Here is a 144,179-nt window from a genome sequence, read left to right on the forward strand (position 1 = left end):
GAGTTACGTAGAGTCCACGTGGTTCAGGTGGCTCAGCGGCCGGGTGTGTTACCAGGTGTGGCCAATCAGTCCCAGTCGCCAGGCCACAGTGCCGAGGTCAATGGTGAGCACGTGACCAAGACAGGCCAATCAGAATCAGTCTCCTTGCCTGGCACTATGGAGAGAACCTCTCTCCCCCTGAAATCTCTTAAGCAGGTAAAAAATGCAAACTTGGAGGCGCTGATGGTCAGTTTTGCTCCCACACGGAAAGAGCTTTCCTAAGAATGAAGCACTTACTAAAGGCAAGCAGGGCTAAGAGATGGAGAGAAACAATATTCTCGATCCAGCTATGCTTCAATCTACCCAAGTCTATCCCTGAAGTTTTCAGTTACACCAGACTTTAAAAAACCCTTTCCAAAAAGTTTTCTTTGCCTATACACGTCTAACATTTGCAGTGAAAAATGCCCTGCATAAATTCTAATTGGATCCAGGAGTGTTTCCCCAAAAGGGTTTAGTATAACAGGTTTGGCGGAGCTTAAAAGATGATACAGAAGGTGGACAAATTTTGAAAGACATAAAATTTCTCAGAGCCTTTAACTTGATGATATGTACTTTAAATCTCTCAGGTTATTATAGTAAACAATCCTTTCCCCACACTCATTAGACACCTTGGGAACAGTCTGCTAAAGGATATACTTTGAAACATGCTTTGTTTGAATTTTCTCAAAGTCCAGGCTTTTAGAAAGAAGCAGAAAATGCTTTAAGGGGATGACCTAAACAAACAAACAAAAAACCCAAAACAAACAAAACTTTTCAGGAACTGTTCTGTACTCAACTAGATTTATCCCAAATGGCCTTGTACATTAAGGCTAAATTTGATGAACATTAAAAAAAATTAGTTATTCCCCAAAGTCTTACTAATGGTCATCTACCTCTGTGGCCAAAACACAACCTCAAGCTCAACTGAAAAGAGAGAAAACGCCCAAATTTTCTCAGGGTTTACATCAGATGTGCCCTCTTACGAACCCTGTCCGTTCTATGGTGCAGTTGTCACACTTTAGGTCGACCGGCATGACACACAGAAGAAGGCTACACAACGACAGCTGTGATTTTATAGTGATTTTAATAACCAGGTTTACATTAACAGTCACTGGATGAACTTTTTTTTTCTTAATCTCAGCTAAACTCAAAACACAGTCTTCTTCACGGTTCAAAGCAAACAGCTCTTCGCGTTCCAGAGCTGCCTCACAGCTACCACAGATCACAGGGAGATTTACTGTCTGTCCATAGTCACCAGACACAACTGAACACCCACACACCGTTTCCAAAGAGGGAACTTGAAAGGGATGCTGGCTGCTCAGGACAGCCCATGTGTACACTGGGACTCGAGCTGGAGTTTTCCAGGGGAGAAGGCCTGAGAAGCTGTGGCAGGAAGCTGCTGGGAAGATGTCTCAGGGGGAGCCCAAGTGCAGGCTTGGGATTGAGGCCTGTGGAGAAGAGCATGACTCTCTGCGTGTTGTCATGAAGCAAAAGGCCATAGGATGACTGGACTTTGAAGAAACCCATTCTCGGGATAATTACAACACTGCCATCTTTAGAAAACTTAGAGGAAATAGCTCTAGCGGGGCAGCTGATTTAACAGTTCTACTAATACCTTCTCAACTACCCAAGATGGTGGCCGTCCCAGAAAGAAGCCCAGGTGACTGCCATCCCCCACTTAGAGAGGGGCCAGGCCAAGAGCTGAGACAGCAAAAGAAAGCTTGGGGGAGACGGAAGACCCGGCATGGCCTCCCACACGCGGATGAGATGCCAGGGAATTCTGAGAGGGCTGTGACTCACCACCATGTTCTCTTCCTAAACCCTTAGGACAGGGCTCTTTAACGGGTCTCATAGAACATGGCACATTTGAATATAAATTTTAACTTAAGTAACAAAGCATCAGAAATTAAAGTCAAGAATATGGTGGGAGTTTTCTTGGAGTTCTCAGAACTTTCTATGCTTGGAAAGTTACTAATAGTACGTGAAAACAGGGAGACTTCCTCAGATACTGTTGCCCACCGTGAAGGCATATAGGGGTTGTTCCTACAGCATAGGAAACTTGTGTAGAATATAAAGTTCTGCTTGAGTGTTTCATTCAGGAGTCCCAAGTGCAGCCAACTTGGCCATGAAAGATTTATTTTTCAAAGCACAGAGAGGTCATGGGGAGGATAAGTTGGACTCAGGCCGGGTAAGAGCAGCAGGGGGCACACAAGTGGATGCTCGGACTAGAGTCATATACGTGTCTTTTCCTCCATCTGGTGGTTATAGCTGGTACTGCAACGTATCCTAAAGCCCAGCCCAGCCAATGAGGCATATATACAGATGCTTCAGATCTGACTAGCTCCTCTGCTTGCAAAACTGTCATTCTGAGTTCTATTGTACCACAGGCCCCCAAATCTTTGAGTTATAAATCAAGAGCTACGTCCTCCCCTTCGCTTACGTTTCCTTTAAAATAAAGGCACCATGAAAAAGCCTTAAAAACAGCAAGACTCCTTTTATGAAGGGAAATCATCTTTTTCACGATTAGAACAGAAAGTAGCTTGCTAGGGAAATCCTCTTCCTTGGCTATTTCCAGATTCCTTTTTAGCCACGTGTCCCCTTTTCTCTGGTCTTATTAAAACTTGCAGAGATAATGGCTTCTCCTATGCACCTGAAAGGTGCTCGAGGCCGGCTCTTTTCTTGAAAGTACTTAGTACACAGAGTTGCGGGATCTACCAGCTGGATCCCCTGAGCACCGAAGTCTGATCCCAGGTTGAATCAATTTTTCCTGTATATGGGCCTCTTGGTTCTACAAATTCTCATTGGGCTCACAGAACTTGCTCCAAAACTGAATTTTCAGAAGTGGCATGATAGGGAATTGGACATTCATGTCTGACAGACAAGGTGGATGCTAATGCTTTATGCTAATTTCCTTTACGTGTCATGTCACTTCCACTCACTGGGAGATTCTGGTACTAGAACAAAAAGTTCCCCTAAGGGATATGCTGACGGAAGGGGAAAGAGATGGTTCAGAATTGACAAAGAGAACCACGGCCACAGAGCGTGCACCTTCTGTTCCAGACGGGCCTTCCCACATCCCTGCTGGCCTCCCATAGGAGCTGAGACTCCCTATCAGTAATAAAAGCTAGGGAACATCTAAGCAAACAAAATTTTAACAATAATGACAAAAAAATCATATTCAATCATGGATGTGCCTGGATCTTAGGAGATCAAGAAAATCACTCACCCTTGGCAAGAGAAGCCCATCTCAGCTCCAGTCCTAACTCGAGAAGCCCGCTGCTTGCCTTGGTTTGCAAAGAGCCGCGAGAGGTGAGCTCCAACACGTGTTTAGAGGGAGGCGCTATTTAAGCGTGGCTGCCCTCCCCCCAGGGCCTGTGCTGTGCTCCCAGCTGCTGCCTTTTAAGAGCACCAAAGAGGCAGGGAGGGCAAGAGCAAGAGAAAGGTCCTTTCCTCTCTCCCCTCTTCCTTCCCAGCCCAGGAAAGAGAAGAATTTGAAAGCAACAGTGAGAAAAAGGCCCGACCAAACACTGGCACGACCAAGCAGGTGGAAGCAATGGTTGGGTTTTGGTGTTTTGGTGTTTTAATGTTCCAAGGGATAAAATCTACTAGGAGGGGATGTGACAAAGTCCAGAACCCGAAGACTGCCTGCCTTCTCCGCAGACCCCAGGGGACCGTGATGGCGTGACAGCTGCCCCGAGTGGCCATCTTCCGTGGAAATCAATGTTACTTCATCAACACAATACACAAGACCCCTTATGCTCACCCACCCGCCTCCCCCGTACACACCCTACCCCAGTCCCTCTGAGCCCTCTGCCTTGCTCTGGGCTCCCACCACCCACTCACCCCAAATAACTGGCGTCCCTTTTGTTCATTTTCCTGACGTCCCAGCTTTGTCTGTCCCCTTGTCGTAAGATGCAGCACTACACACGCTCTCAACACTATATAGCGGATGCTTTTACCTTAGTGGCCTGATTGCATGCATGTAAATGGGGGGTCGGGGCGTCCAACAAATCAAGGCTATGCATAAACAGAAAACAAAGCAATAATCGTAAAGCTAGGCAAGCGAGCGTTAACATTGGAGAAACATAAGGCTTGAGGCTTATTGATTCTTTAGATCGAACTGTTTGGATTCACTTTCCTTCTTAAATATTGGTGCACCATTTTGGCTTCAAAAGAATCGCTTCTTGCTTCTGCCCCTCTTTGGGGGAGGGGTCGCTTAACTCAGGGATGTGATGTTAGAACGGCCTCCAGGGGGCGCCACGATGCGCTTGCTGGCCGAGCGGACCCCCTCATCCACTTGGGTGCCTGCAGGTGGCAATAAATTCCCAGGGATTAAAAAGGGAGAGAGACGCGGGGGGGGGGGGGTGTGGACAAGAGAGAAAATGGATTAATTTGAAGAGTGTAAGATATTAAATGCCTTCCTCATCTCCCAAGAAACTTCCATTCCAGTCTGTCACAGCTATTCCAGGCTTTTCCTACCCACCATCCTGAAAACACGCCTTTGCCAGGAAAAGCCAGGGTCTTACTGGATTTCATCGGACCCTCGGCATCGTAACAATGATAATAAAAAGAACAACGGGAATGATATGAAAAATAGCCGCTCACATTCGTTTTGACAAGCAACGTTTGAAATACTCGTCAGATCATTTCATCCAGTCCTCACCGCTCCCCCTGAGGCAGGTACTGTTATTACGTCATTTTACAGAGGAGGTGACTGAGGCTGTGAGAGGCTAGGCAACCTGCCCAGTGTCTCACAGCTTGCAGTGGTGATAGTCTGGCCTGGGGCCACAGATAAAAGGAAACACTGATATGATATGCATTCGTCCTTTCAGAAAGGAGCCAAAAAATGTTTACCGGTGAAGGTGGCCAGGGAGCAATGAAAAATGGCAAAAACACTGAAAATTTTCTGGCAACTAGCATATGTGATCCCTGACAACGTCACCTTAACTTTTAGCACTTTTCCTTTGTCTTCCTCCCCTATGGCCCCGTCATGTCTTTTCCTCCGTATCTTCCTGTTTCTCCCACTTCTTCCTCCTCTTTCTTCCCCACAGATAGTCCCTTTACACGTCTCTTTCCTTTTTTGTCATCTCATTTCCCTCATTTTACAATTTTCAACACAGTGATGCAAATCTACACTTATTTTTCCCCATTTTAAGACTACTGGTTTTTGAGCAATTGAATATTTTCTATGAATATCATAGTTCTTAAAGATTCATGATACAGCTAAGCCATGGTAAATGTTCAGTAATTGCCAGCATTATTATCATGACAAGGAAGGGGAGAGTAGAATTAAAATCCTAGATTAGAAGAAGCTACTGCAATTTGAGCATAAAAATAATCTGAGCTATCTGGGCAAACAAAAGGAAAACAAAGCATACTGCAGGGCTCTCTAACGCAGAAAATCACGCTCAATTCATAAGGAAACCATCCTGGCCCCGCCCCGCCCCCGGCCCCACCAGGTGTGATCTCTAAGCAGAACTGGCCATCACTTAAACCTGATCTTTAACCTGGCTGAGCCCTGGCTTCCTTTCCCACCAGGACTTCTCTTTGATTCAGCAAACCTCCCAGCTTGCGGCCCAGTGACTGTCTCCCTAGAGGGCAACCTGGGTGAGGTCCTGACATCACGGCTAACCTCGCAGCGCTGAGCTTCCCCTCCCACTTCTGTCCTCCCCGTTTCACTACCTTCACCATCAGCTTCTCCGACTCACCTGACAGGCTAAATCCGGACTGATGGAGGTTCCTCACAGGCGGGTTGGGCCGCGTGGGAGAGCCCCGGGTGGAGCCGGCGGGGGTGCCCCCCTTGGGTGTGGTGGTCAGGTCGAACACCGGCCCGTCATACATGCCCCTGGGCACTGCGTGCAGGTCCGCCATCTGCAGCAGAGAAAGCGGGCAGCAAAGTTTATTTGCTCAACAGTTAAGCGGGCAGCACAGAGGTGGCAGTGAATTAAGTGCATGTAGTGAGAGCCAGAAAGTAATAATCATGTTATTTTTACTAAGGATGCAATGTACAACATGATAAAGAAAGTTAACACTGCTGTACGCCATAAATCAAATCCTAAGAGTTTTCATCACAAGGAAAAAAATCTTTTTTGTATTTCTTTAATTTTGTGTCTCTATGAGATGATGGTGTCCACATTCCATGGTGTGTGCAAGTCAAACCATCATGCTGTACACCTCAAACTTATGTTTGTGTTGCACAAGTCAATTATATCTCGATAAAACTGGAAAAAAAATTAAAAGGTTATTTTAAGGAAAGGAGAAGCAGTATAAAATAAATAATGCGGGGTGTTGTGATAGAGTGACCATGGAGGTGGCAGGTGAAGGCCTCTCTCAATAGATGCGCTTCTATCTTAAGGACCAAAGGAGCTTGTGGGTGGGGCCAGGATGGAGGGAGGGAGGGAGGAGGCTGGGGGAGGTGTGGATGGCAGTGTTCTCAGCAGAGGAAACTGACAGTGGGAACGTCATCAAACAGAAGAACCACGCATGCGGCCGGAGCAGAGCGGGTGGGAAGGGCAGTTTGAGAGAAGGTCCTAAGTGCTGGCAAGGACCGCATGGGAGCTCCATCCTCATGCTCCTCAGCACAGATCAAAAGCGGCAGCCTTGGAATGACTGTCCTCATTCAGTGGGTCTGACCCCCTGGCCTCTGGCTGTGGTCCCACAGCTCTTGCCCTGGGACCGTGGAACCCGCCAGCAACATCAGCAGAGGCCAGGCGTGGTGGTGGAACCAGAGCTCACGGTCACACGAAACGGGGCGCCTCCCGCAAAGGTGCTCACAGTCTATTATGCAAACACTGCAAGACCACCCAAGGCAGCAGAATGGCCGGCGCACAACCTCTGCCTGTTTCTTATCATTGCCCAGAAGTGAGGCAATGACGACACGCCGACAGCTGACATCACAGGACAGCTCGTTGTAAGACTCCAAGGAAGCCGGCCGCAGAGGCTTCCCTCGCCTCTGTCAGTGACTCAGGCGCAGAGGCAAAGCTCACCAAATTTGCAAATGTTAATGATTCAGGTGAGATGATGACTGTATCCGTACTCCCCCCAAACCTTGACCAATAACTGTATTTCATTAACATCTCTTGGGGTCCAGAGGCTAAGTCACACTCATGGAAATACAAAGCTGACACCTAGGACGATTGAGTTCCATTCTCTTCTCTATTAGGCCAAAACTGGAGTGTGGAATTTTACTCCATGCTAGCTACCTTTAAAATACCACTCATAAAGAGAGAAGAATGGGGAAGGGATTTAGAGCACTGTCATGAATGAATAGCGGAAGGCTGCAGGGATATTTAGACCAAAGGACAGATGACTTTGGGGACACACAGGTGCTCAGATGGGTTTAACTCATTCTGTGCAGGTGCCTGGAGCAGAACTGAGCTTGGTCGGCTGCAGGGAGGTAGACTTGAGCCCAGAAGAACAAAGTTCGTTCTCCTATGGAGGCCACGGATATGGCTGCTTCCACCCATTGGGCTCTGGAGGATATGGATTCTCTCTGGCTTCTACTCAACAACTGCCTCGGTAACCCTAAATCTGAAACTACAAGGAACTTCCCAAATATGAGCTCAGTAATTGGACAATGAAGATCATGCTGGGGCTACTTGCACAAAAAAGGCTTCTCAGAATTCTGAATAATTTATTTCAATTTATGTTTATGTCTCCATCATAATTCTAGAATCCTCTATCTTTGATTTTATAACTGATTGGATTATCTGTTCCCCTTCCAATAAAACATTACATTTGAAAACAAAAACAGACAAAGAAAAGGAGTTGGTTCTCACAGGCAGGGGTGGGCAGCTGTCTCATGAGATGGGGAGGCCCCCTGTGTTGCAAACATCCACCCAGAGGCTCGACGACCACTTACTGGGGTCTGGGAGTCGGGTGGGGCACTTACATATTGAGTTTCTGTGATTCTCTCTCTAAGAGGTACTGCAGTGGGCACCCATTTCCTGTCCCCAAGCCCCCGCCCCAGTGTCACCACGACTGAAGACTCATTCTCCCTGCTGGTGCGGTGTTGGCAACAGGAGGGGCTCGCTGGAGTCCCACCCAAGAACTGCCCTCAGATGAAGAGAACTGCTAGGCCCAAAGCCCCACCCTCTGCTCCGGGGCAGCCCACATCCCATACTGGTTTGTAGGTTGCGGGGGCCAGGGGGTGCTGGTGTGGAGGGAGTGAATATAAGGCCCAGACCCCTTTCAAGGACCAGCCCACCTGAGGTCCAGCTGAGGCCTTGGTTACAGCTGCGTCCCAGCCTGACTTCTCCCTCTGCCCTATTCTACTTCCTTCATTTTGCCACAAGGGGTGATCCTGAAAGCAACACCCAGCAAACCTCCTGCGTGAAAATCTCCCCTTCGGAGCCTGTTTCCCAGGCAACGTACTCTGCAAGGAAGTTGGAAACCCCTGTGGTGGGTCCAGGCACAGAGGTGGCATGGTTCTGTTTCCTCTGGCCTGGCCCCCAGTGACTTACAAAGGGAGCCCCCTTCCTCCTCCTCTCCCCACCATCTCCCCCATCCCATGTGCAAAGATGACTTTATCCTAACAGACGAGGTCAGTACCACAGCTCAAATCCCACAATCCCAGAGCTGGTCAAACCCTGTTTTGAGGAGCCCTAAGGTTTCCCTACAGGAAGGTGACCTGGAGATGAGTGTGGGGATAGGAGAGGGAGCTGGAAAGACAGAGTTCTGGGCCTCACACCTGCATCAGCTAGAGCTCTCTGTCTGTAACGTGTAGGGAGGTAGGCAGACATGCACACAAACATGTACCCATATGGCTGTGTATGCATCTACCTATTTATCTGTGAAATCAGGGACATAAATAAGATTTTATATACTTGCTAGAAGAGTTATAAACATTTGCCCCAATGGAGCAGCATCAGACAGATGTGGGATGGGACAAGGAGGGGTGGGTGTGGACTGCTGGTTCTCTTTGTAAGCCTTGAAGAGTAAATTATTAACAAAAAATGGATACAGACTTTATTTTGAATTATTAAAATGTTTAATTACTTTAAGGAAAAGCACTCTAAAAATGGGGGGAAATCGTTTGCAAAAAAGCTTTCTTTAGCCAAGAAAGTTTTTGAAACCCCCTTCTATAGTCCATTAAATCTGTGCAATGGTCTTCGGGAAGAGATCATTGCTGTGAATTTCTTTGGGAGGATCTAGTAGAGCACACAGACCCCTCCCCATCTCATGGTTCCTGTCCCTGTGCTGAATGGGACACAGAGCTCATCAACCCCCACCTCTGGGCTTTGCCTGCTTCTCACCTTCCTCCGGGCTTTAATGCGCTTGTAGACATAGTCCGAGAAGGGGCTGCAGGGAATGAAGCGGCCAGCCCCCTGGGTCACGTGCAGGTTGCCATCTTCCAGCATGATCTTGCCCTGGCAGATGACCACCAGAGGAGCCCCGCGCAGCTCCATCCCTTCAAAGATGTTGTACTCTGCAGCCTAGAGACAGGGGCGAGGGACAAAGCCTTGGTTATGGGTGCAGTAAGGACAGAAAGAGGAACGTGGTTCTCCTGTGCTTGGGATCCTGCCTTCAGCATCACTAGGAACTGATGCACCAGGTAAGCCAGGAACAGCTTACAAAGCATCTGCAAGCTTTTGGTGGGTGGAGGCCTCAGGAGACAGATGCTGGCTAAGAGTGGGTTTCCTAGCAAAGAGAAGCATCCAATCTTAAGTAAGGTCCTCATGTGGAAGAAAATTTTTGTCACTGGCAGTGCTCGAAGAGAAGGTGGATAACTACCAGAGATGGTGTATTTGCCATCTTGTACTGGGTAGATGGGTTACATGACCCTTAAATCCCCACTAGCTCGAAATTAAACAATGTAATATGACACAATGTTGAAGCAAAGGCCACTACCACCCAAAATGGGCTTCTTCCCTATCTCCTTCATTTATTCAGTAAGTGCAAGGCATTACTGAAAAGTGGTTAAGGATATCAGTTTGGAGTCAAGTTATCTGGGTTTGAATCCTAGCTTCACCATTTACTTGCTGCATAAATTATTTCATCTCTGCATCTCCACTTCCTTAATAATAGTGCCTACCTGAAGAAGACTGTTACAAAGATTCAACAAATTAAAAGCACAGTGCCTGAAACTTAAGTGCTTGAAAAATACTCTTTTTACTAACAAGCACTGTATTTTTAAAACACTTTCTGTTAGGTACTGGGCTTTAACTATCATCTTTCACATGGAACTCCTCATGAGGAAGTCATCAGAGCTGTTCACCAATTTTTTCCCCATTCTTTCTCCTTCTAGGCACAAGGGATCCTTGTACTTCCTGATCTCCTGGAGTAAAGTATGGCCTCCGGCCTGGCACTGGCCAGTGCAGGGTGAGAGGAAGTGATATCTCGGAAAAGCTTTCAGAGCCATGTCCTGGTCCCCGACCTCAGCAATCATAGCATGTGTAGAGTTGGTGCCTCTACCAGCCCCCAACCCTGAGTGACTGTGATGGGCAGAGCCCCTCTCCTCTGCCGACCCATTTTGGAAAGCAGGAGTGACAAAGAAACTGTTGAGGTTTTAAGTCCCTGGGAATTGGGGATGATATGCTATTGCAACACATCCCTGCCTGACTATCCTGGTTCACCACAAACACACGTCTCTCACAACCACGTTCCCGGCCCACATTCCCCACTCTGCTCCGCTCCCACCTGCTCAGGTCTTACCGATTGGTGGTTCTTGGCAGAGACGATCTTGACAGCATCTGGATCCCAGATCACCAGGTCGCTGTCAGAGCCCACAGATATTCTTCCCTTGCGGGGATACAGGTTGAAGATCTTGGCAGCATTTGTGCTTGTCACGGCCACAAACTGGTTTTCATCCATCTTCCCCGTGGCCTGTTGAAACATACACACACAAAATGGTCCATCTAGGGCTTCTCAGCTCAGAGCAGGGGGACCACAAAGGCCCACATATACAAAGAGGGACCTCTGAGGTGGTGAGCACAGAAGTCCACCCAGCAAGCTACAGAATCAGTGGGGCTGTCACCATCACCCAGGGAAAATGGTTAAATGCATGGGTTAAGATGGAAGTGACGAAGAAGAACTACAATCCTGCAGCCTGTGGAACAAAAACCACATTCACAGAAAGACAGACAAAACAAAAGGGCAGAGGACTATGGACCAGATAAAGGAACAAGATAAAACCCCAGAAAAACAACTAAATGAAGTGGACATAGGCAACCTTCCAGAAATAGAATTCAGAATAATGATAGTGAAGATGATCTAGGACCTCGGAAAAAGGATGGAGGCAAAGATCGAGAAGATGCAAGGAATGTTTAACAAAGATCTAGAAGAATTAAAGAACAAGCAAACAGAGATGAACAATAGAGTAACTGAAATGAAAAATGCACTAGAAGGAATCAATAGCAGAATAACTGAGGCAGAAGAATGGATAAGTTACCTGGAAGACAGAATGGTGGAATTCACTGCCATGGAACAGAAGAAAGAAAAAAGAATGAAAAGAAATGAAGACAGCCTGAGAGACCTCTGGGACAACATTAAATACACAAACATTCACATTATAGGGGTCCCAGAAGGAGAAGAGAGAGAGAGAAAGGTCCTGAGAAAATATTTGAAGAGATTATGTTCAAAAACTTCCCTAACATGGGAAAGGAAAGAGCCACCCAAGTCCAGGAAGCACAGAGAGTCCCAGGCAGGATAAACCCAAGGAGAAACATGTCGTGCCACATAGTAATCAAATTGACAAAAATTAAAGACAAAGAAAAATTATGAAATGCAACAAGGGGAAAACAACAAATACAAGGTAACATACAAGGGAACTCCCATAAGGTTAACAGCTGATTTCTCAGCAGAAACTCTACAAGCCAGAAGCACAATATATTTAAAGTGATGAAAGAGGAAAACCTACAACCAAGATTACTCTAACCGTCAAGGATCTCATTCAGATTTGACAGAGAAATCAAAAGTTTTACAGACAAGCAAAAGCTAAGAGAATTCAGCACCACCAAACCAGCTCTACAACAAATGCTAAAGGAACTTCTCTAAGTGGGAAACACAAGAGAAGAAAAGGACCTACAAAAACAAACCCAAAACAATTAAGAAAATGGCAATAGGAACATACATACTGATAATTACCTTAAATGTGAATGGACTAAATGCTCCAATCAAAAGACACAGGCTTGCCAAATGGATACAAAAGCAAGACCCATATATATGCTGTCTGCAAGAGACCCACTTCAGACCTAGGGACACATACAGACTGAAAGTGAGGGGATGGAAAAAGATATTCCATGCAAATAGAAATCAAAAGAAAGCTGGGGGCTTCCCTGGTGGCGCAGTGGTTGAGAGTCTGCCTGCCAATGCAGGGGACACGGGTTCGTGCCCCAGTCTGGGAGGATCCCACATGCCGCGGGGCGGCAGGGCCGGTGAGCCATGGCCGCTGAGCCTGTGCGTCTGGAGCCTGTGCTCTGCAACGGGAGAGGCCACAACAGTGAGAGGCCCGCGTACCACAAAAAAAAAAAAAAAAAAAAAAAGAAAGCTGGAGTAGCAATACTCATATCAGATAAAATAGACTTTAAAATAAAGAATGAGACAAGGAAGGACACTACATAATGATCAAGGGATCAATCCAAGAAGAACACATAACAATTATAAATATGTATGCACCCAACATAGGATCACCTCAATACATAAGGCAAATGCTAACAGCTATAAAAGAGGAAGTCGAAAGTAACACAACAATAGTGGGGGATTTTAACACCTCACTTACACCAATGGACAGATCAACCAGACAGAAAACTTAATAAGGAAACACGAGCTTTAAATGACACAACAGACCAGATAGATTTAATTGATATTTATAGGACAATCCATCTGATCCATCTGAAAACAGCAGATTACACTTTCTTATCAAGTTCACAGGGAACACTCTCCACGACAGATCACATCTTGGGTCACAAATCAAGCCTCGGTAAATTTAAGAAAATTGAAATCATGTCAAGCATCTTTTCCAACCACAACACTATGAGATTAGAAATCAATTACAGGGAAAAAAAACGTAAAAAACACAAACATATGGAGGCTAAACAATACCTTACTAAATAAGCGAGAGATCACTGAAGAAATCAAAGAGGAAATCAAAAAATACCTAGAGACAAATGACAATGAAAACACGACGATCCAAAACCTATGGGATGCAGCAAAAGCAGTTCTAAGAGAGAAGTTTATAGCAATACAATCCTACCTCAAGAAACAAGAAAAATCTCAAGTAAACAATCTAACCTTACACCTAAAGGAACTAGGGAAAGAAGAACAAACAAAACCCAAAGTTAGTAAAAGGAAAGAAATCATAAAGATCAGAGCAGAAATAAATGAAATAGAAACAAGGAAAACAATAGCAAAGATCAATAAAACTAAAAGCTGGTTCTTTGAGAAGATAAACAAAATTGATAAAGCTTTAGCCAGACTCATCAAAAAAAAGAGGGAGAGGATTCAAATCAGTAAAATTAGAAATGAAAAATGAGAAGTTACAACGGACACTGCAGAAATACAAAGCATCCTAAGAGACTAGTACAAGCAACTCTATGCCAATAAAATGGACAACCTGGAAGAAACGGACAAATTCTTAGGAAGGTATAACCTTCCAAGACTGAACCAGGAAGAAATAGAAAATATGAACAGACCAATCACAAGTAATGAAATTGAAACTATGATTAAAAATCTTCCAACAAAAGTCCAGGACCAGATGGCTTCACAGTTGAATTCTATCAAACATTTAGAGAAGAGCTAACACTTACCTTTCTCAAAAAAAAATAAGAAAAAAAAAAAAAGAAAGATAAAGAAGATGGAAGTGACTGCTCTGGAAGTATGCATTTTTTTCTGGACATGTACTTACATTTACTTACTTATTTATCCCTTCTAACTCCAAAAAGGATTATAGACAGTTCACAATAAAAACAAATGTAATTATGAGCCCATATCTCAGATAGTATGTTTGTATTGCATGGGCACAGGATAAATATGGAAGAACCTCACCCAAATGATAACAATGGTTATCCCTGGGTTGTGGGATTATAAGTGAGTTTTGTTTTCTTTCATGTGTGTACTTTTCTGTAGTTTCCAAATGTTCTTTATTGAGCATGCATCATGTTGGTAATTTAAAAATATATATTCTTTTTTAACAGTTCCAGATAGTGCCAAGATAAGTATATACACACATTCATAAATAGATAACAATGTAAAAAAAAGACCAAAAAAATCTAAGTTTGTAAGAGAAGAGACAAAAATATTTATACTTTCCCCCTTCACAAAACAACTTGGGTAAGGAAAGAAGAATTTAGTTTAAAATCTAGTTTTGCGCTTCCTGGGAGCCAAGAAAAGGGAAACTTGGATTACACTGTGTAGATATGTATTCTATTTGGCTCTGAAATGAGTATCTTTAGGGTTTTAAAAATAAAACAGAGGGAAGTGATCAACTTAATAATGAGTTATTTATTAATTTTACTCAAATCTTAGGAAGTGACTTCATTTGCATGACTTTTTTTTTTTTCCAGCTTCTGTGATGTTAAACAAGGAAAATAAAACCAGGCCACTTTGCCAGAGACTCTGACAGACAATCACCTGTACAGCCTGGATGACCACACACCACTCCTTGGTGAGCAAATGACTTGAGTCTTAGTCACAGACCCCTTGCTTATCATTTCAGAGGGTTATATCCAACCCTCTCAAAAGAGATAGTAAAACCCTCCGAACAAAAAGAATTTTTAATTCACTATTATTTTAAGCATAGATGATTCCTACCATCAGATAAATGATCTGTGTTTCTGGTTCCTAGCCCTTAACAATCTAGAGGAGGCCTCCTCAGAACCTCAGGCCCCAGGATTCATCACTCTAGAAGGGACATTCCCAAACCACCTGAGCCACCTGGCTCCAGAGACACCTGGGCAGGTATGAGGCCTCATCTGTACCCCCAGCACCCCCATGACAGGGCAAAGAGGAGCAGCAGCAGGAGGCTCTGATCTGGCCCTGGATGCCCTCCTGTGACCTTGGTCCTTACCACGGCCTTGTCCCAGATGACAGACATCCGCTCCTCCACACCACTGGTGCCCTCGGGAATGGCTGTGAAGTTGTCCTTCCCGATGGCCTTCTGGGCAGTGCTGAAGGTGCAGTGGGCACTGCCGGAGAGCTGCAGGTCCCCACTGGCAAAGGAGAAAAGCTCCATGTGAACGGGGAGGTTAGAGGCACCGCAGGGGCCCAGAAATGAGGGTCTAGTGTAGGCGCGTGGAGTGCCGTGACTTGAGTTTGGAATCCTTCTCCCTCTTGCCAACTAGGCGAACTTGGGTGAATTTCTTCCCCTCCCTAGGGCTCAGTTACCCTATCTGGAAAATGAGGGGGTGGGATTGGATCACCTCTGTGTAACAAAAAGGACCCAAATGAGTGATGGGACTTATCCACAGAGGGCAGCAGCAAACTAGTCTCCCTGTAATTTTGATTAGGTGGTCATCAAAACTGGGCAAATGATTTTGTCTCCTGGACCCTCAGTTGCTCAGTCTGTGAAATGGTGATGATAGTTCCTCACTCACAGTGTTGTTATGGGAACAATGAGATCACACGTGTAATCTCACCCTAGTGCTTGACATACAATATGTATTAACTGCTGTTACCATTACTAATATGATCACTGTAGTATCTTTTAAAATACACTGGGGAAGAGCCTGTTATCTGTGCTCAACACTGCAGGGGAATTCTCAAAGTTTTTTCCTCACTGCAGACTCTAGTCTAGCTGATGGATGGGCGGCTCCAGTCCTCATCCCATCATTCCCAAGATGCCTCCACACAATGCCTGCTGCTTGTCATTCTGCACCAACCTGGCCAGCAAGGAGTTGATGTAGTCAGGGGTGGTTGGGTCAGGACTCAGAGGTGGGGATGTCACAAACGCAGCCGCCTTGGCCCAGTTCTTGCTCCAGTAATGGGTCCCATCCGTGCCCAGGCTGGCGGTGATGGGCTCACCAAAGACCACGTTTCCTGCAACAGGTAGGACAGAGGTAATGGGTGATATAACATATGTGCTGCCCTGGGCCGGGCTTAGATAATCATAGCCCCTAAGCCTACTCAAGGCTGTGGCTCTGGAGTCAGGCAGGCCTGGGTTCAAGTCCGTGTTCCCCCACTTTTCTAAGCCTCTGCTTTTCTATCTTCTAAATGGGAACAATTCTGTATTCTGTAGAAGCCACTGGTTGCAAGATGCAGCATCAATTCTCAAATTCTGAGGCAAATTAACATTTGAGGCAAAAAATATATATATATATGTATATATATATATATTAATTGTAAGATTCATCCTCATTTCAGAAATGTTAAAACGTGGAATAAATAGGTCCTGGAATTGATGAAATAAGACGATGTCTACTTCTCAGCCTTGTGAAAATGAAAGGTTTGGCATACACAAAGTGTCTGGCACATAAGAGACGCTAAGCAAATGTGATTTCTTTTACACCTCTTACTCTTCCCCACTGTAAAAGCCCAAAGCCCCATACGTGCCCACATCACTGGGAACCGCTACATCCTGCTGTCGCAAAGACATACTTTGGTTCCACAAAGTAAAACCGGTTCCTGAGGATGACACATCTTATTTGCATCATGTTTGTTACTCCTTAACTTAAGGCAATGAGTGATTTGCTCAAGGACACCCAACAACCAGGGACACAGCAAAGCTGAGGTTAGCTTCCCGGACCCTGTGTCTAGAATGAGAGGCTGGAATGCCCAAACTAAGGAGAGGGGAGGAAGGATACTGGGACATACACTGATCTAAACTGAGCTTCTGAAAGAAGAAGGGATAGCGATACAGAAGGCAAATGCTATCTCATAGACGGTGGGTTGGTACCAAGTTTCTTTGTGCCAGAATCTTGGGCTAACGATTCCTGTGCAGCCCTTGGCTTCTTTAAGTTTGGTCCTCCATCTTCCACATTCAAGTTCCCCACAAGGTGGAAGTTTAAGAAGCCTCTATGGCTAGGATTACAGGTTTTGCCTTGCTTCAACTCCAATCAATTGGTTTTAGTTGCCTGAATTTCTGTGTTGGGAAGAATTCTAAATATGCTTCTGGTCTCAGTAGAAAAGGCTCATGATTGATTTGTGATGTCTGCCATGGGCAAAAGAAGGAAGCAATGGCAATGATTCATATAGGACAGCCCTGTTCTTTGGGGCGGCAGTGAAAAGGGTCCACACAGGACTAAAGAGAATTTCAAGGACTCTCCAAAAATATTTACCAAACGAAAGCATATGGGACCACAAAGAAATGAAGAAATGAAAGTCAAGGCAAGCATTCAAGTACTATTAAGAGAAATAGAACCTTAAAAGTGGAAGACCTCTCCCATTGGACAATCTTTAGACGGAAGACTAGAATTAAGTAGAGATCGTAATTATATTATTGACACAATTGGATTTGGAGACTAGCCCTCCAAGCTGGGAGATTCTGGACAAGATGTGCTTCAATTTCCTCATCTGAAAAATGGTGACAATAAAGGCCAGTTTCTCCTGGTGCTTTGTGAATTCTACATCATAATACATTTAAAGTATTTCCCTCAACGCAGGGCATACAGTTGGTCCTCATTAAATTGAAATTCCTAATGTTGATTCTGAGCAGCCGTGCAGAGATGCTGAAGAGCACTTGGGGATTAAACACCCTGGGGCTTAAATAGTCCCCTGGTCCAGAGGGAAGAGTGAACCCTGCCATACACGGTCTTCCTGCTCTGAATGCTCTTGACTCCTTCCCCGAGAATGACGGTTCATGAGATGTTTATTGGCTTCCATCTCAGCAGCCGGTTTTTCATCACTAAAATAATGCCTCCCTTCCACCCTGGAGACACAGCTGTACTAGTTCTCCTTGCCAGAGAGTCAGAAGCCAGAAGGCTAAGGGTAAGGAATTTTTCTACATGGAATTTAAAATAAGACCCAGCATATAATTGAAACACACTGTCTTTGAAGCCCCCAGGTCATCCGAGAATGGGTCCCAAGCAGGATGTGGCCATCAGCAGGAGGCATGACAGGGTGCGGATAGTAGGTTGCCATGGGGAGAGGAATGGAGGTGTCCCCGTGCACTTTTCTTTTCCTTTTTCCCTTCTCCAAGGATGGGTAAGCAGCATTGGGCTTCTTTCCTGGTTCTGTCCTGATGACTCATACCCAGCGAAGCAGCCGGGCCATATCACATGGAGACACTTAAAAGCCGAGCGAGAAAACAGCAGGCTTCCCGTGAGCAGGGTAAGGCAGGTGGTGCCCCAGAATCTGCCAGCTAGAAAGGCTGGCGGGGCAATGAGGGAGATTCCCCTCCCGTAAGAAAAGGGTCCCGTTTGCCAGAAGGCCAGGCAGCCAAACACTCGGCCATCAGGCAGCTGGGACTATTTTTAGCCGCCCCCGTCACTCACACGCGGAGTTTTACAGACCAGTTCTGGGTTTGGTAGATGAATCATTCAGCTTGGTCCCACGGGCACATGGCAGTCACAATCATACAGCCAGGCCTAGGAAATCCTCCCTCCCAACCAAACACAGAGCCCTACGGCTCCCGTGTCTCAACCACACTCTGTTCACAAGGGAGCCCATTAGTGTGTCACTGAGGACAAGAAGGGAAAGCAGGAAAGCAAGTTTTGAAATGAGGGTAAACTTGAGCTTAGCACGAGGTGAGCAAAGGAAGCCGAGTTAACAGCCATGGAGAAAAGAAGCAGCAGTCAGAAGGCCATGGGGACAGAGCCAGGTCATGAAGGCCACACCGCTGGATGTCCTTTGGAGACCCATTCAACGCCTTCTCTGAAATAACCTGTGCTACCCTGAGTGGCTCAGGGGGTGGGACCTCCTCCCTGTACTCTGCCCTCAACCCTGGCCAATCAATTACACCATCTCCAGAGCAGATATTGGTTCAGAGATGAGCCCACGACCTAAGCCAAGGCAATGGCAGTATTCCTGGGGACTTTCGCTTGAGCTATTGGAAAAGATGTTCACCATGCCCCCACCAAGTGTGGAGGACAAGAGCAGCTCTTAGTATTTATTCTTGTCATTGTTCATACTGAAAAGAGAGGAAAGCAGAGTCCAGAAAGGAATAACAGTGATAGAGCCCTAATATCAGTGTTTAAACCCCTTGATCCAGCCATGCCTGAAACACCCTCAACCAATAATTTACTTGTTTAAGTCCATTTGAGTAGGGTCTTTGACTGCTGCACCAAATATAATCTTCATTAATATGTCCATTTATAAAGTTCAGATAACATGAACTGACAGTGAAAGATCACAGGGAGGAAAAGAGATGCACCAATTCTCCAAAGAACTGATTCAAGCTGTGTCATCTCGGGCAGACCACTTACCCTTCCTGAGCCTCAATTTACTCATCTGCCAAGTAGAAGACATCCTGGGATCCTGCCATCCACACAGGATGCAGAAAGGATCCAATGGGCCAACAAGGATGAGGGGCTTCCCTGAGAGCAAGGCAATGAGCAAAATAGGCACCATTTATACAGGACAGCCAAGGGAAAGGAGCCACATGGCTTGTTAGGGGCTCTGAGATCTTCGAAACACAAATCACCTTTTTTCCTGGCTTGCGAGATGAGGTCAGCTGCGCTCTTGCTCATGACCTTCGTGACGTAGAGAGGACAGTTGGTTTGGCTGGCGATGGTGATGGCACGGAACACAGCCTCAGCTTCCAGCTGCAAAAAAAAAGTCCCCGGGAGTCAAGGGGAGCATGAACCTCTCAGAGTGCCACTCCCCTGTCTCTACAAACTGAGAATGCAGTGCTGGACAGAGGTTAAAAGCCTAGAAGATCTGCAGTTAGACACCCTGGACCCAAACCTCAGAACTACAGCTTCCCAGCTGTGTTGCTTTACTGGGCTTCTCAAAAGTGGAGATCAGCCCAGAGATAAACCCACCCGCCTATGGTCAACTAATCTACAACAAAGGAGACAAGGATATACAATGGAGAAAAGACAGTCTCGTCAATAAGTGGTGCTGGGAAAACTGGACAGCTCCATGTAAAAGAATGAAATTAGAACACTCCCTAACACCATACACAAAAATAAACTCAAAATGGATTAAAGACCTAAATGTAAGGCTGGACACTACAAAACTTAGAGGAAAACATAGGCAGAACACACTTTGACATTAATCGCAGCAATATCTTTTTTGATCCACCTCCTAGAGTAATGAAAATTTAAAAAAATATATATAAAAATGGGACCTAATTAAACTTAAAAGCTTCTGCACAGCAAAGGAAACCATAAACAAATCGAAATGACAACCCACAGAAAGGGAGAAAATACTTGCAAATGAAGTGACTGACAAGGGATCTCCAAAATATACAAACAGCTCATGCAGCTCTATGTCAAAAAAACAAACAACCCAATCAAAAATGAGCAGAAGATCTAAATAGATATTCTCCAAAGAAGACACAGAGATGGCTAACAGACACATGAAAAGATGCTCAACATCAGTAATTATCAGAGAAATGCAAATCAAAACTACAGTGAGGTATCACCTCACACTGGTGAGAACGGCCATCATCAGAAAACCTACAAACAATAAATGCTGGAGAGGGTGTGGAGAAAAGGGAACCCTTCTTACTGTTGGTGGGAATGTAAATTGATATAGCCACTATGGAGAACAGTATGGAGGTTCCTTAAAAAACTAAAAATAGAGTTACCATATGATCCAGCAATTCCACTCCTGGGCATATATCCAGAGAAAACCATAATTCAAAAAGATACATGCACCCCAATGTTCACTGCAGCACTATTCACAACAGCCAGGACACGGAAGCAACCTAAATGTCCATCGACGGATGAATGGAAAACGAAGATGTGGTACGTACACACACACACACACACACACACACACACACACACACACACACACACACACACACACACACACACACACACACACACACACACACACACACTGGAATATTACTCAGCCATAAAAAAGAACGAAATAATGCCATTTGTACCAACAAGGACGGACCTAGAGATTATCATGGACCTAGAAATTATCATAAGTAAAGTAAGTCAGAGAGAGAAAACATCATATGATATCACTTAAATGTGGAATCTAATAAAATGGTACAAATGAACTTATTTTAAAAACAGAAATAGAGTCACAGACATAGAAAACAAATTTATGGTTACCAGGGGTGGGGGAAAGGGGAGGGTAAATTGAGAGATTGGGATTGACATATATACACTATTATATATAAAATAGATAACTAATAAGGACCTACTGTACAGCACAGGGAACTCTACTCGATACTCTGTAATGAAAGCAACTATACGCCAATAAAAATTAAAAATTAAAAAAAGAAGTGGAGATAGGGAGGGTGTAGCAGGGGATGGTGGGGTGAGAGCAGTGTCTGGCCAGAGTGGGCGCTGCAACAGCGTAGCTAGAGTTTTCCCTTGGCCTATTCTCTCCTCTCCCTGTGATTATCACAAAGGCCACATGTGATGGAAGTCTTTGCTCCCCTATCTGCCCAGGGCAGAATCTCTGGCAAAACACAATCCCAACACCAGTATGTATAAATAACCAGTGAAGGCAACTAGGCATTAAGTCCTTTCCTGCAGCAACGGGTGGTCAGCGATGGGTTCGTTCCCACAGGCATTTCTTACACTAATAATTCCCAGGCTTCTCAACACAAAGATTTCTTTTATCACTGATTTCCTCCAGCCCACCCTAATGTAGAATTCATGTTTTCAAATACACTAACCAACCCAGTTGAATTTAATGAGCAAGAAATAATAAATCTTCCCTTATTTTATTAACAAAGCAGGATCTTAGAGCTCAGCCTCTCTCACGAGCTGGACCTGTGTTCTGGTTCTACCACTTAGAAGCCAGGTGATCTCAGGGATGTTACACAACTTCCCAAAGACTCAGTTTCCTGGTCCATAAAGCGGGGATAATAATAGGACCTGACACACAAGGCTGTTCAGAGAATTAACAGAGTTCATCCTTGTAAGGCAATTAGCTCAATCCTGGAACAAGGCAAGTGTTCCTTGAAGGCTGGCTATTGGTTGCATTGCTGATGATGGCTTCTGACCAGTGGGAGAGCCTGCGTTACTACCCAAAGCCCGAATTAGTCCAATTCAGCCCAACGCAGACACGCTGGCGTTTTTCCTTTCAATCAGCAACAGCTCCTTTTTGGATGGATATGACCCTCTGGTTAGCCATGCAACCCAACACTTTAAAAAATATCAAAAATAGGGCCTCCCTGGTGGCGCAGTGGTTAAGAGTCCGCCTGCCGATGCAGGGGATACGGGTTCGTGCCCCGGTCTGGGAGGATCCCATATGCCGCGGAGCGGCTGGGCCCGTGAGCCATGGCCGCTGGGCCTGCGCATCCGGAGCCTGTGCTCCGCAACGGGAGAGGCCACAACAGTGAGAGGCCCGCATACCACAAAAAGAAAAAAAAAAAAAAAATCAAAAATAGCTTGCAGATACATGCCTAATGTTTGTATAGCGCAAACCAGTCACTGCCCTTGGTGGGTGTGACTTAGGAGGAAGACTCTAAGAACTTGGCTGGTCCAGCTAGCATCCCCCAAGCTGCACTTTGTTCCACGTGGTGAGATCAAGATCCTGGAGCCCCAAGCACAGGTGAATCTGGCCACGTTCCTGAAGCACCCAGACGTCAGAGTGGCTGTCTCCGAGCCTCGGCTTCAGCTCTCTGGACAGCATTACTCCAGATGCTATGTAGATGCGCTTTGAACTGAAGAGGGGCTGCCCCTCCTGCACCCTCCTTCTTCGTGCCTGTGCTGACCACTCCAGCTCCTCCACGACTGCAGTCCCAGCCCCTTTGATCTCATCCCCCCTCTCCAAGCACCGCAGGGTTTTCAGCACCTTGACAATATGACTATCTTTGGAAGGTTACATCACCCTCCAACTTCACCCAAAAGGGCTTCCAGTGTTGTCGAGATCTGCAGCTGAGAGGCTTTTTACTAAAAAGGAGATGGGAACACGGAGGAGAGTGGGGGGGCGGGGGGGTTGGATAAACAAACCAAGGAACAAAAATAGACTCTGCTCAGAAATCCCCTGGCTGCTGCTGCAGAAATCGATCTTGCCAGGACTTCTCCACAGTGAACAGCATTGGAGAAAGGTTTCACAAACAGTGCTGATCAGCCTGGCCTACTCACACAGGGTAAACAATTTTCCAGTCCTTCAAACGTGATGGCCAGCTTAATGGCTTAATCTCTCTGAGCTCCTGCTTCTTTATGTAACGATAATACCCAGACTGGGGCAAGGATAACCGTTATCTCCATTAAATGCAATGAGCATAGTACTGGGTATAGGCAAATACTCCAAAGAAGGGACCTGGTATTAAGGAGACCGACTTTTCCAGAGGGCTGTGACTGTAACCTTGATCACGCAATTATAAATTATTTCAACTGGCAACAAAAATATCCTTAAACACAATGGAGCTTCTAGGGTGCTAATAATGCTCTGTTTCTCCAACTGGGTGCTAGTTACACAAGTGTGTTCAGTTTGGGAAAATCCATTCCTTTATGATAGGAACAGTTTTCTCTATGTGTGCTACGTTTTCTTTTTTAAAAAGATCCTAACAGAGATGGCCAGCGGGAATACTGTGATTTCTGGTTCTGGCTCCTCCTTCTACCTGTTGGAGCTTGGGATGATACAACAGGAAAGGATTTGCTTTGTTGACATGGAGGGCCTGGAATTTGCTGCAGGTGCCAGACCCAGGCTGATCTCCCAAAGCCAATGTGCTCTCGGCCATATGGGCAGCCCATTCCCAGCTCTGGGCCTGTGCCAGCAGCTGAAGTTGCTGACAGCCCAGAGACGTGGAATCAGCCACTAGTTACCATTCGTTGGCTCTTTAGCTCCTAAGCACTGATGCTAATCAGCATTCATCTTACACGTGGGAAAAACATACCTGGATGTCCTCATCACCATGCACAAATCAATAGATATAATGTCTACGGCAAACCCATTCGGCCCCCTGTCGACATGGCTGGTATTGTGCAGGACTCATAATATGGAATAAAGGAATAGTGGAAACGTCTGAGATTCACATGATTAAGAAAGGATTTAGATATTTACCAGTCCTACTGAGTAACTGTGCAACGCCCTCCAACTTGTATTGTCTTTAGAGAGATTAGGGGCCAGAAGTAAACACTCCCTCCTTTCCACTCCTTTCTAATCTCCTCAGGGGCCTTGAGTTGGGTCAGTCAGACGTGGTCTTTGGAAGAAATGTTCCAGTTTCTGTCTGGTATTCACAGAGTCCCACCACCTTTCAGAGATGTTTGTTCACACACCTTATGTGTGTGTGCCAACAGAGGGGGAGCTGAACGCAAACACTACAATGTAAAATGGGCAGCAGGCCATAAACCAGGCTGCTGCGATGACGAGTCTCCCTGAAGATGAGGCTAAAAAAAAAGAGCCTCCATTGCTACTGCTTCTCTCCCTCCACCCCTCCCCCCTACCACATCCTCCTGAAAATTACCTCCTCTGGTCTGCTCAGTACATGGCCTTCTGGGCCGGTTATCCCCATTTCCAACATCCGGGTTTGCTCCTAGAATGAGAAAAGAATAGAGAAGAGTTTTTATATGAGCTCAACCAAGGTTTGAAAAAGTTAGGCTGGTATATTCTAATCTAAAGATGTGTTCAAGGGGAAAAAAAGAATCAAATGGGGATGTTGAACAAATTTGTTAATTCTATATCTGGAATTGCAAAACAGGGTAGTCTTAAATAAAAGAAGAAAAGAGCCTTTAAGGGTGGCTTTTTTTATTAAAAGGACAACAGTCTGTCAAAGTATCAAGTTTTTTCTCCATTACACGTCCAAAGTCGCACCAGCTCACTTATTCTTCATTTCTTTCAGATGCAGACAACTCTGAAAGGACACTGGCTTAACTCATTTGTTTACTCATTCATGCATTTTGAAACCCATTCATTCAACAAAATGTATTGAGTACCTGCTCCGGGAGAGGCTCCAGGTTAAGTACTTGAATTAACTTCACGGAGCTTACAGTTTCCTGCTCTGTTTCTCAAAGTCTGCTCCATCCACCACCCGCATCAGAATCTGCTGAGTTGCTTTTGTAAAAGTGCAGATGTCTAGCTTTACCCAGGTCTACCAAATCAGAATATATGAGATAAATTCTAGGATTCTGTATTTTAATAAGCCCCTCGGGCTTTCTCATGCTTTAAATGTTCGGCTATAATAAGCAGATTCAGAATTTCACCAGACTAAATCATGCCTCTGAACAGCATTATCTGACTTAGCCTTTTGGTCAAATTCTATTTACCTAGGCTGTGGATGTGGCAGAGCTCTCTACCCCTCATAGCTGATGGCTAACTTCCTCAGACCCGGCCAGCTTTCTGGAAGCAGGAGGCTGGGCTAATCGGAACTGGCACAAATCCTCAGCAGCAGATCTGCAGTTTTGCAGGCATTCACGCTCAAGCACTGAGGCCAGTTCCTAGGAACCTCACGCTGGTGACACAGGAGATGAAGGAGGGAGTGAGCTGAACGAGGCTTTGTCTCACCTGGAAACTATGAGATGCTTAAAAAGGAAGGGATCCCTTCGCCCTGGAAAAGAAGAACTCTTCTTTTGTTGGTTTTTTTTTTTTTTATTCACGTACATTTTTTAAAGAGGAGGAGGAAGGAAGATGCATATGCTATCAGCAGCCACGAGAAGTAAAATGGTCACTGCCTCTAGCTCAACAGAACTGGACCAAAGGTCAGACAGAGGCTGATACTTCCAGCAAAGTACCTCCACTTTTCATTCTTCCTGTTCCATGTATCAAAGCTTAGATTAAATACAATTTCTTCCAAACTCTGGTGACTTTTGACTCTGAACTGCCTCGTGAAGTCACACAAGGGTTGAGGTGTCCAACTAAAGCATCTTCCATCTTACAAGACACTCTCCTTCCTATCTGGTCCAAAAGTCCTGGGACAACGCACAGGATGAAACTCTCTCGAACAATGGTCTCCGAGCACCTTCCAATCACCAGGGCAACTTTTCCATAATACACCTGACTGAGCTCTCCTATGACCTCCCGAATCTGGATCTCCGGAACTCGGAGAATCCCAGGGATCGTTCCTTAAGCTCCACGGGTGATTCTAGTGCACTGCTCACATTGGGATGGCCTATTCGCAAAGCCACAGTGTCCCTATAGCTGGAAGGTTAAGAATAACATGTAAAGACCCATGGATGCCACCTGACATGGGTGGGGGAGGTGTGGGCACCTAGAGGCACCGATCGCTGCTGTAATTATGTCACAGTTTTCGTTGCTCCATGAGGAAAGGGACCCTGTCTTTTTCACCTTCCCCCTCCAAGGTTTGGCACATAGTAGGCACTCAGTAGATATTTGTTGGATGAAGGGCTAAAGACGCTGTACTCTCCGACTGCCCTGCCAGCTTGAAACTTTTGAAAATGTCCCTTGTTGGTACCCTTAGAAAATATTTCTTCTTGCTCTTAAGTCACTTTGCATAAAGTGTAGCAAAAACTCCGAGTATAGCAGCTGCCTTCATTTAAACAATGTGATAAGATCTTTCAGCTTGAGCTGAATTTAATAAACACATACACGAAACTCATCCAAATGGAAAAACGCCCTTATTCTTTTCCTGACCGGGAACAGATCTTCCCAAGGTGGGGTGGAGGCGGGGAGGCGGTGTGGAAGCAGACACACTTCTGTGCTAAGAAGCCTCAAAAGGAAGCTGGAAAGGGGCTGTGAGTCGGAGCCCGTCTGCCTCCACAGAGGCTAGGATGAAGACGCAGGGAGTCTGATTGCTAGGGCATCTGGAGGGAGGGCTGGGGCGTCTGGCTGCTGCACTGAAAGCTTGAGAATGGGGAGGAGAGACAGCTCCACCACCACCAGGATGACTCCCATGGGAGCAAGGCATCTGGAGCCTCTTCGGAAAATGACTTCATTATCTGGGTGTGCGGGGGATGTGGGAGAAGGCTGTCAGGGGCCTGACTAATTAACCTCCTCGGTCATAAGGGAGTGGAAACTGCACACTTAACTCACCTCCTCCGCTAGAGAGACAGCCCTGAGAGTCTGAAATCCTAACAGCTGGAGCCTGCACAGCCGGGGGGCTGCCTCTCCGGGAGCCTGCGGCTGGACTGGTGGAGGAGGACCCTTCTCCACTATCTCTGGGTAAAGATGCCCACTGAGGCACATCCCGTGAGAAGCTAAGATTGTGTTCTCCCAGTTGCTGGCTGTGATCCCTGGGCCAGTGACCTCATCCTTCAGAGCCTCAGTGTTCTCATGTATAAAACAGGGAGGGGCTTCCCTGGTTGAGAGTCCGCCTGCCGATGCAGGGGACAGGTTCGTGCCCCGGTCGGGGAAGATCCCACATGCCGCGGAGCCGCTGAGCCTGCGCGTCCGGAGCCTGTGCTCCGCAACCGGAGAGGCCACAACAGTGAGAGGCCCGTGTACCGCAAAAACAAACAACAAAAACCAAAAAACAGGGAGGAGGGTGGGCGCCATCTTGAAAGGCTTGGGCGAAGATTAAATGGGAACGTACGAGAGCCCTGACTAGGGCCTGGCACATGGTGGGAAGCGCTCCCCAGGTGGGACCTGCTGTTAGAAGCTGACGGGTCTGAGGTGAGGGTCAGTCCCAACGTGTTCCCACACCCCTGCCGACCACATTCGCCACGTCCTGGACAACTTCTAAAGCACAGCCCGGGTACTCAAGAGCTCTAGAATGCATCTGTTTCGGCTCCCCGCTATAGCCTAGTGCCTGGCACAAAGCACTCAGGAAATACTCTTAAAAGAATGAATAATGGTTTCTTGCTGTTAATGTTATCAAACGGACTAAGAGCGCTGACACTGTTTGCTGGCTGCCGCCTCCTAGCGGAAGCCAATCCGGAATGCTTCTGAGATCAACAAAACCCTGGCGAAGACACATCTGTGCCTCTAGCCCATTAAGCAACCCAGGAGATGGAGAGAGAAGTGCTGTCTGCTTCCTTACAAATGATCAGTTTGGGCCTTGGGGCCCTTGCTTTCATCACTCTTTCCTCAGGTTTCTCAATATGATTTCTAGGAAATCAGTGGGATGTCTGATCCCCACAAGACCTGAATTCTTTATTATCTAAGGCCGTGAGTTCCGCAGTCCTGGATCAGATTTCCAGCTTCTGAAAAATGCTGTCTTAGAGTTTTTCTTTAGGACTGAGCATGACGTGTACCTTGGACTCATTTTCAAAACAGAATCAGCGATGCTCTCCCACTAAATGGCCCAGTTTGAAAACCTCCTCTGCCAGGATGCCTTTTCTGATTCCCCAGAATGGCCAGACGGCTCCCTGCTTTCCAGCATCTTCTGCTTTCTCCCTCGCTTGTCTATTTGCCCTCATAATTCCTCCTCCTAGACTGTGAGGTCCTTGAGGGCAGGTTCTGTTCTTAGCAGAGTACTCATGAGGGTGCCTGGCACATATTGAGAGCTCTGGCAACACTGAAGAAATGAGAAAATAAATGGGAGGCAGACCCTAGCCCAAGCAGGAAGTGTACTGCAGGGAGCTGCACTGTGTTACCTGGGCAATGATATCCCCATTCTCAGCGTGCACCTGAGCGATGGCTCCCAGCTCTCCCAGACAGGTGAAGATCTCATACAGCTGAAACAGAAATGAGTCTTTGTCACGTTCACAAGACCCAATGCTTTTAGCAATCTCATGCAAGGGCCAACGACTAGGGCCAGAGCTAAAATAAATGGGATGAACTAGAGGAAATAAGTGACTAGGGCAGAAATACACACTAAAACATGCACAACCAAAGAGGAGTGCTAATCCAAAGGAACTCTAGGATAAACTGTCTATATAAGGAACCCAGCATGTCTCCTAGGCAGATAGGGCACACATCTGAGTGATACTAACCCCCCTACTCTGCCTCCTTCACAGACTTTCAATGGAATTACTTCCCACTGAACTCAGATAGAGCTTCAGAATCCTTCTTAACACTCCTGAAAGGCACTGCAACCTGGCCAGAAACTAACTCAAAAGCTGAAACCTCTATCTCTTAGACCCTGAAAGCAGACCACCCTTCATCTCCTTGCCAGGTGGTATGGGAATTCATTTTCTGTATTTCTTCTGAGAAGCTGAGATTTGTCTAAAACAAGCACACCCCATGCATTTCGGAGAGAGAGAGTCAGAGGCAAGCTGGTATGATTACCCCAAAGAGCAGACAGCCCTCCTTAATCCCACAGGGCTGAGCACTTACACTTCCCCTGAGTTCCCGAGGGGTGTAGAGTTTGTTTGGTAGATGGGAGATTTAGACACGCCCTTCCTCTTGTCCTTTTGAGGAAGCTGCTGCCAGTGGAAATTTTAGCTCCGTCTGCCTTGCCCCGGGCACCCTGCCCGTTACCTTATTTAAAATGTAGCGTGGATGGCGAGGACTTCAGGAAGCTCTCTTGCCCAGCAGTCTCCCACACTGACCACAGTAACTCATGTGCAAAGAGCCAAGGTCACCGGCAACCACAGGAAAGCCATCCAGAGACCCCGAACCACACAGTGATGGGTTATTACCTCTGTGTTTGATACTTGATACAAATCCTTATAAGCCATGTAAACCATGAAGGAGTTCACCCCTGCAAGAGAGGGATGAGAGGGAAGACAGGAGGAAGACAGCATTATCAGGACCCTGCTGCATCCTGTGCTCCCACTGTGACACTCCCCCGGGCCCCGAGGGCATCGCAGGCCCCTGCCCAATGCAAAGCAGATGCGTCCCATTCTCCAAGGGCATTTTTCTATTTCCTCCTCTACCCTGTAAAATTGACGATTCCTATGACATCACAGCAGAATGGTCTCTTCTTCTGCAGCTCCTTCCTGCCTCCCGCTCCACTGTTCCCAGCCCAGAGGGCCAACAAGCCTCCACACTGCTCAAGGCAGGATACAGTGTCATGAATCACTGCAGCACACTCGCTAGGAGTGGCACCACGTGCTGGGTCAGCAAGCTTGGAAAACCTAACCCCTTGAGCCTCGGTTTCCTCATCTGTAAAATGGAAAAATAACACCATCCTGCTTCCTAAGGTGGTTGGAAACTTTAAGAGAGACAACACATGCAGAACTCTTAGCACCAGCACGTGGTTGATCTCCTGGGAGCGGTTTATTTTGCTCTTTGTGAGCGCCTGCTCTCCACCAGGCCTGGGCAAGGTGTTGGGTCTGAGAGAGAACTAAGATCTAGAGCCTGTCCTAGGGGAAGTAACAGAGCTAATGCAGAGAAGTCAAGGTTCACCTTGGGCTTAAATATCTAAGTCATCAGCGTTACAAGGAAAGAGCCATTTAATTTCTCCCCCCAGATACGCTATTGATAGAGTAATTTACAGAAATAGGGGGGACTGGGGGACAGAGAGTCATTTAGAGGAAAGGAAAATGGTGCAACTCAGGGCAGTTTTTCCCAACACAACCCTTCCCACAAGCCTCTGGGTCATCCGTGGTATGACTCAGGCCCTTCGGAAGGGAAGTGGGTGTTAAAGCCGTTCACTTTTCTACCTAATTGAGATGCACTGTGAAAGGAGACACAGAAAGAAGGGAGGCAGGAGACTTCCCTGGCGGCCCAGTGGTTAAGACTCCACGCTTCCACTGCAGGGGGCGTGGGTTCGATCCCTGGTGTGGGAACTAAGATCCCGCAAGCCGCGCTGTGCGGCCAAAACAGAAAAAGGGAGGGGTTAATCTCACCCTCTGTATCAGACAGTGAGAACCGGGCAGAGCTTGTGGGGTGAGGGGGGGATGCAAAGGAGAGCTCGTCCTCTGGGAGGGCATCCCCTCCCCCGAACCCCAAGCACGCTGCCTTCCACTGCACTCCTGGCCTTTGCATCGAGACTGCTCATTGATAAAAGTATTATAAAATTCGTATAATAATAATTATAATAATATTATTAGTACTAGGATCGTAGCACTATTGTTACTATTATAACAATATTCTGCATCTTGCGGCATTTATCCTAATGCTCTGCACCAGCCTGCTTCCTTTTGCCATGGATACTGGCAGAGGCCATTCCTCATACTCCCCTAAGTCCTCCAGGCCCCCCTCGTATGTGGAGCACGTCACGTGTCTGCGTGCATGTAGAGGGGGTGGTGCGTGTGTGAAATACTTGACCATCAGAACACAGAAAGAAGTAAACACAGAAGAATCTAAGTCAATGGGAACCTAAATCTTGGACTCATAGAGGACACAGACACATGCAGATACACACACACACACACACACACACACACACACACACACACAACTTTCAGGCCCTAAGCTCCTACCTGGAGTACGAATACATCTTTGCTCCCAGAAACATCTTAGCCTTTTCCGAGGATGCTATTGCTATATAATAGTAATGGTTGGACCTTTGGAATCACATTGATAGAGGTTAAACATTCCTAATCTCATATGTACTAGCTGTATGACCTTATGTAAGACGTCAACCTCTCCTGACCTCAGTTTCTTCCTCTGTACAATGGGCAGTATTGCACGGAGGTGCAGAGCACAGGCTTTGGGTAGATCTACTGCTTACAAATTCTGTGATCTTGGGCTACTTGTTCTGAGCCTCGGGTTCTCCAACTGCAGAGTAAGGATAATAATCCCTATCTCGTGGGGATCCTGTAAGGAATAAGTAAGATGGCATAAAGTGCCTGGTCCATAGTGGTACCCCTGTATCTGGCATTCATACTCAGGGTTCCACGGTCCAGCAAGGAGAAGCGACTAAATGACTGGACAGTATGGGAAGGACAGGCAAGGGGGAAGGGAGGAAGGCATCTCCGGGCTCACCTTTGTCCTTGATAAGGCTCTGTACTTCCTGCTTGACGCTGTCATTCCAGTGGGTAATGTCCACGTGTAAGGAGTAGTCACAGCAGCTCTTGCCATCGGCCCACTCCCGCCACTTCTCATAGGCCTCCGTCAGGCTGGACTCGGGCTCGGGCACCACGTGGTCAACTGAACAACAGAGGCCTCGCATGGGCGACTCATCGACACAGCCTTTGGTCCCCTCTGTACAGGTCTGCTCTTGCTCGCTTAGCTACGATAGCAAAGTCTCTATTTCTTGAGCATAGGATTAACCTTAGAAAGGGTTCCCGGGTGGTTTCAAGGTTGCTGATGATTCAACTGTCACTTAGCTATGGGATCTTGGGCAAATTACTAGCTTCTCTAAACCTTAATTTTCTCATTCTTAAAAAGGGCACCAAGTGGGGTTGGGGACAGGGGTAACACTGCCTCCCCTCTAAGTCTGTTAAGGGATTAAATGGGAAAATGCATGGAAAGTGCTTCACCTGATGCCTGGCACATAGTAAGTGCTCCATAAATATTAGCTATCAATTGATGAGTGCCTACTGTGTGCCATTATTACCAGTATTACAGGAGTCACTGCTGGTGATCAATGTTGGACTCCCTTCTATGGGCAGAAGGAGGGGCTTTAAAGTTATGTCTGGGCACAAGAGAATGAATGCTCGTGCTTATAGCCGTAGGAAAGACCTGGTATCAGTTAAGTGAACTTGACGCTTGGCCCACAGATATTATTTCCATGCAAACTTTTTGTCAAGAATATGGTTTCTTTGAGGCCAAAACCTACTCTTGCAGTACCTGCAATGGTGGATAATACTCTTAAAAAGAATAAGATTTACACCAATAACATTGGTGAGGTTAAGGCAAAAATTAGAGTTTTTCATAGTTTCCCATGGCAGTCGAGAGAAAGTATGAATTGGTACAACTTTCCTAAGAACAATTTTGAAATGTATATCAAAAACCATGACATTTTTCATACAACAATTATTCCTATGCCTAAGAATTATCCCTAAGGAAATAAACATGGCTATATGCAAAATCTGGGTTCTCAAGATGTTTGCCACTATTTATATATTGATGTAAGTGAAAAACTGGGAACAAAGTCTTACAATAGGGAAGTTTAGTTAAATACATAAATTGTGATACCTTCATAAAACGGGATGTCAGGAGTCCATTTAAAATTTGGTAGAATAAAAATAAATGAATGGAAAGATATACATGACATATTAATTAGTGAAAATAGAAGGCTAAAGCACAGTATGGTTATTACAATCCTTTTTGTTAAATAGAAAAAAATATATAGCCAAACTGTGACAGTGAAGTGAGATTTATGGGTTTTTTTTTTCTTTTCTGCATACCTAGGGTTTTTAAATTACCTACAAAGGACATGTACACTTCTGTCGTTCTTGTATGCTTTCCTCTCTTCTCACGTGGAGCTCCTTCCCTAATGCAGAAGCCCGAGCCTAGTGCATATGTCCAGGATTCTGAACAGGTCCAGCTCCTCGGCAAGATGGCAGAAAGCCAGGCCAACATCACTCATTTCCTCAGCCTTCTAGCACAGGCAGCCTAAGTGCACTTATCGGAAAGCAAAGGCATGGAGCTATGTTACTGATGCTTGGACCCACACCAGGGCCTTCGTGGGCAGGCAGCTGCCGAGAAGTCAACTGGCTTCCTCCCTTTGGCTGAAGAAAGGCTTTGGTCTCCCAGCATTGCACCTTTTATGGCCCTGACACAATTTTCCTGGGTTCCCACACCCAACTAGCTGAAGCTGAACCCTGCTACTGCTCCCCCTGAAAGGACGCAAAAGACAGTGCATAAGTCTACAGCTCAAGCTGTACTGAGTTCTTAAGTGGATGTATACCGTGGTAAACAGTGCTCTTGCTGACCAAGCTGGGGGCCAGGGCTGGGACAGGAGCCAATTCACTGGGATTCCTTTGGCTTAGGAAGGAGTGCCCTGGAATGCTATCTGCTCAGTAGTCCTGGCATTCAACTCCCTAGGTTTCTTTGGAATTGCAAAAGTCACCAGAAAAACAAAACAAAACAAGAGAAACAACCTCCCAGCTTGCCCAATCTTAAAGATATGAATTGGTCAAAATACAGCACAGACCAAATAACACTAACCACCAGTGAAGCCTCCTAAGTTCTCAAGAACTGCAAGTCTCATCATCATTCTCTCTGGGATGCTTCTCAGCCCCATTCTCACTGCGCTGCCTGTGCTCTCCTCCCGTGCTGCCTCAGACCCAAGTTGGAAGTCCTGAAATCGCTTTTTGCCCACGATCCACAACTTTTTAAGTCCACTTTCCACAGAGACTGGTCCAGAGATGATAAGTGCTGATTCCCCACCCATGGTATACCGGGCCCCTGCTCTAAGGCAGACAGAGAAAACAGCTGCTTTCAAGGTCATGAACCTCCTGAATCTCCTCTATGCGGTTACAGGAGCTGCCAATGTCCTCACGAGAACCAGCTTTTCTCAGGTCTCATCAGGCAGAAAGTCTAAAAACTGAATTGAGGGGAAGTGTACGAGTTACCAACAGAGACCACTGCAGTTAACATGTTAGTTAGAGTCACTCCCTAGGACCCCTCGCACGCTTTACACAAATGTGTAAAGTCGGGGGACTTACTGATCATGGTGGTGCCCCCCGCTAAGGCAGCCTTGGTCCCTTGGAAGAAGTCATCCACTGTGGTCATTCCCTTGTAGGGCATCTGGAAGTGAGTGTGGACATCGATGCCTCCAGGGATCACCATTTTCCCATTGGCCTCAATGGTCTTCACCCCTCCAGGGACAATCAGATTGTCTCCAATTTGCCTGGTGAGACAGGGAAACAACCAGCAATTTAAAAGAATGACTTCCAAGATAAACATAGTATTATAAGGATTTGAAATGTTGTAACTTATGTTTATCAAAGTAGTCTTTTGCAAGTGATTCACAAGTTTAGCAATCTAGAAACAAATAAAGACAGGTATCCATAACAGAAAACATTTTTTTATTACAAGACATTGAATATAGTTCCCTGTGTTATACAGTAGGACCCTCTTGTTTATTTTATATATAGTAGTGTGTATCTGTTAACCCCAAATTCCTAATTTATCCCTACCCTCCTTTCCCCTTTGGCAACCATAAGTTTGTTTTCTATGTCTGTGAGTTTGTTTCTGTTTTGTAAATAGGTTCATTTGTATCATGTTTTAGATTCCACATACAAGTGATATCATAAGATATTTGTCTTTAGCTTACTTCACTTAGTATGATCATCTCTAGGTCCATCCAGAAAACAATTTTTTTATAGACACAAAACAATCTGATATGCTGTTTGGTAGGACCGTGTGTCCTGGCTTAGTACTGTAACCCCAGTGGTTTAACCATGTCTAGAATATAGGGTGCGTAATAAATATTTTTTAATAAGTGTTTTTATTATCCTTTTCATTTTGTTCTTTATTTAAAGGTAAGGAAGAACATCTGCAGAAGGACCGAATGGCTGTAAAATAATGAACTGTTAGGAGAGACTGAAGGAGGTAAAGGATCATTTTAAAGAATAGGTGTGTGAACTTTGCTATCCTCTAAATGGGTTCATCTGTGCTCCTAATAACAAATGGAATCTGTCTAGGGCATTTCACAACTCAGACTTCACTCTCAATTCCGTCCTTCCCTGTTAGTTTATCTGTCAATCACAGCTGATGGCAGATTCTCAAAGAGGAAGCCAAAGATGCAGATGCCTACACCAGCTGCTTTTGTATGGTCAGCATCTCAGTAGAAGTTTCAAGCCAAGGAAGGTGATTATGACAACCTCTACCAGACACAGCTTCATCCAAGAAGCTTCAGAGCATCCCAGGGACACAGAGAGGGGGAGACTGGGGTGGGAAGGAAGCCAATAAGCATGCCAAGGGCACGCTACACAAGACAAATGGCAAATACAAATGTAACCACATAGACCATCTATGTTGCTTAGTTCACATCCTTGATTGAAACATCCAGTTAATTCCAGGTAGACTTATGATTCTTTTTTTTTTTTACTAAACCTATTTTATTCATTTTATTTTTGGCTGCATTGGGTCTTCATTGCTGCTCGCAGACTTTCTCTAGCTGTGGTGAGCGGGGGCTACTCTTCGTTGCAGTGCGCAGGCTTCTCATTGCAGTGGCTTCTCTTGTTGCAGAACATGGGCTCTATGCGCACAGGCTTCAGTAGTTGTGGCACGCAGGCTCAGTAGTTGTGGCGCACGGGCTTAGTTGCTCCACGGCATGTGGGATCTTCCCGGACCAGGGTTCGAACCCATGTCCCCTGCATTGGCAGACAGATTCTAAACCACTGCGCCACCAGGGAAGCCCCAGACTTATGATTCTTAAGGCTCTACATTATCCTGAGCCCTCTCCTACCTTGGGGACACATGTACCCCACTGCCAGTGGCATGAATACTTTCTGCTTTTGTTCATAGGCAGCTAAGAAAGACACTCTCCTGGGGTAGGAAGAAGTCTACCACTTGCCTGGCAAAATCTAAGTTCTACAACTAAAATTAAGTCTTCCTGACATCTCTAAGAGTTCACCCTTACCACGTCACCACTCTGCCATCACAGAGCCGCCACAATTTAAAACACACTGTGGAAAAAATGCAGCCTTGATTGTAACTCCATTCTAGTCCACATACTGGCCAGTGTGTTCCCATTTCCCTCCCTCACTGATTCACCTCTAAGAGAAATTGAGAACCAAGGCCATGAAGAGTTGCCTGGCTTGGCTGTGCCTATGTATGTATGCTTCTACCAATTTTGACAACTGGTATAACACCCAGTCTGAAAAAGAAAAGCCTTCCCTCCTTTTCCCCACTGAACCAATCAAGGTCCCCTTAATCCTTGAAGGCTTAGCTTCTATCTCCCCTCCTTGGTCAAGTTTCAACTGACAGCCAGGTCTAATAATTAAGAGTGTGGCTCTGCCCTGGATGTGGGCTATGTGGATTTGCAATCTTGGATCTGCTAATACTAGCGTTATGACTTCGGCCAAGTTACTTAACCTCACCATGTCTCAATTTTTTCATCTGTAAAATGTAATAAAAGTGCCTCCTCCATAGGTCTGTTGTGTAGATTAAATGTTAATCTGTGTTAAGCCCAAAGAACATGTTAGTTAGGCACATGAAAATTCAGTAAATATCAGCTATTATAATCAATAACCATCTTAATCTCACATAGCCCTCTCCTTCCTCTGGATCACATCTGTTCTACTAACTTAATACTCGATATTGATATTACCTGGTGATGTCATGTGCTTTGCATGTACAGACATGTCACTTCCCCAAAAGACTCTCAGGTCCCTGGGGGAAGAGCACATGATGATTTGGGTCCCAATGATATCTACCATAGCATGTGACACAGTACGTGTCCAGTGCCTGAGACAACTTCTTTGCACATAGCAGGCACTCCATCAATCTTCACAGGAGACAATTCTGTAATAACTGGAGGAAATTATTTCTGTTTCTATGCCTTGTGAGTTAAGGACGTTGTTGGAGATATATCATTTTATAGGACTGGATGAAGATCATGTTTATACACCCTTTTTTCCACCACCAACACACACATCTGATGGTTAAATTCCTTCTATAACATCCTTCCAGTCTATTTTAATAGAGATGGCAAAGAAGACTCAGTTTATATATTCAACTATGGTAGTAGGTGCCTGAATCACTGCGTGAAGATGGGTTCTGAGCCTGTATTTAGGGCTCAACTGTGAAAAGTTCTGTGATCAATTAGTGATGCCTGCCATGAGCTCTGGAATGAGGAAGAAGCATTAGGTACTAAATTTTTTTCCAACTCTGAAAATCTCTAAATGAGGGAACACACTTCCGCCAGAGAGTGGACTATACACAATAATGTTTTAGTAAGAGAAAAATGTAGAATTAATCGTGGCTCATATTTTGATGAAAGTACTGTTTTACACTGGTTGGCTTGTCTAACAATTCCATTTTTCCTACTTCTAATATGAAAAAGTATTTATGCAAATTGGCAAGGCTACCAAACACAAATATCTTCATTCTTGCATTTGTTTATTCATTCATCCATTCATCCATTCATTCAATGCATTGATTAATATGTTGATCTTTAGCAAGTTATTTACTCTCTGTTCCTCTTTCTCCTCTATCCTCCTCTGAAAAGGGGGTAATGAGTACTCACTTCATAGGATTGCTGGCAGATTAAATGATAAGGCATGTAAAACATTTAACGCAGTGCCGGGCACATACTATATACTCAATAAAAGGTAGCTCTTACAAAAGTCTCTATGTGTTAAGTACTGGGTTAAGTGCTACAGATACGGAGAAGAATAAGATATGGTCCTTGCTCTAAGAGGGCCAACAGTGTCAGAATTGCTATGATTGATAAAAGCACAGGGTTTTTAAAAGCTCATCAAAGGGAAAGCTAGCCTAGATTTAGGGGCTGGTAAGGAATGTTGGCCTACAGAAAGTTGTATCTAAGCCAAGTTTCCAAAGATAAGTAAGCAATCTATAACCAGAATCTTAAGCTAGCCAATGAAGCTGAATAAGATAAAAATAAAACTGAATGAGGCCAGGGATGGCTCATATGATGGGTTGGATATACCAGTTTTATACAATATCTTATCAATGTGGGGAAGTACCCTGCTTTATGTGATGAAGGCTATGTGTAAATCAAATCCTTTTTTAAAGGTCACTATGAAGCTACACATAAAGGTTACCTGGCTGTGCTGCTTACAGGCATCCAATAGCAAACCATTTTGTAAAGTAATTATATATCCCTAAAGTATCTATTTGGAAATCTTGCCTGAAACGTATGTCCTATCTGTGCTCTGCCTATCCAAGTCCTACCTAAGTCAAGGTTCAGTTTAAATGCCCTCTCCATCTCAAAACCTTCCTCTGAAGGGATTTCTCCTCCCTGTGCACTTCTAAATTACTTATCTTCATTTGAACTCCTTTGGTACCTATTACACTAGGCCTTATATTTTTAGGGTGCTGTAATTTGTGGACGTTTTCCAGTGACCTTAAGGACAGTGGTGACATCTCCCAGTTCTCCAAGACACACAGAGTGCCCATCAATGCAGCTTGCCCAAAGGGGCCCTTAGCATCATTTGGGTGACTGAATTCAGATTTTTCATTTCATTCATGTAATCCAAGTGAACTAAGGCTAGCTCCCATTTTTAAGGGATTATGTGCATCCAGACTGAAGGGCTAAAATAAAAACTCATTTTTAAGGAGGAGAAATGAAACACACAGAAGCAATGGGCTAGTAAGCAAAAAAGAAGCAAGTTTCCTTCTGAGCCTCTAACGAAGAAAGTTCAAAAGACAAAGCAAAGGGTACTACTATATACCTACTTTATTAAGCCATCTTCCATGTAAATATCAGCATAAAAGGATTGATCATCGTTGACGATTCTGCCTCCCTTGATCAGAAGACGGTCGCTCTAGAAAAGAAGGAAAACAGGAGTCATTCTCACAGGATTTCAGAGAAGAGAGGTCTGCCGAGGTTCTCCCAATTCATTGTTTTAGAGGTTTAGCAGAAACCATTTTCTTAAGACATCTGTGTGCTCAGTGCACTCAGTCTTTCTGTTAGGTATCCAGTCTCTCTCGTTTGACCCTATTCAAATTATTCTGGAGTTTCACCTCTTATTTCTGCAACCTATCATAGCCACTCAGAAATGTAGCTACTCTTTATATTGTCTTTTTCCAGAAAGCACTATATAATGTAAAGTAGGATAACATCTACCTCAGTGCCTAGCACTCTGTCTGGTATTCTGTTGGCACTCAATAGTGATTCCCAAAAACAGAACTTAGGGTCAGGCATACAATGAAATGGCCTTTAAAAGTCTTTATATGACAGGGGGATCATGTTATGTTTAAAATTCAGGATACTTATACATGTGCACACATGCACACAAAGTTGTGGAATGTATAACTCAAGGTGGAGAAATTATGCAGGATTCATATTTGCTTCACTATACTCAGTATTTCTCACATTCTCTGAAACATACTTCTTTATTGCTTTTCTTGTGAAAAAAAAATTTCCTTTCTTATGAGAAACGTCTTTTTTAAAAATTATAATTTAAATGAAGTTTAGATAAGTGATCCAACTGGAAACAAGGCACATACACTCCGAGGTTATTAACAAAATATAAACATATATTTTATTTATAAGTCAGGAGAGACACAAATCACTTGTCAGCTTTAGAGATCACAGATTTCATTAAATGAATGGAGCTTAGACCACAGCATGAAGGATGGACATAGCTTTGTTGGGTTCACGGGGGAGAAGAGAATCCCTAGGAGCCTGGATGAGTGGAACTGCAACCTGAAGAACAATGGTGGGCTGCAGTTTGTTAAGAATTCAACATACAGACTTCAACTCTCCACCCATCCATCCATGCATTATTCACACATCCACTCACTCAGCAAATAAGTATCTAATATTTACTGTTAAATAGGTGGGGAGGATGCAATTGTGAGTGAGCCACACCATCAGGGTCACTGCCTGGATGGAACTTAAGGGGAAGTCTAGCAATAAAGAAATAAAGTCATCAAAATAAGTAAAACAATGTAAAATTGTATCAAGTGTCACAAAATACAAGGGAGTGGGGCTTGTTTAAATAGAGGCTGGAAAAGGCCTTTTCAGGGAAGATCAATTTAGATGGAGAACTGCAGGCAGAGGGAACAGTGTGTGCAAAGGCCCTGGGGTAGGAAGAAGTTTTGTTTCTTTGAAAACCTGAAAGAGATCAGTGTGGAGGAAGCTTAGGGATCAAGGAGGGAAATGGCATGAGATGATGCTGGTGAGGTAGGGCTTTCAAAAAAGAACATAGGTTTAAAGGGGGAAGGAAGCCCCACAGACAGGCTGACTTCTGGCTTCCGAAATCAAAGACTGTGAACAGGGCCAGAAAATGAGAATTGAAGCTAGGGCTCCTCCGGGGATATAGCCAATTACCACTTACTCTCTCCTGCTTCCAAGGTATTGGGTAAGAATAAGAAATTTCATCATACTGTATGGTCAGGGGGAAGGATTTTTTAAAGATACAGATCAATGAGGTGTGGAGACAAAACCTACATATATGGCAAAGAAGATGTGCTAATGAGGTCAAATACAAACTACTACCACACGTGATCTCCAAGCCCCTCAGGAGCTGGCCTCTGTCAGTACATCCACTCTGTTAGGTTCTATCACATGTTGCCTCATATTTTATATGGTGGCAAAACTAAGAGACATGTCGTTCTAGCCGCCTATCAGGCTCTCTGGCCACTAAGCCTTTGCAAAGATGTTCTCTCCGCCTTCTCCTATGTTCACCTACCACTGACAACCATCCTCTCCATTGTCAAGCCTCAATCAAAGGGTTTTTCCCCTAGGATGCACTACCTGACTTTCCAGCAAATTCTACCTGCTCCCACTGTAGCTGAAACAATGAATTGTTCTACAAGGGTTGGTTTACTGTTCATCGGTCTCCTGACTAGACCAAAGACTCCTGTAGTCTTAGAACTATGTGTCTTTTGATCTTTTTACCTTATTCCCATCTTCCATAGCTGTTAAATATTGGTCAAATGAATGGCTGAAGGGTGGGACACAGGAGGTATTATATATCAGAATGATAAAAAGGCCATCTGAGTCAGAAAGTTATATGAAGTGGTCAGAATATTGGACTTCCAAGGAAAAAAAATTTTAATTGAAGGCTACTGTAATCTACCACTTGAACAGTAACTGCAAAATTATAGGAGGCAGTCCTAGGACTGTGCTTCTCAAACTAGGGTGCACATTAGAAAAATACAGATTCCCAGGCCCTGCTCTAGGCCAACAACTATGTATTTTATAAGCTCTATAAATGGCTCTTAGGCAGCCATCAGCCAGCCCACACCAAGTCACAGACCAGCACCAGGAACCACTGCCCCAGACACAGTTTGTGTGTCTGTGAAGGCAACAAAAGCTTCTCCAGCAGGAGCTTCATACTACTAATAATCTTGGTAACTATAGGAGTTCCCTCTCACAGCTCAGTGCTTTTCTGACGCTCTTTATCTTTCTAGCAAAGAGCTGAAGTAAGCTGGGTTAGGCAAAGGGGCCAGTTACTGCCTGAACTGAGCCCAGCCATGAAATATGACCATCCTCCTGTCTGGGGGCATCCAGTCCTGAGCCACTGGGGATCATCACTTCCTTCAATAAGCATCAAATATCAACAAAAGGGGAAAAGCTATCTCAGGCCCCTTGTACATCAGGGGTGTAGTAAGAGGTGACCCAAGTGGAATTAACCTCATTGAGATGGTATCGTTCAAAACTGTTCAAATGCTAGTGAAATAAGCTTGACTCAATCATCAGGAACCTAAACAGAGCACAAAGATGAACTGTAGGCCTGGTGTAAGTTTCAGAGATGGGAGTAACAAGACCCCTGCTCTATGCACTATAGTATTAATATTATTATTTGTCTTTATCATGTAGAGCAGAGATATCAAAACCACAACTCACAGAGCTCAAGCACATGCTGTTCCTGGGGGTCTTCAGCTTGTCCCCTGAACTTTTATTAAAGTGGTTAATAAAACTGCTTTATTAATTTTAACTCTTTCCATGCATGTGGGGTCCACTACAAAGGACAACCCAGGCAAACAGTCATCAGACACAGAAGCATCTGAAAGGCAAGTCTTGGACTTGGCATTGAAGAATGATGCACAACGACTGACCACTCCCAGGCCACATAAAACCAGACCTCCCTGGTTAGGGAACATGCTTGTCTGTGAAGTCATGGACCAGCCTTAGACCGTAACACATTCTGGGGCCCAAAGCCAACAAGATGAACAACTCTGACAGCTCTGGTTAAAAGTTACCCTCGATGGTGTTAGAAAGGTGAGTGTGGCTCTGAGGGGCTCTTTGCTCTCTGTTCTCAGTCGCTGAGGCGGTCAGGAACCTGAGAGCTGACGCCCGAGGAGGTACAGTGGTCTAGATGGGAGCCGACCAATGTTTCTCATGCATTAATAGGTATAAAGGATGCTGGTACTTGTAGAGCACACAGGGATAGTCCGGAGGGTATCTGGAACCCAAGATGAAGCTCTTCAGAGCCTGCAGCACCAGGCCAAGGACTCTGGCTGCTTTGGGCCCTGCACGGCCACCAGGGCTGAGTGCAGCCTGGTCTTGCGGCCCAGCTGGGTGCCAGGCGTGCCAGCTGCCAAGCTTGGGCTCCACTGGGTTCTCCCACTACTAGGAGAATCGGGCCGACCACTTAACCAGGTGTGTGGTCTTGAGTTAGGACTTAACCTCTCAGCACCTCAAGTTTTTTATTAGCTCAGAGTGGATAAAACACCTAGCTCACCTCTCAGGGTGGCTGCCAGGATTAAATGAGGTGGATGAAGGGGGAAAGGTGTGTGTCTGTGTGTGTGTGTGCGTGTGTACATGTATATATAAAATGTCTAACACAGTAAACACCTATAAATATTAGTTATATTTATTCCACTCATTATTTACAGTACTTTAAATTTTTATAAAATGCCTTAAATTAAGAAGCATACTGGGGAGGGATTATTGTTCTCATTTTCCCAATGAGGAGATCTACACAGAGAGACAGATGACTTTCTCCAAGTGACAGCATTGATTAGTTCCAGTTGGAAGTAAATCCAGGTCTCCCATCTCTTGGCACCAAACTGCTTTCCACCTGAGGCCACTGCACCAATAGTGCCTAAACCATATGCCAAGGGGCTCTTTCCGACGGGGCTGTCCTCTCTGTTTGACACTGCATCTGACAGTTCCAGAGCAGGAACGGCTGACTTCCTCTGTGGTAGGAAACTTCAGTAATCCAATCACTTGTAAGCCACTACTTATAAAATCAGTGGATTAGACCTGCCCCTTACGGCCTGAATGTGTTAATGCAGTTTATAAAGGGATCTAATTGACAATCCAGGATAGCAGAGGCCCTTGGAGTTTGATGAAGTCCAACCCTTTTTCCTTCACTAGGATATGACAATGATTAGAAAAATCAAGTATAAAAAATCAAGAGTTTGTGAGAAAATGGGAGAGAAAAGAGACAGAGAGAAACAAAGAAAAGAAGGAAGGAAGGGAGTGAGAAAAGACAGAGGTACAGAGGGGACAAGGGGAGCAAGAGAGGGAAGGGGGGAGGAAATAAACTTATAACAAGGGATGCTGTTAAGAATGGCTGTGATTCAAACTAGAATAGAAAATGCAAGGACAGGATCTTGAACTTAAGCTGGTTGGAGATGCTGGTTCCCATTTTAGTTTTCCTCACCTAGTCTTCAACGTAAAGAACTTAAATTACCACGTCTGTCTGAGTTAATGAGAATATGCCTCCTAGAGAACCCAGAGCCCTCCGTGGATTTCTTCCCAGTCAGTAAAATCAGCCCCAGAACAGTACTTAGGACACATCTGTCCTATACTCTGCAGACATGCCAGCAGCTCAGAATAAAAACTATAATCCTAGGAAGAGAAAAAAGAATATAAACTGAAGAAGGAGTCTTCCACAATAAAATCTTTTAGTACCTGTGTTCAAATCACAATGCTCAGACTCTGACCCTCAGTGGGGACTCAAGATCCTTTCAAAGTCCAGATGAAGGCACAGGTGGTTATTTAAAATAAATTCCCCATCTGGGTAATTAGATTTGACTCCCTAAAAACACTCCCATGCTTAAGAATACAACAGGATGGATAGACTACACAGATGAAATCTTGTAGCTTTTCTTCCCCAAAGCAGCATCATTTAAAGAAGACAGAGAAAAGGCTTTCTGAGATAGTCCTGGTTGCCTCAACATGGTATTTAGGAAAAGGTACTGAATAGGCTTTCAGGAGACCAGAGTTCTCCATCCCACCTCTGCTGTTAAATATGCAACCATGGGTGAGATGCACAGGCATGAGTTTGAATTGTGCAACGAACACTACCTGTGTTTGGGAGAGTGACTTCACCTCTCTGGGCTTCAGTTACTTCATCTGTGAAACGGGGGACAATGATATCTTTCTCTCAGGGTGCTGGTTAGGATTATGGGGGTTCCTGTATGTAAAGGGTTGAACTCTGCTTGGCAATTTATAGATGCTTAGTACATGTGAGCTACTATCATAATTATTCTTCCTTTCAATCATAACTGGCCACTGTACAATGGTCCTCTGACAAATATTCTAGAAGAACTGAACTAACACTTTGTTAATCAAAATCTAACAGACCTTGCCATAAAGGGAATTCCAGAGGCGCCGGTCCCCAGCCAACCCCCAGCAACTGTTCTCAGCTCCTGCCACCAGCTGCCAAGGTCAGCCAAGACTTCTTCTTTTAAACCCACTCCCACAGGACAAGTTCCCACGGCCCCTCCAGGTCACTCTTCCGCTGGAAATAAGGCTCCATGAGCAGATAACAATCTACTTGCTCTCCTCCAGCAGGAATGCGGAGTGGGTGGCAAGGTCTCAAACCTGCCCCCAAACTTACCCTCCCTGCCCAAGGCATGGATCTGTTTCCAGGCCCCTCAGTGACAAGCATGCCATGGCGACGGAGAGAACAAGTAAGGTCAGGGAGGAAATAAGACTTCTTGAAGAGCAATGCAGTTTCCTGGCTCTGAGTCTTTACTGAAACCGGGCATAGTTGTACAGGGCTGGCTATTACCAACCTCTTAACTGCTACAGATGAATCTCAAAAACATCCCTCCTTTCTCTCACCACCCAAACATACTTATGACCAAGTGTGCACCATGGAGGCTGATGGTGGGGGTGGGTGGGGAGGAGAGTGGGGAGGGGAGAGTGGGGGGGCACTCCCTTCAAAGCACAGCCCACCGAGTAGAATGCATAATGAATGGCAAACACTGTTGTCTCTTTCACGTGTTTGGTTTGGCCCTGGAAGGACAGACCACAAGGTAGGAAAGCAGTAATGCAGAGGAAGCAGTAGCCAGGGGCAGGATTAACCAGGGCAGGGTGGCGGCTCCCTCTTCTGAACTAGAACATCAAAGCCAGCTGTGCACATTCTTGCCCCCAGAATTTCATGTTCACCATTTTGAAGATGTAATTATCGAAGGGCCAGACAAGTCATGTGCCCTGCCCTGGGTCAGACTGGAGTGGGGAAATGGATGGCATCTTAATCCCAGCCCCCGATAACACTCTCCCAGTCTTTAACAGGGTTCCAGACACGGATAAGCACGAGTGGATAACCAGACAGGGAGCCGGAGGAGGGGAGGGATGACGCAGCGATGGACAGAGGAGCCACAAAGCCATTCCAACCTCAAGCAGGAAGGTCAGCTGGGCCTGTGAAGCCCAAACCTCGGTCCCTATTGTGCTATTTTCATGATACTGGACAGATCCTGGTACAAACTGTACTGTTATTTACTTAATATTACCCTGAAATAAATATATTTTAAAAGTAAACACTGTTGGGCTTCCCTGGTGGCGCAGTGGTTGGGGGTCCGCCTGCCGATGCAGGGGACATGGGTTCGTGCCCCGGTCCGGGAGGATCCCACATGCCGCGGAGCGGCTGGGCCCGTGAGCCATGGCCGCTGAGCCTGCGCGTCTGGAGCCTGTGCTCCGCAGCGGGAGGGGCCGCGACAGTGAGAGGCCCGCGTACCTCAAAAAAAAAAAAAAAAAAAAAAAAGTAAACACTGTCTCACTCCCATAAATTCTAAGCCAGTATCACTTACCAAAAATAGACAGTAAACCTAGGAATGAATACAATAAAAACCTCATGAAACTTTGGCTCCATTCTCTGCCCTCAAAAGGGTCCTGAAGGATGAACTCAGATCTGTTACCTTTGTTAAAAGGAAGATTACCCAGTGTCAGGGTGGGGCGGGGAGTGGAGGGGTGGTGTTCAAGACAAAGTAGCACTATCCTAAGACTTTTTCCTTGACCTGCTCAGAAGGTTAGAAAAATAATTAGAAAGGGGACAAAATTTCTCTCTTTGTGGTTCAGTGTTATTGAATGCCCTCTTCCAGAACCACCTAAAATGATCTAACGTTAACAGCAGGGCTACCATCCCTGCTCTTGAAACATGGACCGACATGGACCAACATGGGCTTGAGCAGTGTCCAAAGCAGAGTCACAAGGACGTCCCAGGTACTGGGGCAGCACGGCACACGGAGGAGATTATTGGAATGAAGGATCACCGCTTCAGAAGGTTAGGGAGAATGAGAGAGAGGGGCAGGGTGGGTAAATCTAGTGTGAGAACAAGCATGCCTTATCATAAAATAGGATGTGACATATCTGGGTACAAGAAAAAAAATGTGGTCCATCTTTAGCTGGGCTTTGGGGAAGGAAAAATGGAAAGGTTGCTGTCTGGATGGAAACCAGCCCTAATCACAGTTTGCAAAGCCATTCAGAATTTAGGCGGCGACCAAGGGAGTTTGGAAGCCAGAGCTGCATTGGCATCTCTGCTACTAACTCATTGTGTGATTTTAGGCAAGTGGCTTGATCCAGCTCTGGGCCTCAGCTTCTTCAGCTGAGTGAAGGTGGAGCTCTCTAAAAAGGCCCATTTATGTATCTGTAAAGTACAGATACTAATGCCTACCTCCCCAGCTACTGTGAGAATTAAATATCATGATGCAGGGTCGGGGCACTTAGAAAAAGCTCCATGGGTGGCAGGCATTACAAATATTACCACTATTACTAATTTCACGATTGTGCTACGTCTATTTTATTGCTCTGATTATGTACATGTACAATTAAAGGCAAATCCAAATTGCAGTATAACTGTAAGGTAGCTACCACTATTACATATAAAGTGCCTGAGAAATGTGTTGCTCAGGACAGAGTTATAAAGTAGAATATAGATTGAAGAAAAGTCAGTGCTTTAGAGATCTAATTCATGGCCACCTTTGGTCTGGGTTTATAAGACAGTTTTGTGTTGTGTTTGTTATTTGGGGGTTTTTTGTTTTGTTTTGCATTGTTCGTTTTAGGCCTCAAATCCATGTGTTATGGGTGAAAGCTCTCTGTCCCATATGCACACTAGGAAACGGGGGTCCAGCTATGTTCAAACGGGATCCTGTGTCCCATTAGCTCAACAGCCTGTGTAAAAGCCAAACGCCTACTTCATCAGGAAGGAAGGCCTGAAATTTCAACCAGGTCTTGATTCTCGGGATAAACAGGTTTAATAATTCATTCCTGAAACGTACACTTGTGTGACTACTGGCTGTGAAGATGTTATGTTAGGTGTACGGGAAGGCAAGGACAAAATAGTCAGAAAAATGAAGCCATGACCACAAATAATAATGTGAAGTAAAAAGAGCGAGGGTAAAACCAAAGAGGCAGTGAAATGATCAGTGGTTGCCAGTGGTTTGAGGAGGGAGGGGGTGGGAGGGAGGGGTGAATAGGTGAACAGACAGAGCACTGAGGGTTTTCAGGGCAGTGAAACTATTGCATAAGATGCTTTAATGGTGGATACAAGGCATTATGCACTTGTCAAAACCCATAGAAAGGTACCCCCCAAAAAGAGTGAACCTTAATTTAAAACTATGGGCTTTCATTAATAACATATCAATGCTGGTTCATCAACTGTAACAAATGTTTACCACACCAATGCAATATGTTAATAAAAGGGGAAACTTGGGGTCGGGGGGAGTAGGAGGGAGTACATGGGCACTCTTACTACTTCCTGCTCAATTTTTCTGTAAACCTGAAAGTGATCTGTTATACAGCGGAAACTAACACACCACTGCAAAGCAGTTATACTCCAATAAAGATGTTAAAAAAAAAAAAAAGTGATCTGAAGAGCAAAGTCTATTAATTAAGAGAGAGGGCTTCCCTGGTGGCACAGTGGTTGAGAGTCTGCCTGCTGATGCAGGGGACACAGGTTCGTGCCCCGGTCCGGGAAGATCCCACATGCCGCAGAGCGGCTGGGCCCGTGAGCCATGGCTGCTGAGCCTGCACGTCCGGAGCCTGTGCTCCGCAACGGAAGAGGCCACAACAGTGACAGGCCTGCGTACCGCAAAAAAAAAAAAAAAAAAAAAAAAGAGAGAGAGAGAGAAATGGGAGAAAAATCCTCTGGTAGAAATCAAAGAAGGGTCTACAGAGGTGAGCCGAGGTGGGTCTTGGGAAAATGGCTAATCTGGACACACAGGTAATGACCCAAGGCAAGTGGGGGAACAATAATTCGTAACTAGCATTTACTGAAAACTTCTTACATGTCAGAAACTCTTAGAAGCTTTATGTACATTTTGTTCAATTAATCCTCAACGAAATGAATTATCTGCTGTTTTCTCCCCATTGGGTTGATGAAGACATGGCAGCTTAGGGGGGGTTAGTGCAGGGTCTGGTGTCACATAACCAGTCACTGGGAAAACCAAACGTATCAAGGCAAGAAATGCATTTCAGGGGAAAATTGTGGAAATGGGTGGGGTCCCTGATGCTTTGGATTCTGGAAGAAGGGGATGCAAGCAGTGGCTGGCTATGGGGTTTGACCTTTATCCCATAGGTCCTGGGGAGCTGTGGAAGGATTTTGAGAAAATGAGTTTAATACAATCGCAGAGTTAAAAAAAAAAAAAAGCTGACAGAGTGGCCACCCTGGAGATAAAGGAAGGAACTAGTTAAGATTGTAATAGCAAGCGGTGGGGGGTGGGAAAAGGAAGAAAAAGCAACAACCTATATCACTCAGGATGCCAGGAAACAGATGGAATACTCAAATTGGATCATTAACGTGCATTTAACAAAGGATTAACAAAGCGTGGGCAGGGTTTAGGGAAATTAAATGGATGGGCAGCATCCAGAGCACACCAACAGCAGGGAGAAATACCATCCCCAGGCCCAAGGAGGCCAGAGGAGTGATTACCGGAGCTGAAGAGGGCAGCTGTACGGAGAGGGCACCTGCTGTGACCTCCAGCAGACGCACGTCGCCACTCTACAGCAACCCAGCAGCAAGGAATCAGAGGGAAAACACCCTGACTTCGTGGTCCAGCCTCCCTCCAGTCCCCTAGTGGTGCCACATCAACTAAATCCAACCAGGTGCCCAAGGGCAAAGGACCTATTGGTGCAGCCCAGACAGGTCCAGGGTGTGGAGCAGGACAGAAAACCTTGGCGAGGGCAGCTGAAGAGGCAAACAGAAAACATCCAGCCTAGTCCCTGAACATCCAACCATGGGACACAGTTTAATAAACTGCAATACAGCCACACTGTGGATTATGGTGCAGCTCCTTTTTAAACAGGTTAAATCTATATCTTGAACTGAAGAAATATCTAAAATAAGTAAGTGGCAATGTGCATACTGTTCTTGCAAAAGCAAACAAACAAGTACTATTATTATGTTTCTGTGTGAGTAGGAGAAAGGTCTGGAGGGATGTATACCAAATTTGTCAACATTAGGTATGGTAGGGGAAAAGGATGCAAAGGGAGGAGGTATAAGGAACTTTTTTCTTTTCTCTTTCTCCTCTATTTACATACATTATTTCACTAGTTGCACAATGCATATACCACTTTGTAACTTTTAAAAAGGATTTAATATAGAAAATTATAAAAAGGGAAAAAGAATAAGGAGTTTGCTATGGTCCAGATGACAGCAAGAGTATGGATTAGAACATGTATGGCACACTGCAGAGGAAAGCTGGAATCTAATTAGCAACTGAAGGGGAAGAGAAAGTGACGTGCCACTATTTACAGCAGCCAAGGCGTGGAAGCAACCTAAGTGTCCATCGACAGAGGAATGGATAAAGAAGATGTGGTATACATACACAATGGAATATTACTCAGCCATGAAAAAAGAATGAAATAATGCCATTTGCAGCAACATGGATGGACCTAGAGATTATCATACTACGTGAAGTAAGTCAGACAGAGGAAGACAAATACCATATGACACCACTCATGGGAAATCTAAAAAATGATACAAGTGAACTTATTTACAAAACAGAAACAGACTCACAGACATAAAAGACAAACTTATGGTTACCAAAGGGGATGGGGTGGGGGAGGGATAAATTTGGAGTTTGGGATTAGCAGATACAAACTACTATATATAAAATAGATAAACAACAAGGTCCTACTGTACAGCCCAGGGAACTATATTCAATATCTTGTAATAAACTATAATAGAAAAGAATCTGAAAAAGAATATATATGTGTGTGTGTGTGTGTGTGTGTATATATATATATATATATATATATATATATATGAATCAGTTTGCTGTACACCTGAAACACAACACTGTAAATCAACTATACTTTGATAGATAGATAGATAGATAGGTAGATAGATAGATAGGAAGTGAAGTGCCAAAGGTAAATGACATTTCAAGGCAGGTTGGCCAGGAAGAACCGATGAATAAAAATGCAGAAGAGAAACGAGTCACAAAGTTGGGGTGCGAGAGTATGAAGAATAATTTTGAGGTGCTGGTTAGCCACACAACAAATAGGCTGGAATGGGGACTTGAGATTTAACAGGCTGGTCAGAAGCTGATGGAGTTGAGTTAACCCTACACTGAGATGGCTATACCAACTGAAAGGCAATGAAGGGTAGTACGGACGCCTGGAATGGTAGTCAGGACCTGGATTCTGGTCCCAGCTCTGCGAACCCAAGCAAGGCACTTTGCCTCTCGGGGCTGCTGTCCACTGAATGGGACCCTCTTCCCTCTTTTAGAAGCAGCTCTCTCTCCACTTTGATCATGTGTGCCTGGCAGCTGGCTTTGACTGGGCCTTTGGAATGACAGGAAAGCCCAGTGAATTCCCACTATTGCTTCTCAGAAACAAAAAACTCTTTCACTAAATCTGAAAGCCAGCCAAAATGCAATCCCCAGAGGAGCAATGCGGGTTTGGGCCTTGGAATGTGTGAGCGGCACCTTCAAATGACAGGCAATTGCTCCCCATCTATTTGTGAAGGCCACAGGGATTTTTCTCCAAGTCTGACCTTATACTTTTCAATTGGCCAGGGCTGCCTGGGGACTGCGGTTGCAAGCACACAACCACTGGCTTCTGCAACTTCCTAAAACTGGCCCGTGGTGGATGCATCAACAATGTACGGCTGCCGTGTTGCAGCTCACACCACGTGGCCACAGAAAGGGCCCTTGGAGAGAGAGCATGGGAGGGAGGGACTGTTTCAAAGAGCACAGATGCTCTCGGTTTGCTCTGCCAAGGAGTCCAGACATCAGAGATTGGGTCTGTACAGGACAGCAAAGGGGCCTGCCTCGTCAGTCACTTTGCAGCTAAAAGATCTAAGTAGTGAATCTGCCAGGGCAGCTCAGTGGAATGGTGAAAAAGAGAAGGGCTTTACAGTCACAGTCCTGGCTGTAAAATGAGGACAATGATATCTGCTCCAAAGGACTGAGGTCAGGAGTCAAGCCCAAATTCTGGTGCATGGTAGTGCTCAAGAAATGCACATTTCTTTCAAAGTTGGACTCAAATCTTCTCATGTCAATATCTTTCACCTGGACGCCTGCCTACTCTCACTGCTATCTTTGAAAAGTAGCTTGACTTTTCACCTCTTTTTAGTTTACATATAGGCCTTAACTACCTTCCTATAAGAACCCAAACATACTTCCTAAGGAGTATGGGAAGCAGAGGAGGTGGGGCATTCTCTCTTTTTTCTGGCCCTTTCTTGACACAAGAAGCAGACAGTGGTGATGACTGACTCTCTGGGTCACAGCCTTCTGGTACCTGCAAACCCACAGCTCTGCTTTCGTTTGATAGATCGGTGGTTAAGCACTGACTATTTTTGACTCTTAGGCCCCAAACTTCTCCAAGTTATATTGACAGAGAAAATTGCAGATGCTCTGAGAACAAGGACTTCAGGAGATCAGGCAGACTTGGAATGAAATGAACCCTTGAAATAAACATAATTGAGGCACCACTTGAAAATTACCAGAACGCAAAAATGAGACTAGCGGGCAGTTAACCCTGCGGTGACAAAAGGTTTCTTCATCTTCAATGAAGGTCTAAGGCTTCACCCAATAGGCACTTCCCGGGATATATTCAAGACTGCTTTCTATTTGCAAATGCTATGCTGACATTACAGGAATTGATTCCCTGTGGCTAAGGGCCCGCAGACTTCATCCCTACCTGCAAAGCCATGAGTTACCCGCTTCTCTTCCCAATGATCACTGGTTCACTTTCTGTGATTCTAACACCAGGAGAATAATCTTCTTTGGAATAGTTCTAAAACAGTCTGTTCTTTTATGACGTGTCTCTGCTCAGAAATGTTTCCAAAAGTGCTAAGGCAACTGAAGTTTACAGTTGCAGGTGTTTTCTGCATACCAGAATGTGTATTGTGACATGTATTAAATTGTGTCTAAAAGAAATAGCAAAGGAGTTAGGACCTTTGCAAGTCTCTTCAAGTCATCTCAGATGCAGCAGGTTTTCATCTATGTGTTAGGACTTGTGTCTGTTATCCCAAGTCTTTTCATCTTTCATTGATCATTTCATTCACTTGAGGTTAGACCATGGGGCAGATAGTTTAGTTGTCTTCCGATAACCCTGTTTCCTTGACACCCGTTCTCCCTAAACCACTTAGGGAAAGCACATTAGTTTAAAGTAAAGGAACAACATGCCTTTTCATTTATTTATTTATCCATTCATTCCTTCATTTAACGTTTATAAATGCCTCCTTTTCACAGTACTAGGGATACATGAGTGAATAAAATTAATTCCCTGCCATTGCAACTGTAGGAGTTCAAACAGCAAAGAATAAGTCAGCTAATAAATAAGTACTGTAATTTCAACAGTGATAAGTGACATTTAGAAAGAAGGTGAGGGACTTCCCTGGTGGTCCAGTGGGTAAGACTCTGCTCTGCAATCCCAATGCAGGGGGCCCGGGTTCGATCCCTGGTCAGGGAACTAGATCCCGCGTGCATGCCACAACTAAGAAGTCCACATGCCACAATTAAAGATCCCGCATGCCACAACTAAGACTGGCATAGCCAAAATAAAATTTTTTTTAATTAAAAAATTTTAAAACAGAAAGAGGTGCGGGGATGGAGGCTTGGAAGAAGGTCTGGGACTGCTTCTGATCAGGTCTTCAAAGAGGGCATATCTAGGAAGCTATCAGCCAAACTGAACTCCGCAAGTAAAGCCTACTAGAAAAGACTGCTCCCCACTCCAAGGGTGCAGCAAGGACAGGAGCTCTGAGCTGCAGATAAACACTTCAGGTCCAACGGAGAGTGAGAAGGGAGGACAGCTGATGCCAAGACACTGGGGGCAGTGGAGATAGTCAGGGCTAGGCCACGCGGAACCTTGAGCACCATGGTCTGGGTTTTATTCCAAGTGCAACAGATTTTTGAGCTGGGGAGTGACTTGATCTGATTTACATTTTAAAAGGATCACTCTGCTTATGCATGGAGAAATGACCTGATGGTTGGCAAAGTGGAAGCACTGAGACCAGTGGAGGGTTCCTGCAGTAAGGTGACGGAGGCTCAGCTAGGGTGGTGGCAGGGATGAAAAATGGTGAGAAGTGGCTGGATTAAAATTCTCTTTTAAAGGTAGGGCCCACTAAGTTACACAGCTGCTATATAGCTGAGCTGGGCCTTAACCCCCAATACCTGCTGGAAACAAAGCCCGGCCACCTCTTAACTTGATTGTGTCTTCTCACTGATAAAGTCCAAGTAAGTTTAACCCATATGTTTTAGAAATGATAGACCACACAACCTTAAAACAGGGAGGGCACAGCTGCAAGAGAGCCATCCACATTCAATATTTCAAGCACCTTCTGTTTCCCATATCGTAACAAGTGGTTTTACCAGCAGCTCAAGTTCATTTGATTTTTTTTGATTGATTACATATTTATCAGGTCTTATTGTTGAAAACACTTCTAAAATAAGTAATTGTAAAACTCTGGCACAGTTTCCACCTCCCCTCATGTTACAGATATACGGGTCTGGTTTCCTGCTTTAGCAAATGTGACCCAGCACACGTAACTGATTCTCCTCTGATGGGTCAGATTTCTTTGGGGCCTGGGGCCCATCACTACGAACATTCACTCTTCATTATGTGTAGCTGTCCACTTTGACGTGTGAAGGTATAAGCCACTGGGAAGACTCTGCAGTAGACCTCAAATACCTTGATTATCTTTTAAAATTTCCCTGATCTCCATTTTTACCCTAAAATCAAGGGCCAAATATTTCCTGTTCAATCGATTAAGTGGATTCCAGGTGATTGAGACTTCAAAGTATATTTTTTCTTTTCCTAACTTTAAGCAACTTGATAACAATGGTTACTAAACCGCTTGGGTTAACTTCGGTGTAGTGGGTGAGGGTTTTAAAGTCAGACAAGGAGATGGATTTGGACCTAACACCACCACTTAGCTAATAAATACGAAACTTTAGATAAGTTAAATTTCTGAGCCTCAGTTTCCTCATCTGTAAAGTGGAACTAATAATAACTATACTTTAGGCATGTTATAAGCATGAAATGAGATGCCATATATAAAAATATGATTGAAAATCAAGTTAGTATGGGCTTTGGCATGGCATTATTTCTTAGAAATACTAATTACCTGGGTTTCCCTTTTCTATTCATTGAGAACTTCCCCAGTTTGAAGTTTTGAATTTTAAATGTCTTTGTTCTTAACTTCCCATCCCCCATATTAGTTTGCAGCTGCCACAACAAACTGTCCCAGACTGGTTGTCTTAAACAACAGAAATTAATTTTCTCACAGTTCTGGAGGCTAGAACTCCAACGTCAAGGTGTCAGTAGGGTTGGTTCCTTCTGAGGCCACTGTCCTTGGCTTGCAGATGGCCACCTCCTCCTCCCTGGGTCCTCACATGGTCTCTCTTCTGTATGTGTCTGTGTCCTAATTTCTTCTCATAAGATACCAGTCGTACTGGATCGGCGCCCACTCTTAATGACCTTATTTAACTTAATTACCCCTTTAAAGACCCTATTTCCAAACACAGTCACATTTTGAGGTACTAGGGGGTTAAAACTTTAACACATGAATTTTGAATGGACACAAATCTGCCCATAACACCCGCCCCCCTCACATTTTCCCCATGGGGGGAAAAAAATTGTGAGAAAAGCACTGAGCCACAGCAAGGGAAATGAGTCCTTTGCCTCATGTTTTAAAAAACTATTTTGCTGTGTGACCTTTGGCAAATTATCTTCCCTCTTTGGCCCACTTTTTCTTAATCATTAAAATGAGAGGGTTGCAATAATGCATCGCTTATTTCTCTTCCTGCCCTTAACTGAGCAAAGCTAAGTTGGATTCTCACAGCAAGGAATCTGAGATAGAGCATGCAATGAAATAACTGGAATCAAAGCACAACAAAACAAAACAAAAACATGCCTTCTTTATGGAATAAACCTAGGATGACTTTTTCTAGAAGCAGAGGATTACATTCAATTGGTTTAAAATGTTTTAGGTTGTTTAAAGCCCTTTCTCTCTGTAAGGCCATAATTTAAACCAACTTAGTTGGATAAACCAGAAACCCCATTCTGAATGCATCAATATCCCCAAACAAAGTAATCTCATCAAGATATGGGGCACAGATTGGCTTGGAGGGAAAGAGTGTATGATTTCAAATAAAGGTCTCCTTGAAAGAATTAAGGGGGAAAAAATTTAAAAACAAACGCACATACACACAGAAAATGTGAAATTAAAACCAGCTCCCAAGCTTACAGGTTAAGCCATTAAGGCGAGGGAGGGGAAAAAGGAATGGGCATATTTCCTCTCCAGCTGTGCAGCTTTTGGTCCTAAGACACTGTGTACCTCCACAAATGTCAACAGCCTCAGCAAGACAGGGAGGTGAGCAAGGGTGGTGGTGAAGGAACAAATGTGCTCATTGGAGAGCAGGAGAAAACAAAGATGGAAAGCAGAGTTTTCCCTGGAAAATGGCAAAACTGCTGGAGCAAGTGGAGTGATGACAAGAATATAAGACTAAGATTAAAGATACTAGGACTCAAATCAGAGTCTGATACTCACAAGATGAGTAACAGTGGGCAAGTTACTCAACTTCTCATCCTGGGGTAGCTTTTAATTTAACTTCAGCTAAAAAACAGTAACTGAAAACACACCCACCATTTCATTTTCGCTGTTAGTCCCAAGATCTCGGAAACAACCAAAAAAACTCAAACAAAATGGAATTAATTGAAGCACTGGGATAATATGTAGGTATTTAAAATTATGATATGTAAAAACAGAGTTGCCATATGATCCAGCAATCCCACTCCTGGGCATATACCTAGATAAAACTGGAATTCAAGAAGATACATGTACCCCAATGTTCATTGCAGCACTATTCACAAGATATGGAAACAACCTAAATGTCCATCGACAGATGAATGGATAAAGAATATGTGGTATATATATATACCATGGAATACTACTCAGCCATACAAAAAAGAATGAAATAATGCCATTTGCAGGAACATGGATGGACTCAGAGATTATCATACTTTGTGAAATAAGTCAGAAAGAGAAAGACTACTACCATATGATATCACTTATATATGGAATCTAAAATATGACACAAATGAACCTATCTACAAAACAGAAACAGACTCACAGACATAGAGAACAGACTTGTGTTTGCCAAGAAGAGAGGGAGTGGGGGAGGGGTGGATTATGAGTTTGGGATTAGCAGATGCAAATTATTATATGTAGGATGTATAAACAAAAAGGTCCTATTGTATAGCACAGGGATCTATATTCAATATCCTGTGATAAACCATAATAGAAAAGAATATAAAAAATAATGTATATATATATATATATAACTGAACCACTTTGCTGTACAGCAAAAATTAACACAACATTGTAAATCAACTATACTTCAATTTTAAAAAAGAATAAAATTATGTTATGAAAGAATATTTAAAACATGGAAAGATGTCATAATATATTATGGAATGAAAAGCAGGACATAAAATAGCATGAACAATATGCTATACTATTTTAATAAACAGCATATATCGTAGGAAGAAGAAATTTTTGATGGGTATACTCAAACTTTACAATGACTATCACTGAATGATTTCACTGTAGCCTATTTTTATTGTCCTTTTTTTTTTTTTTTTGGTAAATATTTTTACAACCATCGTGGGGCTTTTTTGGTTTTGGGGTTTTTCTTTTTTGTAATTGGAAAAAAATTCCTACTCACTTTGTAAATTTCAGTGTCCTACAGTAAACCAGACAGTTGAAAAAGCCCTAATTCAGTCAGTCTCAAATTGGGACTTGGTTTCAGTTTCCTCATCTGTAAGGGGTAAGGGGAGACTAGACTGAAAAATTCTTTAAGGAGCTTCTGATTCCATGAGTTTTACAAAGCCCCATCAAGTCAAAACCTCAGCGGAATCTTGCTTAGGATTTATTCAAGAAGCTGGGGAGGCCAGCGTGGGATATACAATGAGAAAGTGGCATTCAAATCCACCTGAAGAAGAAGCCCTCATTGGTATTTTTTGCTAATTCAACTCAAATAGCCTTGGGTGCTGGGCATGGTGGGCACCTCCCTGGCAAGTTGGCTCTGAAAGTACAGCCGTGTGGAGCTGCTCCTGACATTCCTGGAAGCAAGGCTGCTCCGAGGGGAAAGCAGGAAAGCTTCCTGAACCAGGCAGCGCTCCCGAGTCCAACCCCATGCAGACCAGGGCACCAATTGGCTGTGCTTCCCATCTGCCATAACCTGACCCTCATGCCCCACTGGAAACAGGTGTGGAGGAGGACTTAACGCTGGACTTAAGTGAACTCCAATTTGGACAAATGTCTCATGACCCCAGAGGTGCAAGAAGATAAAAGAAGGTAGAATTTAAGGTAGCACCATAGAGTGGGGTTAAGAATGTGGTTCTGAGTCAGTATGAATTTTGGTTCCACCACTGAAAGGCTTGTGTGATCTTAGGCCAATTTCCTGATCTCTCGAAGTTTCCTCATCAATAAAATGGGAAGACCTAGTTGGAAAGCCAACTACCTAATTGAGTGGTTTTCAGGATTGCATGAGATAAGGGGAAAAAAGCACTTAATAAATGATAAATACATGTTACTTCTTATCATTATTTTAGATGCTTCTGCGACAAGCATCACATTGCTAGGCAAAGAGACGGTGGCCAATAAAATATTTATTCAATCAAAAATAGAAAAAAGGTATTATTATACATGATTAATTATATAAGACACATTTTAATACACATAGTACTTCAAATGCAATATTTTAAGTTCCATGAATATATTTAATTCTCCCCTTTGTCTTCCCTTATAGATGCTCCCCTTAAAAAGATCTAGTGATTATTATGACACTTAGAGTATTGAGACCATCGACTGTATAGTTTACAGTCAGAAATGAGCTTGGTAAAATGTGCTTTAACTGTCCCCATCCCTCAAACCAAAAATGAATTTTAGAATAAAAGCTAATAACAGGAATAGCTGCAAGCCCAGAGAAAGCTGACAGACGCAATAGGATGAGGGACCGGAAATCTCTGGGAAAACACACTCAAGCACAAAAACATTCCATTTTCAAATGGCCAACACTACTTGAGAAATGAGAAGGAACTACAGGCTGCTCCTTAGCCAAGCTTTCTGAAAGGTGGAGTTCGCTGTGCAAATGCATACGAGGCTATCTACTGGCTGCTAACAACTGGAATGACTTGTGGTTTCTGGGCAAAGGCAGAAAGCCCAGAAGATCAGTTAAGACCTCTGTTAGATCCTGGTTCAGTCGTGTAGTTTTCTCTATTTGAAAGAGGACATAAAGGTCTCCATTAATTCTTTTAAATCATTTGCAGTAAGAGAAACGATGAATCTGTTTGCAAGTAAGAAGTACCCAGGTAGGTCCCTGAAAGAGACTGAAAATGAGGCCAGATGCAGAATTTGGAAGAAGGAGAGGAGTGGAGGCCTGAGAAGGAAGAAGTACAAATGATGGATGGACTCCCTGGCACATCTGCCCCAGTCAGGTCTTGGACTACAGTTAACTCTGACTGGTCTGCTAAAGCGCTGTCATGTTTCTCTTCGCCCAGTGATCCCATGCTGGTTTCTTAGAGCCAAGGCTTATCTCTTAAAAGTTAATATTCTAGAAAGTTGTCAGTGAAAGGCAGGATGACGTAGAAGCCAAATGTACACACGTTCTGATCATCTGATCATTTTCTCCCTTGAAATTATTCCTGCAAGGTAAATGTTAAATAAATGTACCCATTCATTCAACAAATGTTTACAGAGGGCTTCATATGTGCCAGCCAAAGGCTACGTGCTGGAGATTCAGTGGCAGTGAAACAAAAAACCATCCCTACCTCATGGAGCATCCGTAGCGTTATTTGGCCTTTGGGGGGAAGTTATTTCCATTGCATGGGAGCCATCGCATTTCAAATATTGGCAAAAGCAAGTGAAAAGAGCCTGCGGAGCATCTATAGACTCGGAGCTGTTCCCTGTTGGTTTGCTTGTTTGTTTGACCAGTCTAGATTTGGGGCAACTGTTGCCTTTGTGCCCTTATCAATGGTAGCCTTATCCAGAAGAGACACTGTACGTTCCAGCGAATGAATCGTGGTATTATTTTAATTATACTCATTTAATTTAATACTAAAGCTCTGCTAAGGAAAGAACCTATTAAACATCATTATTCCACTGCTCTCTTGCACAGAGCCTGTTAACCAAGTCTACTCTCTGAATGAGAAAAAGGCTAGGATTTTAAGGGTAAAAAACAACCAAAGACCCTTATATCCAACACAGATGTTGGCTGGTCCCACTGAGCTTAAGCCAACAACTACTGCCCTCATCCATTTTCTCACTGCTCTCTCTTCCCTAATGGGGAGGGATCAGAACTCCTCTCTGCAAATTTGGAACATAGTACAGAGGGCTGACCATGATCTCAGGAGAAAATAGAAGACAAAATAAAGGCTCACAGGGTCCTTTGCACTGGCAGGGACTCGGGGATTATCTAGTTCAATGCCCTCATTTGACTGATGCAGAATCTGAGAGGGATAATAAGGGGTTTGCCCAGAGTCACACATAAATTAGAGGCAAGGGCAGGCCTGAACTGCAATGTGCCAACACTCCACCCAGGGTGCTCTTCCTTTCCCTGTGTCATCAAACAAGAGGGCTCCTTTGCTCTACCTGTCAGAGGAACCCCTCTCTTAAAAAATAAAAACTCATTTTATCCTTCATAGCTCACTGTGCAGCCCATCCATAGGAAAAAAGACTAACTTAGCCAAGAGAATTGTGCCCTTTAGTTCCAGATGTTCCCGTTCGTTCCTGGACCATTCCCGAGGAGAGCACCCCCATCTGGCTTAGAGTGCCGGGTGTGTCCCCTGTTTCCCAGCCTGGCTGAAGGAGAACAGAGAGCCTGGCTCGTTCTATGTCTGGGAAGAGGACAGGGACAGAGAGTGAGAAGGGGCCTTGGGCCCAGATCTGCACTTAGGCAAGGCAGAAAAAGAGCATCTGCATTTCCACCCTGAACACACACATGCTCCTGGGGAAAAGAGCCAGAAGCTAACTCAGACAGCTGGCAGAGCAGCGCACGAACCACTATTAGAAGGACATGGACTCAGTCGTTCCAGTGGTGATGTGATAAGGTTTGACCTGACCATTCCCACCCCTTCCACCCTGTGAACACTGGCCCCCTTTTTTGAGCTAACAGGTCTGGCTAGCTGGCGGCAAGGGGGTGGGGACAGTCACCTGTGAGTATGGAATTACTGCTTTCCTGCCTATGAAACTAACTCATCTCTGGAGGGATCAATGCCAGGATCTTACTTTTGCAGCTGTGTGACTTCTGTCAAGTTACTTAATCTCTCTGAGCCTCTATCCAGAACACAGAATGATGGTTAACCATTATAGCCATAGGAGCCGTCATGAGTCAAATGAGATAACCCATGTGATTTGCGCTAAGGCTCTCGATAAATGGTAGCGATAAATAATAGCTCCACTATCCTTACTCCAAGCACTGAGTCCCCTGTAATCTAGTTAACAGAAGAAATGTTCCCCCAGAGAAGTCGTTTTTATACTAGACTCCACATACAGACTAGGGCCAAAGAAGAGGCCAAGTTGAGGGGCTCACCCTATTCCAACAAATTATTTTTTTGGTCTGTTTCATATATTGAAATAGATACATATTGAATTTGATGAAAGGGGGATTTCACAGTAGAAGAGTCTGAAAACAGAGGAGCCTATTTCTCTGGGTTGTCCAGGGTCCTTCTCATTTGTTTCCCTCTGGCTACAGAAAATAGGGGAAAAGGTAAAGAAGAGCATTGATTTGAGGAGGGTGTGGCCAGGGAGCAGTCCAGTCCTCCAATTAGCATCCATTCCAGGAGGTGATGGCATATTTACATTTCCAGTCCCTTTATGATTAGAAGCAGTGATTTAATCAAAGAGAGGTACATTTACCTCCTAGGGAGATATTCCAACTGTTGTAAACATTTTGTGAGTTTTCAAATAAGCAGACATAAACAGTTCTATGAAATATGTCAATGGGTAAAGAAGAGAGGGCCCTTGAGGATAAGAAGAGCTTCTTGGATCTTTTTCAAATCATTTTTTCTCCCTAACTAAGGAGAAAGGACAGAGAAAAAGCCATTCAACAGTGAGTTGTGAAGAAACTGCTAGAAAGGGTATCCATAATCTGCGGTCAGTCTAGGCTAGAAGCTGATTAGGACTGAAAGCAATGTAGTTCAACTGAATAAGGAAAATGCCCTTTCTTTAGGTTGAGGGAGAGTCTCTGTATCCAAGTCCAAAGGCAGTCTAATGGCCTCGTTAGCGTGTCAGAAATTAAAGACAAGCATAATTCTGAGAAATACTGTAACATAACTAAAGCAGGAAAAAGAAGAGTTTTTGTATAACATTGCGTTAATTTTTGTTTGTGTTAGAAAACTTGCATTAAAACATTGATCCCTAAAGTAGTCTCTTCCTACTTCAGACCATGGTCAAGTTGTCCTTTATTAATTTCCACATTCCAAAGTAGTTAAGATTTTATAAATAAATCAGTGTTTCCTATCTTGCATGCATTCGGGGTTCAGAGACCACTGTCCACAGTCACTCCTTCATCTGAGCCTTTCAACATCCCGGTGAGATAATGAGGGTGGAGTTTTATTTATAAACTGACAGTTCTACTACACAGACTCTTGAATCCTCTCAGGAAATCAATTCCTCCAGAATGCCCCCAAGTGCCCAGCTGGCTCCATCACAGCTACTAATAGTCAGAGCTCTCTTTATCCACCTGAGGCATTTTGCTAGGGTTTGAGCAAGAGGAATAACCCGGCTGCGAATCACCACAGACCTGTTCAAAAAATAAAGTAACAAACAAACACCCCAGGCAGGGCTTGAGCTGAGGTTTCTATGATCAGATATCTAAGATGCTTTCCATTCCTAAGTCTTTGATATTTTTCCTCTGTCTTTTCTCTGGAATTTCCCTTCCAAGATGCCTTACACAGATCAAGCTGGCTTTGGGTGACATCTCTTCTTTTGGTCTCCCAAACTCTGGTCCTCCATCTCCTAATATTTGCTCCCAATCCAAAGTGACACCTACTGAAGCAAAAGGCAGGCACAGATCCAGGGAAGGAGTTGCACCTGTCCCTTCCCCAGTTTCTAGTCTAGTTCAAGGCCTCCAGTTCAACAGCTTCAGAGATCTGGGTGCTCCTCCAGTTCACATAGCTCCTTTACTTCTCCTCCCAAGTGAAAAATTCCCATGGCACCCACAATGCTCACAATCACACCTTTCAAATGAGATCACAGTGTCCTGACTATGTGCCCTAAACCAAACTCTCCAGGTGTTCTGGCCAGAGGATGGTGTCTTCCAGCAATCCTAAACATCACACACATACACCCCAACTTTCAATGTGGCAGAAATGCATGAGCTGCAAGATAGTATTTATAGAAATCCAATTAGTATTTGCCAAAAGCCAGTTCTCGGTGATTTGTCTCCTAGAGGGAATTCTGGAGCTCTTTATCCACAGCTTTCAAAATCTCCACTGCAGGTACCTCTGGGAAGCAGCTGAGGCTGTGAAGTCAGACAAGACTTGTGTTTGATTTCCAGCTTTGCCTCAAATCCTCAGTGTGCAACTCTGGATAACTGACTTCACCGATCTAGGTCTCAATTTCCTGAACTGTAAAATGGGCTTTTGCAGAGACCCTGCTAAGAGAATACATGTAAAGCACTGGAACCTAAGTGTTAGATCTCCACCCACTCTTGCAGTCAGCTTCAAGTTGTAGCTCATCTCAGAAGAATACAATGTCTTGCCAAACTTTCTACCTGCAGAATTGAGATGGTCAGCTACCATCCCCCAAGTTTACATTTATTCAATGTAAAAAGTAAGAGAGACCATGTTATAGGATCTAAACCATTTTCCCTACTGACACCACATAATAGTGATGGTACGGGCCGAGCCACCAAGACCGGTGCGGCGGGTGAGGGACATGCACTTTGATTTCCATCAGGTGTGGAGGTTTTGAGTCCTGCCTCAAACACTTATTATATCTATGACCCCGGGCAGAAGAAAAGAATCTACACAATACAGATAACTCTAGTACCTCTGAGACCGTGTTGATTTGAGGGATTAAATGAAACAATGCATATAAGGCACAATACTTGACACAAAATAAACACTCAGTAGGTGTGAGCTGTTCTTAGTAGGAACAATTTTTAATTCATTTATTGATTTCACCAATCATCACTAGGCATCTATGTGCCAGGCACTGTGTGAGACAGAGGAGACAGAGGTGGATGACAATACCAGGTCCCTGCTGATTGGCTGGGCCACCCAAACTGCTATCTCTGCCATTTAGAAGCAAGGGCTAGTGTTGGGGTAAGGACATGCAGATTACTCAGGTAGGTGACCTGAGAACAATGAGATCTGAGGCCTGAGCTACTCCCAGGGAAAGCCCCAGCCGATTCTACCGGGGACAGAGAAATAACCCCTTCCAGGAAACCAATAAACACAGGGTAGTAGGAAGGCTTTACTCTCAGGAGGGCAGCAAAAAGAGGTACAAGGAAAAGCAGAAAATAAGCAAACAAAACCCTCCTGTGTCCCCCAAATTGTGCCTGTGAGGCAAAGGTACTCAGCAAGAAAGACTGCCCCCATCAGTCCTCAGATTACAGTGACATGCCAGCTACTGGGTGGGGCAGTTCACAGAATGGAATAGAGACAGGATAGAAAACTTAACTCAAATTCCATAATCTTACCTTTTTAAAAAATGGACTAGAATTGACAGCAGGAGACATATGTTCTATTTAGATCTTTAAACATATTTTCTGTATATATAGACCTGTGTCCGTATTTTTATTTTTCGCTATACCTAGGAAGGGTATCTCACCCCTGGTAGTATGTAGATAACCGTAATCATCTATGGACCTGCAAATGTACAAAAATTACAACACTGTTTTGTTCTCAAATAGAATTCTTGTTCAAGGAAATACAAAAACAAAGCATGAGAAAAATCAACAAATGGATTCCTTGCCCCCAAGGATCCACACTCCCATCCTGCCATGTCCCTCTGCCTCTCCCCAGCCCATACCCCTCTCAACAATGAATGCAAGTCAGGCCGGCTGGAAGAAATTCACAGCCACCGTCCATTCCCGTCACAGCTGCCAAAGGCACAGCCTCAGCTTCAAGGCAGAGGCTGCTATGCAGCACCACGCCCCACACGCAGAGAAAGGATGGAAGCAGCACTGAAAATGAAGGATGCACCCCAGGGAAGAGCATCCAAGCGGGAACAAAAGGGAGCCCCCTGCAAACCTGGCCCTGGGATTAGGGCCCAGCCACACTTACAGGGGCTTCTAAGGCTGTTATCATATGGGCTAAATTTCTGTATCTTTCCTTAAAGGTGGCTTAAGTGATACCTAGAAGAATGGGCATGGCTCTCAATGCCATAGCATAGGCTGAATCCATAAGAAGAACCATTGCAGTCTTCAGACTGGGAAGAAAAAAATAATCTGTTCTCTGCTTATCCCAAACAGGAGAACTGGCAAATGCACACTGGATATAAAGCAAGTGGCATATATGCAACATAACTTCCACACATCATAGCGTGAGAGCTGAGGTTCATCTCTCCTGAGTTAGAGAAATAAGTATAAAAATTGAGCTTTTGTCTCAATGAGCTTTTAAAAAAAATAATACCATCCACAGCTCTTTGCAAAGACAATTGGCACTGAGAAAATACTGTGTATTATAAAAGACTCACTATATGCTTTTACAATAATGTGAAGTCAGTGATATCAGGTAGTGGTCAGGGAGAATGGGCTTAAACCCAATGCCTCCACCTGGCAAAAGGATCCCTACCCATCCCAACTCTATCCCCCTGGGGAGTGTTGCTTCCCTAGGACCAAGTGGACAGCAGGTAGGGGTGGGGCACACTTGTGTCTGGTGAAGCTCAGGTGCATGAAAAAGGTAGGGTACTGCCATAGAAATAAACCACTTGACAATAAAGTGCACTAGAGGCAAGAACAGCTTCCTCCTGCCTGCAGAGGGGAAGGTCCTGCACTGCAATCAGGTTGTTCCAAGCCTAACCCAGCAAGTGCAAAGAGACTCATGCCCACAGCAAAACCTCGTGGATCCGGGCAAATGAACTACAGTAGCAGGTACAGCACTGCCCTAGGGCAGCTGCAGAGCCTCCCAGGGGCCAGCTGATCACTTCCTTTGTTCGTCTTGCAAAGATGGAGTAGCCACCCATTCCCCCACTACACACACACTACACACACACACACACACACAACCCATTCACTACAGACAAAGCACAACCGCACTGCTTCGTGCTCAACTAAAAATGACAGTGTGTTTTCTGTTGTTTTTGTTTTGCCCCCTTTTTGAAAATGCCCATTCCAGCCTGTCTTATGTCCCTTCCATTCGAGGCGTCATTTCAGCGCAACCTGGAGGAATTCCGCACCAGGGAGCGGTATTCTGCCTCGAGAGCTGCTTGCTGGACGCCAGCGAAAATGAGGCTTCTGTACCTGATTATGGCACATCTCCTCTCCACCCCGCCCTAGATGCTCGCCCAGGGCATCTGACATCCGCCGGCCGCGGGAGGCTCGGCTTTGCACACAATGGCAGTTGGACACGGCATGCACACAGCGTGCGCCTGCCACCGCAAACTAAAATCTGCTCTAAAAACTCAGGCTTTTCTTGGGATGAGGGGGAGAAATGACAGAAAAAAATGTAAATGCATCAAGGGCAAAAACAAGTTGGTCATTCTCACTACAGCCACGTTAGCTGTCCAGTCCGAGTATGATGCACCGAAATATGAACTGGGATGAATACAAGCAAGGAGTGACCAAGGTGAAGACGGTTGTCCAGGCATCCCATCACCGTCGCGGGGTGGTAGGGTCGGGGGGTGGGGGCGGGGAGCCATGGGGCTGGAGCTCAGAGAGGGGCGCGGTCGGGCTACCAAGTACCCCTGGGGAAAGGTGTCATCTCTCCATACCCCGCCCCGCCAAAAGGAACCTTCTACAAAAAACATACCTCGCCTGGGGCAGCACACACTGACGACCCAGGCGCCGCGGGGGTCCAGGGAGGGCCGAGACCCCTGTGTTATTTGTAAACTACCGGGTGGTGGGAAAGGAAGATAAATAATCCAAAGTTCTCCACGCCACTGTTTGGGTTTCCTCTTTGTTTGGTTTTCCCCAAATCCCAGGGTCGCTCAGTCTGGGTGGCGCCCCGCCGCGCCGGCTGGACTGACCACCGCTCTCCACACACCACCACCCCGCCCCGGCCCCGGGCCCCCGTCCCTCCCCGGGTACCAGCCCAGGGAAGCCGGCGGGATCCAAGCCGCCCCCACCCGCGGTGCAGCCAGCCAGGAGCGAGAGAGCCACGGCGGCGTCCGACTCACCGTGATCCGCGGGATGTTCTTCTTGCCTTGGTAGGACATGGTGGCGGCTGTGGCTGCAGCAGCTGCCTCCCTCCCTCCTTCTTCTGCTCCTGCTCGCCCGCGCCTTCCTCAGCGCACAGCGCCCCAAGATCAGGTGGAGCGAATGGTGCGCTGGCCGCGGCCGCCGCCTCCTCCTCTCGCCTCCGCCCCCCTCCCCGGCTCCCGCGGCGGCTGCCAGAGACAATAGTAAATCTCCCCGGTCCCCCTTTCACCCCCGACCCCCCCACACACACCCTCCTCCACTCGCGTTCACGCCCGGGCTTTTTTTTTTTCCCTCTTTCTTTTGCGGTGCCAGCTGGGACCCCGTAAGACAAGAATGGCTGATCCGCGACTCCTCCCTCTTCTCTCTTATCCCTATTGATTTTCCTCCTTGCATCTGCCTCACCCACTTTTTCTTCCTTTTTTTTTTTATGATGACTTGCGAGTGCAGCGGAGCCAGCCTGCTCCACCGCCACCAGGGGGCGCGAGGGACTGTTCGGGGCGGGGATGCTGCAGTCGCTGGTGGCGGCGGCAGAGAAGCACCAGCGTAGCCTTCCTGGCCCCGCCGCAGCCCGGGAAAGCGCCCACGCCTCCGACTTGCCCGTGATCCGATTCCCCACCTTCCCCACCCTGGTTTCAGAAAGGAGACGGCTCTGGACTTCCCTCCCGGAACCCGCTCTCCTTCGCCACCGCGCGGGCTGGATGCGACGGCAGCTGCCTTTGTTACCGCGGAGGCCGAGCGCCGCCTCTGCTGGTCGCTGGGTGTGTAAACAGCCTACGCGACCCCTTAGAAAGCCGAGAACTGGGCTGACTTTGTGCAGCCTGGCCGGCCGCTGCTATCCCGAGAGCATGAAAATAGGCATCAGAAAATGCGAAGCAACCCCTCACTCTCGAAGGGCTGCGAGGGGGCACCGTGTCAGCTACCATCAGCCGTTCTCTGTATTGTAAAAATAATTCTCAAAAGAATGTTTTAAAGGAACTCCACTGTCTGGCTCTCAGAATCGAAGAAAAAGCATTAACGCTGCTCCGTGAGTAAAGAGTAGAAAACACCTGTAGTGAGAAGCCAAACGCCCTGGCACATTACTGCGCAGCCGTGGGTTTTGTGAGCGATCTGGTGGTGTGCGCTGTTCACAATGCCGAGTTTACTTTAGGCAAGGCTGATAGAGATCAATGTGCTATTAGGAGCAAAAACATGAGCTTTCGGTGCTGGAATATATTATCCTTTTGCTACCCGCTCCAAATAAACGGCCAAGGGGGGCGTGTTTGGAGGAGCCACTGTGGCTCGGGGCTGAGGGATGGTCGGATGGGGGAGCTTTCTCAGCTCTCCTGAAAAAAATAATCCCAAATATACCACTTGGATAACAACAACAACAAAAATGGCTTGCTATGCAAAAATTCTAAAGACAAGTCTCCCACGACCACCACACCCCCTTGTGGATCCTAATCCTCCCTAAATAGAAATTCTGTAGATATCACGGAGCATGACTAGGTCTGTCTTAGAGATCTTGAATTCACATTTCTCCAAGGCAGGCCACCGACCACACTTCGGAACATCTCCTCATTAATTTGAAGGCTTCCTTTGCAATAAAGAAGCTATATAAAGCATCCACAGAAAGAGGGTACAGAATACTCCAGCTTGGGCTTTCCATAAACCTGAAATGAACCAGCCTGGTCACCTAATCAAACGGCAGACTAAGCCCCCCTGAAACACTCCTTCTCGAGTTAATCCAGTGGCTGGTTATTCATGGGTAACTAGACTGACTGAATGCAGTCTTCACAGAAGTCCACAGCATTCTCCACTTTATTTCTGTGATACTCTTGGAGGATGAATGCAAAGCAAAGGTCACCTCCCTGTACTCTTTTGCAAAGCACAGGGAGAAAAAAAAAAAAAGACTGAAGTGAAAGGCACGCCCTAAACATTTCGCTTTGTTCTTAAAGCTTAAGTGCTGAGACCACTAGCCAAGAGTTGTGAAATTACAAAGCATTCTGGGGATTGGCATGCAAATGAGCAGGATTATATTTAGAACAGAGTAAAAAGAGAATTAACTACATACTATGCAACCCTGCAGAGGTCTCTCTGAATCTTTCCCATAGTTTTAACTGCTCCAAATTTATTTGAAAGGATCTTGCAAGTTCTTCTTAGGAAAAGCAAAAGGTACATAGGGGACATTTACAATCCTAAAGAAATACCACTGCCTTCCTTTTTTTAATTTCATGGGTTTGTCGGGTTTTTGTTTCCTTTCTTTGCATCCTAATTATCTCTTCTGTTACTGTCATTATAATCCAGAACACTCTCTACTAAATAGATTTATACCATATTTTTGATCACTTGATGATTTTGTGTGTGTCTGTTGTTTCAAATTACAAGACTTGGTTAATCTCTTTGAGGTCAGGCTTGCATGCAAGAAGCCATGCAGAATAGGACTTGTGATGTGTTTCTCTGGATCAGACTGCTGTGAAAAGCCATGCACAGGAATGCATAATAACCAACTAATCGGTTCAAGCTGTTGCCATCAGCAGAAATGTACAACAAACACTATTTTTTCCCTCTTTCATCCCCTTCAATCATCTTTCTCTTTCTTAAATCAAAATCAAGTGTCTAAGATGAGTTTGAAGAAAAAAGCCTTCCTTGGCGGTGGCTTTCTTATTCAAGGAATAAGAAGAAAGGCCGTGATCAACACAGGATGCCTCTGTGTCTGGCCAAGAGAGTGAGGAGTGGAACCGGCATGGATGTTTTCCACAGTAGAATGACTCTGAATGGTTTTCCTTGGATACACAGCAGTACTTGGCTTTAGATATCTCAGGAAACTATGAGAGAGGGAGAGGGAGCCACTGAGCGACTTTATGGTCCCAAAGAAACTTAATTTTGGCCACCAAACCTACCACATCCATAGACTTCCCACACCTCAGTCAAGGCTACTTTATTCTAGTTGCTCAGACCAAAAGTTTGGCATCATCCAAACCTTGACTTCTCTCCTTCAGTCCAATCCAATTTGCACTCCACATCCAATCTGTCAGGAAATACTATTGGTTCTGTCTTTTACATATATACACACTATGATCTCTTCTCTCCATCTACAGAGCTTCTCTCTGTGTCCAGCCACCCTCAGCTATCACCTGGACTACTGCAGTAACCTCCTAACTGGGCTCTCTTCTTCACTGTTATTCATTCATTCTCACAATACTCACACAGTATTTACCCTGTGCTACAGATGTCAATAATAATAATATCCCGGATCTCAGGGAGTTTATTTTATACCCTTATTCAAGAGAATACCATCTGTCACCTGTTAGCCCCCTTCTATGCTTTATTTATCTTCACAGTACTTTTTCACCACATAATATATTAATTTATTTTTTTTTTTTTTGCTGTACGCGGGCCTCTCACTGCTGTGGCCTCTCCCGTTGCGGAGCACAGGCTCCGGACACACAGGCCCCGTGGCCATGGCTCGCGGGCCCAGCCGCTCCGCGGCATGTGGGATCCCCCGGGATCGGGGCACGAACCCGTGTCCCCCGCATCGGCAGGCGGACTCTCAACCACTGCGCCACCAGGGAGGCCCATATTAATTTATTATTAAGTATTATCTTCCTTCTCATCCCTAGAATGTAAACTCCCTGAGGGCAGGGAATGTGTCTGTTTTATTCACTGCTGGGTCCTGAGTGTGTGAAATAGAGCCTTGCCCATAGAAACTGCTCAATTATTATTAGGTGAGTGAATGTAAGAATGTTTCAAACTGTGTCTGAAGAAAGAAATGGAATAAGAACTTTCCTGTAATTGAAGGGCATGTGGTGAGAATCTAGATTTAAGAATATCTATTTTTGCTTCTGTAAGCCTTCTTAGAGTTTCCTGATTCTAGATTTCAGAGCAAGTGAATTCAAGATGGTGAGGAATCACTTTGCTAATAGGATACAATCACAAAATTCCAAGGCAATACATGGACCAAAGAATGACTCCATAGAATAGATTTGGTACCTGAGCAGTGATTAGAGAGCTGTGGCTCGAAAGGAGCTGCCATCAAAGTGTAAGAGAAGATCAAGGGCTTTGTGTTAATTTAAAGAACTTCCTTTTTTTTTTTTTTTTTTTTTTTTGCGGTATGTGGGCCTCTCATTGTTGTGGTCTCTCCCGTTGCGAAGCACAGGCTCCGGACGCGCAGGCTCAGCAGCCATGGCCCACGGGCCCAGCCGCTCCGCGGCATGTGGGATCCTCCCGGACCGGGGCACGAACCCGTGTCCCCTGCATCGGCAGGCGGACTCTCAACCACTGCGCCACCAGGGAAGCCCTAAAGAACTTCCTTTTTAAAAAAATGAAGGAACTTCCCTGGTGGTGCAGTGGTTAAGAACCCATCTGCCAATGCAGGGGACACGGGTTTGATCCCTGGTCCGCGAAGATCCCACATGCCACGGAACAACTAAGCCCAGGTGCCACAACTGCTGAGCCTGCGCTCTAGAGCCAATGAGCCACAACTATTGAGCCTGTGTGCCACAACTACTGAAGCCCGTGCGCCTAGAGCCCATGCTCAAGAAGAGAACAAGAGAAGCCACCGCAATGAGAAGCCCGCACACTGCAACGACGAGTAGCCCCTGCTCACCGCAACTAGAGAAAGCCTGCATGCAGCAGTGAAGACCCAACACAGCCAAAAATAAACTAAATTAATTAATTAATTAAAAATGAAAAAAAAAGATATTGAGTTCAGAAGGAAAACTATGGACTAGAATCCAGGATGGTATACTGTTTAAGGATCTGGACTTGGGAATAGAGGGACCTCTGCTACATTCCAATTCATCCAGCTCCTGTTTCTATGACCTTCAGCAGATTATTTCAACCTTCTGAGCCTTGGTTACCACACCTCTAAAATGAGCATCTTATTACCTACCATACAGTGTTTTTGTGATGATTTATTAATTCATTCAACTAATATTAATTGAGTACCTATTATGGGTATCTAGGCACTAGGGATACAAATATTTGAATAAAATTGACAAAATCCCTGCCCTCTTGAAGCTTCCATTCTAGAGAAGGCATAAATCAAGAGTAAAAAATTATATAGTGTTTTAAAAAGTATATAGTGTTTAAAATGGTGGTAAGTGCACTGGAGATAAATACAGCAGGGATGGGGAAATGAAAGTCATTCCAGTGTCTTGAGGATGGGCTGGAATTTTCCGTATCAGGGATCACAGAAGGTCTGGTGAGATGGTGGCTGCTTGAACCAAATCGTAACAGTGGAAGCAGTGCGAAATGGTCAGATATTGGATATGATTCAAGGTTAAGCCAGCAATATTTGCTGATGGATTTGACTGGGGTATGAGAGAAAGAGGAATCAAAGATGACACTAAATGTGTCAGCCTGAGCAACTCAAAAGATGAAGGTGAGATAGGGAAAATTGTGGGAGGAATGGGATTGGTGGGGAAAGTCAGGAATATGCTTGTGGACCTTCCTATTAAACATCCAAGTGAAATGTTGAGCAGGCAGGTAGATATTCGAGATTAGAAATCTAAGGGAACATCTGGGCCAGAGATACAAATTCGGGAGCAGTCAACCTCTAGCTATTATATAAAGGAAAAATGCTGGATGAGCTGACCAAGGACGTGAGTGGAGGTAGAGCTCTGAGATAAGTAAGCATCCTGAGGGTAAAGGAAGAACCAGAAAAAGCATCAGAGACAGTGGTCATTGAGACAGTGGGGCCACCATGAGAGTACAGTATTGTGAAGGTCAAGAAATAAAATTATTTCCAAAAAGAGAAAGTGTTCACATGCTGTTGAAAGGTCAAGGACGATGGGAACTGAGAATTCATCAGTGCGTGAAATCACCAAGGACCTTGACCAGAGCACCTATAAAATGAGTATCTTCATACCCACCTCACAGTGGGGGTTTTTTGTGTATGTGTAAGCAAGTATTAAATTATTCTGGTAAGATTGACTGCGTACCTACCATGTGTGTATGTGTGCCAGAGCAGTCTTAATGAAGTTGTGGAGCTCAAATCTGACTGGAGCGTTTCCAAAAGAAAATCAAAGTGGAAACTGGAAACACCTAATTCAGGCAACTCTTTCAAGGGGTTTTTTTGTAAACAGGGACAAGGATATGGAGCAGTAACTAGCAGAGAAAGTAGAATCTAATATGAGGGAAATAGCACGGCTTATGCCAATGGGACTGATTCAGAAAGAAGAGGAAACTTCACGATGCAGGAGAGAAATGGAACAACTGCTGTCGGGGTTCTTGAACAGACAACACAGGTGACATCTAGTGTTCAAATGGAGGGCTTCCCCTTAGCCAGGAGCAAGGACTGTTTCTCCTCCAGTAACCAAGGGGAAGAGTATACCGGCACAGAGACAGGCAGCTAGGTAAATTTCATGGTGGGAGTTTATGGCAGTTCTCTTCTGACTGTGTCTGTTTTCTCTGCCATCAGCTAAGCCAGTCTGGGAGAGAGGGTACTGAAAGTTAAGAGGGGAAAGGAGCTGGTATAAAATCAGTTTTTAGGAGATTAAAGGGGCTAGGGAAATACCGTGTGATTCCCTGGCAGCACTAGGGATTCCCCTCAGGTAGTGGCCATAAATTTAAAGAGAGACCCGTAAGCATGGTGTGGCTACGCCTCCAGTCATGTACAGCTGTATACATGCAGGCATGGAGTAGGCAGCGTGTGGACTTTCACAAGGGTTTTGCTAGATGAGTGCTGAGAAGGGAGAAAGAAACTCAAGGGAATTGAGGATAAACCATGGGATCTAAGCTGGTTAAGAGGGAAGGGAGGGCACAAGTGTATATGGGGGTAAAGGACAGTGAACATATTGAAGATTAAATAAGATTATTCACATAAAGCTCTTAGCACAAAGTTAATTAGACGGCAGCTATTCCTACCATTATCTTTAATGTTCTGATTATTATTTGCTGAATTCGTTTGTGTCCAGGACTATGTCTTATTTATCTTGGTAGTCTCCAGCTCTTTTATAAAGCTTGGAATAGAGTAGAATCAATGGGGGAAAATTAATTGAATAGAGGGGAAAGTCAAGAATATTCTGTCTTCCTTTTAACCTCCAAAATATCTAAAATAAGTGCTTAGTAATTCACACAGTTTTGACTATTAAAAATACTTTCTACTTTTTAAAAACAAATTTATACTTTGCTCTGTTGATACGGGTAAACATTTCCCCTGGTCCTGATTTGAAGGATGAAGAAAAACATAGTCCCAAAACAAATACGGAAGAGTTTTGAAGGGGCAAAAGACATATACCAGGCTTTTGTGAAATATATAGGCTATTCTAATGTGAATAAACATTTCATCTCAGAACTTCCCATTAAGTCATTTGGGTCCATTAATTTTACCTACATTTCAAACAAAGGAAATCCTAGTCGTGTACTTCCAGTGTCACAGAATGAAAATCAAAGTGGTGATTCACCTGCTATTATTAGATGTTTACATATTAAATACACAGAAATAACCTGACAAACAATCCTACCCTTGAAATACATAAGCCAAAAAAAGAAAAAAAAATACGATAGCCACAGGAAAGTACTCCCATGGGCTTATTCCAAAATCAAACCTATATCAGCATGAGCAAGGTATGCAATCCTACATCTTCCTGGATGGACGTTCTCATTCACTTCCTCAGTAGAGAATGATTCTGCAGGCGCCTGGCCTTCTCCACACAAAGCCTGGGAGGCCTCTTCAGGTTTTAAAGACAACTTAGTCCTAGAAATACTTCTACAGCACATTTACATCAAAGGCTGTCCATTCTGAGCCACGCCTGGGGCAGGAAAGGGCTCTGCAGCAGATCCAGGATGCAAGTGCAAACAGCCCTGCCACTTCAGCCATAAGACCCAATAAACTCTACAGCACTGGAGGTATTTGTGGTGGGAAAAGCCACCATGTGAAGGTTATGCAGTCCCAACAGAAGTATCACAATTTACACTCTTAGGGCTCTGGAGTAAGAAAATTATGCACTATTTGAAAAATAGGTCCTTGAGTGCTACTGGGCCCTGGTAGAGATGGAGGGCTTGACCAGGGTCATGAAGTGGCCAGAAATGTCCATTATGAGCTGGGTTCTATCAGACCCACCAAGTCACAAGACCAAGTTGGCCCAGCAGCAATTGATCATGAGAAGGGCTGAAGGGCACAAGTAAACTACCTGAGCAGGTGGCCCCATCTCCCATGTCATCCACTGCTGCTGCTCCAGTACCTTCCTGCTAGCACACACCCATGGCCCTGAGGATCAGCTGGTGGAGGAGGAAAACCTCTGAGCCTGACTTCTAGATAGAATGGCTCAGCATCTAGATCACATTGAAAACAGACCATGGCCACATGACAGTCCCACCCAGGGGTGGTGTTGAAAGACAATAGTGAAGAGCTCTCTTCCCAGATGTCCAGAGTTTCAGACAGTACAGCTAGTCATCCACTTTGGAAAGAACAGTGACTCAAGATTATACATAATGTTGGAGAAGAAAAGTGGCTCAAGATTATACAGAGTGTTGAAGTATTCCTAGGCGGTAAGGGGAAAGATTAAAGGTCAAGGAAAAGGTGGCCTTAGCTAGCAGCACGTGGTAGACCAGGTGAGTGGGCATCAAGAGTGAAGATATATGTATTGTATTTTAATGCCCTCCAGAGAGCACCCATCACGAAAGAGGCACTCAACGATGCGGCAGACAAAATGACTCAGTCAGCTGACATCAGCCACCCTCCATCATCAGCCAACCCCAGTGCTGGTTCAGTGAGCACATGGAGTAGACAAGACATGGTGACAGGGATAGAGGCCACGCAGGGAACCAATACCCAGTCACCAGTGCTGACCCAGCTACTGGTGCTGTCAAACATCCATCCTGCCAGCAACACAGAGCATCACTTCCTCCCCAAGATGGCACCATGCCTCAAAGATACACACAGCCACTTGTGTAGACGACCTTAGACCCCTTTCACACTGGAAAGCACAGTGATTCACTTTTACAGAAACAAACACATATTCTAGATATGGATTTGCATCTTCTGTTTCTGTGGCCTCAGTCAACTCTATTTGAGGACTTCCGGAGTGTTTGAGGCACTGGCATGGGATCCACATAGCATCACACATCAGACCAAGGGGCTTGTTTAACGGCAAATGAGATGCAAGAAAGGCCACATGACTGCGGGATCCACTAGTTATATCAAATACCGCATCACCCTGAACCTGCCAACCTGAGCAAGGAGGAATGGCCTACTGAAGGCACGACTGAAGCACCATTTCAGAGACGACTCCTTGCAAGGATAAGGCACCACCCTCCAGGATGCACTGTGCATTGTAAATCAGTGCCCTTTATATGGTGCTGTGTTTCCAAAGGAAGAACACATGGATCCCAGAAACAAGGGGAAGAAGCAGGAGTGACTCCTTATACCTCCACTGCCAGGGACCCAATTGGGAAATATGTGTTTCCCATCCCTGCAACTCTGGGTTGTTTAGTATCTTTTCCCCAAAGGGCAAGTGCTTCTACCAGGGGGCACAGCAAGAACTCTGCTGAACTACAAATTACAGCTGTTATAGGGCACCTTGGGCTCTTTGTGTTCAGGGACTAAACAGGCAAGAAGGAGAGTTGGCATCCTTCTTGGCAGGACCGTGAAGAGAAGGAGGAGACAGGGCTGCTATTGCACAATGGGGGCAGGGAGGGGTATGTCGGACACTCTTATGATCCACAGGGGTTCTTTCAGGTACAGCCCTGCCTGATCTCGATGGTAAATGAACAAGTACACCAGCTGTAACCTGAGATGAACATGGTGACTGGGGTCTCTTACCCCTCAGAGATGCAGGTCCATGTTCCAACACCAAGTACACCACCTGGACCAGCAGAGGAGTTAGCTAAGAGTGAAGGGAATCTAGAATGGTTAGGAGAGGACATTAATGAGTACTATCGTGGCCCTAAGAGCAGCTGTGGTGAAGAGGCCCTGAGACCCCCAAGAGAAGAGGCACACACAGATCCTGGAGTTTTTGCTCCCAGAAATTACACAAGGAGGTCAATCTGAGCAGAGCAAGGAGGGGTCTGCATGGACACAAGAATCTCCACCCAGCCCCCAATTCAGAGCTGAAGGTCTCAGCCCCTTCCTGGAAACTGCCCTTGTCTAAGGTACCCACTCCCGCAAGGGCAGCCTGATCCAGTAATTGCTAATGTGAACATATAAAAGCCTGGCCTCCCAGGTACAAAAGGGCAACAACTCTAATGGATTATCCCAGTGTCAGACCTATAAGGTCAACTGAAGCCTTTGTTAAGACCACACCACAGCTCAACTTCCCTCTCCGCCCAATGCTTCCTTTCCCTTCTCTTCCACAGACGTTGAGCCTAAGCACACTCCCTAATACGCTTCCTGCATCTTATTCTTCTCAGAATCTGCTTCCCAGGAAACCCAACCTGCAACAGTGAGGCTGATATTAAATGAATATTTATGTGGAGTGACATTTTTTATTTAGCCAATTTTTTTTTTTTTTTTTTTGCGGTACGCGGGCCTCTCACTGTTGTGGCCTCTCCCGTTGCGGAACACAGGCTCCGGATGCGCAGGCCCAGCGGCCATGGCTCACGGACGCAGCCGCTCCGCGGCATGTGGGATCCTCCCGGACCGGGGCATGAACCCGTGTCCCCTGCATCGGCAGGCAGACTCTCAACCACTGCACCACCAGGGAAGCCCAATTTAGCCAATATTTTTAAATGTATAGATTTCATACTCAAATTTAGATTTCTTTAAAAATTGGAAAACTTGGCAATTCTGGGCTCGTAGATACACAGTGTTGCCCGTCAGCTACAGCTGAAGACTGGCTGCCCTTTGGAACAAACATGTATTCCCCAATTAGGTATAATGTCTGCTGCTTCCTCTTCCTTCACGTAGGGTTGGCTTCCATGTTTTTATGCCACCTGCCTGGCTTAGAGTCACCTGAATTTCTGATATCCGACCACTTGGAGACTGAGTTATTTAGGCATTATGGGATAGGAACTCTGTGTCTCAAAGGTGAGGGCTGCTCTTTCCCGAAGCAGACTTTGGTGCCTGTTCAGAACTGAGACAGCAGTGAGTTATCTCTGGGGAGCAACCTCCTCCCCAGCCCAGCCTCACTCCACCCGCATTGGGCCCTAAACCACAAGATTGAATCCTGGAACTGCCCAACCCTCTGCTAAAAGCCAGTTTGACAGCACGGGCTGGAGCCGCTGGATCTATGGTCACATGCAATCAGTTTCACCTTTGGGCTGAATGGAAACACATGTGATTGGATTCAGATCTCTCCGGGCCCAGCACAACAGCTCACCCCCAGATGAGGGATGTGAGACTCACTCTTGGATGGAGGCTCAAAATAGCAAGCCAACCCCCAAGTGCAAGGCTGCAACCCCAGTTTATATTTTCCAGGTTTCCCATCCGCCTCCAGGAAGGGACTTTGGCTGCATGTCTTTTTTTCCCCCCTCCGGTTTCCTGTACTCAGCTGTAGCAAAGGCTCCAGGGCCATAGGGCCTCATCAGCCTCCGGCTCCCTATCTTTTCAGACAAATAGGAATGGCAGAGACATATGCCTGAGGGTCTAGTCACAGGTTTTTCTGAGCAAATTCCCAAAGGAACACTGGAGTGGAAAACAGGCTCTTCCCACACATCACTGCTATGTCAACGAATAAGCGCTTCTTAGTTGAACGGGTCACCTGTGTGCACTGAATCCCAAGTGAAACCCTGGATTTCTGACCTCAAGACAAATGCTGACCTGGCCCCAGGCAGAGTGCTTGGTCACTTTTGAAGATCCAGATACTCATTTTCTTATTGGAGACAGTGAACATAAGAGGCAGGAACCAGAGACTGAAATAGAGAAAAACTTAGGTTTTCTAAATTCATTTCAAATTAGCTGACTTTGGAATTAGCCTGAAAAACTAAGCTTGCCTCATCTGTAAAATGGGTCAGTAGAAGAGCTGAGTGGATATGCTGACACATACATGTTCTTTCGAACATGAAAGAACAGGTCTGATAAAACAAACAGATGAGCTGATTCATTTAAAAGGAGTTGCTGGTGTGTATTTTTATGTCATAGAGTGATTAAAAGAACAGGTTTTGGAGTCCCTGTGACAGTGAGTGGGTTAAAAATGGAGAAGCCCTGACCAACCTAGGCCCCAGTCAAATTCTACTCTTGCTTCCCTGCTGTAATCATAACCAAAGTTGATAAGGACTGTCTGAATTTACAGTACAATATACCGAGCATCTTCCAAAAAGGTATGTATAATTAATACATATTTTTAAAAGTAACCAAGTCCTGTTTTCATGACTTCATAGCCACAAATAATTTCCAATGACCTCCAAGAACCCCAAAGTATTGCTGACAAGAGAGATGAACACATTTTGTTATTGACACTTGCCTAGTTTATACATTTCCTGGGGATTCTCTATAGCAAGAGAGAAAGTAATATATAACAAGATTCTGGTTAGTAGAATAATGGTTCTGTTGTAAGCTAATGCCACTGTGGAAAACAATTATTATAAACAGCCGCATATCTTTGACTCAGCTTTAACTAAAATTAAAGTTAAGATTGGGGCCACTCTCTTTTTTCTAAGCAGGAGCCCTGGAAATCACTTGTAGGGGTAGCTTTAAGGGAAACGGTTACTGAATATTTACACATTTACTAAACAATTTAAGGTGAATCTGTATTTAGTCTCCATTTTGTCAGCATAAAGTTGAGTTTCTCTCTAAACCCCTAAAGCTTCTGTAATGTTTCAATGCAAGGTCTCCTCGCTTAAAACCTTGGGACTATGAAAGGTTCTCATGGGAAACTACTTTATCACAAAGTTTGTTGTAAGAGATCCTACTCAGATAAAGGTAGAAACTATGTTAGCCACAGAAGGCTGATTTGACTCATTCACTTTGTGATGACAAATTTACTATGGTCTTGCTAACTGACTTCTCATTAACTAGTATAAAAAGATGGTAGGGCTTCCCTGGTGGTGCAGTGGTTGAGAGTCCACCTGCCGATGCAGGGGACACAGGTTCGTGCCCCAGTCCAGGAAAATCCCACATACCGTGGAGCGGCTAGGCCCGTGAGCCATGGCCGCTGAGACTGCGCGTCCGGAGCCTGTGCTCTGCAACGGGAGAGGCCACAACAGTGAGAGGCCCACGTACCACAAAAAAAAAAAGATGGTAAAGGCTCTTAGAAGTAAGGACAGTACAAATGACACTCATACGACATTTTTTTTCAAGTAAAATAGAAAGTAACTAGACTATGAACTTGAGAACATAAGAGAGCCTATTTTCCATGACAACATCCATACAAGAGAAAAATATCTGAGGCAGCCACCTGCCCACCAGGGACAGAGTGAGGGACTGGCTGGTCCTCCTCCCCTGCCAAAACTCCTATGACCACTGGGCCCCACCTCAAGCTAACATCACCCTGGGAGCCTGGCCTGCGCCCCCCTCCCCTGCACCCTGGAGCCGTCTGCCTGATGCCAGCAGTAGATTCTCCTTCCCCAGCAACGCAGGTCTCTGCACCCTGATGGCTGCTGGAGGATGGTGTCCATAAACCTTCTTGACTGATACCCAGGGCCACTGGCTTTCCTCCCCACTTGGCAAGAATCCACGGTTACCCTGATAATGCCCAAGTGGGCACACAGAGAGCCCACTATGGAGCTCAGAAATGGAATCCAACTCTGCTAGTCACACAGATTGCAATTCTAAGCCATGTGGTGCCTGCTAACAATGGTGCCCCTGGACAAGTTCATTTAAACTCAGTTTCCTTGTCTGTAAAATGGGCTAATATGGTTAACTTATATGGTATGAGGATTAGGTGAAATAATGGACAGTACCTGATATTCTGTGAATGCTTCAAGAAACTGGATGGATTGACCTGATTAATTAAAATACTGCATGATGTGGCCCAGGGTACAGAGTGTTATTGAGTGCACCCAGTCCAAAGAAAGCCGAGCAAATTCTGTAGGTATGTATTTTGGCATATTTTTTCCTGGGGAGGGCGAGTCTCTAGTTTTCTTCAGATTCTCCAAAGCGTGCATGAGCCCGAAAAGATCAAGCATTCTCATCACTGATGCAACACCACCTCCCAGTCCTCATCCCTAGCCAGACCCCTCTCTTGGTGTCAAGCTCATACATCCAGTAGCACAAGGGGTGTCTCCACCTGAAGCCACAGGCACCTCTACCCCACTGTGGTGGGCTCTGTGATGCACCACCCGGATCCCCCTTCGGGAGGAAAGGGCTTATGACCCCAGCTACGTAAGTGCCACCAGCAGAGGCTCTCATCTGTCAGCCACCTTTGCATGTTGCTTCAGCTAAGGAGGTCCACTTTGCCCCAGATGACATTGCCTTGGGGAGTGGCGCACATCCAATGATACAAATGACTCAGGCCAGATCTGAAGGTTCGTCCTCTCTCCAGACCTCCTGGTAGGGCCAGCTGTGATTTCTATTGAGGCTACATTTTCCTTCTACTCAATTCTGCCTCCTTTTCCACTTCCCCTTCCTTCCCATCCACTGGTGTTGATCTCAAGAGCATCCCATAGAAAACCATGTTAATCTTGTCTTATGATCTGATTCCTAGGGAAACCAGAACACTCAACATGTCTCAGATAGGTTCCAGAACCTTCTGTACTTTCTCCAATGCTTTGCACCTCAGTGGGTGATAGCTCGTTTCACCTGGTCTTTAACCAGAAACCTGAGCCTTAGTCCTTGGTGCTTTTTTACTGTCTGCTTCCCCTGACTGGATCAACCTCAACCAGTTTGGGTCCTTCTTATCATTCTGCTCTCATCTTTTTTTTTTGACAGGGGAAAGAAAGTAGAGTTTATTGGTGGGCATGGGTAGGGAGGGGGCAGCGCCAAGGCTCTCACGAGTGCAGGGTCCGCCATTTGTCCAGGGGGCCACGATTAGGGATGTACTTGACCCCACAGCCATCTGGAATGAGCTGCTTTTCTGCCACCATGTTTTCAAATTCATCTGCACTAAACTTAGTAAATCCCCACTTCTTGGAGATGTGGATCTTCTGGCGGCCAGGGAACTTGAACTTGGCCCTGCAGAGGGCCTCAATCACATGCTCCTTGTTCTGCAGCTTGGTCCAGATGGACATTATGACCTGGCCAATGTGGACCCTGGCCACTGTGCCCTGGGGCTTTCCAAAGGCACCACGCATACCTGTCTGGAGCCTAGATTGGGGACAGCATGCCAGTCATTAATGTCCACTGGAAAGGGCTGTCTCCAAGGTCCCTTAGGGCAACCCATACAGGCAACAGGCTGCATACACTACCGAGGAGGCTGCTGTTTGCAGCCAGTGCGCACCGGGCCCCCATGGGGAAAAGAGCACAGTCGGCTTAACTGGCTGCAAATGCTCTCATCTTAAACGTCATTTACCTGTATGGGAGTCTCCAATCATTCCCCAGTCCTCTCAAGTTAAAGTCTAAGATTCTTAATATGATGAACAAAACTTTCCATCCTAGGCCTCTCCTCATCTCTGTGGCTTCATCTCTCTTAACTCCTTACTGTACTTTATGTTCCAATAACCCTAGGAACCAGGCATTTCTTTCACATCATGCTGTTTCCTGCCTCCAAGTGCTTGCCCACGTCATACCTTCTGCTGAAACGATCATCCCCCCTTCTTAACTTGGGAATCTCCAAACAATCCTTTATGACTCAACTCAGGCACTACCTTCTCCAGAAAGCTTTCCCATCCAGTGACCCCTGGTGCTTCCCTGAGTCTCTGCCAACTTCCAGCACCGTGCTTATAGCGTATGTTATGATTATCTGTTTTGTTGGCCATCTTCCTCGGGCTCCTTGAGGGTATGTCTCTGTTTATTCATTACTGTATCCCAGTGCCAGCACAGTGCCCTAGCACATAGATAAAGGCACTTATGAGATGTGTGTTAAATGATGGCCTTGGATGAATACGTACCAACGTACATATAAACATACACACATACATACACAAACAACCTCATCCCAAATGTAAACCCACCTTGGAGCAGAATCCTGAAGGACTAATGGGTTGGCTGAGGTAGAAAAAGTTTAGGATGGGCTCATTTGCATGTTAACAGGATATCAATTCAGTTGACTCAGTGAAAACACCTTGTTAAAAAGTTAATCTCAATAAAACAATTTTTTTAATGGGGGTGGAGGGGACTGCATTGAAAAGATTCAAGTGTAGGTATCCAGCCAGGCTGGAATCAGGATCTGTCAGCCACCATCTCTTTTCCCCTCTAAGGCCTCACGGACATTCACTGTTAACATTAGCTACATCCTTTCTCTACACATTCAGTTACTCCATATTTCTTTGTTCTAATCACACTGAGAGAATAAAAGGAGCATCTCTTGGTTCTAATTCCCAACTGGAAGGAACTGGCTCTGCTTGAGCCAGGTGTTACCCTTCAATCTAATCACCTGTGGAGACGGAATGGGGGAATCATGACATAAATATGGCTGCAAGGAGCCTACCCATGTGGACGTAGAGGCTATAATGAGCTTGGCAGAACTCAAAAGACATCTAGTGATTCCTACGTGCAGTCCACACAAAAGGGGCAGATGAGGGTGCACCGAAACTCATACTTCCTTACCAAGGAAAAGAAAAAAATGACGAGTCAGCTTTCAGACAGGAACTAACAAGGGCACAAGAGAAGAGCCTGAGATAAGTTTTGCAAGGGCGATCCTTGAAAACGTAAATTTGCCTGCTTGCCATATGCTAATAAGTGTTCACAGTCCGGATGTCACACGCATCTGCATCGAGGTCTCTCCCTCTCCCCCCACCACCTCTCGGGCTGCTTGGTCTCTGTCTTTGATTGGCTATTTGCACTAGCTTCATTCTTTTTTCAGATCTTCAAAGAGATCAATTCCATGAGACCATAAGCAATCTACCCACCCAGTCCTACAGGTAAAACACACGAGACTAGAGAAGACATACGGTTTGCCCACCCGGAACCCTGAGGTTAGTAACACCATTACTGTAGGGTTCTGACTCCTAATCCAGGGATCCGCCAACCATTACCTAGTGCCTCACTTCATCCTGGAAATACAGGACTGTGGGGCAGGGTGGGGTTTATCCCCTGTTCAGAGCTTCAGTCACACTAAGCTCAGTCTCAGATGACGTCAAATCGGGCACAATATCAGAAAGAGATGGGTCAATCCTGAGCCAGAAACAGTTACTATTCTGACATCCAAGACGTCATGACAAGGTGTTGTCGTGAAAAGCGAAAAAAAAATAAGGAGTCAAGAGATCCACGTTTTAACCAAGTCTATTTTAGGAACAAATGGTTTGACTTTAAGCAACTCACTTAACCTCTCCTCATCTCTTTAATGGAGAATAAATTATTTGCTTCCAACCTCTTTGGGCTGATAATTAAATGAGATAATAGAAATGCCCTTGTTTGAAAAAAATGCTCTCCAAAAGGCTATCTGAACACCAGGCCTTCATATTATTTTTCCATCATGTCTCAAACATATCCAAAATGGATATCTGCTCAAAAGCCCATTTACCATTGTTGCTTTCCAAGTATGACCCTTCCTTTACGTACCTCTCTGTTTTTCAAATTATGTATTTCTCCAGATGCATGTTTCTACTTCCCCAGGCTGATCTCATTTGTTCATTTCCTGTCCATATTTCTAATCTCTCTAGGTTGCTCTGTACTATGTCTCTTCCTCACTAGTGTCTCTAGCACCATCCTATTTACCCTCATCTGAAGATATAATTGCCATAATAGGTTTACAGCCTCTTTCCAAGCCATTAATAACAATGCAAAATGAAATGTGTCTGAAGCCCACCTCTCCAGCATCCTCCTGGAAACTGCAGCATGCCATTTTTCATTCTTGGGTTTTTCAGCCAGTTTTGAGGTCATTTGTCATAGTTCAGAGAACTTCCTAACCCAACCCAAGACTGTTTGGTTTTGTTTTTTTAATTATATGGGAACCAGACCTTGTTTCTCCTGCTCCTGTTTATTATTATTTTATACTAAATAAAATAAAGGACAATAAGATAACTTATAACATGCCAATGCATGAAGCCAGGCACTTAAAGCCCTGAGAATCAATTAGTGGGTTCCTATCCGAGGATCTCCTGTCTCACAACGATGCGAGTGCTCACTGGGATTCTGCCCCTGCACTGATCCAGAAATCAGGAAGACCTAAGTTTTCCGACTGGAATTCCAAACCCTTGTTGTTTCTTTCCAGGGGAAACCTGCAGCCAAGTTCCTCCATAAACCTGAAGAATGGGAGGTATAATCTTTGAGGCTCACTGCAAAGAAACAGTTTCTCTCTGTGGTTTTTCTCAATAAATTTGCTGACACTAGAGTCCCGTCTTTGCTACCACTACAACACTTGGCAGTTTCTAAAGAAAAAGGAGTTTAAAGAAGACGGAGAAAGAACACAGAGACTAATCCACGGGTGAATAAACTTGAGAAATGGTTTCACTGGCATATTATTGCACACAATTTTCTTCTTGGCATGGAATTCTTTTTTTGTTTCTGTTTTTTTTTTTTTTTTGCGGTACGCGGGCCTCTCACTGTTGTGGCCTCTCCCCCTGCGGAGCACAGGCTCCGGACGCACAGGCCCAGTGGCCACGGCTCACGGGCCCAGCCGCTCCGCGGCATGTGGGATCTTCCCAGACCGGGGCACGAACCCGTGTCCCCTGCATCGGCAGGCGGACTCTCCACCACTGCGCCACCAGGGAAGCCCTCTGTTTTGTTTTTTAACTGAGTCTGGCAGTGGGTGTTCTGCCTTCTTCGAATCTTTAGGATCTATCTCTTCACTTCTTCCTGAGCGCTTCTGGCCATGGGCTTTCCCACCAGCACTTCTGTTTTTTTGCACTTTAACTTTGATTCAAGCTCCAAACAGTTAGAAATCCAGGATGAACAAAACCTCTTTCTGAACTCCCAGAAGGATATCCAAATTTTGTCAAAATTTAAAATATGAAATTTAAATATGAAATTTAAAATATTAAGAATGTTTTAAACACCAACAACCTTAGACATGCTAAATTTTAGTTTCTGAATAAAGCGGAGAGAAAAGCTTCAAGGACCTAAATACCCTAAGTTAATTGCAGAGTCTGAAGAAAAGTCTAATTTAAATTAATTCCTTTCATCTGTCAAAGTAGAAAAACATGAACTTGGGGCACAGACCTGGTTTGCTAACTTGGTTACATCAAATACTTGCTTTATGAAACCGGGATATTTTCTTAAGCTTTTTGAGTTTGTTTCCTCTTCTATTACATGGCGATAATACTACTCCCGTCGTGGAGCAATGTTTGGATTAAATGTGCATAACAGAGGCTAGTAAATACAGTGTCTGGTGCATAGTAGGTGATCAGTAAACATCAGCGGCTTCTCTTGTCCTCCTATATATACAATGGGAAAATATGTCATCTTTTATTAATACACATGGCTCACTTTCTCATAATACCGTTACCAGGCTGTCACGAACTGGTAAGGGGAAAAGGCCTTTTCATGAATTTAATATGAGGATGATGATACTAGGCAGGCAGCATTCTAAATGCTTTTATATGCATTATTTCATTTAATCCTCACAAAGGAAGGTAATTTTACTACAGAACAGGATGCAGATGTTGAGAATGGTTAAGTGACATGCTAGTTGCTAGATGGGTCAGGAGTGACGTGTATCCTGTAAAGCATTACATGTAATGCCTGCCACATGGTCAATTCTTTTTTTTTTTTTTTTCTTTTTGCGGTATGTGGGCCTCTCACTGTTGTGGCCTCTCCCGTTGCGGAGCACAGGCTCCGGACGCGCAGGCCCAGCGGCCATGGCTCACGGGCCCAGCCGCTCCGCGGCATATGGGATCCTCCCAGACCGGGGCACGAACCCGTATCCCCTGCATCGGCAGGCGGACTCTCAACCACTGCGCCACCAGGGAGGCCCCTACATGGTCAATTCTTAATCAATACTAGAAACTTAGTGAAGGAATAAGTTTTTTTTGTAATACAATTAGATCCCTTCTTGTAATACCCTTTTATTTTTTTACCATCTTTATTGAGCTCTAACTCACATACCATAATGGTCACCATTTAAAGTAACCAATTCAGTGGTTTTTTAGTATGTTCAGAGTTGTACAAACCACAGTCTAAGTGGTAAACGTTTTCATCACCAGACACGTCTTTTATTTTTTAAAATCTGGATATTCAGAGATTTCTTTTTTTTTTTTTTTTTTTTTTGCGGTACGCAGGCCTCTCACTGCTGTGGCCTCTCCCGTTGCGGAGCACAGGCTCTGGAGACGCGCAGGCCCAGCAGCCATGGCTCACAGGCCCAGCCGCTCCACAGCACGTGGGATCTTCCCGGACCAGGGCACGAACCCGCGCCCCCTGCATCGGCAGGCGGACTCTCAACCACTGCGCCACCAGGGAATCCCCAGAGATTTCTTAAAGGAGAAAATATCATATCAAAAATGGGAGTTCTCTCATACATTGTTGGTTGGGGAATGTACAGCCACTCCAGAAAATAATTGGGTAGCTTCCTATAAAACTAAATATGTATTACATAATACTGTATGTCAGCTACATTTCAATTTTTTTTAAAAAAAAGACTAAACATGCATTAACTATTCAACTTAGCAACTGTACTTTTGGTCATTTATCCCCCAAAAATGAAAACTTACATTGCCATAAAAACTTGTATGGGAATGTTCATAGCAGTCCTATTCCTGAGAGCCAAAAAGTAGAAACAACCCAAATGTCCTTCAACAGGTGAATGGACAAACAAAGTCTGGTACATCCACACAATGCAATACTACTCATCAATTAAAAGGGTCAAATTATTGATAGGTGAAAAACTAGGATGTATCTTAAGGGAATTATGCTTAATGAACAAAAATAATTTCATAAAGTGACATACTATATAATTCCACTTATATAATGCTCTGAAATTGACAAAACTGTAGAGATGGAAAACAGGTCAGTAGTTGCCAGGGGACAGGGATGAGGTAGGTAGACAATAAAGTGGTAGCATGAGGGAGTTCCTTTGTAGTGATGGAACAATTCTGTATTTTGCATCATGATGGTTATATGAATACGCATGGAATAAAACTGCATAGAACTATACACACACAAACACACACACGATGACTAAGTTGTGTCAAGCCTAAGAAGTATCTCAAAATCATACATGTACCAGTTTTCAGGTCTGGGTATCTTCTTTAAAACTCATTTTGACTTTCCTTTTGAAATGCCATTATTTTCACTTTTTATTTTGAAATGATTATAAGTTTACAGGAAGTTGCAAAAATGGTACAGAGAGTTCTCTGAACACTTCACTCAGCTTTTGTCAGTGGTCACATCTTACATAACAGAAGTACAATACCAAGACCAGAAAACTAACATGGGTACATCTGTCGTCATTGTTAAAGACCTGACAGACCTAAATCACAAAACAAATTGCTCAAAATGGAAAATTATTCAAGGGAATGGAAAGAACACCTAGAACAAACAGATGAAAGCAGAGCCTCAAAGCTGGTTTATAAACATAAGCTAAATTAAAGAATAAGTAGGGCTTCCCTGGTGGCGCAGTGGTTGGGAGTCCGCCTGCCGATGCAGGGGGCACGGGTTCGTGCCCCAGTCTGGGAGGATCCCACGTGCCGCGGAGCGGCTGGGTCCGTGAGCCATGGCCGCTGAGCCTGCGTGTCCGAAGCCTCTGCTCTGCAACAGGAGAGGCCAAAACAGTGAGAGGCCCGCATACCGCAAAAAAAAAAAAAAAAAAAAAAAAAAGAGTAAGTAAAAGATTCCTTAGGAAGGGTGGAAATATCTAAGTAATTAGAAACTACAGAAGAAATCCCACAACAAGGACTGTCTTAACATGTTATCATAATGAGGAAGGTGACTCAAACTCTTGAAAACACAACTAAAGGTTTTAGACAGGAAAATTATAGTGAAAAAAATCTGAAGTTAATTTATTTGGATTAACACCATGAATACAAAGTAGCTTGGACACAAAGTAGGACAAATGAACATATCCTCAGAAATAAATATGCAATTACTATACTGCTTCTGAAGATAATAACAGTAATAATAATGATAAGAAGTACAATTATTAAATGCTATGTGTCCAAGAACTTTCCTAGGGACTTCCCTGGTGATCCAGTGGTTAAGACTACCTGCTCCCACTGCAGGGGGCCCGGGTTCAATCCCTGGTTCGGGAACTAGACCTCACATGCTGCAACTAAGAGCTCGCATGCCACAACTAACACCCCACATGCTGCAACTAACATCCTGCATGCCACAACGAAGACGCCGCGTGCCGCAACTAAGACCCGGTGCAGCCAAATAAATAAATATTAAAAAAGAAAAAGAACTTTCCCAAATGTTTTACATCTTTTTCATAATTCTCATAACAATCTGCTAATACTGATACTATTATCATGGTCCTTTTTACAGTGACAGAACTGAGGCACAATGAATGTATATAACTTGATCAAACTCATATAGCAAGTAAGTGGTGGACCTAGAGCTGAAACTGATATAGATACAAATGGTCATAAATCCCATTTTGAAATGCAAAATTAAATAAAGGATATGAATTAATCTATAGTTTTAGCATGGAAAATTAATCCCTAACACCAATTAGTCCCTCGATCACCTAAGAAAGGGAGAAACAAATTGATTTTATTGAATATTAGAATTAACCAAAGCTTTCTGTTATCCAGGGTCCAATCAGAGGACAATTTTTTATGACTATAAAATAATTGATGTTCATAATGATGAGAAGAGCAATATGATAGATTAGACAAACTAACCTTTCCAACACAAAATATAAATGCATAGTTAGGGGCAAAAAAACATGAGAACTGAAAACAGAAGTAAGCAGAAGAGCTGACACTTTGGCTGCCTTATGGGAATTTACCCATCTTGGTAACCAAGGGTCTGGGTTTTAAAGCTCTGGAAGGACAAGAAATGAGGCCGTTTGGTCCTCACCAAAGAGGGAGAGACTGGAACAGAGACTGACCCCCCCACATAAATTTTGGCCCTTCCATGAAAAAAGTAAATTAGGAAAATCTTCTTATTAAAAAAGGATGATGACATGGAGCTTTTTTGCCTTGGCCCATGCTCTTGATGCGATATTGTGGGCGAGTCTCAGAATTTCTCACTATGGGAGGATGTTCACACAGGTTTAGATTTTATTTTAAACCAGTAGGAATTCTTAAAGTGGGATATTAACATTAAAAATGATCCTGGCAAAGAAAGCACTGGGGTATCTGGCAAAAGCAAAACCACTCAAAAAGAGATACCTTAGACCCAGGTTCATTAGACTCTTTCAGAAAAGGCATTACCTAACATGAACTCACAGTCAGAAATTACAAAACACATAAGAAAATAATGTACCATGAGCAAGATTTAGCAAACACAGTAAGTTTACAGACAACCAAAAACTTCATATAGAACAATCAGATACAATAAAATCAATATGTTTAAACTGATGAAATTCCCAGTAAAAATAAGAGATAAGTACAGGAACAGAATCAGACACTATCAAAACAGAAAATGCAAATTTTAAAAAGGAGAAATATCTTCTGGAAATGAAAAAATAGCCAGTGAAATTAATAACAGACAGCCAGCAGATTAAATACATCTGAAGAGAAAGTTTGTGAGCTGGAATGTAAATATGATCAAATAACTCTAATTGTGGTGAAGAACAAAAAGAAGTGGAAAATATAACAGAGAGATTAAGAAACCTAGACATTAGTGAGATGGTTCACCATAATTAATAGGCATTTCAGATAAGAATGGAGAGAGGCTACTCTCCACGGATAATGGCTAAGACATTTCCAGAACTGCTGAAAGACACGAATCCTCAGATGCAAAAATATGTTGCATTCGGAGGAGAAAAATCTTTACTAAAATTGCAGAACTCAAAGATGCTAAAGGCAAGCAGAGAGAAAGAAAGATGATCGACAAAGGAACTTAGATTCTGAAACCGTATAAGATTTTGAAAGTTCCCTGACATCTTTAAAGAAATATCAAACTCCACCCAGTACAAGGTGAATATTTTAGCATATGTTATTTATTCCTATTCTCAGTGACCCATGCAAGTCACATGTGGAAATGGTAACAGTCTTCCCTTTGGATGTAGTATACAGTTTTTCAAAATCTCTACCACATGATGAGATTAGTCTTAAGAATGTGATCTTGGGCTCTGGAGTCAGATGGCAGGGATTCTAACCCTGACCCCTCCCACTAGAAGTTCTCTCTGACTTTGCACAAGTTATTTAGTCTCTGTTTCATTTCATGTATCTATAAAATGGTAGCAGTCATAGCTTATTATAATGTTTTGAGTTTTAAGTGAAATGATTCAGGTAAAATGCTTAAAACACTGCCTGGAATACAAGAAACACTCAATGAATATTACCTAGCATTATTATTATTACCGTATTTCATTTGATCTTCACAATAGTACTGCAGTGGAGACTTTGTTTCCATCTTCCCAGGGAATTGTATGGTTTGATAGCTAATTGCTCATTCAGAATTACAATTAGACTTTTTAGAGCTGGGGCCAGAATTCATGCCTCTTGTGTCCTACCATTTCGAGCTCTCTCTATAATTATTGTGCTTATAAAAATGTTTTTCAATAGTGGATTTATCCTGAGTTATCCACTACATAAGATAACACACCTCTCAAAGCTTCAAATGTTTCTTTTCTTATTACTGGTCTCTTAGAAATGGGTCACAGGTCTTATTAACATACACTCTGACTTTTTATTTTCATTTTACCTGTACACACTAGTGCCAGTAAGGACTGGCATTTAGCTGTGCATATCTCTATCTATAAGGGAGGCTGGAAAATGGAGTTTTTCAAGCTGGGCACACCGCCTCCCTCAACAAAATCGGGGCTGTCTTAGGAGACAGTTGAGTATTGGTTAGACAAAGGCCATAAGATATGAGAAGTGTGGTCTGAGACACAGAAGGCACTTTTGGAAGGAGGCAGCCAAGAGGATGCAAGAGGCTCCCAGAGTTTGTGGCCCTGCACATGCTCTGTACAGCTCTGCATAATTTGGCCCTGGCTGACCTCTCCGACGCTAGCTTTTGCCCAGTTTATGCCATCACCATCTATAAGATTTCTGGTTCTTAAGTATGCCATACTTTCTCTTTCACAGATCACTGGCCTGGAAACACCCATTTCCCCCACCCCACCCTGTCCCCACACCAGCACACACAGGCGTACACACCCACCACCAGCATAAATTTCCATCACCATGCATGCACATTTTGCCAGGCTAACACAAATGCACACTGGGGCCATGTGAAGCCTTCCCTATCCCCCAGGTCCCAGTTCAGTCTCCCATCTGTCTCTTAGCCCCTGTGGCCCCTTGTGCAAACCCCTATTGTAACACTGATCATACCCACCATACTGCAAGTGTGTTTGTGAACATGACCAACCTCCCTCCCACCACTTCCCAAACTGTTAGAACCTTAAAGGCAGGAACTCTATTCTATTTTCATCAAGTCAGGTTTGCGTCTTACTCATTTTTGGCTCACCAATTATTTGCACAGTATCTGGCATCTAACAGGTGACCAATAAACATCCGTGGATTAAATAAATTAATACTTTCACTCTATTTCAGGAGTTCATAAAAGGAAAAACATAGTGCAGATAGGCAGTCATAATAGTTATCATATGTTGAGGGTTTATGAAATGTGAGGCATGCTGGGTTTAGGGCTTTACATGAATTAGCTTCTCTGATTTTTCCAACAACTCTATGATATATATACAATTCCCATGCTCATTTTACAGATGAGGAAACTGAGGCTCCGAGATGTGATTTGCCCAGGTCACAGAGTTAATAAAACATGGTGTAGGGATCTGAACTCTGGTTGTTTCTACTCCACCATCTAAATCCTTAATTACCAGGCTATGTTGCTGAAACTCAAGCTGGCTGCATATTCTGAGAGGGTGCTCCTGAAGGAAGCTCCAGAGCCCTGAGGAGCTGGGTGATAATGCAAACCTTGCCAACTCCGAGAAGGACATTTATCTTCTCCAAAGAGAGAATGAAAAGAGAGGGAAGTGAAAGGCTAGGGGGGCTTTAGGTTGGGAAAGAGAGGAAGCAGGATGACAAATGAAGTAAACTGAGAATCCCACATCAGAGCAACCGCAGATCCAATCTCAGACAGGCATTTCATCTATTAACACCATTCTGACAACCAGCTAATTAAAGATCTCTGGGGAGAGGGTTCCCATCTTGACTCGAAAGGGCAAGTGCTGAGTTCTGAAGCCTGTTCTCTACATGGGGCTTAGCAAAACCAGCTTCCCAGCTGGCCCAATAATCCCTGAAGCAAGCGTAACACCCAAGTCCCCCAGGAACACAGGCAAAGGCAGCAGATTATTCAGAAAGCAAGCTTAGCACAATAAGAGTAATAAAAGCTTACACTTATTGGGTACTTGCAATCAGTCTCAAGCAATGGAGTGGTTATTTCATTTAATCCTCCAAAAGAATATAATGAGATAGACATCATCCCCATTTTACAGGCAGGGACCAAGGGACAGCAATTGTGTCTGTTACTTTTCTACTGTTTCTCAGCCCCAAGTTCATCCTTCCACATTCTATACACTCTAATCTCTACGTGGCTGGACCTCTGCAAACATTACCCAGGGCCCTTAACCAGCTAGTTTCCTATTCAGCAAATAGGAGGCAGACAATGGAGAAGAGAAAGCCAAAGAAGGGGAAACAGAACCTTTCGTGCTTCCCTGGTCCTGTAGCTACAGTCACCTCCAGCCTCCAGCTTCTCTCCACACTTCCACTCCCAGTTTTTGCTTGTTTGTTTAGATGTTTTCATTGAAGTACAGTTGATTTACAATGTTTCAGGTGTACAGCAAAGTGATTCAGTTATACATATATATATATTCTTTTTCAGATTCTTTTCCATTGTAAGTTATTACAAGATATTGAATACAGTCCCCTGTGCTATGCAGTAGGTCCTTGTAGTTTATTTTATATATAGTAGTGTGTTTTGCAGCTCCCTCTCATGGGCAGCAGGGGCAGCCAGGTGGAGCTCTTTCCTCAGAACTCTGAGTGCCAACCCTGCAGGGCAGCCCCTCTGAGCACTTGCATTCTGGCAACCTCTTTGTTCCCTCAGCCTTGGGTGGCTGGTATTTCCTCTAGTTATCTCTAAATTCACTGCTATGTTCCTTTTTGCTCTGGCAGCTTCCAGCACGTGTCCACTCAATTCTCTGTATGAAATCCTTCTTTCCGAAGTACCTATTATGGTGTCTATTTTTATGATTGAGGCTGGACTGATACAAAGATGTTGACTATCTGTCCAATATCACACAGCTTGTAAGCAGCACACTGATTACGATGCCCAGGTTCTCCACAGAAGTTTAAATAGGCAGCTTTATCTGCCATGCGGAGCTAGGCCCATAGCAGACAATCGATACAAATGTGTTCAAATGAACCCATTTCTTAGTGTCACGTGGTAATTATATTTTCATTAATAACAATAACGTGTATAATGCTTTAGAGTTTGGAAAGGATTTCATAGCCATCACTTCCTATGATTCAGGAAAGAAATATATTATAGTTAAAGGTATAACCTCTGGAGTAAGATAGAGATAGTAGTTTAATCTTGGTTCTGCCATATAAGAGCTGTGTGATCTCTGGAAAGTTACTGAACCTTGTTCTGAAACTTAGTTTTGTTATCTATGAAATACGGTTACTCAAACTATGCACCACATGTGACTGTTGTGATCATTTAATGCCATATAATATATAAATATATATATAAAACATGTCAAGGACTGTGTAGGGTCTGAGATTTTATCCTGCTTACAGCCTAACAAGTTAGCTTGTTAGTATTTCCTGCAGGCTGGCAGAAGACAGGAGACTCCTGGGTCAGAGACAAACAATGTTATTACTCAGGACAAAAGCATTAGCCAGTTTCATGTTGGTTTTCAGGGATTGCTCATGCTTCCCAAGTCTCATAAGGATGACGCCCACAGCCCATCGTGGACATCTGCACACACAGTGGGTTGTGTTATGGAAGAACACTGTGCTTGGCAGATTCACGACTTTTAAAGAAAGCTGAAGTGAGACTACTCTTTGTCTGGGGGAAATGTTACCTCATCTCTCAAGCTCGTTCCTTGAAAACATAGCCATGAGAAATGATCCAAGAGCCTTCAGAGCCTTGCATTTGGGGGGCAACCAGCAAGAACATGCAGCAATACTAAAAGTCCATGGTGGGGCTTCCCTGGTGGCGCAGTGGTTGAGAGTCCGCCTGCCGATGCAGGGGACGCGGGTTCGTGCCCTGGTCCAGGAAGCTCCCACATGCCACGGAGCGGCTGGACCCGTGAGCCATGGCCGCTGAGCCTGCGCGTCCAGAGCCTGCGCTCCGCAACGGGAGAGGCCACAACAGTGAGAGGCCCGTATACCGCAAAAAGAAAAAAAAAAAAAAAAAAGTCCATGGTGGATCATCTCTCCCAACAAAATTTACTAAGTACTTTGTTAGTAATGACATAGTAAATGACAGTTATCACTCTGAGTCTCATAAAACCCAGTCATGAAGGAATACTTGCCCCAATTTAGAGTTGAGGAAAATGGTTCAGAGACATGAAATGACTTGCTCAGTGGTGATACCCTTTGGGGAAGTGGCGGTTATGCGTCCAAAAATCAGAAGTCAAGACACCCAAATCCCACCCCCATTCCTCTCCAGCACAATGCCCATTGGTAAGGACAGGTGTCACATATCATCAGTCCAGGACTGGCTAGATAGTATGTGGGGCTCAGTGCCCGTATTTCTAGAACTCTTGAACTTTAGAAGCAGAGGAGCCCTAAATATAATCTATCCTGCAGGTCCCCAGCAGTGTTTACCAGAGACCTAGTTGTCCACTGAGCTCCCTCAGAGGCCACCAAGAGTGGAGGTGTGACACAGGAAGGGAAGGGTGGGGAAAGCCTCCATCCAAGCAGCTCCACTTTTATTGGGGTTATAGATAAGATTACTTTTGATTTTTTTTTTTTTTTTGCGGTACGCGGGCCTCTCACTGTTGTGGCCTCTCCCGTTGCGGAGCACAGGCTCCAGATGCGCAGGCTCAGCAGCCATGGCTCACGGGCCCAGCCGCTCTGCGGCATATGGGATCCTCCCAGACCGGGGCACGAACCCGTATCCCCTGCATCGGCAGGCGGACTCTCAACCACTGCGCCACCAGGGAGGCCCTGATTTTTTTTTAAAGGAGGTGTATGCTCCTAGGAAATCTCAAATTTAACTCAACTAAAATTTGATTTTAAAAATAGAGAAACTAAGGCCCAGAAAGGCCAAGTGATTCGGCTAAATTTACGCAGTAAGTTACAGAACAGTGTCTCACCCTTGCTCTCCTGGCTAGCAGACAAATGTTCTTTCCACCAGGCTGGGGGTGGCCTCAGATAAGTGCTAAAGCTGTTATATAGAGATGTGCTTCGAAAAGCAGACGGTACCAATCCACTACCAGAAAGCCATGCACTTTGAATTGCCTAGCCAAACATGACAATGACCTCTCCTCCTACCAGCACATGCAACAGAGTGCCTGAAGTCAGACACCCTGGCGTGACTCTGAGACACTGCATAATGAGCTAGCTGATGTTCATTTATTCACGATTTCATTCAAATATTTAATGAGGGTTTATTACATACCAGGGACTGTGCTAACTGCCAGGAGTACAACTGTGAAAAAGGTAAATTTTGATTAAGTTACTGAAACTTTCTTACTCATTCATTCAAAAATACGTACTGAGCACCAACTATGAGTTAACAAGGGCATTGCCCTCAATGGATTCCAGGCTAGTGGGAAAGAGGTAAATGAGAATTTATAATACAGAATAATAAGTATCAAACAGAGGTGCGTTGGTGAGTACATAGGTGCACCTCACCTGGCTTTGAGGGCCCAGAGAAAAGTCCTGGAAACACTCAAGGTGAAGCTGAGATCTGAAGGAGAGGGAGTGACAGTAGCCCAGCTACCTCATCTGTAAAATGGGAATAATAATAATATCTTCCCCTCAGGGATGCTGTGAAGGTCCAAAGAGATATTCATGTGAAGCGTCCAGCCTGGCACACAGGGATGGCATTACATGTTACTTCTCTCCCTATCTTCATACACACAGGAGCTGACCAGGGCCTTATGTCTGTCTGTCTGTGGCTGATGACCAAGGAAGTCAGCAGCCCACACAGGAAGAAATCTGGCTCCAGCTTCCTTAGCGTCAGGGTCCAAACAAATAACCAGGACCAAACACTGGCCTTGGAAAGGAGCCTGCATGGCTGGCCACTTCATTCAGGAATTTCACCCTGTGGCAAAGGCTGTACCAAACACAGTTTTCCTCCTAAAGTGGCTTCCTCCCCCGACCCACCACCACCACCCGGCACCAAGTGATTTATGTCCCATTCAGGACCTTTTCCCCTTCATAGCCCATCTGGCCTTCCTGCCTCAGCCTGCAGGGAGGGTGTAATCCTGTGTTTGCAGCTTTACAGATGGTTTCTATGGAAATTATGACAATATTACAGTTATTGTGGAGCCACATCACTGCTGATTGAATGAGGAGACGGGACTTGAAAGGGGAAATGTGGAATTAAGTATCAACAACCTAAGTCCTTAGCAACAATGACTCGTTTTTTCGTAATGTGGTTCCTACCCATAGTAACAAACAATAACAAACTAGTATTGTTCTTGTATTAACAATGTGAAGAAGGGTTATGTCTCAAATCCCTTATGGAGATGACACAGAGAAGATAAAAATCAGGCCCCAAGCCAGTGCTTACTGGCAATAGTCAGAAATGAGAATCTCACTTATATGTGGAATCCTAAAAAAAAAACAAAAAACAAAAATACAATTCATAGATACAGAGAAACTGGCGGCTATGGCCAGAGGTAGGGGAGGGCAAATGGGTCGAAGGGCGTCAAAAGGTACAAACCTCCAGTTACACAATAAGTGAGTCACGGGATGTAATGGACAGCATGGGGACTACAGTTAATACTACTATATTGTATATTTGAAAGTTGCTACAATGGTAGATCTTCAAAGTTCTCATCCCAGGAAAAAAAATCTGATAAAAGAAGAAATGAGAGCAAGGTAAAATTTTAGATAGAGGTTAGAGAATTGAGGGGTGTAACTTAAGTAACTGAATACTTCTAAGTTCCACCATGTCACACAAGACCAGGCTACAACTGCATAGGATTTGGTGTGGTTTGTTAACTGCTTTCTCTAATCATCAGAAGAGCTTTGCAAGGAACTGGGAAATAGAAATGCTTATTTAGGGAAAAGGAGTGGTCAGCACCCATTAATAGTTCCCAAATGTTGAGATGATAAAGCAACCATAAAACCAGACCTCCACTGAGGGTATCTTGCCAGCACTGTTCTTTACTTTTCTTGTGGCCTGTATTTTCTTCCATGAGAGGTTTAATCTTTTCTTTTTAATCAACTACGTTCTGAGGTTTATTTAAGCAGGATTCTTTTCTTTGAAAGAGAAAATGCAAAGCTCTTATTCCGTTTGAAAAGCAATGCAAGGTCACTGTAAAAAAAAAAACAAAAACGTGAAAAATGTTCTGAAGAAATAGAAGAAAACATAATCCACTATCCCACTGCTAAGATTTTGTTAAATTTCTGTTTACTTTTTATTGTGGCTGAGAATGTGGGTTTGGGGATTCAGACAGAATTCTGGCTTTGCAAACTGTTTGAGCTCATGCAGGTTATTGAACCTCTGTAAATCTATTTTCCTACTCAAGTTGTTGACAGTGACTTCCTTCAGAGAGCGGAGGGACTAACCCAGGAACACCTTCCCACGCCTCTATGCTTCCACAGCATTGTTTTTAATAGCTCTATAGTATTCTGTCCTATGAACAGGCCATAAGTCATTTACAATGTCCTGCTATTGAGTCAGGTGCTCTCTATATTTAATATATTAAAATAAAAAGCGACTTCCTATAAATAATCTCTAGTCCTTCCTTTGCTTCCTATGTATTATTCAGCAGAGGGGTTCAATTCACCTAGTTTATAGAAAATACACTGAGCACATGTGACTGTGGTGAACATTAAGGCAGAGCAGCCAGGAGTGAGTGGCGGGTCCTGCCCTCACAGAGCTGAGCTAGTGTGCAGAGTGGAAAGAGAGCTGGGCGGGGAGACAGGAAATTGGGGTCTTAGCTCCACCCTCCCGACCCCCTTCTTGTAAGTGTGTGACTTGGGTATGTGACCTAATCTCTTTTTTCTCATTTGTAAAATCGATGTAATGAGAGAACTTCCCTCCAAGGTTTTAGTGAACAGAATTAAACCAATAAACGTAAAATGCTTTTAAAAGTGCCTGGCACAGCACCATTCACAACAGCCAAAAAAGCAGAAATGACCCAAATGTCCATTCGCTGGTGGACAGAAAAACCGAATGTAATACATCCACACAATGGAATATTATCCTGCCACAGAAAAGAATAAAGTACTGATGGATGCCACAACATGCATGAACCCTGAAAACATTACGCTCAGTGAAAGAAGCCAGACACCAAAGGGCTTCCTAGTATATTTCTCCATTTATATGAAATGGCCATTACAGGCAAATCTATAGAGACAGAAGGCAGATTAGCGGTTGCCAAGGGCTGGAGGGAGGGGGGCATGTGGACCAACTGCTTAATGGGTGGAGAGTTTCCTCTTGGGGTGATGGAAAAGTTCTGCAACTAGATAGTGGTCATGATTGTACAACACTGTAAGTGGACTTACTACCACTGAAATGTACTTTAAAATGGTCAAAAATGATAAATTTTGTTATGTATATTCTACTACTGTTTAAAAAAAACAGTGCCTGGCATATAATAAGCACTCAATAAATTTTATTTTTCATCTTTATTCCCATCTTGAGCTCTCAGTTTTCCTATTTCTAAAGTGAAAGAGACAAAATGATCTTCGAAACGGCTTCTAGCTCTGAGATTCCAGTCTAGTTGGAAAAATCTGTCTTGTGATAGAGAACTCTTTTCGTGAATAACCATTTCCTCCCCTCCCCCTCCTCTGACCTGATGCAGGCCCAGCTCCCCGCTTCTGAGCGCTCATTTTTTGAAGCTGCCATCACCTCTTCCACACGAACCCTTCAAGTACCTGACAGATCCCCGATTGCTGGTGACCCAGAAGAGGCTCACAGTGGACTCTCAGTAAATATCTGTTGGACCCACAAATGGTTGAGAGATCAGTGAAGGAAACAGTGAGTGGATAGCCACTGACAGTGCCTGCAGGCCTCAAGGGGAGCCAGCTGAAGCGGAGCTCCTGACCCCTGAGTCAGGTTTCCTGAATGGTGAGCACACATCTCCCAAGAGGTAATAAACACCCGCCCAAGGACACCCTTTCCCTGAAAATTCCTAATCACACTTCTATTGGACAAGCCATTATGTCAGCTCTCAAAGCTCCCCATTTTTAATCTGTTGACAAGTCTTAAGAGTAGGAGGGTGGTTCTCTTTCTGCTCGGGTTCAAGTAGTCAGAAGGAAATTTAAAAAAAAACAAAAAAAGGGCTTCCTGGTGGCGCAGTGGTTGAGAGTCCGCCTGCCGATGCAGGGGACGCGGGTTCGTGCCCCAGTCCGGGAAGATCCCACATGCCGCGGAGCGGCTGGGCCCGTGAGCCATGGCCGCTGAGCCTGCGCGTCCGGAGCCTGTGCTCCGCAATGGGAGAGGCCACAGCAGTGAGAGGCCCGCACACCGCAAAAAAAAAAAAAAAAAAAAAAAAAAAAAAAAAAGAGTGAGTGAGCCTAGCCTTCTCCCCATTCACTTAATACTACCACCTTCTGTTAACATCTCCAGGAGGTCTTTTCCACAGGCCCTCTCCTCTCGGCAGCTCCAAGCTGTTTGCTGCCCTCGCACCTCTCCTTTTTCGAGCACCCCAGCAAAGCTTGACCTCCTGCTTCCTAATCGCTCAGACTTCTTTCTTTCTTTCTTTCTCACTGTCATGTCCAGGTCATCCTCCTCACCCTCTCCCTTTCTCCTGTCTGTTCTTTACAAAGCCTTGCCTCCACTTCATATTTCATTCTCTTAAAATAGCTTGCATAGTTCTCCTCTTCATGGTCAGATATGTATTTATTTTTAATGTCCTCCTCCAATCTCAGACACCAGAAAGCAGGACAGGTGTTTCCGAGCCTTTTAGATGATCTTGTGTAGTTCCTATACCTACTTCAAATTTCTACATCTTTTCATATTGACAAGTTGCCATAACTCACTCTGCCATTCCAACATATATGCAAACACACACACACACACACACACACACACACACACACACACACACACCTATGCCCCTTTTCTTATATTCAAGATCAGGGGTTAGCAAACTATTGCTCTTGGGTCAAATCCAGTGCAACACCTGATGCTGCAAATAAGGTTTTATTGGCACACAGCCACAGCCATTCATTTACATATTGTCTATGGACAGCTTTGCTATACAGAGTTTAGTAGCTGGGACAGATAGCTTATAGCCTGAAAAGCCTAAAATATTTACTATCTGGACCTTTACAGAAAAAGTTTACGAACTCCTATTGTAGACAATTGAGTGACACCTAATCCTTTTATTTGCAGACACTTAGCTGAAAGCAAGCATTGCCAGATACTGTTTTCATTTCAAATCACCTCCACCCACTTCAAACTCCCTGTTCCCCACCTGTAATCTCACTGGCTTCCTGGCTCTCCCTTGGTGGTGTGTAGAAGAAAACTGTATCTCTGGAAAGGTTTTCCCTCACTACCAATTGTGTGACATATCATCATTTATCAACTGTATTATTTTCCTTCTTACTCAGTATCCATTTATCATACAATTTTCCATTTCATTGGCTTTATTTATTTCTATCTAAGTGACAGGATGTAGTCAGAGGAAAACAGCCTTTCCCCAGCCCACTTCCAACTCCCTGTAAGCACTGCATCTTTTCTCTTTGGACATAGTCTAGCTTCTTGGAAATAAACCAAGTGATTCTGCCCTCAAAAGAGACTGTGATTAATAGTGGTGTGTGGGCTCCAGAGTCCTGCAGACCTGGATCTGAGCTCCATCTCTGCCACAATCCTTTGAATACTATCTGCTCTTAGCAAGTGCCTTTAAATCAGGTCAAGCAACCAGCAAGCCACAGCACCCAATAAAAATAATTATTAGGCGAAAGCAAAAATAAACAAATGGGACCAAATCAAACTTACAAGCTTCTGTACAGCAAAAGAAACCACAAACAAAATGAAAAGACAACCTATGGACTGGGAGAAAATATCTGCCAACGATGCAACCAACAAGGGCTTAATTTCCAAAATATACAAACAGCTCACACAACTCAACAAAAACAACAAGACCACCCAATCAAAAAATGGGCAGAAGACCTAAATAGACATTTCTCTAAAGAAGACATACAGATGGCCAACAGGCACATGAAAAGATGCTCAACATCGCTTATAATTAGAGAAATGCAAATCAAAACTACAATGAGGTACCACCTCACACCAGTCAGAATGGCCATCATTAAAAAATCTATAAATAATAAATGCTGGAGAGGGTGTGGAGAAAAGGAAACCCTCCTACACTGTTGGTGGGAATGTAAATTGGGGCAGCTACTATGGAAAACAGTATGGAGGTTCCTCAAAAAACTAAAAATAGAGTTTCCATATGACCCAGCAATCCAACTCCTGGGCATATATCTGGACAAAACTGTAATTCAAAAAGATACGTGGGGCTTCCCTGGTGGCGCAGTGGTTGAGAGTCCGCCTGCCGATGCAGGGGACACGGGTTCGTGCCCCGGTCTGGGAAGATCCCACATGCCGCAGAGCAGCTAGGCCCGTGAGCCATGGCCGCTGAGCCTGCGCGTCCGGAGCCTGTGCTCCGCAAGGGGAGAGGCCACAACAGTGAGAGGCCCACCTACCAAAAAAAAAAAAAAAAAAAAAAAAAAAAAAAAGATACGTGCACCCCAATGTTCATAACAGCACTATTCACAATAGCCATGACATGGAAACAACCTAAATGTCTATCGACAGAGGAATGGATAAAGAAGATGTGGTACATATATACAATGGAATACTACTCAACCATCAAAAAGAATGAAATAATGCCATTTGCAGCAACATGGATGGACTAGAAATTATCATACTAAGTGAAGTAAGTCAGAAAGAGAAAGACAAATACCATATGACATCACTTATATGTGGAATCTAAAATATGACACAAATGAACTTATCTACCAAACAGAAACAGACTCACAGACACAGAGATCACATCAGACTTGTGGTTGCCAAGGGGAAGAAGGGGTGGGGGGGGGGGAGTTGGACTGGGAGTTTGGGATTAGCAGGTACAAACTATTACGTAGAAAATGGATAAACAACAAGGTCCTACTGTATAGCACAGGGAACTATATTATATCTTGTGACAAACCATAATGTAAAATAATGTAAAAAAGAATATATATATGTATAACTGAATCATTTTGCTGTACAGCAGAAATTAACACAACACTGTAAATCAACTATTCTTCAATAAAGTAAATTAAAAAAATAATTATTAGGCATTTGGTACATTTCATGACAACTATCTTGAGTCCCTCTCTACTTCTTCCTTCCCTTGCTCTATCTCCTGGTCTCTTTCTAGGGCCTCCTAGCTTCCAGTATTTTCTGCTTTAGCCACTGAGCTCACCTTTTGGACTTCTCTGCTTTCCTATTTCGATTCTGAGAGCCCCATCCTCTTACTCTCCAAAAAGTCTCACCAGTTGATATTTTATTCTGGATAATCCTCTTAGCCAAGCCAGTGCTAGGTGCTCGACCCCATTCAGAACTAATTCTTAGCTGCCACCACATATCAGGAGAACAGCGAAGTGGTATAAAAAGCAGTTGGACAGTCTAAGAGCTTAAATCCTACTTTGTCCATTTCTAGTTATATGACTACAGGAAGTCAAGTAATCTCTCCGAGATTCAGTTTCTCTCCCAGACTACGTAGCTATTGATACCTATTTTGTAGAGTTATTGTGAGGATTAAAGACAGCAGTACCCTGCATAAATTAGTATTCCATAAATGGATCTTTGCATTAGAACACACCTTGAACCTCATATTTGTGCCCTAAACTCAAGGAAAAGCAAAATAACAGTAGATTTTGGTGGGAACTACTTTGGTAGAGAAAAATTCTATTTTTTAGTGGATCTCCTTTTACAACTTTAACTTTCTTCCTGTCGATATTTTTATCTCCAGCTAAGATTTAAAATCATCTTCTTCCCATGTCTTTTGCTTTGTCCCCATTTACCTGGCTTTGTGTCCCCTTAATCTCATCTGCTATTGAGCAATTTGGCCCAGACAGTACCCGTCTTTCTTACAGAATTTACACAAAATACTTTCCTGGCTTTATACACTGCAGAATCCTGCCCGTGAAGTTTCACATAGGAAACAACCATTCCATACTCAGTGTTCCTGCAGCTGAAAATGACCACACCACAGGTGTCCATTTCTAGGAATTTTCCACTGACAAATGGTAATGAAGTGAATATGCAAAAAGATTTAGCTAGAAGGAGGTCTATCACTTCCTTATTTGCAGTAGCAAAAGAAGAGAAAGTAAAAATGAAGTCAAAACTGAAAACAAAAATATAAATGTCCAATTAAAAGGCATAAGTGATTAAATATGTGATGCCTCACAGTAGAGTACTATACTGCTATTATAAGTTATATTTTGGAAAATCTTTGATGCTCTGTAAAGACGCCATAATAACTTAAGTTTAAAAAAATAGCTTAGGGTTTCAGATCCAACATGTAAGGAGCTAAGAAGTTGCCACTCCATCCTGACAAGGAAAATGCTGAGCAAACTAACACACAAACAACTCTTAAGGTGAGGACACAGGGAAAACCACTGCCCCCCAAACTGGAGAAAACAGGTGAATACAGAATCACAACTTACCTGAACAGAAAATCAGAAGCAAACACTACCAAGGGAACCAGTGCCAAGGTAGGAAAACCTGAACTGGGATTGATGAATTGCTGGAGGCTCAGCGTGGACAGCTGTGAGAGTTAAAAACTCCAGGGGACCCAGTTATCCAGTTAACAGAGAACCCTCACAGTTCTGTGACTGTTACCTCCAAGAGCTTTCCCTGGTCCTCAGAATGAAAAATCCCCTGCTGCTTCTGGCAGGGGGAGGAGAAAAAGAACCGTTTCGAAATACACCAGAGCATTCTGTTCTTCTTAACAAGGCCTGCCTTCAGAAGTAACTAATTTATCAGAGCCTAACCTCCCTGAGAGGGAGGAAGAAACACCCAGCACTAGCCACCTCCAGCCTCCTGTGTGCTAGAAGGAAAATACACAACTCCAGCCCCCTCCAGCCATCCTGTCCCACCTAATAGGTGGCAGGGAAGGACTGTGAAATTGGTGAAGTTCACAGTTCAGAGGCACAGGTTCACCAAAAGACTGAGACCTAATCATAGCACTACAGAATGCTTCCCCTACATCCACATCTTACCACCACATTAGTAAAGGTCTATTTATTGTAGTTCCTTTTACCTAGTACATTGTGTCCAGTTTTCAAAAAAAATAACAAGGCAGGGACTTCCCTGGTGGTCCAGTGGCTAAGGCTCCATGCTCCCAATGCAGGGGGCCCCAGTTTGATCCCTGGTCAGGGAACTAGATCCCACATGCCACAACTAAGAGTTTACATGCTGCAACTAAAGATCACGCATGCGGCAACAAAGATCCTGCGTGCCGCAACTAAGACCCAGCACGGCCAAATAAATAAATAATTTTAAATAATAATAATAAATAACAAGGCATACTAAAAGCAAAATAAACAAATCAACAAAAAAATACCCCACAGTTTGAAGAGATTGAATAAGCATTAGAAATAGAGTCATATATGTCAGGAATGTTGGAATTATCAGACAAGGAATTTGGAAAAAGTATGATTAATATGTTAAGGGTGTCAATGAAAAAGGTAGATAACATGCAAGAACAGAGATATAATATAAGCAAAGAGATGGAAATTCTAACAAAGAATCAAAAAAAATTGCTAGAGAACAAAAACACTGTAACAGAAATGAAGAATGCCTTTAATGGGCTCTTTAGTAGATTAGATACAACTGAGGAAAACCTGGACTCTGAATTTGAGGTTATAACCACAGAAACTTCCAAAACTGAGGAAAGAGAGAAAAGATTGAAAAAGAAGGAAAAACCAGAAGAGACTATCCAAGAACTTTGGGACAACTACATAAGGTGTAACATGTACATAGTGGGAATACCAGAAGGAGAAGAAAAAAACAGAAGCAATATTTAAAGCAATAATGACTGAGAATTTCCCCAAATTAATGTCAGACACCAAACCACAGATCCAGGAAGCTCACAGAATGGTAAGCCAAAATCACAAAGCAAACAAATGAAAAAACTACACCTAGGCATATCATATTCAAATTTCATTAAATCAGAGATAAAAAAAATCTTGAAAGAAGCCAGAGGAGGTAAAAACACCTCACCTACAGAGGAGCAAAGATAAGTATTGCATCTGACTTCTCAGAAATGACGCAAGCAAGAAGAGAATGGAGTAAAATACTTAAAGTACTGAGAGAGAAAAAAAACAGACTAGAAATCCGAACTTGCAAAATATCCTTCAAAAGTGAAGGAGAAGTAAAGACTTTCTCAGACAAATGAAAATTGAGGGAATTTGTCGGCAATAGATCTGCCTTGTAAGAAATGTTCGGACAAGTTCTTCGAAGAGAAGGAAAATGACATAGCTCAGAAATTTGGATCTACATAAAGACAGGAAGAGCACAGGAGAAGGAACAAGTGAAGACAAAATAAAAATTTTTATTTTTAATTGATCTAATATGTAACAATTTGTTCAAAATAATAATAGCAAAAATGTATTCCTTTATTTATTTATGCTTATATATAAGTGAAATGAATATCAGCAATGACACAAGGAACATGTGGGAAGAAATGAGAATATTTGGTTACTATACGGTACTTGTACTACCTGTGAAGCAGCACAGTGTTATTTGAAAAGCAGACTTGGGTTAGTTGTAAATGTATATTGCAAATTCTAGTACAACCAATAAGAAAAGTAAAAAGGAAGTATAACCAATATGCGAAGAAAACAGAGAAAATGGAATCACATAAAATGCTCAATTAAAGGGCCTCCCTGGTGGCGCAGTGGTTGAGAGTCCGCCTGCCGATGCAGGGGACACGGGTTCGTGCCCCGATCCCGGAGGATCCCACGTGCCGCGGAGCGGCTGGGCCTGCGAGCCATGGCCGCGGGGCCTGTGTGTCCGGAGCCTGTGCTCCGCAACGGGAGAGGCCACAGCAGTGAGAGGCCCGCGTACAGCAAAAAAAAAAAAAAAAAAAAAAAAAAAAAATGCTCAATTAAAATCATAAAAGGCAAAAAAAGAATGGAAGACAAAAATAAGAACAAAGAACAAGGACAACAAGTAGAAAACACTAACAAATACAGTAAATATTAACCCAACTATATCAATAATCATTTTGAATGTGAATGGTCTAAATGCACCAATTAAAAGACATTGTCAGAGTTGGTCAAAAAACACAACCCGGCTATAGGCTGTCTACAAGAAATCAACTTTAGATATAAAGACACATATAAACTAAAAGTAGATGAATGGAGAAAAACATACCATGCTAATACTAATTAAAAGAAAGCAGGAGTAGCTGTATTAATTTCAGAGCAGACTTCAAAGTAGGAAAGTTATCAGGTATAAAGAAGGGCATTACATAATGATAAAGGGGTCAATGCTACAGGAAGGCATAACAATTCTTAATGTATACATGCCTAAAAACAGAGCATCAAAGTATGTGAGGCAAAATCTGATAGAATTGCCAGGAGAAATAGATAAATCCACTGTTATACTTAGAGATTTTAGCACCCCTCTATCCAAAATGGACAAATCCAGCAGGCAGAAAATCAACAAAGACATGGTTGAACTCAACAGGACTATCAATAAACTAGATATAACTGATAGCTACAGACTATTTCATCCAACAACAGCAGACTATACATTCTTCTCAAGCTCACACAGAATATTCACCAAGATATACCACATTCTGGGCTATAAAACATACTTTAACAAATTTAAGAGAACAGAAATCATATAATATATATTCTCAGACCACAATAGAATTAAACTAGAAATCAATAATATAAAGATAGCTGGAAAATCCCCAAAATAATTGGAGATTAAACAACACCCTTCTAAGTAACACACGGGTCAAAGCAGAAAGCTCAAAAGAAATTTTAAAATACTTTGAGCTAAATAAAAGTGAAAATACAACATATCAAAATCCATGGGATGCAATTAAAGCACTGCTTAGAGGGAAATTTATAACACTGAATGCATATATTAGAAAAGAAGAAAGATCTAAAATCAATAGTGTAAGCTTCCATCTTAAGAAACTAGAAAAGAAAGACAACTTAGATCCAAAGTAAGGAGAAGAAAAGAAAGAATAAAAATTACAACATGAATCAACTAAATTTAAAAAAAGCAATAGAGAAAATTAAACCAAAAGCTGATTTTTCAAAAAGATCAATAAAATTGATAAGTATCTAAGCAGGTTAATTAAGGAAAAAAGAGAAGACATAAATTACTTATATCAAAAATAAAAGAGGGAACATCACTATAGATCCCATGTACACTAAAAGGATAATAAGGGAATATTATGAAATACTCTACACCCATAATTTTTATAACCCAGATGAAATGGACTAATTCCTTGAAAGACACAATCCACTAAAACTCACACAAGAAGAAATGGACAATCTGAACACTTAATGGTGAGAAACTCTAAGGAACTGACATTATCCAACTTCAACACTTACAGTAATCAAGACAGAGTGGTTTTGGCAAATGGATAAAGAAATAGATTAATGGATCAGAATAGAGAACCTAGAAATAGACCCATATAAATACAGGCAACTGATCTTGGACAAAGGAACAAAGGGAATACAATGGAGCAAAGATAGTCTTTTTCAACAAATGGTGCTGGAACAACTGGTCATCTACATGCAACAAAATGAATCTAGGCACAGATCCTATACCCTTTACAAAATTTAACTCAAAATGGATCACAAACCTAAATGTATCAATAAAATGCAAAATTCTAAACGCCTAGAAAATCAGATAGAAGAAAACCTAGATGACCTTGGGTATGACAATGACTTTTTAGATACAACAACAAAGGTACAATCCATGAAAGAAATAATGGGTAAGCTGGACTTGATTAAAATTTTAAAACTTCTGCCCCACAAAAGAAAATGTTAAGAGAATTAGAAGCCACAGACTGGGAGAAAATACTTGCAAGAGACACATGAGATAAAGGATTCTTATCCAAAAAATGCAAAGAACTCTTAAAACAATAAAAAATAATAAAATGAACAACCCAATTTAAAAATGGGCAAAAGACCTGAACAGACACCTCACAAGAAGAAGATATACAGATGACAAGTAAGCATATAAAAACATGTTCAGCACTGCACGTCATTAGGGAATTGCAAATTGAACCAACAATGACATACTACTACACACCTATCAGAATGGCGAAAACCCAAAATAGCGATAACACCAAACGCTGGCGAGGATGTGGAGCAAAAGGAATTCTCATTCATTGCTGCTGGGAATACAAAATGGTACAGCTATTTTCGAAGACTTCTTACTTCTTCTACTTTGGAGATTTCTTACAAAACTAAACATACTCATCATATGATCCAGCAAACACACTCAACTTACTCAACTTACTCAAATGAACTAAAAATTTATGTCCAAGAGAATGGACTTGAGGACACGAGTGGGGGAAGGAGAAGCTGGGGCAAAGTGAGAGTAGCATCGACATATATACACTACCGACTGTACAATAGTTAGCTAGTGGGAAGCAGCCGCATAGCACAGGGAGATCAGCTTGGTGCTTTGTGATGACCTAGAGGGGTGGGATAGGGAGGGTGGGAGGGAGACGCAAGAGGGAGGGGACATGGGGATATATGTATGCATATGGCTGATTCACTTGGGTGTACAACAGAAACTAACACAGTATTGCGAAGTAATTATACGCCAATAAAGATCTATTTAAAAAAATAAATAATAAAATAGAAAACAAATTATGTCCACACAAAAAGCTGCAAATGAATGTTTACAACAGTTTTAAGTCCTAATTGCCAAAACTTGGACACAGCTAAAATGTCCTTCAGTAAGTGAATGGATAAATAAACTGTAGTTAATCTAGACAATGGAATATTCAGCGCTAAAAAGAAATGTGCTATCAAGCCATGAAAGGACACAGAAGAAATTTAAATGCCTATTACTGAGTAAAAGAAAGCAATTGAAAAGGTTAGATATTATATGATTCCAACTGTATGACATTCTGGAAAAGGCAAAACTATAGAAACAGCAGAAATATTTATAGTTGTCAGGGGTTAGAGGAAAGGGAGGGATGAACAGGCGGAACACAAAGGATTTTTAGGGCAGTGAAAATACTCTGTATGATACTGTACTAATGGATACATGTCACTATACATTTGTCAAAATCCACAGAATGCACAACACCAAGAGTGAACCCTAATGTAAACTATGGACTTTGGGTGATGAGAATGTGTCAATAGGTCCATCAATTGCAACAAATATACCACTCTGGTGGGGGAGGCTGATAATGGAGGAGGCTATGCAAGAGTGGGTGCAGGAGAAATATGGGAAATCTCTGTACTTTCCACCCCATTTTGCAATGAACCTAAACCTGCTCTCAGAAATAAAGTTTATTAAATGTTTTAAAAAGTGGTAAAAAAAAAAAAACTGTTTAAAAACAGATAATACCGCATGTTCCCACTTTTATTTTGGAGTAAAGAAAATACACTCTTGTGTTAATGGCAGTTTTCTCTAAGAGATTATGACAAAAGGCAGTTTATGTTTTCCGAACGTGTATCTATTTGGTTCACCTTTGTTTCTCTAACATTAGTTTTTGATTGCTCACCTACATAGCTGGTGCTTAGTAAATGTTCTTGAATCAATGAGAAAAGAGAAAATTAGTGCATGAAGGGAGATTTGGGGACTCCTCATCGTATTGATGGTGACCCTTGTTATGCACACCCCAGTGGCCCAACCCCAGACATATACTTATAAAGAGTACACTGAGCACTAGCCATCACCTGGCCTGCAGCTTCATCACAAGCCTTCAATGGTTTGGAACTTTTCTCTTAGATACTGGTCCATAAAAGATGATATGTCCCTGAAGGACTCAGGCTGACAGTGAACTCATGAATGACTATTATATTGACATGAGAACCACTGACTGCCATGGCTTTGTTCCAAAGATCATAGACTTACAAGCACTCACCCAACGGGGTGGGCAAGATGAGCCACCAGGGTACAAGAAAAAAATATCAGGATTTATATTTATGATGATATCTCTTCTTTTTTAGTTTGTACTTTTTCTTTGTATCTAATAATGTCATAAGATATTAATATATTATTTGTATATGTAATTTATATATATGCACATGTGTGTATATATATGTATATATACATATATATACACATATATAGAAAGAGAACATGCTCAAAAAATTTTTGCATAAAGGTACACAATCAGAAAAGTTTATAGACCACTGGTCCAGCCCCTTCATTTTAGAAAGGAGGAAACTAAAACTCAGAGAAAAGGGGGGTAACTTGCCTAAATTGTATAGCTAGCTGGTTAAAGGAAGCTAATGCTTTATCCAGTTGTCTTTTTTTCTGCCTCATCTCACTGTTTTTTTGATGGAGTTGAACTATTTTTTGAATGCCACGTGAGTCCACATGAAGAGTACAGATACATTTTAACATGACATTTTCCTGAAAGTTTAGTTTTTTTAAAGTGCTTCCACACCCAAATAGACCTTCTGCTTCCTCTTGCAAAAGAAGGGCTGAACTTGCATTCAAGGATTCCATTCCCCTCGGCCAGATTTCCTCTTCCTAGGAAGCTTTATCCACTGTCTCACAGGAACATTATTTGATTACTGGAAACTAATCATAAAGAGAATCAGCTATAGAAATCACTCACAGAGAAGTATCACAGACCATCCTCTGGCTTCCAAAACATTACTTACAAGAGCCGTCAGCAAAACTTTGTCTCCAGGGCCCATTACTTTGAGGGAACTCTGCCAATCGCAGCATTACTCAGAAGGCACATTTTTTATGTCCCTCAAATGCCTACTGTCAGACTAAACTAAAGTTCTGAATGGTTTCAAACACATCCAAGTTTGGCTAAGTAAATGTACTCCCAGATTCAAGTGTGGCCTGAGGGCCAGGTAAGTAAGAACTTTTTTTCCCAGCCTGAGTGCAAACTTTAGTTTGTCCAAGCAGCCTTGTAAAATTCATTTACACTACAGGGTTTCGATCTGGATGACTAGAGAGGCCTTTATAAGTCTAGAATCCTACTGCCAGCTGTCTTCCCTTGTGTAGGTTAAGGAGGAAGACTTCAATTTCTCCGAATCATTTTGAAAACCATCACCCAGGACAACAAAGACAAATGGTAAAAGGTAAGAGGCACAGCTCATTTGTTTCAAATTCTCTCCTCCTAGACCCCAAAGCCCTGCTGACTTCATAGGGAAAAATCTTGCACAAAAGTGGCCCACGTGAGAAGCAGGGAACTAGAAATGACCCCCAGTTCCCGAAAGGGAGTTATCAATAGACCCACATAATCATGTCTTTACTTTGTTTTCACTGGATGACAGAGTCTGCAGAATCATTTGCTCTTGGCAGACTATATATCATAATTCTCCTCCCTCTAGTAATTTCCTCACTGCTAGAAGTGATTTCCTTTCTGCATGCATGGAAACCATCTTGACAAATGGTGAAAAAAATATTTACTTTTCACTTAGAATTGCTTTTTTATGTACTGACTGTCAAAAATCATAAACAAAAAGTTGTGTGGAAGAGTTTGGCAGTATGAATACCTATCATGAGAAAAATGTAAATACATAATTTAATAAGGTATTTACAAATAGATCCAGAACCACAATAGAAACAGCCAGTGATACCTCAAACCTGGAACATGGCATTTGGAGTATAACTCAGTGACATTTTTTACATTTTTATTCTGCCAAACACTTTTGTTATTTAACCCTTTCATAATTTATTCTTTTATTGACTAAATTCATTTCCTTCAGGTGGGAATTAATAACTAGGTATGCTAAAGACAAAGCATATTTTAATTTTATCATGATATTTTAAAAACCTCTTTCTATAGCTTCAAAATCAACTTGGAAGAATAAGGATCTTGCAGCAACTGTTCTCAAACACTGAGCAACTGAGCTCCAAGAATTCCGAATAACGGACTGGCAGGGAGATGGAGACGGTTTCTAAGGTGTATGTAGTGGGAAGGTCTGTCCTTGCCTTGCATTACAGCAACATGTCCGGAAAAGACATAGATAAAGAGATAGAGATAGAGATGTCAAGCACATAGAAAGTGCTCAAAAAGAGATATTATCAAATCTGCAGATAGTCCAAAACTGGAGTAAGGGATATTGTACTATAGAATTAAGCTTCAAAATTATCATTATAATAGAAAAATGAGCAAAATGGTGATGAATATTACAGAGGGAAAAAATAAAATCCTGTAATTAAAATATTTTTTCCTTTTGGTCTTGTTTTAAGTTCAACTGTACCAACATAGTATGTAGATATCCTGGCTTATGTGGAAAAGTTTCTGAAGGCTGAATGACATGGAGTTTATTATGGAGACAACAGTAGGACATGGATTAATGAATTATTATGTGTAATCTTTACTACAGAAACATATGTTGTGTATAAATCACGGAAAGTATCTAGCCTAATGCATTTTGCCATGGCCATATCCCATCTAGAACACTGTGTTCAGTTCTGGGCACTATATTTTCAAAAGAATATTTACAAAATATAGTATAACCTGAAAAGGAAATCCAAGTGATAAAAGGCTCATACAATGCAGAGCTGAAGAAGCTAGGAATAATAAGGCTAAAAAAGAGAATTTTAGGAAGAATGTTATAATTGCTCTAAAACATATAAAAGGCAGTAAAAATCAATGAGTAACAGTAACAAACATGTATTGAGCACCATACGCAAAGCAGTCACTGTTATCTGCATTTTGCAAAACAGAAAAACTAAGGCACAGAGAATAAGTTACACATTTATGGTCACATAATTTGTAAGGGTTGAGCCAGTTTTCATCCCACTAATGCACCCCAGATCTGGGAGAGATCTTAAAGCTATTTCCCAAATATTTCTAACCTCTGTCTTACAGGATCCCAGTAAGATTGTACTTTCTCAGTTCTTTTGAAGTTGGACATGGACTGATGATTTGCTCTGGCCCATGAAATATGAGCATAAGTCACACTCGTGACTTCAGTGTGGGAGTTTAAGAGTCTGTGAGCAATTTACCACGTGCTTTTCCCACCATGGATGTGAGGACATGGGACCTCCATCAATCTAGGTCTCTGAGGAGCAATAATGAACAGAGCGGCCCTGCAGATCCATCACAGACAAGGAGCAGGAGCAGAAAACAGTTATTGTTTGATTAAGCCACTGAGATTTGGGGACTGTTTGTTACTGTGGCATTACCCCACCTTTTCTGACAGATACACAAGCCTACATGCCTAAAATGATTAAGATATCTCAGAATAAGGAAACATAGTTATTCTTATATTTCCAGTGGTCAGAACTAAGAATAGTTTGTAGAAACTACAGGTGGTAGACTTGGGCTTATTTAATTTTTTTAACGTAAAGTCATCCAAAATTGCTTCATGAAGAAGTGAGCTCCCTGAAAATGGCAGTATTTAAACAGAGGCCAGATGATGATTTTGTACCTATGTAGCAAAAGAGATGGCTTCATTAAGGGGGTTTTATCAAACTTTTATCCAGCACCTCCAATGTGCCAGGCATTTCAGCCACAAAGATAAATCCAAACACCCGATCCCTATCCTCAAGGAGATAATCAAGTTCAGAAGTAGATAACCTCTGCTGTTTCTTCTAACAGTGTGATTCAACCAAATTAGAGATAATAACATGGTCTGGATGAAGCTGACAGCAAACCCAAACTTAGAAATAACCATGTAGCACTAGAAATCCTGGTTGTATTATTATTTTTCAATTAAGAGGCAAAAGTACAGGGTTTGCAAAAGGAAGGAAAACGAAAGACTTGTTGGGTTTAAAAGAGGAACATTTTCCCTTTCTCTAGTTACCATTCTTAAATCTTGCAAACCAGGCATATTATCTGGCTTACATCAGGGGTGTTCCAGCAAAGGGAATAGCACTGACTCAGGGCAATTGTTACCGACCTTTTCCATCACCTCTCCCACCCCTTAGAGTCAGGAAGGGAACATTTCAATACTGATCAAAGTCAGACCTGAAGAGAGGCAACAACCTTTCCCTAGGGCCATTCTTCAGTTTAGAAATCAACCAAACCTTTCCAAAAGATCAGAAGATTTTCCTAGAAGGGTATTTGAGCAAGGCCTAGAGAAATCCCATATACTAAGGATGATGTGAAAATCACAAACTAAGTAAGTGATTCCAAGGTACAATGACATTGTTCCCCAAAGGCACCTTAAAACAGTACTAATTTCGGTACTTTCTTTCCCACTATTAATACTTAAAGCTTTATTATTTTTAAACTTCCAAAAATCACGCAGTGCAGAGAAGTCCTGTCCTTTCACTGGCTCGCTGCATTTTAATGGAAAAACATCTAAAACTTGGGTTAGCATTAACTGTAATTGTTCTCAGGCAAACATTTCCATTTCAGGTTATTATTCATAACAGTATTAGTGCAGTATAATATATGCAGCTGGACTTTGCAGCCATTATCTAGACAAGGGTGAGGTATCTGATTACTATTGTTCCCCCAACTCAAAAGCGTCCGTTTGAACTCTGAATACTCTGACTCTGCCCAGGCCCTGAATTTTCTGAACTATGGTCCTGATTTTCTATGAAATAAACAAATAAATCAGGGCAAGCTGGGTTTCAGTGCCATATCTTAAGTCAGCTCAGTGTGACATGAGTTTCTAAAAAACACACACACAAGAAATTGGCTTTGGCACAAGGAAAAGCAGCAGGGAACTTGCAGCTCGCGCTAGTTTAACGTGTACCCTTAATCCTCTCGCCTATTTTTTAAAAAATACAATTAATACTCTTCCAAAGACAGCTGGATCCCCAGTCTTGTGCCAAGCTACCTACACAAATATACTCTTTACAAACACATATGTGAAATGTTGATCTAGGACAGAAGAGAGGCATGGGGTTTTGGGTGTTTAGTCTAGTGGCTCCACACTCAAAAGTTTCAGGGACAGAGCTGATGTCGGAAGAGTGAGAGGGGAGACCGCCCACCCTGTACTTTCATCCGGGTACTATGGAGATGACCCCATTTTCCCAGGACCAGTCTGCCCTCTGCCCTGGTGACCTGGGCTGAGATTTAATCTAGAGTCAGAGGGAAGACCAAGACAATTGTGCTGAAGGGTACTCAGACCTAGAGAAGGGCTGGAAATCACTCAGCCCTCCTGGGCTGGCCCGGCTGACACACCCACACAGAACCGATAGCCCGGGGATGCGGCAGGGAGGCGAGGGGACCCACGCACCCCGTCCCGCGCGCACTAAGATGCTACAGTTGAAGACACGCGCGAATAATCCAGATCCGGGCCCGGAGGGCTCGCTGCACTCAGAGGAGGATGCCCTTTTCCTCCCCCTAGTACTCCATCCCCTTGCAAAGTGAGCAGGAGAAAGTTGCGCCTGGGCCATGGCGCCCCGGACTGGGAAGGGAACGAGGGCAGGCGGAGAGGAGATCCGGGCCCACCTACCTTGTCCTTGGGGCCGAGGTTCTGCAAAACCTCCTTGCCCGTGGCGCTCCGGATCTCCACCCCAGCGGGAGCGGGCGACGCGGGCGCGGGCTCCCGGCTCTCCTCTCGGCCTTGGCCCCGGCGCGGTGTGTCCCCCTCGGCGCCGGATCGGCTCCCCGAGCCTCGGGAGCTGCCCTGGCTGCTCCGGGGAGTCTTCGCGCCCCGCTGCCCCACGCTCAGGGCATCGAAATCCAGCGTCTTGCTCTCGAAGGCGCCCTCCACGTTGCAGAACATGCCGCCGTACTTCTGCCGCGGGACCTGGTCGGTGGTGCCCGGCCTGGCCAGGTACACGGGCAGATCGTCTTCGTGGGAGCTGTCCCAGCCTCTGCGGCCCGAGGCCATGGTTGGATCGCGACAGTGGCCCACGGGTCCTCTTCCCGAGAGGCGGAAAGGGCAGCCGCCGGCAGCGTGCGCCGAGCCACAGTGATTGGGGAGGGAGGAGGCGCCTGAGCCTTCGCGCCAGAGGCGGCAGTGCTGCTCCGGTTCCTGCCAGTCCCCTGCGAGCCCCGAGCCAGCGAGCGCGGCGCGGGGGCCGGAGCGGCGGCGTGTTCTGCTCGCCCGCCTCGCCCGCCCTGCCGGCCGCACCTCCTGAGCGCCCAGACCCTAACGTGTGGCCTCCCGCGATCACGCTTCCCCGCCGCCCATCCAAAGGAGAAATCCAATTTGGCGCGCGCGCGCGCACACACGCACGCTTCCCGCTCGCCCAGCAACCCTCAGATTTACACTCAAGAACTCGTCTCACTCACACGTGTGCACAAACCCTGCTTTACACACACTCACTCCGGAGTTGGCCTTCCAAACACAAGTCTCTCTGCCCTACTAAGGTAAAGAAACCTTGTTGACTCAGGTGGGTTGATTTAAAAGCCAAGTCCTTCCTGATTTAGAGCAACACACACGCACAAACTCAGATTTACCAGACTCACAATTCCAGACCTGTCTCATCTTAATCTTAGAATTATCTCACAATTGCTCCCAGTTCTAGGATCTGCCTCACAAACCTGCACCCTCACATAATGAACTCCCGAATTATTGGTTTACAGAGCCCTACAGACAGACCAGCTTACTTCACTGACAATCACAAAAACCTGTAACTGACTCACACATTTCAACCCATTCTTACTTCATATCTACCACCCTAGATTTTGCTTTTTATCCACCCTTAATTTGCATCACACACAATTACACGACAGATCAGACTCGCCTTGCAAAATACTCTTCATACCCTGTCTTCATAGCACAGCCCCCTGGCTGATACCTCACTTACTGAGGCCAGAACTGTACCCTTGACCTCACACAAGGGTCCAGATTTACCTCAAAAATGGACAACCAAAGACTTTGCTGTTCCTGTTAGCTGACACACACACAGGTGTTACTCGTGCTGGTGCACACTCTCACAACCTCATCCCCTGCTCCACGTCCACCCACATGCACTCTAAGCCAGACTTTGCCACATAAACACAGAGTCCACAAACTGCAGAGCTCACATCGTAGGTGCCCACACAGCCTAAACCCTGAACCTGTAACGCCCACCTTCAACTGGGCCCTGTCTCAGGAATTCACTCATGTGGTTATTTAGTCTTCCAACATGAACTGTGTGCCTACTGTGCTCTTCAGAAGGTACTGGAGCAACAGTGTGAAACAAGGCAGATGGGGGCCTGTCCCCAGCAAGAGTGTAGACTACAACCACCCATCTGGGGAGCTCAGTCATTCACTAGTCTGCCCAACTTCACCTTCTGAATTCTCCACTACATCATAAGCTCCATGAAGGCAGATGCCCCATCTGTTTAGTCTACCTTTGAATATCTTGAGTCTAGAGCATCTATAGGCACCTAAGGTACTCTGTAAATCCTTTTTGAATGAATGGATAATGATGACCATAATAAGAACGACGATAGGGAACATTTATGATGTGGTTGCTGTGTGCCACTCATTAATGTAATTGTTTCACATATATGTATTAATTCATGTAATGCCCATAAGCATCTGGCAGGCTTCTCATGCACACAGACAAGATCTTTAAAGGCATCTGCACTGAAGTTGATGAACTGAAACTCTGAACTCCAATATGGGGGGGGGGGGGAATTAGGATATTGGAAAATGGGATCTCGTTGACAGGCCTGTAAAAGCCTTGGAGGTTTGAGGGATGGAAGTTGACATGAACTCAGATCACAGCCAAGTGTGTTGACACAAGTTATACTTATCCCGAATGAGGAGAAAGACACTTAAAAACTGTCTGTGTTCCATCAAAATTACCCGTGATTTCTTAAGCTGACTTCCTCTGGGCAGCTGCTCCTTTTTAACAAATGCTGGTTGATGATGGATGGACTCCGAAATTCATGTGAGAAATCAGGAAAACAGGCCATTCCCTCCTTCTTTGCTCCCATAGGTTACTTCCCCCCTCCTCTTTCCTATTGCTCTCATCTTTCTTCCTTTCATTAATTCACCTACGGACTGTTAGTGGGACACTTGCTATGTGTCCAGCATTGTCCTGGGTTCCCTCCTCTGTGGAACATAATTCTAGCGGCAGGGAACTGACAGTAGGTAAGAAAGATTAGGTCGGATAGCCACAAGAGCTATAAAGAAAATAAGAGAGCCAACATTTTAATTGGCTGGTCAGGAAAGACTTGAAGTCTTCCCCATCTGACTCTCTATAAACGCCACTGGCACCTCCACCATCAGCAAGGGCAACAGTAAAGATATTAGCTAACATTTATTAGGAACTTATTCTGTGCCAGCTTCAGTCCTAAGGATTTCCACTGCGTCTTGATTAATCTTAATAACACTACAAGGCAGGTGCCATTATTTTACTGTGAAGAAGCTGAAGCTCTGAGTAAATGCCCAAGTCATGACAGAATCATAACTGGAAGCAAAGTATGGGCCAAGAGTCCAAGGCTTCCTTTGAGACAAGCACATTCTGAATGTAGAAGCAGGCTTGTCTGTGCTCCCACGTGTGGGCGCAGATAAGCCCCATTTTTAGAGCTGCATTGCCTCATGACTAGTCTGTTGCAATGTGTATGCTCCATAATTACATTTGTTGATGAAACATCACATTTAAGAGTCAACAGCTGCATATGCACATATGTGTTTAATTAAGAAAGCCAAGCAGTCTTGAAATGAAGACTGAAATGGGAATGGTTGATCTGACTCCAGTTCTGCAACTATGTGGCCTTAGGCCAAGCATCTTACTTAACTTCTAGATGTCTTTCTCCTTCATATTTACCTCACCCACTTGACAAGATTATTAAGGGCTTCATTCCTTGAGTAAGACATTGTGCTGAGAATTCTATATGCATTGCCTTAACCTTCCTAACAACCCCATACATTGGGGATGATTATTATTCTCATGTTACTGGTGGAGAAAACGAGGCCTAGACAAGTTAAGTCCCTTGCCCAAAGTATCATGCCTAGTACTTCAAGCTAGAATTCATATCCTCTAGCAGCTAATTCAGAGCCTGTGCTCTTAAAAACCACTCCACAACAGAGTTCTCTTGTAAGAATCCAAAGAGACAGTTAAAGACTAAAAGTAAGATGTTAACAAAGGAAATTATTCTAAGTACCCCCAGCTGTTGTTGGGCAGAAGTTAACTTTAATTAAGACAAACATTCACATAAAGAAATATCCTACCAATGTCCACCCAACGAAGGCCTTAGCCCCATGAATGCATAGTGATTTTGTTACATCTCTCCCTGGTAAGGTAGAGGACACATTACTTAAGGCAGTCGCAAACATAAGAGCACCATTATGTCTACGGCCACCTTAAGTCACTTCCTAGTGAAAAATTTATCCAAAACCATGTGTAAACAGCAAGCTATTTCTACAACATGGGCAACAAAATAGAGCTTTCAACTTCTCACACACCAGATCAAATTTGCATTTCGCATTTCCTGTAACTACAGTAAATGACTTGCCACTTTGCATTGAGATGACTTGTGAAGTAAGCCCATTGCATATCCAATTATAACTTTACGGAAATGTATTCCGGAGTTGTCTTCTATTACCTCTATATCAGAAGAAGGCAGAGAGACTTCTAGACGGTAAGCAATGACATGCGTGGAGCAATCCCAATACAGCAGAGGCTAGGATAACTTTTATGCGAAATAAACTGCACTGCAGTCTTATAAGGCAAAAATCTACCCAACAGAATAATACTCACTAAGGCTGTGCCTCCATACTCCAAACAAGGAGAAAATAGAGGACTTATGCAGTTTACCTTGACTCAACAGTGAATTTAAATATCTCTGATCAGAACCCACCCTCTGTCTTTTCCTTCCTTGAATTGCAAGAATTTGAACCTACATTATCTCTTTCCCACTTCATGGGTACAGACACTAGACACCTCATTCTTCACCCTATAAATGCCATATAGGAATCAGACAATCTTTGCAAACTATTCAGCACTCTACCTGACACACAGTAGGTGCTCAATAAACATTAGTTCCCCATTTCCTCAGAGTATATTTAGATATATCATTAATATCACACAGAGTTTGTAATAACGAGCTTAACCATGTCATGCAACTTTAACTTTGCAGAGGTTTATGGAGCAAATTGACACTGTTATAATGTTTTTTATGTGTTTTGTATGTTTAAAAATGACTATTTTTAATATATTTCCATCACACTCTAAGAATTTTCCTGACAGGCCACTACTCTGTTTCAGCTCAATATTTGGTGACCAAGGTGTTCATTAGAAACCTAAAAACAGGTTGTTTTTCAAATATATGCACAATGATAAAACCATCTTATAAAAAATTTTAATAATCCCAACTGTGTACACAGAAAAAAAATCCCTGCTATTTCATGAATATATACATGTAGGTGGGGAAACTATAAGAATACGTATAAAATATTAACAGAAAGATGAGTTGTAAGATTATGAGTAACTTTTAGTTTCTTCTTTCAAGCACTTCTATATTTTCCAAAATCTCAAAATTTCTATAAGTGTGAGTTCACTTTTTTTTTTTTTTTTTTTTTGGCGGTACGTGGGCCTCTCACCGCTGTGGCCTCTCCCATTGCGGAGCACAGCCTTCGGACGTGCAGGCTCAGCAGCCATGGCTCACGGGCCCAGCTGCTCCGCAGCATGTGGGATCCTCCCGGACCGGGGCACCAACCCGTGTCCCCTGCATCGGCAGGCGGACTCTCAACCACTGCGCCACCAGGGAAGCCCGTATTTAATTTTTAATAATTATAAAGTTTGTGATTTTTTTAAATGCATGTCCAGGATGTTATTTTAGATCAAAATACATTTATTGAGCATGTTGAAAATTGCTGATGAATTATTGAGTAAAGCTGTTAGCTCTCTATTATGAAGACCTATTATCTAAAATGAAAAATAAAAATAAAGGAAAATTAAGCTCCTCGTCAGAGTCAACTTGTCGTCTCATGCAAAGCATGTCAGCAGTTGGACAGCTGAGTGAGAAAATGATCATTACGATGAGGGTGTGAAATGAGGGCTTATAAAATGTCCTCGAGGCAAATCCTTTCCACCAAAGGATTAGTTAATAAGACAAGACATAATCACCTTCCTAGTGCGGAGTTGTTGGGGGTTCCCTTCCCCATTTTATACACAAAGCATCTCTCTTTGATATTACTGTTCTCAAATGTCTGAAAGCCATTCCCAGTCATGGAAGTTTCTTTTGCCTTAAGTGTGAAGAAGACAAACGTTGAAGTAGCTGCTAAGATGATAAAATAGATACTCACATGGAATGCTCTAATGCTCTAATTTCCTTGATGCCAGTTCACAGGTGCAACTTAATCTCCTAAATGAAAAGCTCTAAGTAAGGGCCAGACATAAATCGAGTTAAAGGATAAAACCGAAAAAACAAACAAAACTTATAACCTGTCCAACCTCTTTACGAGTCACAGTGTCCATAATACATTTCCAAGATTTTTAAAAATGTACTTATTTTGTTGTTTTTCCAGTTACTCTTCCTGTTTTTTTGCTCATTTACAAATTAATCTCATTGGTTTTACATTATTGTTATACCAATCTTCCTCTGATTATTCAGAATAAAAATAATTCTCTCTTACCTTTTGCCATTCAGAGAAAAATATAACAATAATGAATTATTTGCTTATCTCGCCCTCCCTCCCTCCCTCCCTTCCTTCCTTTTCAATGAAAATTTCAAAACTACAGAAAATCAAAGGGTAGTTTAACAAATGCCCATGTATGCATTCTCTAGAATTTATAAATGTTAACTTTTCATCATATTTTAATGACATATATTTTAAGCAATAAAACAAAATAGAGTTGAAGTGCCCTATGTATCCCTTACCTGTTCTTTCTCTCTTTCTCCAAATGAAAAAAGAACCATTAATCTATAGTAATCTCTCATATTCTCCTAGGGTCTTCTATCTGTTGGAACTTGATCCTTTACGATTTTTATAACTCTTTTTCTTACCAAATAAACTACTGTCCTAGTTTAATTACTTGTTTTAAAAAATAACCACTCATCAGGGATAATATACAGAAGCCCCTTACTCCTAGAGAGCCAAGGCTTGCAAAAGTAACTTTAGGGTATCTCCTGTTAAAACAAAGGTGATCACACTTCATGCATTACGGCAGAACATGTTCAACTCAAACTCTAACAGAAGGTGTGTGTCTTCAGAAGACTGGGTTTCTGAATCAACCAATACTAATTCTGTTAGAGACAGGGTCAAAAACCAACCAATTTTCTCTTAGTGGAAATACTGTTGTCATTGTAACTTGAGTGGCTCAAGGACCCCAGACATGAAATGTACACTTAACATTTAAAAAGATGACTTTATTTCAGTTTTCCCTTGAGCCTAAATGAAGTAAAGCGCAAAGAAAGGTAGTCAAAAGAAAAATGACAATCTATCTAAAAAGAGAAGCTTTTTTCATTGCAGACAGAAATTTGCTGGCTCCACAAGACTAGTGAACATCCTGGCTCCAACATAAATAGCTGACAGGCAAGAGTATGAACGACAGATACTAAGAGATGGGAGAAAAAACTGGAAACATGGTGAATAATTCCTTCATTGACAATTTTATAGCTATGTACAGATTCAGAAAACATGACAATGTTTTGGCATTTTGGCAATGTCTTCGTATCCCAGGGCTTTTGTCTGATTTCATTTTTTCCGTTAATAAATAACATCATTCCTCCAGATCTTTCAAAATTAAGAAGAATGGATAGGAAACAGGATCCCTTCCATGTTTCAAGTTTTTACAGTGATTTATATTGGAAACATAAAGAAAAATGTAGAGAGATAATTAGATTAATCATATAGCCCCAATTTCCAGCTCTGATTAAGAAATATCAGGGTATTCACGTGGACTGTGTTACATTTGAGAAACACGTGGGACTTGAAGTCAGCAAAACTGGACTGACAATTGTGGGTCCACCACTGGCTTAGTGAATTTGGGGGAATTGCATAAACTTTCTACTTCTGTTCCCCTCCTCAACAAAATGGGAATAAAAAGCTGTGGTGCTGAAAAAACAAATGAGATATAGCATACTAAGCTGCAACTGTTCTCTATAAATATTGTTGTTTGATTTCCTTCCATGCCTGGCACCAATTTCTGTGATTCAACAGATTAACAATAAACATGTGTTGAATTAATGGTATCTGGAATTTTTGTTTTTTAATTGTAGGTAGAACTGTATATAGTATATACCTAATAATTATGAATGACCAAAGTGAAAACACATTTTGGGAAACCAAGTCAGATTACCTTCTATTCTAATCCTAAAACTCTTAGGCATTTGTCTCCAAAGGTATCCTAGACCAAAGGTACAGTCAGATATATATGTGAAACTTATTATATAAAAATACATTAAAAACAATAAGAAACAGAAGTTTTTAAAGATTGTTATTTTCAAGCACAGCTCATATTAAAATTTACTCAGTTCTGACTACATGATGTGTAAGAATGTATTTAATAATTTTTAATGTGGGTTGGTCACTAGGAATTGTAACATTGTTTATTTCTTTTCCAAAAAATATTCAGTATGACTATACACTACAAAATCATTAGTATATCAGAAAGAAATAATTTTTTGGCTATAAAATTTATACCTACAAAAATATACATTGTAGTCTTTTACAATAAGATTGACTGACTTGTTCTGGGAATAACTAGAGTATATCAAGATGGACTAATCTAAAATTCTCAAAACCATACATTTATTGAGTACATAATTTAACAGGGTTTTCAAAAGAAACTGAGGTTAAATACCATGCAAAAATTATAGTAGTAGATTAATTACCTAGTGAAGTATTTTATCTTTAATATAATTATTTTATGGCTTAATTTTAACTAAAAATTAATTCTCGAACTAAAAAATGTGAGTGACTCAAGATTTGGATAGGACTTATAAAACGTCTATAATATTGTGATAATTCCAGTGGATGTACCTTGGCAATTACCCTATAACAAAATACAATAAGGATGTAATATTGTTAGCTGTATTATTCTTTGTTATGGATATAATTTTTGACATTGGCTGGCAAATCCATAATTACTTATTTAAAAATTCAATAGTCAGTAATTAGAATATAATCTTAGATCACACAATGATGATTTATTTTACCATTTGGATTTTTACCAGTGCCTTTTACATCTGGATCCTGAGAAGTCTTTAATTAAGGACAAGGCATAAATGAAAACTCCCCATGGGGAAGGCAGATTCACTTTTATTAGAAATATAACTATTTCTGTAGATCTTTAAGTACTCTTTCCCAAGTTCTAGAATACTTAATGATACAGAAATCAAGCTTGCTTGTTGTTGTTTTTTTAACCTTTGAAGGCACTAAAAACGTCTAAGAAACCACTTTGAAACTTGTCCTTATAAAAAACTGTGAGGGCCTCCCTGGTGGCGCAGTGGTTGAGAGTCCGCCTGCCGATGCAGGGGACACGGGTTCGTGCCCCGGTCTGGGAGGATCCCATATGCCGCGGAGCAGCTGGGCCCGTGAGCCATGGCCGCTGGGCCTGCGCATCCGGAGCCTGCGCATCCGGAGCCTGCGCATCCGGAGCCTGTGCTCCGCAACGGGAGAGGCCACAACAGTGAGAGGCCCGCATACCACAAAAAGAAAAAAAAAAAAAAAAAAAAAAAACAACTGTGAGTTCTTGAATTAGCCTATTCAATCTTCTTTTTTTTTTTTTAATCCAAAGACCAGTTCTGTTTGCTGTCCTAAAATAATTCAAAGGCAGAGGAGACAATACCTGAGCCAAGTCCACTCTCTCTCAGCTAAGGGGAAAGAACTCCCTGGAGTGACAACAGGGAAACAGTCTGTTTAATCAATTCAATTCATTACATATTTATTGAGTACTTATTTTGTGCCAGGGAATATTCAAGGTGCTGTGGGAGTTTATAATATAGGAGATAAGAGAAGTATTCAAATTTAATGCTGCTTAGATTGTAATAAGTGTCACAAAAGGAAAAGAGAGCTACAGATCAGCAAAAACTTTCTGAAAAGCAAACCGCAAGTCACAAAGGGTGAGGGGGATTTTGACAGAGGAAGATGGGTGTGGTCATTACTGGCAGAGTTGAGAAATGGTGGAGAACAGAGAGCAGTCTTGCTTGGATGGAGAGCACAGGGCTTGCAGGGTAGTGATGGGAGGCCAGGAAGATTGGACAGGGCTTGAATGTTGGGACACTGAATGAGAGGCAAGAAAGTTTTTTGATTAGGAAAATGAGTATGCACTCGGTCTGACCTGTTTTGCAATATTAACCTTACCTATAGCCATGAGCTCCAGGGATTGATTTCAGATGTCACAAATACTTCTGCATCTGCCCTCTGCCCAAATTTCTCCTGTCTTCATATTGCTGTCTGAAAATCATTTTTAGGACTTCTGTTCTATTACTGAAGATTTTATGCTTTTGTAGAAAACACTGAAATTCTCCTGATAGGGATAACGTCTCCAGCTATCAGCATACAGATTTCCCACCCCTCGCTGAGTAGGTGTGGGAGGTGAAGAGAATGTAAACAGCACGAAATCTCCATGTGTAGGGCAAGGAGTATCTGGAGAAAGGTTTAGAATTGGCAGGCAAATTTCCAAATGAGTCTGCAGTATGTTTAAGAAGAGAGTTGCACATTTTTGTCAAGGGATGAGAACAGTTGTGGGAAAACCAGTGATTCAACAGCAAAGCAAAAAGCTTAGAGCTGTGACTGATGAAATGAGCAGATTTCTATCTCACTGGGGGGCAGGGTGGGGGATGAAATACAGGAGTAAATAATGCATATGAGCATCTGAAGAAAGGTTTTATGTAATCATTCTCTCTGTATAAGAGGGTATTACATTTCTATTGCTATATGACAAATTACCACAAATTTAGCAGCTTAAACAACACACATTTGTTATCTCATAGTTTTCAAGGGTTAGGAATTTGGGGACAGGTTTAGCTGGGTTCTCTGCTCAGGTCTCACCAAGCCGAACTCAATGTATCAGATGAGGCTGAGATCTCATAGCAGACTTGGGGTCCTCTTCCAAGCTCCTTGGTTGGTGACAGAATTCAGTTCTTTACAGTTGCAAGCCCACCAGCCATTTTCTGTCACACAGGGACCACTCCCAGCTCCTAGAGGCCACCCTCATGTTTTTGCCATGTGATTCCCCTTCCTAGGTAGTTCACAACCTGGCTGTTCACTATTTCAGGATCAGCGAGAATCTCTGTTGCTTTCAGTCTCTGAATTCTTTTCAAGTCTTACCTGATTAGGTAAGGCCCACCCAGGATAAGCTCGCTAACTTAAAATCAATTGATGAATGCCCTTAATTACATCTGCAAAATCCTTTCAGAGCAGGACTTGGATTAATGTTTGATTAAAGAACTGGGAGAAGTGTATACAACCAGGATAGTGGGACTGTTGGGGGCCATTTTAGAATTCTGCTTGTCACAAAGAAACATATGCCAGAATCTTTAATAGGTGAGGATTTCATACTAATGCTCTTTTTCCATCGGGAAAGTTGTTGAAAAGTGGGCCAGGGACTTCCCTAGTGGTCCAGTGGTTAAGACTCCGTGCTCCCAATGCAGGGGGCCTGGGTTCGATCCCAGGTCAGGGAATTAGATCCCACATGCATGCTGCAGCTAAAAAGAGCCCACATGCCACAACGAAGGTCCCGCGTGCCACAACTAAGACCTGGTGCAGGCAAATAAATAAATTTTTTTTTTAAGAATAGAAAGAAAGAAAAGTGGGTCAGCCCAGCCATGTCTTATATGTCTATACAATTCCTTCCTCTGCTTAGCATTTAGTGCTTAAGACTACACTAAATATCAAAATATCTACATTTATAATATTTGAGTATGGCTATATGGATATGGATATGATCAGATGATTCAAAATTATATTTTAATAAAAGAATTTTACTATATAATATTCACGGTGCCAGCACAAATGCACAAAACTATTGTACAGTGCCCAGTGATATGCAATAAAATATATATTGAATTAAATAAAATGCTTTGTCTTTCTGTTGAGTGGGATTTTTTTGAGAGTCCTTGTGAAGCAGTGGGAAGACCAGTTAGGGGATCTGGATTCTATTTCAGGCAGCATCAATTACTAGTAGAGGGCTCTCAGGCAGGCCACTTCAGTTCTCTGAATCTTTACAGTTTACACAATGGAACAGTAAACCTAACAGACATCTATTTTGCAAAGTTGCTATATGGATCCAAGAAGATTGGTAATATAATGTGGAAATTTATATGAAATTTAGGGAGAAATTCTTAGGCAAAATCTCGATGAGTTATTAGTTGTGTAAGACCCCCGCCCCAAATATTTAAGCCAGAGAAGCCAAATCTTGTGAGTCAGATCAGTGGCAGACTCTTGCCTATGCAGCCTTCATCAGCTGGTCCTACTGCAGTCTCAGCAGCTCACTTCAACTCCAGGTGGCCTCAGAAGTTCTCATGACAAGGTTCAGAAGTGGTCTAAAATCGGAGACTTGAGGACTTAATTTATGTCCATGTGGCTAAGCCAGGCAGCTCCTCTGCAGGAGACACCTTTGCAGGACTTTTTCCATTGAATTGAAATAAAAGTTTCTTCTTTCCTATATCTTTAAAAGGGAATGATGGAAGTACATAGGGGAAGATTCAGGAGTTTTACCTTTTATACATGTTGCAAAAGTTAAGTGCAAATCCAAAAGTAATTTCTGTAATTACTACTACAGCTGACTTGTGGCATCTATCCTGGCAGTCAGCAAACGACAGCCTACAGACCAAATCCAAGCTTAATGCCTTTTTTTCTGTGGCACACAAACTAAGAATGTTTTCTACATGTTTTTTTTTTTTAAGAGCATGAGCTCTTCCACGCCCTTTATTATTCTTTTAAAATATTTATTTATTTGGCTGCGCTGGTTCTTCGTTGCGGCATGCGGGAACTTCATTGTCGTGTGCTGGATCTTTGTTGCAGCATGCGGGATCTTCAGTTGCAGCATATGGAATCTTTTAGTTGTGGCATGTAGGATCTAGTTCCCTGACCAGGGATCGAATCCGGGCCACCTGCACTGGGAGTGTGAAGCCTTAGCCACTGGACCACCAGGGAAGTCCCACTACATTTTTAAATAGTATGAAAAAAGCTAAGAGTTCATCTTAAAAGTCCTCAACACAAGAAAAAAAGAAAATAATTCTTACTATATATGGTGATGGATATTAATAACCAGACTTATTGTGGTGATCATTTTTCAAGGCACACAAATATCAAATGTTGTGCACCTGAAACAAATATAATGTTTTATATCAATTATACATCAATTTTTTTTAAAAAAGGAATTACAGAATGGTAATGGTTGCACACCATTGTGAATATACTAAAAACTACTGAGTTATACACTTTAAAATGGTGATTGATTTTATGTTATGTGATTTTTTATCTCAATAAAAAAATAAAATAAGCGGCAAAAGAATCAAAATATTTTATGACATGCGAAAATTATATGACTGAATTTTCAATGTCTACAGATAAAGTTTTATTGGAAAACAGTCACACTCATTTGTTTACCTGTAGCCTATGGCTACTTTCGCACTGCAACTACAGAGTTGAAAAATTGCAACAGAGACTGCACAGTTCACAAAACTGAAAATATTTGTTATCTGGCCCTTCACAGCAAGAGTTTGCTAACCATTGATCTATAGTGGGTTCAGGCTGGTAAATATATAGCAAAATATGTTCTCATCACTTCTGGGAATGTTTGTAGGTACACCATTTTTAAAAGGCAGTTTGACAATAGATAAGCAAGAGTCCCAATACATTCAAGAAATTTGCATGCATCTCCCAGTTATTTCTGCTGCAGGTGATTCTCAATCAGGGCACATTCTGAGAAATACTGTCCTCTGTTATCTCTAATTGGATACTGTCTCTACTGAAACTTTTTTTGTTTCATGTTGCTGATGCTTCCTAACTTGGAGAAGATTCCCAGGTCTTACTTCCCTGTGCTGGTGTAGGTGAAAAAGCTTCCCTAGGAACTGTTCTTTCAGCACCACACCCCATAGGTCCTGTCAAAGGCAGTTCACACACCTAAAGGCAGTTTAAACACCTGAATGCGGTTTGGGAACCGATGGACCATTCAAGCAAATCCTCAGAACTCTCAGGATTCCCTGTGTTAAATGGCAATAGTTCATATTGATTGCAAATCATACAACTTGGGATTTTTCCTAATTATACTAGAATGCCCTGACTGGTTCTAGATTTTTTTCTTTGAAAAGAGTGCTTTGACCTTCTATGTGGAGGCAAGGATTTATAGTTTCAGAGTCAGGAAAAAGATCTTGCACCTTACAGCATACCATCCTGTTTCGGCTTTATTTTTTTTTTTTTTAAGCCAAAACCCTCACTCTGTTTTAAATTTTAACATTAATTCCAAAGAGTTGAAATTGTGTTCCAGGTGTCAAGAAGGACAAAAAAATCTGGACTGAGATTAGCAATTTAATTAATCTAATTGCTCCCTAGTCCTGTTTCTAAATCTGCACCAGACTGATTTTAGCTAATGTTTCTATGTCTGTCAAAACGCAAACTTTGAGAATGTTCCAGGAAAAGTTAATAATTGAAAAAGAAAAGAGAAAGTCATTGATCAAGTAAAATAGTTCTATACAGTCCTGCTATAAATAGCTTTTGGTTCCACCTCACCAAGGCTGGCAAGGCAAGGATTTGAAATATGGCATGTGGTGCCGCCTAGGTGTTTTAGTGTGGATTACAGAAATTGGAATGAATTCCCTTATTTAAAAAATTTTTGAGAGGGGGGAACAAAGACGGCGGAGTAGAAGGACATGCTCAAACTCCCTCTTGTGAGAACACCAGAATCACAACTAGCTGCTGGACAATCATCGACAGGAAGACACTGGAACTCACCCAAAAAGATACCCCACATCCAAAGACAAAGGAGAAACCACAATGAGAGGGTAGGAGGGGCGCAATCACAGTAAAATCAAATCCCATAACTGGTGGGTGGGTGACTCACAGACTGGCGAACACTTATACCACAGAAGTCCACCCACTGGAGTGAAGGGTCTGAGCCCCATGTCAGGCTTCCAAACCTGGGGGTCCGGCAACAGAAGGAGGAACTCCTAGAGAATCAGACTTTGAAGGGTAGTGGGAATTGATTGCAGGACATCGACAGGACTGGGGGAAACAGAGACTCCACTCTTGGAGGGCACACACAAAGTAATGTGCGCATTGGGACCCAGGGGAAGGAGCAGTGACCCCGGGAGAACTGAACCAGACCTACCTGCTAGTGTTGGAGGGTCTCCTGAAGAGGTGGGGGGTGGCTCTGTTTCACGGTGGGGACAAGGACACTAGCAGCAGAAGTTCTGGGAAGTACTCCTTGGCGTGAGCCCTCCCAGAGTCTGTCATTAGCCCCACCAAAGAGGCCAGGTAGGCCCCAGCCTTGGGTTGCCTCAGGCCAAACAACCTACAGGGAGGGAACCTAGCCCCACCCATCAACAGTCAAGTGGATTAAAGTTTTACTGAGCTCTGCCCACCAGAGCAACAGTCAGCTCTAGCCACCACCAGTCCCTCCCATCAAGCCTCTTAGATAGCCTCATCCACCAGAGGGCAGACAGCAGAAGCAAGAAGAACTACAATGCTGCAGCCTGTGGAACAAAAACCACATTCATAGAAAGACAGACAAGATGAAAAGGCAGAGGGCTATATACCAGATGAAGGAACAAGATAAAACCCCAGAAAAACAACTAAATGAATTGGACATAGGCAACCTTCCAGAAATAGAATACAGAATAATGATAGTGAAGATGATCCAGGACCTCAGAAAAAGAATGGAGGCAAAGATCGAGAAGACGCAAGAAATGTTTAACAAAGACCTAGAAGAATTAAAGAACAAACAAACAGAGATGAACAATACAATAACTGAAATGAAAACTACACTAGAAGGAATCAAGAGCAGAATAACTGAGGCAGAAGAACGGATAAGTGACCTGGAAGACAGAACGGTGGAATTCACTGCTGCAGAACAGACTAAAGAAAAAAGAATGAAAAGAAATGAAGACAGCCTAAGAGACCTCTGGGACAACATTAAACGCAACAACATTCGCATTATAGGGGTCTCAGAAGACTAGAGAAAGGACGCAAGAAAATATTTGAAGAGATTATAGTCAAAAACTTCCCTAAGATGGGAAAGGAAATAGCCACCCAAGTCCAGGAAGCACAGAGAGTCCCATACAGGATAAACCCAAGGAGAAACACGCCAAAACACATAGTAATCAAACTGGCAAAAATTAAAGACAAAGAAAAATTATTGAAAGCAGCAAGGGAAAAACGACAAACAACATACAAGGGAACTCCCAGAAGGTTAACAGCTGATTTCTCAGCAGAAACCTTACAAGCCAGAAGGGAGTGGCATGATATACTTAAAGTGATGAAAAGGAAGAAACTACAACCAAGATTACTCTACCTGGCAAGGATCTCATTCAGATTTGACGGAGAAATCAAAAGCTTTACAGACAAGCAAAAGCTAAGAGAATTCAGCACCACCAAACCAGCTCTACAACAAATGCTAAAGGAACTTCTCTAAGTGGGAAACACAAGAGAAGAAAAGGACCTACAAAAACAAACCCAAAGCAATTAAGAAAATGGTCATAGGAACATACATATTGATAATTACCTTAAACGTGAATGGATTAAATGCTCCAAACAAAAGACACAGGTTTGCTGAATGGATACAAAAACAAAATCCATATATATGCTGTCTACAAGAGACCCACTTCAGACCCAGGGACACATACAGACTGAAAGTGAGGGGATGGAAAAAGATTTTCCATGCAAATAGAAATCAAAAGAAAGCTGTAGTAGCAATACTCACATCAGATAAAATAGACTTTAAAATAAAGAATGTTACAAGAGACAAGGAAGGACACTACATAATGATCAAGGGATCAATCCAAGAAGAAGATATAACAATTATAAATATATATGCACCCAACATAGGAGCACTTCAATACATAAGGCAACTGCTAACAGCTATAAAACAGGAAATCAACAGTAACACAATAATAGTGGGGGATTTTAACACCTCACTTACACCAATGGACAGATCATCCAAAATGAAAATAAATAAGGAAACAGAAGCTTTAAATGACACAATAGACCAGATAGATTTTATTGATATTTATACAACATTCCATCCAAAAACAGCAGATTACACTTTCTTCTCAAGTGCACACGGAACATTCTCCAGGATAGACCACATCTTGGGTCACAAATCAAGCCTCAGTAAATTTAAGAAAATTGAAATCATATCAAGCATCTTTTCTGACCACAACGCTATGAGATTAGAAATGAATTACAGGGGAAAAAATGTGAAAAACACAAACACATGGAGGCTAAATAATACCTTACTAAATAACCAAGAGATCACTGAAGAAATCAAAGAGGAAATCAAAAAATACCTAGAGACAAATGACAATGAAAACACGACGATCCAAAACCTATGGGATGCAGCAAAAGCAGTTCTAAGAGGGAAGTTTATAGCTATACAAGCCTACCTCAAGAAACAAGAAAAATCTCAAGTAAACAATCTAACCTTACACCTAAAGGAACTAGAGAAAGAAGAACAAACAAAACCCAAAGTTAGTAGAAGGAAAGAAATCATAAAGATCAGAGCAGAAATAAATGAAATAGAAACAAGGAAAACAATAGCAAAGATCAATAAAACTAAAAGCTGGTTCTTTGAGAAATCTTCCGACAAACAAAAGTCCAGGACTAGATGGCTTCACAGGTGAAGTCTATCAAACATTTAGAGAAGAGCTAACACCCATCCTTCCCAAACTCTTCCAAAAAATTGCAGAGGCAGGAACGCTCCCAAACTCATTCTATGAGGCCACCATCACCCTGATACCAAAACCAGACAAAGATACTACAAACAAAGAAAATTACAGACCATTATCACTGATGAATATAGATGCAAAAATCCTCAGCAAAATACGAGCAAACAGAATCCCACAACACATTAAAAGGATCTTACACCAAGATCAAGTGGGATTTATCCCAGGGATGCAAGGATTCTTCCATATATGCAAATCAATCAATGTGATACACCATATTAACAAATTGAAGAATAAAAACCATATGATCATCTCAATAGATGCAGAAAAAGCTTTTGACAAAATTCAACATCCAGTTATGATAAAAACTCTCCAGAAAGTGGATATAGAGGGAACCTACCTCAACATAATAAAGGCCATATACAACAAACCCACAGCAAACATCATTCTCAATGGTGAAAAACTGAAAGCATTTCCTCTAAGATCAGGAACGAGACAAGGATGTCCACTCTCTCCACTATTATTCAACATAGTTTTGGAAGTCCTAGCCACAGCAATCAGAGAAGAAAAAGACATAAAAGGAATACAAATTGGAAAAGAAGAAGTAAAACTGTCACTGTTTGCAGATGACATGATACTATACATAGAGAATCCTAAAGAAGCCACCAGAAAACTACTAGAGCTAATCAATGAATTTGGTAAAGTTGCAAGATACAAAATTAATGCACAGAAATATCTTGCATTCCTATACACTAATGATGAAAAATATGAAAGAGAAATTAAGGAAACACTGCCATTTACCACTGCAACAAAAAGAATAAAACACCTAGGAATAAACCTACCTAGGGGAGACAAAAGACCTGTATGCAGAGAACTATAAGACACTGATGAAAGAAATTGAAGATGATACCAACAGATGGAGAGATATACCATGTTCTTGGATTGCAAGAATCAATATTGTGAAAATGACTGTACTACCCAAAGCAATCTACAGATTCAGTGCAATCCCTATCAAATTACCAATGGCATTTTTTACTGAACTAGAACAAATCATCTCAAAATTTGTATGGAGACACAAAAGACCCCGAAGAGTGAAAGCAGTCTTGAGGGAAAAACACTGAGCTGGAGGAATCAGACTCCCTGACTTCAGACTATAACACAAAGCTGCAGTAATCAAGACAATATGGTACTGGCACAAAAACAGAAACATAGATCAATGGAACAATATTGAAAGCCTAGAGGTAAACCCACACACCTATGGTCAACTAATTTATGACAAAAGAGGCAAATATATACAATGGAGAAAAGACAGTCTGTTCAGTAAGTGGTGCTGGGAAAACTGGACAGCTACATGTAAAAGAATGAAATTAGAACACTCCCTAACACCATACACAAAAATAAACTCAAAATGGATTCGAGACCTAAATGTAAGACCGGACACTATAAAACTCTTAGAGGAAAACATAAGAAGAACACTCTTTGACATAAATCACAGCAAGATCTTTTTTTGATCCACCTCCTAGAGAAATGGAAATAAAAACAAAAATAAACAAATGGGACCTAATGAAACTTAAAAGCTTTTGCACAGCAAAGGAAACCATAAACAAGACGAAAAGACAACACTCAGAATGGGAGTAAATATTTGCAAACGAATCAACGGACAAAGGATTAATCTCCAAAATATATAAACAGCTCATGCAGCTCAATATTAAAGAAACAAACAACCCAATCCAAATACAGGCAGAAGACCTAAATAGACATTTCTCTAACGAAGACATACAGATGGCCAAGAAGCACATGAAAAGCTGCTCAACATCACTAATTAGAGAAATGCAAATCAAAACTACAATGAGGTATCACCTCCTACCAGTTAGAATGGGCATCATAAGAAAACCTACAAACAACTATTGCTGGAGATGGTGTGGAGAAAAGGGACCCCTCTTGCACTGTTGGTGGGAATGTAAATTGATACAGCCACTATGAGGAACAGTATGGAGGTTCCTTAAAAAACTAAAAATAGAATTACCATATGATCCAGCAATGCCACTACTGAGCATATACCCAGAGAAAACCATAATTCAAAAAGACACATGCTCTGCAATGTTCATTGCAGCACTATTTACAATAGCCAGGTCATGGAAGCAACCTAAATGCCCATCGACAGATGAATGGATAAAGAAGATGTGGTACTATATACAATGGAATATTACTCAACCATAAAAAGGAACGAAATTGAGTCATTTGTTGAGATGTGGATGGATCTAGAGACTGTCATACAGAGTGAAGTAAGTCAGAAAGAGAAAAACAAATATCGTATATTAACGCATGTATGTGGAACCTAGAAAAATGGTACAGATGAACCAGTCTGCAGGGCAGAAGTTGAGACACAGATGCAGAGAACAAACGTATAGACACCAAGGGGGGAAAACTGCGGTGCGGTTGGGATGGTGGTGTGCTGAATTGGGCGATTGGGATTGACATGTATACACTGATGTGTATAAAATTGATGACTAATAAGAACCTGCAGTATAGAAAAACAAACAAGCAAACAAACAAAACAACTAATACTAAACTTTCTTTGGTTTATTTTTATGGAAATGTTAATATAAATGTTTCAGACATTACATGAAATTTCTAAAAATCTTATATATTCTGGTATAATGTTATAAGTCATAATTGTAGTTATTACTTTAAAATGTATATCTCAGAAATAACTAAATTTCCTTGTCAACTGCATTATTATGAACTTTCATCAAATCTTTAACTGTGGTCATTTTTAAGTATTTTGTCATTTACAGACAGTTCTGGGTATACTCTGATGCTTTTGCAAAAATGTTCCTATAAAAGGCTTTCATCTTCAAGGAATTCATGGAAAAGACTCCGACAAGTACAGGTTTCTGGTAACTGACTATACTGCTGAACTGAATGAATAAGCATTTTCAGAACTCTAATGGAAAATGGATGAATTCATAAAAGTGTTAACAAAAGATCAAGATAAAAAAAATTAATTACATGGGACTGAGTGAACTGATGACAATGATTATTTTTGTGACTTTCCGTTTGAATAAAAAAAAAAACCCACAAGGACTCAGAGGCAAAAAATATACAAATCAATTTTCACTGTAAAGTAAAGGAGCTGTTACAGTGGAGGATTACTGGACTGAATGTCAATATTATGACACAGTATGAGTGTGTTTCGTGTTTTGTAATTGCAATCATTGTTGCTTTTGTTGTGGTCATCCATTTACAATGCTTGGTGTCAGTTTATTTATCTCTTGTAAAAATACAGTGTGTGTGTGTGTGTGTGTGAAAAGACAACAACAACAAAAAACAACAACCAAGCAACACCATAGAAAAGTACTTGGTATGTTTGGTCTTCACTAGGAAGAAAAATGATGAGGGAGGAGTTGAGAAAACTAGAACATTGATGAGAAATCTGTGAAAATTTGAATTATTATACATATTTTTAATGTTGGCAGCTAATTCTGTATTTTGTAAAACAGTGTACAGGCCAAACAACACATCCATGGGCAGCTGGCCTGCGCATCCTCATATTTATTGATATTACTGAATGTGTTTTAAAAAGTACATATTTCTAAATAAAAAAATAAAAAATAAAAATAAAAATGTAACTTCTAAAAAAAAATTTTTTTTCCCAAAGGTCTACCATATGTGGGCACTTTGCTATGAATAGCTGATGCATCAGTCATTGTGGTATAGGGGCTCCCAACATCATGGGGGAGACAAATTTTGAATAAACAATATGTAAACACGGCGTTAAGTGCTACCAAATAGATCAGGTCAGATGTGGGCCACGTAAAGCCATCTTTGGAAGGTGTGGGAAACCGAGTTCTAAAGAATGAGTAGGAGAAGGAAAATGAACTTGAAGGAACACCTTGCAGAAGAAGACTGTATGCAAAAGCCCAGAAGCAAGAGATAGTGTGGCTGGTATTTGGAGCTGTAAATAGTTTCCTATGAACAGAGGGGGAGGAGCAAAGAGTGAGAACTAAAGTGAGCAGACATGATACATGTATGTAAGAACATATACATAATTGTCAATTCGTAAAAAAAATCCATTAGTTTACAAATTAAAAAATACATGTAGATAATCTAGAAGAGGTGGCTCAAAGGAAAGAATAAGGAATATAGAGTATACAGTGCCTGCTAAGCCCTCAAAAATGTTAGTTATTAGTGTAATAAAAACACAAAGTAGCAGTGTTCTGAGATGGAGACCTTATTTGTTCTCTGATTTGAGCTAGAACAAAGGGCAGAATCTGGGAAGGCCAAGAAGGAATTTAGTGTAGTGGTTAACAGCCATAGAGACTTGAATTCAAATCCAGACGTTAAATATTAGCTCTGTGCCCATGGACAGGTTTTTAACCTCTCTAAGCCTATTTCCTCATCTGTGAAATGGAGACAATATACTTCATTCACAAAGCTGTTGTGAGGGTTAAATGCAATACTCTATGTAAAATAATTAGCACAAATTGACTGGCACAGAGAAGTCACTCAAAAATGGTTGCTGGTATTATTACAAAAGGAGGCAAAGGACATGTGGCAGAGATTGGGGAATGTTCCCAGAAGATGCATGGTGATAAGGACAATTGTCTCAGCTGGGCATAAATTCCTCTTGCTGTGGCTGGGTCTGTTGTAAAGAATAATCCCATGGGTGAATAGGCAGCCAGCCAAGATAGCTTGATCTTCCATACCAGTTCTAGCCAGGAAATCTCTTTGAATGTGAGTAGAATGTGAATCACCTGCTTACTGTAAATTAGTTATTATTATTCACTCAGCAAAGAGGGAAAAAGTGCTTGGTCAGAATTAATCATCTTAAAAAACCCAGTTATTTTAAATTCATTACATTTGAATATGGTAATGAGGCATTTGTCATTTTTATAACTCTTTGTGGGGGAGAGTGTCTATTGTAGGATGGAAAAGGATTAACATTTAATCCTAAGAGTGTGCCCTTCTGTTTTTCCTTTTTCCATATTCATGGAAGTCTAATATAATATCTGTTGCATGTCCCTACTTTACAGATAAGCAAACAGGCTTTGAGTCTGAAGTGATTTATCGTAAAATGGCGTTAAAAAATCCAGATTTTTCTAACTGATGATTCTCAGTTGGCTTCACATTAGAATCACTTGGAGAACTTTTTTTAAACTAATGATAGTCAGGGTCTACTTCCAGAGGTGCTATGGAGTTGTTCAGAGGTAAACAATTCCTAAATATGAAATTCGTTGGTCAAAAGCAACAACCTTTTTTTAAGTCTTGCTAAATACATGATTAAAAAGTTTTTAAATATGGCCGTGCTGCCTACTGAGGAAGCAAGCTGAACAATCAATGGACTCCCCCCTCCCCCTGTGCCCCTCTGCTTTATCCAGTTCAGAACATTTCAGAAGCAGGTTGAAAGCTGGAAGAATGAATTCAACCCTTTATGCTGTACTGAGGGCAGGGAGTAGTTCCCCCCACCCCCTGACCTTTGCGATGAATCATTGATAGCTTTAATGTGGTGATTTTTCAGTCTCATCAGAGAACAACCCCCTCCAAACATTCTAAATAATCAGAACATTATCTAACACTGGAATGAAATTGGTCCACATCACTTAACCAGTTGATCTTGAAGGCTTACTTCTCCAAGGGAAAGATGAACCCATTTCGCTTTATTTTTTTGTGGCACAGAATAAACAAGAATTTTGAAAAGTGGTCTCTTGTTAGTCTGTGAAATTGCAGTGATCACACACTCTGTGGCTTCTTGCAGTCACTCTCTCCCTCCCTGAATCACACTCACACCAAGTTCTGGCCTTGGAGGAGATGGAACAAAGGCTGAGTAAAAATCTCTTCTTTGGAAGGAGACGCAAGAGGGAGGAGATATGGGGATATATGTATAGCTGATTCACTTTGTTATACAGCAGAAACTAACACATCATTGTAAAGCAATTATACTCCAATGAAGATGTTAATAAAAATAGCAATTTATAATACTTAATGGACACTAGTTTATGGTGATACAGTTTTGTACAACAATAAATGTAATTATGATGCAAAAAAAAATCTCTTCTTCACGTGCATGCCCCTATTGCCTACTGACTGGAAGAAATGATAAAATGATTCTATTCTTTTAAAATCATCTAAAGCAGTGAGTCTTAAATTTGGGTTAATCTTCAGCCCTTTTAAGTAGCTAATAAAATTAAGGCCCCCAGAAGAATTTATTAAAATATACATACTTCAAATATTCACCTATCTTGACCTCTTAAGGGTTCATGAATTCATAATTAAGAAACCTGACACTTTAAGAAAAACATAGATGTGGCTTTCATCTTTTACCAATGCAGATGAGCACACAGCTCTCACAGAAAATGAGACAATTCAAACCAAAACTATGTATCAAAATTTTTTTTTAAATTTGTTCTGATTCAGATAAAACAAAAGCAGCTTAAAAACAAAAAACAAACAAACAAAACTTTCCTCCTAAAAAAAAACCAACGCAAGCACTGTGTTTGGTTCCCTGAGATATAATTTCTTCCTCGTGAGCATAGTTCACAAATTGCCATGTGTGTGCAGATAAAGGCTGCTTCTCCCAAGCTGGCTTTCCAGTTCAGTCTGACACTTCCCTTACCTACCCTACTGTTTCTGAGTTCTTTGTCTTCTTTTTGTCTTTGTCTTCCTGACACCCAATCAGAGATACTTATGAAGGAACATTTTTATCAACTAGCCAAAGAGACAGTAAAATGTAAGGTCATGGAGGACCCAAAAATGTCTCAGAACATACATTAGCAGGAATTGTCTAGAAAGGGTTTCTAAATTGGTACCTTGAAAATGGGTCTCCTAAGACCAAAATAACCCTGATAATTGTGCCTCTGCCCATTTTCTATTTTGAGTCAGAGGAGAGATTTGTAAGAAGTCCTGGGAGAGGGAGGGTGTGGGAGCTGGTCTAAAAGAGAGAAACAGGAAGGGCCCATTGTCTGTCAACTAAGAGGCTTTGTTTTGAAAATCTCAGGGCTAACATTTTAATGCTTTATTTGCAAAGTGGAACAAGACTGCAGAATAATAGCTCAAAGTTTGATTTGAGTTTGATTCTACCTCTTTCTGTCACCTCAACTTGTCCTCCTATACATGGAACTGTGACTGTGAATACTTGAGATATGTGGCTGGAAAACTTTTGCTTTCTGTCTTTAACCTGCTAAGATTTACTGGGACCCAGAATTTACTTACATGTTTCCTTATTAAATAATAATATCAATAGTTGGTATGTATTGAGTCCTTACTATATGCCACACATTGTTTGAGGAGCTCATGTAAGTCCTTACAATAATCCTATAAAATATGTTCTGTCATCTCTGCTGAGGCACTGAGAGGCTAAGTAGCATGCCTAAGGTCAGAGAGCTTAGGAAAAAAAAAAAGTGGTAGATCTGGGTAGATCTTAAACGCAGGGAGTCTAACTGCAGGTCCTGTATTCTTCACCACTACACTTTATTTCCCCTGAACCCATTTCCTCAGTGAACCTTGATGATCTGAGCAATTTAATGAAATTCAATCTTGGTAAAGTATAATTTTCAAAAAATGGTTAAATTATGACTCTCATATAGATATAAATATGAACATGTGTCAAAGATTTTATTAACTCGTTAATGAGAAAACTAGGTATGTGTTAAAAGTGCCACTAAAAAAAAGACACATTTATAGATCAGGAATATTGAAATGAACGTGATATAGAGGTGAAAGAGGACTCTTCCACAATGGGAGCCTGAAGTCAGCTAGACTTCCTCCCCTGGATAGAATTTGCATGTCTATAGACAAGACTTATTTTACTTGCTCAGTCATTTACAGCTTACAAAATTGTAACTCCCATGGAATCAGAATAAGATAACACTGGAAGGATATGCTATAGACAATGTATAGTTTTCCACTTAAGTACAGTTGTTTTTTGTTTTTTGTTTTCCTATAATAAGAACATTTCACACTTGTTCCTCAAACCCAGGAAGATTTACAACTGATAGGTGTCAAAGGCATTTTAGAAGATAGACATATGAATAAAAAATGACTTACAGACTACCAGAGCAGACATTCATAAATGATTTCAATAAGGCAGATTGTTAAAGAATATAAATAAGGGAAGGAGAGATTCATTCAGCTCTGAGAACCTATTAGAATTTCTATGTGAGGCATTTAGGAGAGGCAATCTAGTTGGAAGAGGGGACTGGAGGCTATCCTGAAGCTGCTTTTAGATACCACTTTACATAAAACTAAGAAAAAGTAGATCATCCCTGTTAAAGAATTCCGTGGTGCTTGGTAGGAGCCATTAAAGCTATCTCATGGACTTCATTTGAAATCTAGAAAAATTCCTCAGTATTTAGATTGACTTGGGAGTTAGTACAAAAATGTAGACGTGCTATCCAGACAAAGGGGTATCTTGATCCAAGACACAGAAACCAAGAGAGGAGAGGTGACATGGGAAGGGGAGTGATCAGAAAGAGGCAGTAAGAGGAAAAGAGTGTGCCTCAAAACCCAGTGCTCCCTCAGCCTATGCAGGTCAAGACACCAAGCTCTGTTTCCTTTCACAAGGACCTGACAGCAGGATACTCTACCTTCAGCCCAGAGCCCTAGCCCCAGCATAAAAGTAGATATTCAATATGTATATATTTCCTGAATGAAAAAAAATATGTAAGGAAGAAAGAAGGAAGGAAAGGAGGGAGGGAGGAAGGGGGGATGGAAGGAAGGAGAGAGGAAGGAAGGAAGGAAGGAGGGAGGAGAGGGAGGAAGGAAGAGAGAAGGGAAGAGGGGATGGAAGGATGGAGGGAAGGAAGTAAGGAAGGAAGGAGGGAAGGATGGAAGGAGGGAGGGAGGAGAGGGAGGAAGGAAGAGAGAGGGGAAGGGGGATGGAAGGATGGAGGGAAGGAAGGAAGGAAAGAAGGATGGAAGGAAGAGGGAAGGAAGGAAGGGGGAAAGGAAAGAAAGAAGGAAGGGGGGATGGGAGGAATGGGGGAAGGAAAGGACAACACTGAACTTCATCTAATTGTTCCCCAAGCTTTACTGTTTCAGGGGAGAGCTAACCACCAAGGACCACCCTTCCCATATGACTCATTTAAGAACCTCCTCCACTCTGCCTCATGATTTCTTGTCTACTTCCCTCTATAAACCACAGGTCTCTGTCCTTTCCTTTGAGATGCTCCTCATTAATGAACATTTTCCATATTGCAATAGCCTAAATAAAATCATCTCTTTCATTGTCCTGTGCATTTTTGTTTTCACAGAAGGAAAGAAGAGTTCTGGACCTAATCTCTGGATCTGAAGAACCCTCCTGTGGGTCTGTGGTTTAATACAGGAAGAAGGCATCCAAGCTTTTAATTTGTTTTGACTGCATCCTCCTTATACACATGAAAGAGCAGGGACCAGGCTGCTGTGAAAGCCTCAGAATATAACTTGACCAAGAAAGAAGAAACCATTGTCAGTAGTGCTGGCATAAGCATCTTTGTCTTTGGGACACAGGATGAATCCAGGGACTTGTTTGAATTCTTCATTTGGGGGATTAGGGCACATAATGGAGAGTGCTTTTCCTTTCCCTTTTGGACAATGGACTGGGGTGGAGGGGGGGGGAAGATTTGAGTTGACTAACTTACAGCATGAACAGAAAGACTAGTTTAGAGTAAGAAATAGGAATGTATTTTTATTTATCCAAAGATGTGGCTAAAGGTGGATGCAAGCAACAAAGCTACCTTTGACCTGCTTAAGGAAAAAAAAATGAGGGAATTTATTGGAAGGATTCGGTATAACTCAGTACTTGAAGAAAAAGTTGAAGAATAAGAACAACTCTGAGACATAGATGGTAGAAAGTGAATGGACAGTGATGAGCGAGTTCCTACGCCTTTCAGCCTCACTGTCCCTCTGCCAAAGAATCAAATTCCAGGGAAAGGGCATCTGATTGACAGGACTTGGATCACATGCTCACCTCTTGGCAGAGGGAGGTGGCTCAATCCTGATGAGTTGACTGGCAGTAGC

The 144,179-nt window shown here is 43.0% G+C and overlaps 2 protein-coding genes and 2 non-coding genes across 5 annotated transcripts; 1 reads left to right on the forward strand and 3 right to left on the reverse strand.

The window, feature by feature from the left end:
* Window positions 1-1,083: 1,083 nt before the first annotated feature.
* On the reverse strand, window positions 1,084-117,593 carry DPYSL3 (dihydropyrimidinase like 3). Of its 2 annotated transcripts, none has more exons than XM_060093592.1 (14): window positions 116,920-117,593; window positions 39,016-39,104; window positions 34,314-34,498; window positions 31,684-31,848; window positions 29,451-29,512; window positions 28,464-28,544; window positions 24,440-24,508; window positions 19,532-19,652; window positions 15,834-15,990; window positions 15,023-15,164; window positions 10,672-10,842; window positions 9,273-9,452; window positions 5,727-5,889; window positions 1,084-4,323 (listed from the first exon to the last, which is right to left on the reverse strand). In XM_060093592.1, exons 1-14 carry the CDS (start codon window positions 117,298-117,300, stop codon window positions 4,235-4,237), a joined length of 2,055 nt encoding a protein of 684 aa, XP_059949575.1. In that variant the 5' UTR covers window positions 117,301-117,593; the 3' UTR covers window positions 1,084-4,234. The 2 variants fall into 2 exon arrangements, with proteins under 2 accessions (XP_059949575.1, XP_059949576.1); XM_060093593.1 differs by lacking the exon at window positions 116,920-117,593 and adding an exon at window positions 67,263-67,422.
* On the forward strand, window positions 53,309-53,386 carry TRNAC-GCA (transfer RNA cysteine (anticodon GCA)). The gene is given in 2 exon segments: window positions 53,309-53,345; window positions 53,351-53,386. It is a non-coding gene; the product is annotated as a tRNA-Cys (tRNA).
* LOC132485505 (large ribosomal subunit protein uL16-like) lies at window positions 82,019-82,500 on the reverse strand. The gene has a single exon (XM_060092038.1). It carries the CDS (start codon window positions 82,372-82,374, stop codon window positions 82,072-82,074), a length of 303 nt encoding a protein of 100 aa, XP_059948021.1. The 5' UTR covers window positions 82,375-82,500; the 3' UTR covers window positions 82,019-82,071.
* Window positions 82,432-82,566, reverse strand: LOC132487284 (small nucleolar RNA SNORA70). Its single transcript, XR_009531574.1, has one exon. It is a non-coding gene; the product is annotated as a small nucleolar RNA SNORA70 (small nucleolar RNA).
* Window positions 117,594-144,179: the final 26,586 nt, after the last annotated feature.

The sequence above is a fragment of the Mesoplodon densirostris genome, chromosome 3 (genome assembly GCF_025265405.1).
Source record: "Mesoplodon densirostris isolate mMesDen1 chromosome 3, mMesDen1 primary haplotype, whole genome shotgun sequence".
NCBI classification, from domain to species: Eukaryota; Metazoa; Chordata; class Mammalia; order Artiodactyla; family Ziphiidae; genus Mesoplodon; species Mesoplodon densirostris.

What these genes read in the sequence shown, in the direction of transcription:
- LOC132485505 (XM_060092038.1), bottom strand. Translation starts at nt 82,374, where the DNA reads ATGCGTGGTGCCTTTGGAAAGCCCCAGGGCACAGTGGCCAGGGTCCAC.
- DPYSL3 (XM_060093592.1), bottom strand. Translation starts at nt 117,300, where the DNA reads ATGGCCTCGGGCCGCAGAGGCTGGGACAGCTCCCACGAAGACGATCTG. An exon ending in GGGGGGCACCACCATGATCA is followed by an intron (nt 31,849 to 34,313) that starts GTAAGTCCCCCG and finishes TCTGTTGTTCAG; the next exon opens with TTGACCACGTGGTGCCCGAG. An exon ending in GAGCCTTATCAAGGACAAAG is followed by an intron (nt 29,513 to 31,683) that starts GTGAGCCCGGAG and finishes CCTCTCTTGCAG; the next exon opens with GGGTGAACTCCTTCATGGTT.